Source organism: Papio anubis, chromosome X (genome assembly GCF_008728515.1).
Source record: "Papio anubis isolate 15944 chromosome X, Panubis1.0, whole genome shotgun sequence".
In the NCBI taxonomy this organism is placed as follows: domain Eukaryota; kingdom Metazoa; phylum Chordata; class Mammalia; order Primates; family Cercopithecidae; genus Papio; species Papio anubis.
Window position 1 is genome coordinate 120,871,467 of NC_044996.1, and position 144,179 is coordinate 121,015,645.

A 144,179-nucleotide genomic window follows, 5' to 3' on the forward strand; every position below is an offset into this window, starting at 1 on the left:
CATCTTCTAAGGAACGCACCTGTCCATGATGAAAACAACATTGAGAAGATCCGGTGCCACCTCCTGCATCTCCCTTTCTGGCTGGATTTTTCTCCATAGCACTCATCTCAACGTCCTTATTGTGTTTCTAGTCTGTCTCCCCTAATAGAAAGTGGGTTCATGAGGCAGGGATTTCTGCCTGCTTTGACCCCTGCCACGTGCCCAGCATTCAGCACAGTTTCTGGCACACTGAAGACACTGGACAGTATTGCAATGGAGGACTAAAGGTAGCTTTCCTTCACGACTCCTCTCTCTGCCACCCGCCCTTCGTTAGCCTCTTTTACATGCGGGTACTGGTCTTCAAGTCTCCATTTCACACCAGGACAGACACTAGGGAAAGGTGCTGCCCAGGGTGGGGTTTGGTGCATACAGCAAGGTTGTCACTAGTGCTCCTTGACCGTTATGCCAGAGCTCTGAAGGTGATGCAAGTTTGCTGCTGGATGTCTGGTGCAATGTGCTGACCACCGACGCAAGGAGGCTTCAATTCTACAAACACGCCAAATAAAACCCCAGCCCCAGGATCTACCTACAAACGCACTTTCAAAACATTAACTCGGTGTGCTTTGGTGGTGGGCTCCAGGTCTCCAAGCCATGGGAATATATATTCATGAAAAACCAAAAGGAATCCTGATGAAGACTTAACACCTTTCTCTTTCTTGATGAACCAAATTTTAAAATGGGTTGATTGAAAAGACAGGTAAGAAAACCTGTGGCACAGTTAAGGTCTCAGAGGTGTTAACCCCCCTCAGTGGCACAGCTCCACCAACAACCTTTTCGTAAAGAAGAGGTTAGGCGTCTCTTGGTAACTCTGGTGATGTGCTAGTTTGGAGTATTTAAACATATTTAATCAGCTAACTAATAATTGTCAATGGCTGATAACTTAAGTTCATTAAAATGTCAAATGTCCTCTATTTTCAAACCAGAACGTACTGATATCTCTAATCAATGAGACAGGAACCTGACTTAAAAGTTATCTTTCCACACAGAACAGTAAACGAAAATCTCGTATTAAGTTGTTAATCGTCCTTTCTTGCTGGCAATATTGCTTCCTTCTGTTTGCTCAAATGTAGATTATAAAGGACATTAGCTTCAAAGTCAATGTTTAAGCATCTGGACTGCTGAAAAGATGGCAGAATAAACGCATGTTTATATAAGTGCTCTTGCCCTCTGACCCACACATCCAAAAGTTGAACAACAAGCTATCTATAATGAAACTAGTAAAAGTCACAACTCCATACCACGGATTCCAGGGCAATGTCTGACAGATACAACCAAGTTGGGGATGAATTGAAGAAGGGGTCTTGCACTTGCCAGGCATTTCTCCCAGTCCCCGGTGGCCACAATTGCTGGGCAGTTAATGAGAGGATTCCCAAGACTCTACTGATCATTTGTTAACTTGGCAAAACAGGACTGGCAACAGTCGGGAGCAGCTGAGAACACTCTGTGCGTGCATGTTTCCAGAAAAATGAGGAGGGGAGGTTGAGATCTCAGATGAACCATGTGTGTTCATCCCCTCTGGTATCCAAAAGAGGAAGAGCGGCGAGAAGCAGGACCAGAGGAGAGAAACCAACTCTGGAACTGATCTCACAAATATGTGCTACATGCAATCCAGGAGAGCAGAAGTACAAACCCATCAAGTTCCTGCTAGGATGACCACTAGTGGGAATGGGGAAATGCAAAGAGGATCTGTCTCCCAATGGGACCTGGCCACCCCCAGGGCAGAGGATTCAACAGTGTCTATGGAAGGCACTTACAGACAACACGTTCCAAGGAGGCTTCGTGTCACTCCTTATTCCCCCAAATCCAAACAGAATGAAAACCAAAAACACCCTCCACCACTACAAGCCATCAAGAGCTAGCCTTAGGGTTCAGGTGCTAAGGTTATCCTTCAAACACGTCTCGCTCACAGGAGGAGTCAAGGAGGATTTACCCACATTCTTCTTGGACAGGTAAAACTGGTACCATGCAAAGACAAGAAGCAGAAGGGGTCATCATGATACTTGTGCAACAAGATAAAAGCAAACAATACAAGAAAAGGAATGAAAGATGCAAAGGATAGATAAATACACTCTAGAAAAAGAATGAGCTCATAAACCATGAAAACTGTAGACAGAATTGTTCAGCCCTGGAAGAAATAAGAAATCAAAGAGGACAATATAATGAGCTAAGGAAAGAAGGAGATAAAAAATGAAACTAGGCTGGGCAAGGTGGCTCACACCTATAATCCAAGAACTTTGGGAGGCTGAGACCAGCGGATCACTTGAGGTCCGGAGTTTGAGACCAGCCTGGGCAACATGGTGAAACCCTGTCTCTACTAAAATACAAAAATTAACCAGGCATGGTGGCATAAGCCTGTAGTCCCAGTTACTTAGGAGGCTGAGGCAGGAGAAACGCTTGAACTCGGGAGGCGGAGGTTGCAGTGAGTAGAGATCACACCACTGCATTCCAGCCTGGGCACAGAGTGAGACGCTGTCTCGAATAAAATAAAATAAAATAAAATAAAATAAAATAAAATAAAATAAAATAAAATAAAATAAAACAAAACTGTAACAGAAGCGGAAGCCACATTACAAGGAACAGTACAGTCAACAGTACAGATCAACATTACAATCAACAGTACAGAAAACTGAGTCAGTCAGTGAAATGAAGGATAAGACTTGAAAAAAATCATACAGCGTGAAGAAAGATGAGATGAGTGGCATCTAAGGAAAGATAACTGTGAAGGACAGATAACAGAGAGCCAATATAAAAATGAAGTTTTCAAGAAGAGAACAGACTAAACTGATACAAAAAGCAGTGAGGCCTGAAATGACCATATCTAATGCTCACTGCATTCCAGAAAAAGGCAACAGACAACAGTCAATCCTGAGATACACTCCAATGAAGTTACTAAATTTCAAGGATAAACAAAGAATTCAAGTATCCAGGGCAAACAATCAGGTCATCTACAAAAGGGGAAGAAAAACCCATCAGGACTCAGACCTCTCAGCACCACCAGATATGGACAACAATAAAGTAGCAATAACACCATGTCTCCAGAGAATTCAAGGAAAAAGGATGTGATCCAGAATCTGATAGCTGGCCAAGTTATTGTTCGTAAGTAACAGCAACAGGAATACATTTGTAAATATGCAAGAAAACCCAACCGAAGCTGTAATCCAGTCTGCAAAAAAGATAAAAACATCAGCTCTCAAATGTGGAGTCTTTGTATGAAAGGGCTGGCAGTGAGCACTGAATTCATTCAGACACAGAATTAAGTCTAAATAACTCTAGTAATTACCTACAGCAATCCACTTTAAGTTGCCTGTCTTTTTTGGTAAAAGCTGCCAAATCCATCTGATTATCTCCTCTAACTATGCCAAAATGGAAACACACAAAAGAAACGCTCTCCTGAACGGAATTAACTTGCTCTACAGATAATTTGGGGTTTAGAGCTTACCCTTTGAGGAATAGTATACTGAAGAAATTCCTCAAAGGAGGTAATACAAATCACCTGGTGTATTGTTTCGAGCACCCAACTGCTCGCTTTGGCCCTTCCATTGACTTACCATGCCACCTTGGCAAACTTAACTGCTTTGGGATTCATACGAAAAACCGAGATATAGCTGCGTGGTTCACCTCATGGCATCGTAAGGATCAAATGGCATGCTGTATGCAAAAGGTCTTTGGAATCTACTCGCAAGGCTGTAAAACTATGTCACACTGTTTGGATGGAAAGAATTCTGTACTCAGGAGCCAAAATCAGATACTGAGAGACTAAAAAAGGACGAGATGGCTCCTGTGGATCTATCCCTCCACTTCCTTTCATTTCTCCACATTTTAAAGTCATCTCTTAGCACTATAAAAAGGAAATTCAGCACTTTCACAGCTCCGACCTGAACTTCCATACTTTCTTTTTTTTTTTTTTTTTGAGACGGAGTCTTGCTTTGTCGCCCAGGCTGGAGTGCAGTGGCCGGATCTCGGCTCACTGCAAGCTCCGCCTCCCGGGTTTCCGCCATTCTCCTGCCTCAGCCTCCCGTGTAGCTGGGACTACAGGCGCCCGCCACCTCGCCCGGCTAGTTTTTTGTATTTTTTAGTAGAGACGGGGTTTCACCACGTTAGCCAGGATGGTCTGGATCTCCTGACCTCGTGATCCGCCCACCTCAGCCTCCCAAAGTACTGGGATTACAGGCGTGAGCCACCGTGCCCGGCCAACTTCCATATTTTTAATTTAGAGACAAGGATGGTTTAAGAACTTAGAAAGATGTTGCCCTACCACCCAAGGAAGATGTCTGACAGTTTTCTATCTTTGATTCACCTACTATTTATGAATGTTATTCACTATTTTAATATTATTTATTAACATTGTTTATTAAGCACCTACTATGTGTCAGGCACTATTTTAAAGAGACACAGTCCCCACTTAAAATCAAATAAATGAGAGAGCAATACAGAGGAATAGGAAAGAATTTAGCTGAAAAAGGGTCCATGTCTATTTGTGTTACAACCTATGTGGGGAAATCTGACCATTTGCTTATAGGCAAACCCAGTAAACAGCCAGATTCTCTGCCTAAATTAAGAGAATCATGTACAGTTGACAAAAAGGATAAATGAATACTTGGGTAAAGAGGCTAGTAAGCTAGAAGAACACAGATGTTCCTGAAACTCTTCTTGCAGTTGCTTTAGGATTAAAGATAAATTCTTAATGAAGAAAACAAAGACAGGAGAAGCAAGGTTGTACTGGGGTCAGATAGATGTGAGGAAGACAAAAAGTGTGCTAGTAAAGAACTACCGATTAAGTCATGAAGACACTGAAATCAATCTTTACTTTTGAAAAACACTTGTAAAGGGAAGAACGTGATGAGATTTTTCTACACCATATTTTCCATATGTGGCCCCTTACATGGTACTGCTTGTGAGGATGTGGTAATCGATGGGCCTTCCTCAAACAAGAGAAACGCTGTCAGAGCCAGGCAGTAGGCAGCACACCCTAAACTGCTGCTTCCTCTCTCCTACAGTGTATCACACTTGGAAGCATAAAGGAGTATCATTGGAAATTGAGGCCAAGGAAGATATTACCTCATGTTTATAAGGAAGCTAGGGTCGGCTGGGCGCGGTGGCTCGCACCTGTAATCCTAGCACTATGGGAGGCTGAGGGGGCGGGTCACTTGAGGTCAGGAGTTCGAGACCAGCCTGGTCAACATGGTGAAACCCCGTCTCTACAAAAAAATACAAAAACTAGCTGGGCGTGGTGGTGCACACCTATAATCCCAGCTATTTGGGAGGCTGAGGCACAAGAATTGCTTGAACCTGGGAGGCAGAGGTTGTAGTATGCCAAGATGGTGCCACTGCACTCCAGCCTAGGGGACAGAGTAAAACTGTGTCTCAAAAAAAAAAGGAAGCTAGGGTCTTTGCAGGTAAACGACCATTTTTTGGTTTTTTTTTTTTTTTTTTTTTACATCTTTTACGCCACACAAAAATAATCATATGGAGCAGTCCCATTCCCAAGACACTGACTCGGTCCTCAGACCTATGGGCTTCCTACGGCCCACCTCTCACCAGTCTCTCGGAAGTACATCAGTATTTCTTTTACCTGATTGATTATATATGAGTTCTCTGATGAGATCCTTCTAAGGATGGAAGAGATGAGCTCTTTCTAAAGATGAATGGAACTACCCTGAGCTCAGGTAATATAACGAAATAAAAGAAAAGCAGATCCAGTGGAATGAAGAGAAATAGGAATGCAATCCAGCCACATGCAGCTGGGCAAAGCACACCTCGTCTTGGGGAGAAATCCCCGGCGGTGGTGGGAGTGGGGCTAATTGCATTGGTACTATCATATGACTAAAGCAGGATGAATGGTTTACAAGTCAGAACTTCTACATCAGTGGACTCAACACTTACAAATTGGACTGAAACATTTATACAGACATTAAAACAGGGCGGAAGTCAAAACAGATGATATATATGGAAAATTATCATGAAGAGAAGCACATCCTGTGGAGCTGTATATAGGATGCTGGTATCAATCCGGATTCTTTGATCACTTCTATTCCTAAGGGTAAATATAACATCATCCCTCTTTCCTTATCCCAAATCGTCTGCTAATTCCCACTTCCAACTTTTAGCAAAAAGGATTGTGAAAATCAGACTGAGCTGACAATTCTAAAACTAAGATGAATGAAAATGAAAATTATCAAGACCTGGAGCATTTTTCAAAAATAAACTAGAGAGGCCTTTTCCCTCCGATAGTCTATTTTACAGCTAGTAAAGTGCATCACACAGAAACTTCCAATTCCTTAGAAGACTACAAAGGAATAAAATATGACACAGGTACTGTATTAGATGGATAGAAGTTTGACAGAAGCATAAAAACTCCACTTCACACTCTGTGCAAATGTGGTATTGACCAGGAGGCAGTTTTTCACTTAAGATCTTTGAAACCAAGCAGTTGGGTGAAAAATTCGAAGATAACATTTGGAATGCTTTAATCAACAGAAATATACAAATGAATTTTAAAATAAAACGAAGGCATCAGTGAAGAAGATCTAACATGAAAGTCGCCACAACCTCACAATGAGAATCCGATCAGATGGAAGAAGGCAAAAGCCTAAATCATAGAGTGGCGGAGGGAGGCATGGGAGAGACGGAGGGCTCTGGGACTAAATCATCAGGGCGTGGCCAGCTGATGTCTTCCGCTTCCAGGGTCCCAGGGCCCTAGCTGGAGGTTTGGGACAAATATGGTATTTGGTCACAAGGAGCAACAGTACGATCTGCTGTATCTGGAATGGGAAAGGCGCACAGAATCCTGGAAGGACTGAAGACATCAGATGCTATGAAAACAAGATGGAGTGTACGAGGGCACAAGAGCTGTAAGGAGGCTCGGTGCTCTTCGGTGACAGGCATCAATCACACCACAACAAGATGTCATAAAAAAGTTACTACTTTAGTGGAAGATCTGGAGTAGCTACAGGAAAAGCTCCTTGGGAAAGTCCAGGTGGTACAGAGAAAATACACATTCAAGCACTAGGAATAACTATGATGCCACGCTCAGAGCAGGTGGGAGAAAGCAGTTCTCTCTGGTTGACTTGCAGAAGGCAATCTTTCTTCACAGAGAGGACCAGAGCATTCAGTCCTCTAGAAAGTTCTATTAGTCTTGATCTTGTCCCTACAAAGAAAACAATGAGAATATCCATAGTGAGTTTGTGAGTACAACCTCCTCTGTTTTGACCAGGACTTAGAGCATTTCATTATAGTGATAATTCAAAAACCCTTGCCGTATCTCAGAATTATTTTCTACAATTACTACAGAAACAGAATGACCATTTAATTACTTACATATACTTTAAAACGGTTCTTTACTGTCAGTGAAAACTCTGGTTAGATATAGAGTGACTGCTAAAAAGTATGAGGTTTCTTTTGGGGGTGATGAAAATATGCTAAAGTTAGATAGTGGGAAGGGCTGCACAACTCTGTGAATATACTAAAAAATATGGAATTGTATACTTTTATTTATTTATTTATTATTGAGACGGAGTCTCGCTCTGCCGCCCAGGCTGGAGTGCAGTGACAAGATCTTGGCTCATGGCCACCTCTGACTCCTGGGTTCAAGCAATTCTCGTGCCTCAGCCTCCCAAGCAGCTGGGATTACAGGCGCCCGCCACCACCACCCGGCTAATTTTTGTATTTTTAATAGAGATAGGGTTTTGCCATGTTGTCCAGGCTGGTCTTGAACTTCTGACCTCAAGTGATCCACCCGCCATGGCCTCCCAAAGTGCTGGGATTACAGGCGTGAGCCACTGTGCCTGGCCAGAATTATATATTTGTGAAGGGTGAAATTTATGTTGTGTGAATTAATCTCAATAAAACTCTTACTTAGAAACTGTTTTAAAAACAAATTTTCTTAGAATCTCCCATGTATAAATACCTAGTGAATTTACCATACTTACTAAATTCTTTCCCCAAATCTCTACTGATTATTTGTACAGTTTAACAATTTTAATTGTCAGGCTAAGCATTTTAAAATTTTAAGAATTGCTTTCTGCTTAAATTTGTTCATCTAATAACATATGAGAAGTTAAGAATAATACTTAATTAGCATACAACCTGAACTACTTAGTTTTAAAATTGCCTTTAAAATAATATTCAATTAAAGCCACCTTTTTACAACCAAACATTTTTCTAAAGATGGCTTCTGCACTACTCAAATTACTCCACATATCAGAGCAATAGTTTGAACCATTTGAATCAACCGGTCACAGTGATGCTCAACATTCTATTTGACTTACATACAGACTAAAAATGGAATCAACAGAAATTGGTATGATCCAGGTATTTCAAGCTGATTTAGCTTAAACTTGGCTGGGAATAGTGAGAGTATGTATGTTTGTGTCCACAAACCAAACTTCTCTAAACTTCATCATTTGAGATGAGTGGCCAGTCCAGCAATATTGTATAGCAGTCCACCATGACACTTCCATAGAAAAAAATAAACATCCATATGGATATCATTTATAACACTTGTCAGAGAAGACCAATGCTACTAAATGGTACAATATTGCAAAGCTATATAAACTGTATTTGTATACAAATATCTTTCTGTTGCATTATGCTAAAGTTGTTAAAAAAAATCAAGGTTTTCAGAGTAATAAGAAATATATACAGTTAAAATATATTGGGGAGAAACATTACAGTGTTAAAATAGAATAAAATATCAATATGAACTTATGATTTAAAATATATTTTAAATATAGCTATATTTTATAGCTCTGTCCAGGAAAAGGGCCTAGAAAAGGTATAACAAGCATTCTCAATTCTAAGATTAGCATCTCTAATACTGATTAAAAAGAAATAGGGCTGGTCGCCGTGGCTTATGCCTGTAATCCCAACACTTTGGGAGGCTGAGGCAGGCAGATCACCTGAGGTCAGGAGTTCGAGACCAGCCTGGCCAACATGGTGAAACCCCATCTCTACTAAAAATACAACAACAAAAAAAAAGTAGCCAGGCGTGGTGGCTCATGCCTGTAGTCCCAGCTACTTGGGAGGCTGAGACACAAGAATCGCTTGAACCCAGGAGGCGGAGGCTGCAGTGAGCTGAGACTGAGCCACTGCACTCCAACCTGGGTGACAGAGTGTGACTCTGTCTCAAAAAAAAAAAAAAAGAAAGAAACAAGACTCCTTGGGGGAGAATAGTTGATTCCAGGACACGGGCACAGAAGGTATAAGATGAACCTAGGATATCATCTTGGGCAAGAAACGCTTTCAAGGCAATAGAACACAAAGGATCCAGCTGGAAATAGCTCTCATTGGCCAAAGGTATGTCAATTCAAGCATCAAAAAGGAAATGACTGTTACATACAATAACATGGATGAATCTCACATAAAGCCAGACACAAAAGGGTATAGACTATGTGTTTCTTTTAAGTTCAAGAAGAGAACCTACGGTGACAGAGTTAGAAAACTAATTATATGGTGGAGGAGGGAGGGAGAAGTGTAGAGGAAATATAGATGTAAAAAAAAAGCTGTAAACTTAAGATGTGTGCACTTTACTATTACTACATGTTATGCTTCAATAAAATAAGTGCCAATTAAAACACATCAAAGTAACAAAATCTATAATACTACTAAAAAAGACAAAGCCATAAACTCATTTGTTACCATTTAAGGTGGCTTTTAACATATTTCTTACCTGGAAAATTGGTAACTTGAAGGGAATTTAATTGTCCCTTTAAATGTAAAAGGAAGGAGTTAAACACTTATCAGAGGAACTGTACTTCAAAATACCTAAATGGCCTTATTTGATGAGGAAGAGCTTTACTTTATAGGAGAATAATTGACAAAGGAATCATTTTTTTAAACATCCTTTTATAAACCCAAATAAAATTACTGTATTAATTTTAACACAGGCCGAAATGATCAATTGGGGTAAAAGCCATTAGGTGAACAGCTGATGGGTAAGTATACATTTGCATAGTGCCAAAATAACACCACACAGATTATTTTCTAGTGAAAAGGGGAAAAATAACTATAACTCAGAGGGATCAGACAGCCATCACCTAAACTATGCTCAATCATAACATCACTAATGGTGGGTCATGAGATGTCATGGGTCTCATAGTGTAATTCTGCAACAGTGCTTATGGATATTCTAGCAAAAAATGTTCCATTAGCTCTTTCTTTCCTTCCCTCTCCTCTCCTTCCTTCCTTCCTTCCTTCCTTCCTTCCTTCCTTCCTTCCTTCCTTCCCTCCCTCCCTCCCTCCTTCCTTCCTTCTTTCTTTCTTTCTCTTTTCTTTCTCTTTCTTTCTTTCTTTTTCTTTCTTTCTTTTTTTTTTTTTTTTGACAGAGTCTCACTCTGTTGCCCAGGCTGGGGTGCAGTGGCACATTCTCAGCTCACTGCAACCTTTGCCTCCTGGCTTCAAGTGATTCTCATTCCTCAGCCACCTGAGTAGCTGTGATTACAGGCGTGCACCACCACGCCTGGCTAATTTTTGTATTTTTAGTAGAGACAGGGTTTTGCCATGTTGTCCAGGCTGGTCTTGAACTCCTGACCTCAAGTGATCTGCCCACCTCGGTCCCCCAAAGTGCTGGGATTACAGGCATGAGCCACCGCACCCAGCCGCCATTAGCTTGTAATGAACTCCCAATTTATAGAAAATACAGGGAATGGGGAATAAGCTAAATGACATTTCAAAGAAGAAATTAAACAAATCAAGGTAGGATACTTTTTCAGTACAACTGGCATGGTCTCTCAATAACGAAATGCAACCTAAGTATCCATCAACAGATGAATGGATAAAGAAAATGTGATGTATATGTGTGTGTATATATATGTGTGTGTGTGTGTGTATATATACACATATATACACAGATACACATACAATGGAGTACTATTCAGCCATAAAAAAGAATGAAATCCAGTCATTCGCAACAACATGGATAGAACTAGAAGTCATTATGCTAAGTAAAATGAGCCAGGCGCAAAAACATAAACTTCACATGTTCTCACTTATTTGTGGAATCTAAAATTCAAAGTAATTGAAGTCATGGACACAGTGAGTAGAAGAATGGTTACCAGAGGCTGGGAAGGGTAGTGGGAGGGTTGAGGAGAAGTAGGGATGGTCAATGGGTACAAAAAAATAGAAAGAATGAAAAAGACCTACTATTTGATAGCACAATAGGGTGACTACAGTCAACAATAACTTAATTGTATATTTTGAAATAACTTAGAGAATGTAATTGGATTGTTTGTAACTCAAAGGATAAATGCTTGAGGGGATGGACGCCCCATTCTCCGTGACGTGCTTATTTCACGTTGCATGCCTGTATCACAACATCTCACGTACCCCAGAAATATATACACCTACTATGTACCCACAAAACTTTTTTAAATTAAAAGACAATAACAACAACTTGAGACTACCCAGATGTGTTATGTGGTCCCGGAATAGATCTCGGTTTAGACAAATCAGGTGAATGATTATTGACATGGAAAGATGGGATGGTTAAATGAAACAAAAGCAGGTTGTAAAACAGTATGAATAGTGTAATCTCATTTGCAAAAAAATACATATATACACAAATGGCAAAATGTCTGAAAGAACATACAGAAGCTATAGCAGTGGCAATGTCTGGGTTTTGGGAACACAGAGGTCTCTCCTTTCTTTTTTGGCTTCCTTATGTCTTCTATTTTTTCTTTTCTTTCTTTTTTTTTGAGATGGAGTCTAGCTCTATTACCCAGGCTGGAGTGCAGTGGTACTATCTTGGCTCACTGCAACCTCCGTCTCCTGGGTTCAAGCAATTCTCCTGCTTCAGCCTCCCAAGTCGTTGGAATTACAGGCGCGTGCCACCACACCCAGCTAATTTTTGTATTTTTAGTAGAGACCAAGTTTCCCCATATTGGCCAGGCTGGTCTTGAACTCCTGACTTCAAGTGATCCATCCACCTCAGCCTCTCAAAGTGCTGGGATTACTGGCATGAGCCACTGCGCCCAGACAACGTTTTCTTATTTTTTTATAATGCACATATACTGCTTTTTTGTTAATACAGGATTATTTTAAGTTAAATGAAGCAGAACCCTACTGTTGCTAGTAGAGTTGAAGCTTAAGGGTAGGTAGTCAGAAGAAAACTACAGATTATTTTCCTTATTACCATAAAACAGTGAAACTTCTTCTGTGATTGATAACTTTTCCTTTATAATGTTTAAATTTTTTATTGTGATAAGCTACACATAACATAGAACTTACCATCTTTTTCTTGTTTGAGACACGGTCTTGTTCTGTCCCCCAGGCAGGTGTGCAGTGGTGCAAATCATAGCTCACTACAGCCTGGAAGTCCTGGGCTCAAGTGATCCTCCCGCCTCAGCCTCCTGAGTAGCTAGGACTACAGACACACACCACCACACCTGGCTAATTTTACCTTTTTAAATTTTTTGCTGAGACGGGGTCTCACTATGTTGCCTAGACTGGTCTCGAACTCCTGGCTTCAAGAGATCATCCAGCCTCAGCCTCCCAAAGTGTTGGGATTACAGGCGTGAGCCACCACACCCAGCCCAGAACTTACCATCTTAACCATTGCTACACGTACAGTTCAGTGGCATTGAGTACATTCACGCTGTTGTGCAAGCATCACCACCATCCATCTCCAGAAGTTTTTCATCTTTCCACCTGAAACTCTGTACCTATGAAACAATGACTCCCCATTCCCTCTTCCTCGCTAGCACCTGGCAACCTCCCTTCAACTTTGTGTCTCTGCATTTGACTACTCTAGGTACCCCACATAAGTGGAATCATAGTATTTGTCCTTTTATGTCTGGCTTATTTCACTTAGCATAATGACTTCAAGATTCACCCATGTTGTAGCACATATCAGAATGTCCTTCCTTTTTAAGGCCGAATATTATTCCATTGCATGAACTGATCACCTTTTATCTTGATTGATCATTGTAACTTATTTTTCATTTTCAATCTATAACGTTTATGATGACAAACTGCAAATTTAATTGCTTTTTAAATAAAATTCATGGCAGGCCAAATCCCTGCTCGCTGTTGTGAATACCTCTACAGTGCAAGAATTCCTGGAGCAGTGAGTGGGACACCTTTACTCAGACAAATCAGATACTTTGTAATGGAAATCAAAGTGGTATATTACTGTTTCGCTTTGTATTTTGAAGCATCCCTGGGTTCACTGCTGGGATTGCTCCAATCGTCGGCTTCAGGCGTGGTCTTGTAATGGCGCCATGCGGACTTATTAAAAACTGGAAGTCTCTCAAATGACTCACTTGAAAGAGCCTATTGGAGAAACAAAAATATACATCAAAGGTCCACAGTGTCATTTGCTCAAGTGAAATAGTAACCCAAATTTTATTATGTAAAACATCAGAAACTTTAATACATATTTTCAAAATGATATTAAAAATACACCTTAGTAGTTTACTTAGACTGGCCAGGAAAACATTAAACCTTTTTTAAAGGAATGAAAACATTTGCTCATTCAAAATCAGAACTGAAATACACATGACCAGAACAAAACATATTTTAATTCAGCTCATACTGCTTTGATCAACTATTTTTACTATACCTGGTGATTGGTCTCACAAAAGGCCCAGGAAGAAATAAAGTCTCATGCATCCCAGGTTTATAAACACACACCATCAAGTGATATTAAATATCACATTACTTAGAGGCATGGGCATCTAAGATAAATACTCCCAATAACTGGTTAAATTCTGGTGTCACATACACAGGTTGAGTATCCCTTTGAAATGCCTGGGAACAGGCCCGACACAGTGGCTCACACCTGTAATCTCAGCACTTTGGAGGCTGAGGCAGGTGGATCACCTGAGGTTAGGAGTTAGAAACCAGCCTGGCCAACATGGTGAAACCCTGTCTCTACTAAAAATACAAAAAAATTAGCAGGGTGTGGTGGCACGCACCTGTAATCCCAGCTACTCAGGAGGCTGAGGCAGGAGCATAGCTTGAACCCAGGAGGGGGAGGTTGCAGTGAGCCAAGATAGCGGTACTGCACTCCAGCCTGGGTGACAGAGCGAGACTCTGTCAAGAGAAGAGGAGAGGAGAGGGGAGGGGAGGGGAGGGAGGGGGGGGGAGAAGGGAGGGGGGGGAGTGGGGAGGGGAGGGGAGGGGAGGGGGAAAAGAGAAAAGAGAAGAAAAGAAAAGAGAAGAAAAGAAAAGAAAACAAAAGAAAAGAAAGAAAAGAAGGAAGAAAAGAAGGAAAGAAGGAAGGAAAGAAAGAAAGAAATGCTTGGGACCAGAAGTAGTTCTGATTTTTTCTGATTTTGGAATATTTGCATTGTGCTTACCTGTTAAGCATCCCTAATCTGAAAATCTGAAATCTGGAGTGCTCCAATAAGCATTTCCTTTAAGCTTGACCTTAAAGCAAGCATCACATTGGCGCTCAAAAAGTTCCAGATTTTCAAGCATTTTGGATGGCAGATTCTTGGGTTAGGGATGCTTGACCCGCAGTAGCATGTTATGCCACTGTTTAAAAGAATGAGCCAGTTCTACATAAACTGTTCTGGAAAGATCTCCAAGACAGATTGGAAAGTAAAAAAAATAAGAAGGTGCTGAAATTTCATTTATGTGGGAAAAATTCTATTTTTCCCATATTTATAAACGTAGAATCAACTCTAGGAGGAACCGTAAGACGCTAAGACCTGTGGTGATCTCCGCTGAAGAGAACTGGTGGTTTAGGGCCAGTGGGAGGAGAGACTAATTTTTCCTTTTGCAGCTTTTAAATTTTTATTATGTGTCTATATTACCTATTCAAAAAAATGTTACAAATATTCTAGAGTTTAGAAATAAAAGTCCAATTACCACCAATGAATAAGAAAGACAGTGTTACAGAGAAGTTTGTTATGAAATGAACCTTTTATCTAACCATATTATGATTACTGAATTCTTGTAACTTTGGGAAAGCCAGTGAGTTTTTAAAACCAAAGACCAAAATACTTCAGTTTATGAAAATCTACCTCCTTTTAGATCAGATCTTTCAACAGGCATGCAGTTTTTTAAGTCACAATTTAAAATTATGGTTTTAAAAATCAGCATTTTAATTTTTTTTTTCTCTTTTGAGACGGAGTCTCATTCTATCGCCCAGGCTAGAGTACAGCAGCACCATCTTAGCTCACTGCAACCTCTGCCTCGCGGGTTCAAGTGACTCTCCTGCCTCAGCCTCCTGAGAAGCTGGGACTAGAGGCGTGCACCACCACACCAGCTAATTTTTTGTATTTTTAGTAGACATGGGGTTTCACCATGTTGGCCAGGCTGGTCTCGAACTACTGACCTCAGGTGATCTGCCCACCTCAGCCTCCCAAAGTGCTGGGATTACAGGCATGTGCCACCGTGCCTGGCCAAAATCAGTATTTTAATTTCTATACCTCCACGTTTCATATTTTGCTATACCTGAGCATAGAGTCAAGGGTGAGGCATAACATGGTTTTCATGGGTAAGTGAAGTAAATCTGCAATGAATCTAAGAGACGATCGCTATTCTCAATCAGTGATTAGAACTTAAAGCTTTAAGGCCGGGCGCGGTGGCTCACGCCTGTAATCCCAGTACTTTGGGAGGCCGAGGCGGGCGGATCACAAGGTCAGGAGATCGAGACCACGGTGAAACCTCGTCTCTACTAAAAATACAAAAAATTAGCCGGGCGCGGTTGTGGGCGCCTGTAGTCCCAGCTACTCGGGAGGCTGAGGCAGGAGAATGGCGGGAACCCGGGAGGCGGAGCTTGCAGTGAGCTGAGATCCGGCCACTGCACTCCAGCCTGGGCGACAGAGCGAGACTCCGTCTCCCAGAAAAAAAAAAAAAAAAAAAAAGAACTTAAAGCTTTAAAAAGCAAAGATGCCTCATACTAACAAATAAAATGCAGTACCTTCAAATAAATGACAGCATCAGTACCCACTCCTTCCATGGAATACAGTTTCAGATCTCCTTGAAAATATCTAGCATACAGACGGGAAATTGGCAAACCATAACCAAATCCAGCCTATTGAGAAAAGAAAATTAATACAGTGAGACATGCACAAATGCTAACACATTTTATATGATGACCATTCAGAGAAGGTTAAAATAAATTCTTGATTCAGATTTAAATCAAAGAAATTACTGACTCAACCTTTACAATGATGTATATCCTCTTCTATGGCAAACAACCTCTTTATTTTCACCCTGCAAAAACATGTCTTATATGTTTGGATAATAATAAAAATATTCTATTTTTTGACTAATACTTTTTTAGCATTTAAAAGCAAAGTTTTATCATTTTTAAAAAGCACATTCCAAGGCTGGGCACGGTGGCTCACACCTGTAATCCCAGCACTTTGGGAGGCTGAGGCAGGTAGATCACTTGAGGTCAGGAATTCGTGACCAGCCTGGCCAACATGGCGAAACCCCGTCTCTACTACAAAAATTAGCTGGGCGAGGTGGTGGGAGACTGTAGTCCCAGTACTCAGGAGGCTGAGGCAGGAGAATCGCTTGAACCTGGGAGGTGGAGGTTGCAGTGAGCTGAGATGGCGCCACTGCACTCCAGCCTGGGTGACAGAGCGAGACTCCATCTCCACAAAAGAAAAAAAAAAAAGCACATTCCAAATCAAGAGGAATGTGATCTGATGACAAAACTAAACCACATCATTTCAACGTCCCACGATCAGATTTCCCTGCTCTTAGAAGTGAAAATCAATAGCGCAGTGCTGAGTGCAAATCTACCAGTAACAAAATGAGAACACGGAAAGGAAAACAATTTTCTGAGAGGCAACTTCTAAGGTTCCGGGAATGTGAGAATATTTTGGTATATTATAGTTCAGATATTTTTAGAGATTAAAAAAATTTTCAGTACCCTCCTATATCTCTATGTCATGGAACTCTGACTCAATAACAGGTGTTCAGGGAGAAAAAAAAAGGTCTCAGGTATGGACAAGAACAATACGAATCGAAACTAAATGTAATATCGTTTGCGGTGGCAGTGGGGAGGGTGTGGAAGGAGATATTTTAACACCAAGCTTCCTCACTTCTGGTTAAATCTATGAAGAAGGTTAAGGAAGGAGGGCAGGGGACCATGTGCATAGAGTCACATGGGCCTTAGACTCAGATAGACCCAAGTTGAAATCCACTTTCTGTGTGACTCTGAGCAGTTTGCTCAACCTCTTTGAGACCGATTTTTCATCTGAATATATGATTTAAAAAAAAACTGACCTCAGAGCTGCTATAAGGATTAAATAATATAACAAGTATCAAATCTTGGCACAGTGCTTACCACAGTAAAACTAAATAAATCGAAGCTGGTACTCTAGCTACTGGGAGCAGCAATTTTATGAAGTTACATGGATTTCTGCCCTTTTCTAACATCTCTCCTTGATACCTTCTCTCAGGGTAGCGTCTAACTGAAAGGGCAGAGGGTAAAAGAACATACTCCATTATTTGAGGGCTTTAGGACTTGCTGAATATGGCCAGTAGTGAAGATGAGATATCTATAGTAGTGACTCAGGTAACCACAGCAAAGAAACTAGCTCACTCTAGGAAGAGATGTGAGGAAATCTGCCTTCTATGCTCAAGCAAGGCCCAGAGCCTGCCCTCAGGTCCAACACAGAACAGGTGAGAGCTCCGAGGCCAATGCAGATGTGAGTGTAAGCCCAGACTCCCAGAGTGCAGAGGAGGGGTCTGGACCTCGGATTGGCTGAGGTTCAGGAAAGGTTTCCCAGAGGGTCAAAGCATCAGCAGGAGTTCGCTGGGTGGATATTCTCACAACAGAAATGCAAGTGTAAAGGCACAGAGGTGTAAAAGTGCAAGTTGCTCAATGAGGAAATTATGTTTTCTAGTAGTACATATCCATGTGCCCACTTTAAAGCTGAGGAGAGTTTCTTTTTCTTTTTTTTCTTTTTTTTGAGGCAGAGTCTCGCTCTGTCGCCCAGGCTGGAGTACAGTGGCATAATCTTGGCTCACTGCAACCTCCACCTCCCAGGTTCAAGCAATTCTTGTGCCTCAGCCTCCTGAGTACAAGCGTGCGCCACTGCTCCTATTTTCATGTATTTTTAGTAGAGACCGGGTTTCACCATGTTGGCCAGGCTGGTCTCGAACTCCTGACCTCAAGTGATCCACCCGCCTTGGCCTCCCAAAGTGCTAGGATTACAGGCCAGTTTCTTAACTGGGAGAGCCACTAGTGGAAGCATTTCTTCAAAAGGAAAGGCCACATAGTACACTGGAAAGAACACAGACATGGCCAGCACCAGCTCTGCAGTTAATTAGTTCAATGACTTTGGGCAAGGTCATTTCCTCATTTCCTCATCTATACAATGGGAGTGTGCGTGCGTAATTTTTAAAGGTCTCTTACAAGTCCTCAGTTCCTCAAGATGCTATTTTAAGACCTGGAAGAGACAATCTATATTTCTTTTAAACAACTGGGGAAGGTGCTAGATTTGTTTGTGCTGCCTTTTTTCCTTTTGATGTGTATTTAAGTGCATGCCAGAGCCTAGTCAAGGCAATGCCTCTCAAACGTGATCTTTCATGAATTTTCTCGAATCCTATATAAATGATTTCCTGTTTCTAACATGCTGAGTTAACAAACTCTGTCTCAAATAAAGGATGCAAAGTGTTTGATTTTATTCATACAAATAAAATATAATCTTATGTGCTTATCAGTCAGGTAGGACTTTAAAATGAAACTTAATTTATACCCTGAACCATTTTGCAGACTGATAGATATGTTGCTGTGTTTAATGACAAAGGGTTCAATTGTTGTTTGTCAATTAGAAACACTCAGCAGGGGAAGCAAGTGTGGCCCTACCAGGATCTAAATGCTACCATGGTAACCAGAGGCTTTTCTCACTGCCTTAATAGGGCTGAAGGTTATTTCCAGAGTGAGACAGAAAGGGCTCTGAAAACGCATACACCACCTATATGTTTCATGCTAATGTTATTTAATATAAAAATTTAATGTTTCCATAATTTAACATTTTAATTATATAAACAAATTTGACAGTGGAGATTCCAAGGCACTAGGTGATTCGCGCCTCTGTGGTATGCACGGCAGAGTGTGCAGGACCAAGCGGCAGCTATGCATTCAGTACTGTCCCTTTGCTCACCCACTGGTAACTTCTACCCCTTCCAAGGGTAGCACAAAGTGGAAAATGGTGCTCCAGTAGCAGTCTTACCACGATGAGGTACTTTTTCTCTGTATTTGGGAGTGAGGCACTCAGCTCGGAGTGTTTCTTAGAGATAAATCAGAGAGGAAATAGAAGTACAAAGAAAGTAGCCAAGGCAAAAAATTCCCCCTCCTCCAAACCGCAACATTCTAAATCAACCACACTAATGTGACAACCTGGGGAGAGAGGCAGCTCCCTCTGAGCCCCTTCCCGTGTTTATGATCTTTCCTTCAGCAGCAGTTTGAGATGCTTACCAAAGGGGCAGCTCTGGTAGGCTCCAGGCTGGGTCTAGGAGCAGTCGAATACATGTAGTTAAAAAGACGATCTATTTTTCGAAGTGGGACACCACCACCTAGGTCACTGATCTGCAATGTACAAAATGTTAACAATCAAAACAAAGAAGTTGATCTATACTTAGTAGGAGGCAATGGGTTCATTAAATAAAGTACATAGCAGATTACTCTAAAATGTACAAGGACTTTGAATCCCCAGTGACATATGGTTCCTTTGTGAACAGTGTAAAGCAAAGGTGGCCGAATGGTACAGTAGGATCCAACAGGCTTGGTGTTGAGGTCTTGTTCAACTCCATGAATAACAAGGTTCTAATGAAGTTTAAATAAGGTAACTTAAGCCAAGGATCTAGCATAGAACTTACAAATAGGACACTCAATAAATGTCAATTTTCTTCCCTCTGATTTTTCAATGTCTAGATACTATTAAATCACAACTGATAATTAAAGTATACATGCACATAAAACAGTTACCTTAATGGATAAGTCTTCTTTACCCAAAGTAACGAGGGTTTTAACAGCGGGGTAGCCCTCTTTTCTGTCTTCATAGAGTTCGACTGTCGCTCTCATTGAGTTCTAAAATAATAAGATCTTTTTGTTAATCATACTGCCGAATCACAAACCACAATTTTTAAAGAGAAAGAAGTGCAAGATGACTTATACCCAACAACCCTTTTTTGGGGCAAATATTAGTTGGATTTTTATGGCACTTTTCCCTCTAAAGAGCTTAGCTAAACATGCTCAAATCAAGGAAAAATTTCCTGACACTTTGTTTTTCACCTAGTTTTAGCCTCATCCAACATGCTAAATATTTATTTTTCTCTCCTTCTTCTTCTTCTTCTTTTTTTTTTTTCTGCTTTACGGTATTTAAATTATTCAACTCAATCCAGAGGAATGTTTTTATCGCATGTAATGAGGCTATGCAGAGGCTCATTTGTGTACTTTAAATCCTATTTATCAGTCTGCATTTATAGAGCACCTTTTCTCTAAAGGAGGCAGAAAAACTGAAAGGATGCATGCTTCCCACAAAAATTAATCATTTGGCTGAAAAAAGTAGAAGAAATATTGGTTAAAAAGAAATTCTGAAAAAGCCACAGCTGCTGAAGAGAAAGTTCACAATTGAATGCCCATTTCAACCTTAAAGCATTACATCAGTAACACTCTAATTTTTGGAAGCAAATCAGCATAACTGATTTTTCAGGTGTTCAATTTAGTGTTTCACGCATTGGAAGAAATGAAATTTTAGCTCAAATGCCTTGTGCCTGTAATACTGCTACTGTAAATGTCATTAGCTACTGATTAACAAAAGCAACAGCTTAAGTTGCAGAGTCTAAAGAATTTGGTGGGGTGGTGGGGGCTGGTTCTTTTGGTCCAGCTCATCTACATCTTTCTCTGCCTCTCTTAGATCTTCTGAATTGATTCAAATATTTTATAAAAGGGTTGCAGGATCTCTCAGGATTGGAACAACCACTAATGTACCAGTGTGGTTAATTTTCAGAAGCATAAATATGTATAAACATGTTTTTATTTTGATCTGGCTACCACCAATAAAGCCTTTGCCAGGTTTGGAAACTAAAAAGCATCTCTAATCTCATAACTAAAGAAAAAAACAGTATGGATTTTACATAAAATCACTAAAGTGCAATTAAGCTTCAAAATCGATATGTACTAATATTCACGAAAACTATACTGTACACAGCAATTTTTCATCTCACAGTGTACAAATTATAAAACCCACAGGATATCAGAAATAGAATTTTTAAAATGGTTATGCAAAACCTTTTTCTTATGCTAATCTAATGAATCCATTATGCTCTGAATCAAAGTAATTTAAAATGAAGACTTCTTTCCATGTTTTTAAAATTCCACTTACCTTGAACAACTCAAATAGCATATGAAACAGATGTGAGGGCACATAAACCACCTGAATAGGTTTGTCTGGCGCTTTGGCTGAAAACAGAGACAAAACCATCAATCAATAAGGACCCAAACTAGGAGAAACTCAAGAATGATGTTTGCACTCTATTTTCCAAGTGTGTAAAACACAGCTCTATAAAAGGCTAACTTGGGTTTCCACCTCTAAAGGCAGGGCTGAGCAAAAGCATATGCTTTGGAATCAAACAAACCTGGGGTGAAACCCCGTTCCTTCACTTACCAGCTATGTGACCTTGGATAAATCACTCAATCTCTTTGAAACTTTGTTGAGCAGAATTGGAATATTATCACCTATGCCATAATATCCTGAGTATTACAGAAGGCCAGACAGATATCACTGGGTGTTTTTCAAATTGGGGGCTACCTTCTGCCACTGACCCCAGGGGGAATTCCATGGGGAATGTGGAGCAACAGGGAAAATAAACAAAGGGCTGGTGAACTGGACTAAATGGCAGTGTTCAATTTTGTTAAATTATGACAAACAAGACATCTTATAGCATAGAATGTAAGGTTCACGTAACTTTTTCTCAAGCAGCTAGCAGATAAACCCCTAGAGACCTACGATTTTTTCCCCTTGCACCATGGATCGTCTGAAGAAAATCTGAGAAACACCAAAACCCGGGTCAAGCACTAAGAAGAGTGTGGGATACAGAGTAGATGCTCAAAAATATAGTCCTTCCTCCTCCTCATGACCCAAAATCACTTAAGAGATTGAAACTACATGAACTCTCTCAGGTAGAATGCTGTCATTTCGACCAGCTACTTCCTCTAATAAAGTAATTAACAATAATATAAATTAAAGTTCACATTTGCTTGATTCTTAGCAGTCTACAAAGAGCTTTCACATACATTATTCAATTGACTCCTCCTGACAACATTTCCTGGCTCCTAGCAGGGTGGTGGTGTTTAGCGGCGTGGAAACAGGCTTTGGGAAGCCTGTGTGACTTGCCCATGGTCCCAGAAGTGGCACCGAAACTGGACACCTGAACCGAGAGCTTTTGATTCTAATCCTGAACTCTTCAAAGAGCAATTATTTTTATTTTTATTTATTTATTTTTTGAGACACAGTCTTGCTCTGTTGCCCAGGCTGGAGTGTAGTGGCGCCATCTCGGCTCACTGCAACCTCCACCTCCCGGGTTCAAGCGATTATCCTGTCTCAGCCTCCTGAGTGGCTGGGATTACAGGTGTGCGCTGCCACTCCTGGCTAATTTTTGTATTTTTAGTAGAGACGGGGTTTCCCCATGTTGGACAGGCTGGTCTCGAACTCCTGACCTCAGGTGTTCGCCCACCTCAGCCTCCCAAAGTGCTGGGATTGCAGGCATGAGCCATTGCGCCTGGCTCCTTTATTGTCATTCTAATGGGGCTCGAGGAACAAGCTGGGTACTCAGTTTATCTTGTACCAAATGGCATCATTAGTTACATAAACAGCCTTATGAATTCAACATTTTCACCCCAAATCTCAAGAAAAGGCAAATGCCTTTTATATAGTGGGGTTTTTTTTGTTTTCTTTTGTTTTGTTTTTTCAGTTTAAACAACATTCTCTAGGAGCCATCTAAAGGCTTGCTCAATTACTTGCACTTTTCTTTGGGAACATTATAGTTTAGATTTCTTTCCTTCCTTTTAAAACCATGTCAGATGTTTTTGTCCATGACTCTTTCCTAGTTCTGGGTCTCGAGGCTGGCTGTTAAGTAGTAGATGCTTAATAGATGTTTGCTGACTTATAAATAAGTAGAATATGAATTTTCCATCTAAGGGCACATTTTAAAAAGTCAATTTAAAAAATGGCCTAGGTTTGTCATGTTCAAGACTCCAGAAATAATAAAGTCTCTATTTTGTACAATCATTGCTCCAAATGCCATTAGTTGAAACAGCATTTAAGAAATACCATTAGATATAAGGAATTTTATTTCCAGACAGTTCTCCTTCCAAAATAAAAAAGCATCCACTTAAGGTGTTCAGGATCAACCTCCAACCTGCATCTCCAACATAGAACTTGTTAAGGCAAAAGCACATTCCTTAATCATGTTCACAGAGAGCTCTAGCATTAAGAAATTATACATAAAAATAATCACTACACTACCCAAAGCAACATAAAGCTAGAGGCTACCTAGAAACACCAGCATTCATTTATCTTAGTGATAGGACAAGGGGCTTCAGAACATGATTGAAAGGGGGCTTCTGTAATTCGTGAGACAATGCCAAAAAGAGTCGGAAAGCTCCTCTCCTGGTGGGTGAGCTGCCCAGCATGACAGCCTCAGTGGGGACGGAATGTGCTGACATGGCTGGCACTTGGGAAACAGCAAGAACAGGCCTGCTGCTTTGGCCTTTAGAATGAGGGAGGCTGCCACTCATGCAAAAGAGCAATTTGTTACTACCTGTGGATGTGAGGTCAGCTCCTGCCTAGTCCGTATGAAGAGAGAGAGAGAATATTAAGATGGTTCTCATCAGGAACACTCCAGACAAGCCCACTTGGTCCTGGTAGTGTATTTATTCAATGGGGATATGACTCTTCTCAGAGAACTCAAGAGACCTTGAAAGCAGCTTTGACTTCATGCCTTCTAGTCAAATGGAGGGGCCATGTCCTTCAACAGCAGCCTGAACTCCTTTCATAGTTTAATCTCATTATAAGAGAAATACATTTTTAATGTACTTCTGAGGGGGAATTTGGTTTATCTTTCTTTTTTTTTTTTTTTGAGACAGGGTCTTGCTCTGTCACCCAGGCTGGAATGCAGTCATGTGATCTCGGCTCACTGTAGCCTCTTACCTCCTGGGCTCAAGCGATCCTCCCACTTCAGCCTCCTGAGTAGCTGGGATTACAGACACATGCCACTATGCCCAGCTAATTTTTCTCTTTTGTGTAGAGACAGGGTTTTGCTATCTTGCCCAGGCTGGTCTCGAACTCCTGGGCTCAAGAGATTCTCCTGCCTCAGCTGCCCAAAGTGCTGGGATTACAGGTGTGAGCCACCATGCCTGGCCTGGTTTATCTTTAATTGTAAATGCTCACACCCCGTCATTCCACATCTAGGAATCCAACCTGCAGAAATACTTTCATATGTTCACAAATTTTTCCACCCTCCCCACCTCTCACACTCTTTCATAGCTCATTATATGGAATATAGGAAAACCGGAAATCCTAAATGTATACCCATAGGAAAATAGTTAAATAAATTATGGTAAGCTACACTATGGATAATCTCTAAATGAGATTAATACTTGCAAAGGTCTTCAAGGTGAAGTGAAAAACACGTTATAAATAGGGTTAAAGCTATACATGCTTTATGCAAAAACCAAAACTCTGTATGGGACTGAGAAAGTAGTGGGGGATTTCCCTTTTCACTCACATTTCTGTTTTTGTATTTTTGTGATGAGCATGTCTCTTCCATAATTTACAAATACAAAAATAAAAGGAATATGTAAATAAATATGCAATCATATGATGAACATAAAAATCATCTGTAACCCCATTACCCAGAGAGCTGCTATTTGTATTTTGGTAGTATAAATCCTTCAAAATATTTTTCAATGAACTTCCACTATTATAAACTTTTATAGCCTGTATTTTTAAAAAATATCTCAATTTTTCCCATACATTATTCGTTTAAAGCATCATTTTAAAGGGCTGCATAGTATTCTAAATTATAGGTGTACCACAATTCAGTTAAACAATGCTCTATTGTGGAAAACTTGGGTTGTTTTCTAACTTTATAAGAAAACTACTGTGATCATCAATCTTGTACATAAATCTGCACATCTCTATTTTCATATATTTTTGTTTGTTTTTTGAGATGGGGTTTCACTCTATTGCCGAGGGTGGAGTGCTATGGCACTATCTCAGCTCACTGCAACCTCCGCCTCCCAGGTTCAAGTGATTCTCCTGCCTCAGCCTCCCAAGCAGCTGAGAATACAAGCATGTGCTACCACGCCTGGCTAATTTTTGTATTTTTTGTAGAGATGGGGTTTCGCCATGTCACTCGGGCTGGTCTTAAACTCCTGGACTCAAGAGATCTACCCACTTTGGCCTCCCAGAGTACTGGGATTACAGGCATGAACCACCGTGTCCAGCCTCTATTTTCTTATAATAAATGTTCTGAAGTTTAATTTACTGGACCAAAGAATATGACCATTATTAACTTATTTACTAGGCCAAACAGAAAGAACATTGTTGGTAATTTTTAGGCGTATACCTTACTTAAGCTTTTTTTTTTTTGAGACGGAGTCTCGCTTGTCAGCCCAGGGTTGGAGTGCAGTGGCCGGATCTCAGCTCACTGCAGCCCGCCTCCCCGGTTCACGCTTATTCTCCTGCCTCAGCCTCCCGAGTAGCTGGGACTACAGGCGCCCGCCACCTCGCCCGGCTAGTTTTTTGTATTTTTTAGTAGAGACGGGGTTTCACCGTGTTAGCCAGGGTGGTCTCGATCTCCTGACCTTGTGATCCGCCCGTCTCGGCCTCCCAAAGTGCTGGGATTACAGGCTTGAGCCACCGCGCCCGGCCACTTTAAGCTTATACAAGAAATATATGTACTGGTGAGAAAGTATTTTTGTGGGCACAAATTCAAGGCATTAAAATGTTTTAATCACTGTCATTTTTAAAGACAAAAATGGCATTTCTGGCCGGGCGCGGTGGCTCAGGACTATAATCCCAGCACTTTGGGAGGCCGAGGCGGGTGGATCACCTGAGGTCAGGAGCTCAAGACCAGCCTGGCCAACATGGTGAAACCTCGTCTCTACTAAAAATACAAAAATTAGCCAGGCATGGTGGCAGGCACCTGTAATCCCAGCTACTCAGGGGCCTGAGGCAGGAGAATCACTTGAACCTGGAAGGCAGAGGCTGCAGTGAGCTGAGATCACACCACTGTACTCCAGCCTGGGCAGCAGAGTGAGACTCCATCTCAAAAAAAAAAAAAAAAAAAGGCATTTGTCTGTGTTTTTGTTTGTACTTCCTTGATTAGTGAAGTTAAACACTTTTCCATACGTTTATTGACTGTTTGCATTTGTTACTTTGAGAAGAGCCTATTTATACCTTTGTACATACTCTACCTTGATTACTTCTGTTCCAAGAATTCTGGGGTCTAACACATTACACATTCCTGTATAAAAACTCCTTACAATAATATATCTGGTTGACCAAAGGCACAGAAAGTTTACAAAATATATAAGAAAATGAAAAAATTTTGGATCTCACTGAAATATGGCTTAGGTATAAAGAGCTTCTTAGTCAGCTTTTTTGAATGTAAGGTTAAAATTAGTTTTCTTTTACCATTGAATTCTTCAACTTCCAGCTCTGGAGCTACCAGGTAATACTGTTCACACAGCATCTTGGCTGTTTCATATGCATCTACAAGAAAAGGAAAAAGTTTAGCTGCTGCACTAATAACATATAGGCACAAGCATGTATATGTGTGTGTGTGTGCATGCATGTGCATGTATATATCTATAGGTATATAAGATAAAGAAACTGTCTAAACAGATGGATGTAGAATTAATCAACTACAACCTTTTACAAAATATCCTTTTGTGGCTTTAATAGAATTACCATGACTAAAACAAAAGTTCTCTTTTCTATTTTTTCCAAGACAGCGTCTCACTCTGTCGCCTAGGCTAGAGTACAGTGGTGTGATCATAGCTCACTGCAGGCTCGAACTACTGGGCTCAAGCAGTCCTCCCACCTCAGCCTCCCAAGTAGCTGGCCTTACAGGCACATGCCACCATGCCCAGCTAATCTCTCTTTTCTTAAAGGATTTTTTTGTTTGTTTGTTTTTTGAGACAGAGTCTCACTCTGTTGCCCAGGCTGGAGTGCAGTGGTGCCATATCAGCTCACTGCAACCTCCGTCTCCCAGGCTCAAGCGATTCTCCTGCCTCAGCCTCCTGAGTAGCTGGCATTACAGGCGGATGGCACCACGTCCGGCTAATTTTTGTATTTTTAGTAGAGATGAGGTTTCACTATGTTGGCCAGGCTGGTCTCGAACTCCTGACCTCAGGTGATCCACCCACTTTGGCCTCCCAAAAGTGCTGGGATTACAGGCATGAGCCACCGTGCCTGGCTTTCTTTTCTTAAAGTCTTAATGACCATAACAATGGCAACATACTAGAATACTGGCAATTCAACTAGCTCTATACCAAACACGTATTTGTTTAACTTATAACTATTACCAGAAGATATTTTTCATGAAAATTTAGGAACTCAAGACTATACTTTCCAAGCACCATGCAACCTGACTAAATTGTAGCAAAATAATATTTGTCATGATCTTAAAAATAATAATGCCAACAGTCTTGTGATTTGCCAGAGTTATTTGTAAGTGAAACCTCAGTAAGTATTTGCTGAATGAATGGATTTCCATGAGCCACACAATTTAAATTACTGGAGATGCCACTATCACTTTAAAAGGTCCTTTCAATTAGTTAAAGGTAACAGGCTGGGGCTGATATTTATCAAAGTCTGAGGAGCAACAGTTCACTTTTTAAAGGATAAAATAAAAAACATATGGTAAGAAGATCAGAGCCATTACAGAAATAGCTGGAAGACAGAATTCAGGAGATTCAAAGATGGGGAGCAAATTCAGAAAGCAAAGGTGCATTACAAGACATTGGATACTGCATATATGCCTTTTCTCTCGAACTGTAAACAATCTGAGGTCAGTGTTTGTGTCTTAACACTTGTTTTATAACTTGCATAGAACTTCGTATAGTGCCTATGTAGATGGTCAACAAACAGTCCTTGAGCCAGGTGCAGTGGCTCACGCCTGTAAACCCAGGACTTTGGGAGGCCGAGGTGGGCTGATCACTTGAGGCCGGGAGTTCAAGACCAGCCAGGCCAACATGGTGAAACCCCATCTCTACTAAAAATACAAAAATTAGCCATGCATGGTGGTGAGTGTCTGTAATCCCAGCTAGTTGGGAGGCTAGTTGGGAGGCTGAGGCAGGAGAATTGCTTGAACCCAGGAGGTAGAGGTTGCAGTGAGCCGAGATCGTGCCACCGCACTCCAGCCTGGGGGACAGAGTGAGACTCCATCTCAAAATAAAAAATAAATAAATAAAAATAAATTAAAAATTTGTTAAAAACCTTGGTTTGATAAATTTTAAACCTTTTGGTAATTTACTTTTAAAAAATCTTTATTGGAGATAATTATTATACCATACAATTCACTCATTGAAAGTAAAGTTTACTTTTAAAAAATCTTTATTGGAGATAATTCTTATACCATACAATTCACTCACTGAAAGTAAAGTGTACACACGGCCGGGCGCAGTGGCTCACACCTGTAATCCCAGCACTTTGGGAGGCCAAGGCAGGGGGATCACTTGAGGTCAGGAGTTCGAGACCAGCCTGACCAACATGGTGACACCCCTTCTCTACTAAAAATACAAAAATTAGCCAGGCATGGTGGCGGGTGCCTGTAGTCCTAGCTACTCAGGAGGTTGAGGCAGGTGAACTACTTGGACCTGGGAGGCAGAGGTTGCAGTGAGCCGAGATCACGCCACTGCATTCCAGCCTGGGTAACAGAGTGAGACTCCATCTCAAAAAAAAAAAGTACATACAACTCAGTGGTTTTTAGTATATAGTCAGAGCTGTGCATTAATCACTATAATCAAGTTTACATTTTCATCACTACCAAAAGAAGTTCCAAACCCGTTAGCAGTTATTCCCCTCCACCCAGCCCTAGGCAACCATGGATCTACTTTGTCTCTATAGATTTGCTATTCTGGACTTTTTACATAAACGGAATAATATGCGGTCTTCTGTGACTGGCTTCTTCCACCAGCATGTTTTCAAGCATCATCTACATCATAGCATGTATCAGAACCTCATTTCTTTTTATTGCTATATTATATTCCATTGTGCAAGTATACCATATTTTCTTTATCCATTCATCAGCTGGTAGACATCTGGGTTGTTTCCACTTTTTGGCTATTATGAATAGTGCTGCTATGAACCTTCATGTCCAAACATTTGTGTGAACATATGCCTTCATTTCTCTTGGGTATATACCTAGGAGTAGAAAATTGCTGCTTCGTGGGCGCATTTGGAATGTTCTCAACAGGATTATCAGCTCTTTGGAGACAGGCTCTTATTTCCTTTATATTCCCCACATCAATACTGTGCAAAAGTAGATATTGTGCTTGTTTAATATTCAAGAGGTGAGAAAAAGAAGGAAGGAAGGAAGGAAAGGGGGAAAAGTAAGCCCTACAGAATGTTAATGTTAAAAATTGACATTATTAACCTACAATAATACAAAGATAAGATTAGGGTATGTTCAGACTATAAATTTTGGTTCATTGACTTCATATTGCTACCAAATTAAAATTTTATCTATTATTTGACCTCAGAGTAAGAATTCTGATTCTTTTACTAAACTTTTAGAATTAAATCCCTATAAAGAACCAAAGATAGAGATATTAAAATAACTCAGACAAGGTGAAATAATGAGGGACAGCAAAAAGGAAACAGCAGTAAGAGGAGAAAAAAAATGTTTCAAAGAGTTGGTCAGTATGAAAATAGACACTTAAGTAGGATTGAATTTCAACCCTGAAAAAGAAAGAAAGTTAAAAATTTTGAATTATACTAAATTTACAAGTGTTTTCCTAGGCTATAATAAACCTTATCAAATATCTCTAAAGTACTTTTGTCAAAAGAAGAGAAATCAAGACTCACTCCTCTTGCTTAGCCTATGCCACCAAACAATGCTACATCTCCACCTAGTGACGTGAAAGCACAAAGTTGAACAGGAATTTCCAAGATCACAAACACTGAAACCTAAAAACGATCATTCATTATCCATACACAAAGCCAACACATCTCCACAAAACAACTCCTCCAGGTATGTAATAAAGATGTTTAAACAGTGCTCTTCCATTCACTACCAAACAAAAATAATCTACACCCACTAAATGTCCTAATTTCTCATGGAATTCGCTTGCCCAGTAGCATGATTATGACAGCGCTGTTAAGAAAACGTGCTACACAAATTTAACATGTGAAAGACCAAGCCCGGACAGAAGCAGCCAACTCAAAACACAAAGACCCAGTACAGCTCCTAAAACCACGTGTGATTAAGAATTTTTAAAGCATCACTACAAAATATAGTGTATCAATGCTATAATTAAGAATTGCATGATGATCCTTGAAGAACTCAAGTCATCACAATGTAGACTCACATACACCAGCTAGCCAAAAGGGCATTAATGATATTATCTATATACTATACATCTTTGTAAATTCCTTGGACACAATGCATGTTGCAGTGCCTGGGACACAATACACACTTAGTGAGCATTTGTTAAATGGAACGATCCTCTGGCCCATGATTAAGTTCTCAACATGCAGTAAATTACATTGACAGGGGGTGTTCCTTTTGCTGAGACTGGGAATTAGAGGCCTAGAGTCATTCCCCAATCTAGCTGTGTGTGGGATTCGTTACCAGGTTTGAAAGAAAGAGTACAGATTATGAAAGGAACCCCTGGAAATTCTGAGGCAGTAGCTCTATGTTGAAGCCTGAGAGTCCACATTCTTAAAACTTAGCAGGTAATTTGGAAGAGAAGCTAGACCACTTCCCTGGAAAGTCAAGTCTGAGTCACACTAATTCTGCCACTCATCTCTCCTAGGACACGAATGCTTATGAGGTACTGGGGCGACAGCACTTATATACTCAAACAGGATATTTCTGTTTAAGTAAAATAATTTAACATAAAAATGAAAAAGCTTTAAGAAATCACCATCAAAACCAAAATTCAACTAATGGCTTGTAATTTACACTTAGAGTAAAATGCAAATTCTACTTATAATAAGCTTTCTAATCAAACTTTTCTATTTTTTAAATTTAGATATCAAAATATCAAAAAAGATAACTGCCAAATTATTTTATGTGCAATATATTGGAGCCAATATTTACCATCAATCTTTAGAAGAAAATATTAGAAAATTATTATTGCCGCTGAATATAAATCATATGCCTTATTTTAGGAATCTGTTTTCAAGGGTTTTAAGGTACTGATTATAAAATAATTAACAAAACTGTAGGTGTGGCTCATACATACTTCCCCAGGTTAAAATAACTAAACTGTAAATACATGAATCAAAAATTTTTTTTTTTTGAGACACAGTCTGGCTCTGTTGCCCAGGCTGGAGTACAGTGGCGTGATCTCGGCTCACTGCAAGCTCCGCCTCCCAGGTTCACATCATTCTCCTGCCTCAGCCTCCCAAGTAGCTGGGACTACAGGTGCCTGCCACCATGCCTGGCTAATTTTTTGTATTTTTAGTAGAGATGGGGTTTCACCTTGTTAGCCAGGATGGTCTTGGTCTCCTGACCTCGTGATCCGCCTGCCTCGGCCTCCCAAAGTGCTGGGATTACAGGCATGAGCCACCACGCCCGGCCAAGACTAAAATTTTAAAAGGCTGAGAACAGGGTGAAGGTTCACACAGAAATCAGCCCAACAGAACCAAACTAGCCATGAATCTGTTTTAATAAATAGCACACAGGAAAATTAAATAGATAATGGAGGTTGCTTTATCAGATTTTCCTATTCAAAATTCACCTCTGTTATCAAATATTAATTAGCCTCTATCTTGAATACATGCAATCACTTGAGACAACAAATATGAGAGGCTGGACTAGGATGAATTTGAGTGACTGTTGAAAAAATTAAAATGAAGGTGCCAAGATCCCTAACTTTGAGTCTAATAGAATACAGAAAATCATAAAGCTGAAGTTTAAGAAGCCACTGTCAGAAAAAGGTAAATGTAAATGACCAGAAAACATTAGAAAAGTGCTGATAGGCTGCTTTTAATTGTTTTATTTCTATTTTCTTAATAAAAACAATCCCACAGCATTTATCGTCATCTGGTAATAATATATATGGATAAGGGAAACAATCTGAACAGACATTTTAGAACTATACTCCCAACAAAGGACACCTAAAAAAACAATTTCTCAATAGTTTCTCACTTCCTTGATCATTTCTGGTTAGAGACATTTTGTGGCAGAATATGATCTCCTTTAGCACGATCTGACCCAGGGGTTTTCTTGGCTTTGTTTCACAATGAATCTCTTCTGCATCATCTGATATGAGGTTTACAGACTCATCAAAACCAATGATATGGCCCTCTATCAGCATATTCACTTGCTCATAGAGTCATACCTGAATCCGAGATCTATTTTGCAAGTATCTGAAGATGAAGGTAAGGCTGATGGGCTATATTCACCTTCTGCACTTTTTGGCCCTGGCCACAGTGCACCATGGTGGAAGCCCACAAAGACAACACTGACCCGCACCGCACCTTCTGGAAGTGATATGCTGCCTTTTAGGAACACTTTCAAGTCTCAGAGAAATTCTAATAAGGCATGTCTATCATCATCCTTCCTATCCCAAACCCATCCTGAGTGGGATCCAATGGGGATTTTTTAAAGGAGTAGGCCCCCACATCTCATGCTCCAAACCACAGCAGACTAGGCAAATGGGAGTAGAACATCCAATGTAAGGGCAACCAATCTCCAGACTGATCAGAATCCTAAAACTTGTGATCATAGGGAGAAAAAAAAAAGATAAGCTGAGTTAATTAAATGCATCTTTTGGGAATTTAGAATCAAGACAGTTGGGGTGATCAGGCAGGGCAGAAGCCAAAAGGGTACACTGAGAATTATCATGAGATCTGTGAAGGACTAGAGTGCCCAACAAGATGCCACTGAGTCATCCAGTATACAGACAAAAACAGGTAAATGGAGCAGGCATGGAGAAAGGTGGAGAGGCCATGACTTGGCAGCTCCAGTTGCAAAGATACACAGAAAATAATCTTGTTTTCTGTTTCCTAATTCCAATTTCTTTTTTTTTTTTTCTGATGGAGTCTCAACTCTGTCACCCAGGCTGGAGTGCAGTGGTGCAATCTCAGCTCACTGCAGCCTCCGCCTCCCGTGTTGAAGCAATTCTCCTGCCTCAGCCTCCAGAGTTGCTGGGATTACAGGCACATGCCACCATACCTGGCTAATTTTGGTATTTTTAGCAGAGACGGGATTTCACCACGTTGGCCAGGCTGATAATTCCAATTTCTATAGCCCCAACTGTAAAGTGCTTCCTGTCCTTGGATTATCACGGGACCTACCAGGTTCTTTTGATAAATCTTTCTTGAGCTAGCATGAGTGGGTCTCTGTTACTTGTAACCTAAAGAGCCCAAAGTGAGAGCACAAGACATTATTTCTGAACCAGAATAATGTCACGCGCTCTGAGGATACCATTTGTGTGCTATTATATTAAGCAATAATAGCATGTAGGAACAACACAGGCAACTTAGCATCACTGCGAGAATTGATTTTTATACCAAGTATTTAAGTATATACCTTTAAAATGATCTTACAGCAGGATTTTCCATTTTATTTCCTAGTTTCTTACAAAGAAAGGAGGGAAAAGGGTCACAATGGAAGGCACCTCCCAAAGGATAATAGGACCTGCTTTACAACTCTAATTCTAGCATTCACTACCTGGAGTCTATAATTTGCAGATGTGTAAAGGTAGATATTAATGTGCTAAATAAGCAGCAAGGAGGCATGCTTCAGTGTTCTGCACATTCAATTAATGCTACACAAGATGCACCCCATTTTTATACGTTGCTACAACTGTCTAGTCAAAAATAAAAATATTGTCTCTACTCTTCTACATAGTTTTCTGTAATCTGTCTCAAGAGATCTAAGGATGGGAGTGGGCTTAACACTTGCTTTGTTGTTGTTGTTTGTTTGTCTGTTTGTTTGAGACGGAGTTTCACTCTTGTTGCCCAGGCTGGAGTGTAATGGTGTGATCTCGGCTCACTGCAACCTCCATCTCCCGGGTTCAAGCAATTCTCCTGCCTCAGCCTCCTGAGTAGCTGGGATTACAGGTGTCTGCCACCATGCCCATCTAACTTTTGTATTTTTAGTAGAGATGGGGTTTCACCATGTTGGCCAGGCTGGTCTCGAACTCCTGACCTCAGGTGATCCACCCCCCCTCGGCCTCCCAAAGTGCTGGGATTACAGGTGTGAGCCACTGCACCCGACCAACATGTATTAAACCTATAAAACACACATGTGTGCATACAAAGAGGCTCACACACACATGCCCACACAGGGTCATTTGGGCTGGACACCCGACTATGCTTAAACCATGTAGGATCTTCACAGCTAAGAAAATCATTAGTAGGGCTGTCATTAAAACCCAGAGCCCTTACTCTTGCAACATCTAACTGCTTAAAACAAAAGGAAGGAAATAAAAGATTAGCTATAGAGATTCTGAGTTAGAAGATTAACTAAGAAATCTCAGAGGATAGTGGAAGAAGGTAAAAAGCCAGGGTGAAAATATCAACTACTCTAAAAAGAGGAAGGCAATAGTAAGACTTCACTAAGAGTCAAAAGAGGCTGACATCCATTTCTTCCTTTCCTTGGCAACACTTGGCAGGGATTGGTAAGAAGAGCTGGTGAGGCCTGGGCCTCTTGAGACTTTCTGATGGTTGCTCCTGGGGCATTTGGGGATGGAGACTCCAGTGCCTTTTAGCTAGAAGACACAGAAGAAATTTCAGGCCTTTCGACCTTTGGTGTTCTGTGCCTTCTTTATTCTCTCTCAGTCTTACTTGGAGCTAGAAATAGCTTCTGCATAAGTATTTGATGCTCAAAAAATTAAGAGGAGGGTCCACAGGAAATGAAGCAGACAGTTCACTGGAGACATGGGCTTTGGTCTACAAGGAAAAAAGAGGCCTGCAGGTTTCCTTCTAGGTTGCCTAGCCCATTTGCCAGGGTAGAAAAAGTAACTGATATAAGGCCAATCCCCCACTGCGGAATAAAGGTTACGCACACTTGGCTGGAAAGACCATTTGAATATACAGATAATGAGTATCACAGATTAAACACAGGAAGAACTCCAACAATATTGACGCAGACAGCAGGATAGAGGCTTCTACCATGGGGTATTGAATTCAGCCAGGAAGGGTGTGTGTGATGGGCATTAGTGCTGGAGATAGAGAAATACACAAATACTATGGATTTCACGGAGACAAAGATTAGACACAATATTTGCAGCTGCACACCTATCTATAAATCTGATGAGTTCAAATGTATAAAACAATGTTCGCACTAAATTATGAAAATGGGTAATTTTTATTCTCTTCTCCCTTTTCCCACATTTTCTGAACTTTCTTTGATGAGCACTTTTATGATTTTGGTAATATGGCAATAGTCTTCTTAACTGTCCCAACTGGGAAAAGGAGTTGGATGATTAACAGAAATGTTGGGTAAAGTGGGAAACCATAAAATTTGATTACTATCCTAAACATTAACTTAAAATGCACATTTGAACATACAATTTATTTCTCTGTCAATATATTCACATAAGGCCTTTCCTTTGAATGTGGATCAGTTTGGGATTCCAGTTCGTCTTTCTTGGATGAAGAACATCACTTACATCTATGAATTCTAATTCCTATTTCTTTAAAGTATAATAAACTTAAAGATACTTGTGAGGCAACCTGGGTATGAATTCCAGGTAAGATTTTTACTCTGTGTTGCCATGTAATCTAATCGTTTTCTTACTCACGGTAATTTCATAACATTTTTAAGAGTCCTTCCAAAGCATTCAACTTGGTTTTAACAGAAATAAGTCTCTTTTATGTATGTATATTTCTTCAGTTTACGTAACGTTTAAATAAATTATATAGTCACAACAGTGAGTATAACTTACATCAATGGCTTGGGTACAAATAAGTTACCCTTAGTAAGCATGAACCTCACCAGGTGGAAGCAGAAGTACAAAAGCATTCCAGAAAATGCATATAAGCCAAGAGTATTTAGTGTGCTGTGGGTATGGTATCCATCATTTATGAAGGGAATGAAGGATGTCAGAAAGTTGATTGTGTGACTGCTGCTTTAGAGGGTTATACACTTTCAGAATCTGAAACCAACTCCAGTTTTTTTTCCTTAAGGGAAGATGCTGTTGAGAGATGAAAAAACATGGTTTGAGAGAGGTGTGGGGAATGGGGAGCGTGCCAGCCCTTCCTGCTTACCCCATGAGTGTGGGGGTGGGATTTGCATGTGTGTACATGTCCGTGTGTGTGTGTGTGTGTGTGTGTGTGTGTGCTGGGGGAAGGGGGATTTTGAGTCACAGAAGGGCACAAGAAGTGACTGTTATTGTATAGGGCTTCACTAGGAACTCCAAGCTTTAATTATGCCAGTGAGCGGCAGAAATGATTAAAGAAGAAGAAGCAGTCAACTCTGTTCACAGTACAATACTGGGTATAATACAGTTAACAAGGGCAGGAGAAAGACTGAAGATAAAGCTGTGGGTACAGGAAGAAGGAAGAAAAAGGAGGGGACTGTGGCTCAGGGTCAAAATTGTGACTAAAAGGGACAAAGCAAACAGGAGGCTATGAGGTAGACGTTGGCATAAACTTCCAGTGTTTTCTTTCAAATACGTATTGAACTATTCTTCATATAATCTTCAGCTACTTTTTGGTACAAAACTTCTGACCCTAAGAGGAGTGATGCAAAAGCATATAAGAATAATTCCAGACCTTTAGAAACTGACACCCTAGTTAGAGAGAGACAAATAGGCCAGGCACAGTGGCTCATGCCTGTAATCCCAGCACTTTGGGAGGCTGAGGTGGGAGGATCACCTGAGGTCAGGAGTTCAAGACCATGGTGAAACCTCATCTCTACAAAAATACAAAAATTAGCTGGGCATGATGGCGGTTGCCTGTAATTCCAGCTACTTGGGAGGCTAAGGCAGGAGAATTGCTTGAACTCAGGAGGCAGAGGTTGCAGTGAGCCAAGATCGTGCCATTGCACTCCAGCCTGGGCAACACAACGAGATTCCATCTCAAAAAAAAAAAAAAAAAAAAAAAAAAAAAAAGTACAAATAATGACAAGGCCGGGTAATATGTACTAAATATGAGAGAAGAGAAACACAGAGAGTAAGTGCCATAAAACGATAGATTCTTTCCATGTTAAAAGTCAAGTCACAGTCGATTCCTCCTCACATTCTCTTATGATACCTCTGACTCACTTTAGCACCACTTAATCTCTCTGTTCTATAGAAGTGATAACAGTTTCATAAAACTCCCTGTTACTTATCTGGTTGTATTTGTTCTTGGTTAAAAGCTCCCTAAAAATTAGTGAAAGACTTTATTTGTGGAGAGACAATAAGATGATGAAAACAAGTGTTTTTAAAACTTCATTGATATGGTTTGGCTCTGCACCCTCACCCAAATCTCATATTGAATAGTGATCCTGAGTGTTGGTGGTGGGGCCTGGTGGGAGGTGATTGGATCATGGGGGGCAGAGCTCCCTCTTGCTGTTCTCATGATAGTGAGTTCCCACGAGATCTGGTTGTTTAAAATGTGTAGCACTTTCCCCTTCGCTTGCTCTCTCCTGCCACCAAGTGAAGACATGCTTACTTCCCCTCCACCCTTCTGCCATGATTGTAAGTTTCCCGAGGCCTCCCCAGCCACGCCTCCTGTACAGCCGGCAGAACTGTGAGTCAATCAAACCTCTTTTCTTTATAAATTACCCAGTCTCAGGTAGTTCTCTATAGCAACATGAGAACAGACTAATGTGTTTACCGTGAAGAATTCCAAACACATACCCAAGTACAGAGCATAGTATAATGAACCCCATGTGCCCATCAACAGCCTCAAAAATTTTCAACAAATGCCCAGTCCTTTTCACTCCCCTCCCTGTGCATAACTTTTAAGCAAATCTCACATCATTTCATATCATGTGTAAATATTTTAAAATACCTCTCTCAAAGCTAGTACACCTTTATAAAAACACCACCAAATACCAATATCACACTTAAAAAGTTAACATATTTTTAATGTCAAATATGCAGTGTTCAAATTTCCAACTGTCTTATAAAAGCCTGAAATGACTTTTAAAAATATTTTATAATTTATGCCAGAAACAAAATAAAGGCACCAACCTATTATAGAATCAATGGCGTAAATGGGAAGCCAAATGACGTGTCTGACACCCAAGGACTATCTGCTGCTAGTAAACCTGTCTACAGCCTTTACTGTGTACTAGCATCGCTTTAGGAGTTCTACAAATATGAATTCATTTAACGCTACAATATAGGTGAATCACCAAGAGCATCATTTTACAGATGAAGAATGTGAGCCCCAAAGAGGTTACTTAACCGAGTCTAAGATCACCCAGCTAACATGAAGAGAAAAATAAAATGTGTTATATTCATACAATGGAATATTTTTCAGCCATAAAAAGGAATAAAGTACTGAAAGATACTACAATGTCAATGACCCTTGAAAATGTTATACTGAGTGAAAGAAGCCAGTTACCAAAGACCATATATTATATTGCTTTGTTTATATGAAATGTCTATAATAGGAAAATCTATACAGAGTCAGAAAGTAGATTAGTGGTTGTCTAGGGCTAGACAGAAGGGTAGAAGGCAGTGACTGCCAACGGGTCCAGGGTTTCTTTCTGGGGTGATGAAAATGTTCTACAGGCCTGGCGTGGTAGCTCACGCCTGTAATCCCAGCACTTTGGGAGGCCAAGGCGGGTGGATCATGAGGTCAGGAGATCGAGACCATCCTGGCCAACATGGTGAAACCCCGTCTCTACTAAAAATACAAAAATTAGCCAGGCGTGGTGGCGTGCGCCTGTAATCCCAGCTACTCGGGGGGCTGAGGCAGGAGAATCGCTTGAACCCGAAGGGCGGAGCTTGCAGTGAGCCGAGATCGCGCCACTGCACTCCAGCCTGGGCGACAGAGACTCCATCTCAAAAAAAAACAAGAAAGAAAAAAAAAAGAAAATGTTCTACAATTGGATTGTAGTGATGGTTGCACAACTCCGTGAATACACTAAAAACCACTGAATTGAGCATTTTAAATGGGTGAAGTTTATCATATGAGATTATATTTCAATAAAGCTGTTTTTAAAAGTATATTTTCAAAAGATTTAAAATTTATCAAACCAAGGAATATTTATTAATCACCTACACAAGCACTACACTTGGTTCTATGCAAGTTATAAAACAAATGTAAGACACAAACCCTGACCTCAAATTGGTTACAGTTCAAAAGAAAAGGCACACATACCATATATCACAATGCACTTTTGCTTTCTAAATTATGCCTTTTTCTCAAAGGGGTAATCAACTGTCTGAACCAAGTTTTCTGTTTCATAAAAGGCACTGAGCTAGGGCCTAATGAACATATAAGCTATGATAAGCCTGACCCTTTCCTCCTTGCCCCTGGAGGCCTTTGGAGGTTCTGATGAACCACAAAGTTATCTTGTGAGAGAGCAACCAATAGGATTCCTAGAGAGCTGAGGCTGGGCTGATTCACCTTATAACTGAAATAACGTGAGTAAATGTGTTGTGACTCAACAGAAGCCAGCGCAGCTTGACAATCCTAGGCTGAGGCCAGCGCAGCTTGACAATCCTAGGCTAAGCTAAAACCAACAGGTCTGGTCCTCCTCCCTGGGTTTAGGAATGCCCACGGTAAACAAATTGCAGAGGTTTTCCTTTGCCATGGCTGCTGAAGAGCAACAAAGATCCTTGATGAAGATCAGAGAGAACTGCACCCATGAAACTTGTGAGGTGAGAGTTTAGAGAAGTGAGATAAAGGCTAACACAGGAGATATAATCTGCAGAAAGAGACAATTTGGGGATATGAGGTTGCACAAAGTAACCATAACACTGAAGAAAACTGAAGAGGTACCTGGTGGATCGCTCACATCCAGGAAGGTTTCTTGGAGACAGCATTGATCTTAAATGAATAAATAATGAAGAAACTGCTGTTCAAATTCAAAGTGCCTGGGTACCAGGGACTTACGGATATAGGGCTTGGTTCTTCCCAGAGGATACTGGAACAATGTCTAGCTTAATGTCCAATGAACCCATGAAACTTACATGCCACATAAATTCTAAAGCCAGATGTGAACAACAGAAAGATGTTTAAATTTTATAGACATGTGAATTCAACCTAATTTTATGACAAGAATTTGGATTCTCTGAAATTTTCAGATAACAGTGGCACTCAGAATCTTACTTAAAGGTTTACTGTTTGAGACAGAACTACAAATGAAACTCTAACCAATAAAGTAGAAACTCACATTTTGAGCATTACCAATTATGCATCTTTCCTTAACTGCCTAGAAAGAACATTTCATCTGGATCAGGTGGCTTGGTCCCAGAGTGACCTGATGAATCAGCAGACTGCACTGCAAAATAACCCTATAGACAAGTTGCCTCAAATAAACCACGATCCGATTTGTAATGTAATCGATACCATTACAACGGTCTCCTTACCTTTCACCACATCCGCCACATTACAGGTGGGATCGATACTTCCTATGTGTTTAGGATGAACAGGATTAGTGTCACCCCCAAACAGAAGTGCTAGACGAACACAAAAGGAAAGGGAGGGGATTAAAACACAGCAGGCTGGGATGGTCACGCAGGGAAATACAGGGGCTTATGTTTAGAAAGGATCTCTTACTTGTAAAAATCATTTTAGCATCCACAGCAACTTAGAGCAATGGAATACACACAATTGATGGGTGAGCAACTCTTATTGGTCAATGAAGGAGGAGGATGTGCTTTAAGGTCTGTCAGCTGCAGTCAGCAGGTTCTAAAGTAGTGACATGTGCCAGGTGCCCAACCCATTCTTCCTCTCCCAATGTGACATGGATGAAGAAACTTACTTTCATCCTTAGTCAAGTATACCCACCTTCTTAGTACTACTCCAGACACTTATTCCTACTTTCATTAAATATTTAGAACACGTAGTCTATACCATTTGGACAAGCCTGTAAAATGTCTTTGCTGGCAGCATTTCAGATGCCTCCCCCAAGAAGATTATGTTTCAATGTTGTGTACACAAACAATACTTGTTCAAGTATTTTTAAAAATACACTCAGATAATTTCACAATATACAAGATTTGCAAAATTTTGTTTCTGAATAAAAGCCAAAATAAGCCCCAAAGAAAAAGCAATCTGCATCCAAATATTTATAGGTGTTATTTTTAAACGAAGCAAAAATTGTGACTAACAAAAGAAGGATGCCTAAATAAAACAGGGGAGATTTTAAACTATGAAAAATGATAAATACAGGCATTAGGCCAATTAATAAAGTTCCAACTGATTAAGGTGAAGAAAAACAGAGGTGTGTAGGCTTAACTAATGACCTAAAAACATGCACGTATATATGTGTACACGTGTATTTAGATCAGAAAGCAATTGGAGTTATCTAAGTATTTAGTTGAATAGTATTTAGGCTCTTTTATTCCTGTAAATTGTCATACATTTCCATTTTGAGGATATACATTTAATATAAAGCCACATTTAATAGTTGTGTAACATTCACTTATCCAAATAAATCAAATTAGTAAAATAAAGACACTTTGTCCACTTTGTAATGCAGCAAACAGGGTGAATTATGCTCTAGACATGTGGATGCTTTTCCTTAAGGATTATAAAATCAGCCAAAGAGACAGTGCTGAAGATAAGCCAAAAAGTTTTTTGTGTGTAGGGAATTTTAGTTGTTTTTTTCGTATCTGCTTAGTACCCTAAAGAGCAGACTAAAATTCTCAGTACGGGATTATGGGCTGACAGTCTGGCTTAATCTGACTTCACTGATCACTGTGAAATAAAGAACTGATGGCTCCTATCACCAACATCCAATTCAATATTCCCAGTGTTAATGTTTTTAAAACTAAAAAGGAAAACACATAACATCCAGGATAAAGAAAAGAATACAACCTGAGATACATAAAAGTATTCAGAGATGAAGGCCCAGCTGCCATTAAAGGCGGTCCCCCATCCCCATCAGGACTGCATCGGCAGAGACTCAAAAGGTACGCAGTGGTCCTGTCTCTAATGTGAGCCTCATAAAAGCCTTTCAAAAATTTCTTTTAACCAAGAATACAAATTAATAGCTTTTCAATGGCTAGGATTCACTTAGGAAAAACTAAACTAGAAATGAAATTTCTACAACCAAAAATGCAGGTCAGTAAATTAACAACGGGAAAACATTTGGGAAAAATCACTATGGTTACCTTTTCAAAACTGGACCAACAAACCCCAACTTACTGTGCTGATTAATAAGCATGCGGAACGAGATGCGGTTGGTATAAAACCGATCCAGAAAATACTGGATGTTAGTGCTAATGAAAGGATCAAACCCAAACTTCTCCTTGTATTCAATCACTCCTTGCGCCATTGTAGGAACCACATCATTGTGTCTATTTCTGACTTTAATCAGAACTTGTAGAAAGCTGTGTGAGAGGGAAACAAAACGTGGTCAGTCTTAATATCTCATGGGCTGATGCAGACTTCCCAGCTCTGTCCCCAGACTAGTTGTCTGCTGGTATTTTTATAAGTAAAGACATTATTCTTACTACATACAACAAGGAACCACTCACAAGAAACTAAAAGTATGAGCCAAGTTTTTGCTTGCAACCTTATTTCTACAGAAACCCTTCTTTCAGAGGTGCAAAAAGTAAAAGGTTCTAGTACAGAAAAAAAAATGCTCAAATACCCTTTTAGGAATCCACTGACTTTTTGGATAAGTGATTACATATAAATACAGGTTCTATAAAAGTTGAATAAAGAATTGCAGAACATATCAATATTTCTTCTGAGAACATGAGGACAATCCCCCAAAATCTCCAAGGATTGATTAATGGAATCTCAAAGCAATAGCTTCCATGAATAAAGAAATAACGTCACACTGTTTTTTGGGTTTTGTTTGTTTGTTTGACGGAGTCTCACTCTGTCGCCCAGGCTGGAGTACAGTGGTGCGATCTCGGTTCACTGCAACCTCCGCCTCCCGGGTTCAAGCAATTCTTCTACCTCAGCCTCCCGAGTAGCTGAGACTACAGGTGGACGCCACCATGCCTGGCTAATTTTCATATTTTTAGTAGAGACGGGATTTCACCATATTGGCCAGACTGGTCTTGAATTCCTGACCTCGTGATCTGCCCGCCTTGGCCTCCCGAAGTGTCTCATACACACAATTTAAGAGTAAAATTTGGAAATAAATATCTTGCAGCAGTAAAATATAGTGATGAAATGCAGATAGAACACAGGCAGTTCAACTATTCAAGTATCTGGCATATTACTGTAAATATGCATAGGGGAAAATACATTAAGAATGGTAGAAGACAAGTCAGTCAATGGAACTAAACAAAAAGTTTAGAACTAGGCCCATGAGTGAGTATGTATATATAAAAATTGAGCATATTGAGAAAGTGACATTGCAAATCAGTAGGCAAACAATCAAACTAATAATCAAGTTAACTGGAACAGTGGGCTAACAATTTAAGTCACATCCTAATTTCAAGACTTAAACCAAATACTGGATTAAAAATGTAAAAGGGTGAAATCACAGAAATGATAACAGAAAAATCAGGTGAATAAGTATATAATCTTGGGATAAGGAGGGCTGTTCTAAGCTTAATACCAAAGGTAGAAACAAATAATATGAAGAAACAAATGATATGACTATGTAGAATTTTAGCAATCCTATAGGGACACACATTAATAAATTAAGTGAAAAAAAAAAAAAAAAGCCTTAAGAAAAGGAAAAAAACTAGCACCCCATCAGAAAACTAGGCAAAGGATCTGCTATCAATGCAAAATTTACCAAAGAAGAAGCACAAATGCCAATTAACTTCACCCTTACAAATAAGAAAAGCAAATTAAAACAATGTGATATTTATTATTCTCCATGTATCAGCATCAGTTAGAGTTTGGGGCTTAACTGAGGCACTTCTCAGGACAATTAACAACATACAGCAAAAGCCCAAAGAAAATAATTCCACTTCCAGGAATTGATCCTAGGAAAATAACTGGACAAGGTGAACAGCTGTTTGTGTGTTTATTTATTTATTTATGAGACAGAGTCTTGTTCTGTTGCCCAGGCTAGAGTGTAGTGGCACAATCTTGGCTCACTGCAACTTCTGCCTCCTGGGTTCCAGCAATTCTCCTGCAGCCTCCCAAGTACCTGGGATTACAGGTGCCCGCCATCATGCCTGGCTAATTTTCATATTTTTAGTAGAGACAGGATTTCACCATGTTGCCCAGGCTGGTCTCAAACTCCTGGCCTCAGGTGATCTGACCGCCTTGGCCTCCTAAAGTGCTGGGATTACAGGCGTGAGCCACCGTGCCCGGCCAACAGATGTATTTAAAAGTTGTTCTTTAAAGCATTGTTTATAGTAGCACGAAAACTACAAACCAGTCTAAAATCCAGTGATAGACGATCAAATCACATGAACTATCTGAAGACGGACTATTAACATGAATATTATGACACTATTAATAATGGCATAGATCTACAATGTTGACACTTGTTATGTTTGTAAAAATATTTTACACATATAAATATATGCATGCCTAGGGAAAAGCATGGAAGAAAGGAAAATAGTAATAGTTGTTGTCCCCTGGTAGTAGAAATTGGAACGGCTTTTTTTTTTTTTACTTATCTGAATAGTCTTATTTTTCTGAATGATGAAATATTTCTGTAACAAATACATACATACAATGACAATAAAGATGTAAAACTCTGAAATTAGGCCATCATTATTCACAAAAAAATTTATAATGGACAATTTGTCCTTTATGTAATACTCATTGCAATGTATTTGTAAGTTAAATATTACTAAAGTGAAACGATTCATTATAGTAGAGAAGTGCCTCAACTTATCTGAAGTGGGGAGACTTACCTCAATGGCTCAATGCTCAGAATTCTCCTCTAATCTTCCGGGCTCTTCTAAACTCTATCATAAATGATCAACATGCTTGTCTTCTAAGCTACTTTTGCTTTACTAAAATGATTTCCCTGCTGGTGATCCCATACAACCTCTTGGTAAACAGAAAAGGCTGCTACCATGGTACTCGCTCACCTTTCACTCCTTCCTTCACCAAGAACATCATACTTCTCGAATGCCAACTATCGTAACTAGCCACATGAACCTAGGCAAGTTACAAAACTCACGGAGTGAGAGCTCAGCTATTATTGCGATGGTCAAGCACACACTGGATTAACCACTGACAGTTTGCAAAGCAGGCTCATGGCCATAAATCGCATCTGCTAACCTGTTCCAGAAACTGAGACGGGACTCCAGGAAAAACACAGCAGAAATTTAATATCATGTATAGTCGTCTCTCAGTATCCGTAGGGGACTGGTTCCAGGATCCCCGAAGATACCCAGATCCTCAGATGCTCAAGTCCCTTGTCTAAAACAGTGTATACAGCCTACTCACATTCTCTCTGATACTTTAAATCATTTCTAGACTAGTTATAATACCTGATACAATCTAAATGCGATTTAAACAGTTGTTAAACTGTATTTTAAAAATCTGTATTATTTCTTATTGTTGCATTGTTATTTTTTATTGCTTTTTTTTTTTTCCTGAATATCTTTTCGATCTGCGGCTGGTTGAATCCAAGGATGTGGAACCTGCCAATACAAAGGACCAACTATACTTCTACAAATCTGTTCTAAAATCTGAAGCTAGAGTGGTCAGCCCTAGGTTTTCCGATTTCCACCAAATGATTACCAGCTAACGACTTTTGAGAAAACAAAGCTCCTGGATTGAATTCATTTAATACTGATCGCTTAAATGACAGCAGTGGCTTATATCAAGGAAAACGCTACATCTGGGGCTCTAACCCAATGCTTCCCCGCCTTCCACATTTCACAGATCCATTAGACAAAACACCCAACAAAGTATAAAATAGGTGAGGGCTTTTGTTTTTCCTTTGAATTTTAGTTTACAACTAGACTAGAACTAGCTACTCATGGCTCAAACGAAAACATAACTTATAGGTCCAGCTTTGCTATGAATGGTCACAATCTTGGGCAAGTCACTTCACATCTCTGACCTCAGTTTCCTTATCTGTGGATTGAGAGGACTGGGTTAAATACCTCCTAAGGTTGCTTGTATAACATGGTATTTTCCTAGTTCTTCTTATGGAACATCTATTAAGTCAGGTGTTCAGTCTCACAACTATGTGGACTAGTTTATACTTAGAAACTCCTCAGTACAACAGGCCTACCATATGCATCCACTCACATATACATGAAACAGGAAGAAATTAATGTGAAAGGGATATTTCATTTCTCTTGGAGGGGAAAACATACTTACAGCTAGAGTTAGTGTTCCTGGGATAAATAAAAATGAGAAACAGAAATATCTCATCGGCATAATTTGCCAGTCTGTGCACGATGGGAGCAATACAATAGAATTCAGGTTGCTATATAAAAAACGTACTCTTTTATGCCTCTCCAAAACAAAACCACTACAGTTTTTGAGCTCAAATGTAATATCCTGTTGAAATTTTTTTTTTAATTGTAAAGGATTGAGTAGATAAATTCATGTATATACAAAGGCCACTGCATTCTTAAAACTACCACTAGATGGAACATTTACTGCAGTATTCAGAGTGAGTGCCCAGTTCACCTTGGGTAAAGGTATTAAGAATTAGATCAGAAAAGCAAAACTGAAAGTGTCATTGTTACTTTTGTATTGTGTTACATTCTTAACTCGAATTAAAAAAAAACTCAATGTTGAGTCATTACTCATTAAGAAAATGAATGCTTTGGTCCACATCATACTCCTTGAGTCTTAATGACTTGAATTACATTTACCAAAATCTTTCTTATCTAGATATTTTTACTTTCAGGTAAGTGGTACCATACTTACTTATCCAAGACCTGTGGATCCTCAGGGCTCTTATTTTCATATTCTAAAAGTTCAAGAAAACTCTGCATATACCTAAAATGAAAAAAAAAAGAAAAAGAAGAGTTACTGTGTTAGTTGCCTGCCCAGCATCCACCCCTCCTCTCCCTCTTCCTAAGAACACTCCAAATTTTCACTCAGGTCTCCATCCCATCCCCATCCCCCATGTGGCTCAAGTGTATCAGGGAAGCCGGTGCCTCCAAAGATCCTGCGTGGTCCCATTTTTCTCTGGGCAATCCTATTTCTCTTGCCACTAATTATTCATTAGCCCAATAGTTTAGGTCTAAGTCTATCACTGTGTGCATTCTCCTGAACACAGGGAATGGCTCAGGAAGGGACATACTGTCTCAATTCAGGCTAGTAAAATGACAGAAAAGACTCGCTGGAGGACTCTGGCAGAGAAACCAACCTGCTCTGCTTTTGTACAGTGTGCTGTGTGGATTGGAAGCCTGGAACTGCTGCAGCTATTCTGCCACCAGGAGGGAATCCAGTCTGAAAACGAAGCCAACGCCATCGAAAGCAGGGCCTCGACAGCTTCGTGAATCTCTGAATCAAACCAACACCAAAAGCTTACCCTACGGCTGGACCTTCTAGTGACATGAGCCAGGTTCAGTTTCATTTTCTCTACTTACAGACAGACACATCCTAACTTATATATCAAGTCTATAGTTTGATTACCAAAAATGTACATACATATTTTAAGAAGCACATGTGTGACGCTGAAGTGCCTGCCAAGAACTTAGAAACTAGACGTGAAGAAGTTAAATTAATTTCATCAATACTTAATGGGGGAGGAAGAATGCCAATTAAACTCTCAGAAACAGCTTCTGGATTAAGAATAGCTCCATATCTCAATCAGGGCCAGTATAAGAAACAGTCTGTCCAACATTAAGATCTGGAGAACATAGAAAAATGACATCCAGAGAGGCCCATTAGTGCAGTAGCTATATCAAGCCAGGATCTGTTGGATCTGGTGGAGATTCAGATATTCCAATTAGAGATATGTGATCTCTATTTGGGGTTTTAACATGTTCTGAAAGAATTATCCCTTTATTCTAATTATTTCTAACCATTAACTGCCACTAATCCTATTATCTACACCTTTGGATAGAGGATGAGGACACTCCAATAACTAAAAATGACTGTTACACATATAAATACTCCAATGAGAATGCCACTTGATTCATCAGCCTCATGTGAACTCTGGACAATGCATTTGATACTAATGAATGTTCATCACTGGATATATTTTTTAAAAGTCTCTGGAAACCAGGCGTGTTAGCTCACGCCTGTAATCCCAGCACTTTGGGAGGCTGAGGCGGATGGATCACTTGAGGCCAGGAGTTCAAGACCAGCCTGGCCAACATGGCGAAACCCCATCTCTACTAAAAATACAAAAAATTAGCTGGGCATGGTGGCACATGCCTGTAATCCCAGCTACTCGGGAGGCTGAGGCAGGAGAATCACTTGAACCCAGGAGGCAGAGGTTGCGGTGAGCCGAGGTTGTGCCACTGCACTCCGGTCTGGGAAACTGAGCAAGACTCCATCTCAAAAAAAGAAAAATAAATAAATAAATAAAAGTCTCTGGGCACATAAGGCTATGGATTAGATATTGTTAAAATCACTGGGTCAAAACACCAAGAGGTCAAAGCCAGCCAGCCCCAGTGATGCCCTCTGCCCTGCCACACGCAAGCAAGCTAGGTAGGCATCCTGTCCTTTCCAGAGGGGACAGTTGAAGAAAGTCTTAAATAGAAGGGAGCCAAAGATTATTCTGAGGTTCCCAGCCTGACAGTCAAGAGAGCAAGGAGGACATACTGTGACCAAGGGGACAGTGGTGGGGTTCACAGCCCATTATGCATAATATTCATTTTTAAAAGGAAAAAATGGCAGGGAAACACAATGCATGATCCTGAAGTGGATTCCTAAATCAGGAGGAGAAATTGCAAAAAAAAAAAAAAAAGATGTGGGTAGTATCACAACAATTAGTAAAGCGAGAACAAGTTCTACATATTAGAAGACATTACTGTATCAATGTTAAATTTCCCGAATTTGATGACCACATTGTGGTTTTCTAAGACCTGTTCCAATGAAATACATGCTAAAGTATTCACGGCAGAGGGGCATGATGTAGACATCGTGTATGTGTACCATATATGGGTCTGTGTGCCATATATAGACATAGATATATATATGTGTGTGCGCACACGTGTGTGTGTGTGTGTGTGTATGCAAAGAGTGAGACAGAAAGAAAGAATATGAATGACAATAGTAGAACGTGGTCAAATGTTAACAATGTTCACAATTAGTGAATCTACGTGACAGTATACGGGAATTCTTTCTACCAGTTTTGCAACCCTTCTGTTAAGTAGGAAAGTATTTCAAAATAGAATGTTTAAGAAACAAGAAAGAAGAAATGGCATGCATTTGTTTGGAATGGATGTGAAAAAGGAAGAGTTAAAAGACAAAAACCAAACAACGGAGTTGACATAGCAATTTGTTCGAGCCTATACTTTGCCGGTATCATATAACACATTTAAGTACATTTGGTCTTTGTCCCTGCTTCCTGGCACAGAGCTCCCAAAACCCTTGGAACTTTCTGAGTGACAGGAGTGTCTTCTGCTATCCATAAAGAGCCCCCTTTGACCACACCTGAGTTCATGCTAATGTGGTGACTTAGGATGGGATCTCTAGATAGCCTCAGGATGGGGCTGGTCACCAGAAAGGCCAAGCGATTCGAGGACTAACTTTCAGCTCTATTCTCAACTTCTGGGGAGGGGAGAGGCTGGAGATTGAGCTCTATCAAAACCCTTGAACGACCATCAGAGTTTCCAGGTTGGTGAACATATGGGGGTACTGGGAGGGTGGTGTGCCCAGAGCGGGCATGGAAGCTCCATGCGGCCTCCCATACCTTGCCCTATGCATCTCTCCCATGTGGCTGTTCCCGAATTGTACCCTTTCTAATAAACCTATAAACATAGGTAAAGTATTTTCCTGAGTTCTGTGAGCCGTTCCAGCAAATTATCAAATCTGAGAGAAGGGGTGTGGAAACTCAATGTCCAGCCACTCAGTCAGAGGCACAGGTGGCCCAGGACTTGTGACTGGTGTCTGCAGTAGGGGAGATTCTTGTGGGGCTGAGCTGTAAAGCTGTGGAGTGTGCCCTGACTCCAAGTAGGTAGTGTCAGGATTGAACTGAATTGCTGAACCCAGTTGCTGTCCAGAGACTCGGAATTGGTTGTTGATGTTGGAAAACAACACGAAAGAGCCCAGCAATTCACTTTGAAGCCCCTGACCCAGCCTGTACATAAGCAATAGTAAATGTTTAACTGTCACCACCACCAGGATCAGGGGACTTGATCCTGCCTACCTAGAATCCCCACCACAGTGGCCTCTAATTGGGATTTTATACCTTCTACTGGAAAATCTCTAATGATGGCCTTGAAGCAATAAAGAAGTCTCGTGCAAACAAGAACTTGCCGCTCTTTCTGAAACAAGCTATGGAACCAGAGCAGGATGCAAGGAACTATATGACATCAAAGCCACAGTCACAGTCTCTTTCATTTCTCCTGCATTCCAAAGACTGCACATCACACAGTGAGAAGCTGCTGCTTGTCTGGAAAAGAGACTTGACACTGTACCTCTGAGACCACCTAATATAGTGTGTCTCAGACAATTCATTTTAACCCTATGAATTTATTATAATTAATACTATGGAGGAATGACTATTGAATGTCCATTCTCTTTCAGTAGCCTGGCCTCCACTAACCCTCTAGATGCGAGCTAATTAGTAGTTCCACTCTCCTTACATCTGTCCACGCCATTCCCTTCTAAAATGCTCTCCCTGTCACCTGCAATCTGTCAGTTCCACCCACCCACCAAGCGGCAGTGCAGAACCACAGCTTGCATTTCTGTCCGCTTCTCTCTGCTCCCACAGCACTGTGCTTGCTTGAGAGGACTGATGGCATCTGACCTCCCCAACTCCTCCAACTTTCTTCACAGTGACTTCTACTTGCATTTATTTATTTATTTATTTATTTATTATTTTTGAGATGGAGTTTTACTCTGTTGCCCAGGCTGGAGAGTACAGTGGCGTGATCTTATCTCACTGCAATCTCCACCTCCCAGGTTCAAGTGATTCTCTTGCCTCAGCCTCCTGAGTAGCTGGGATTACAGGCACATGCCACCATGCCTGGCTAATTTTTGTATTTTTAGTAGAGATGAGGTTTCACCATGTTGGCCAGGCTGGTCTCAAACTCCTGACCTCAAGTGATCCACCTGCCTCAGCCTCCCAAAGTGCTGGGATTACAGGTGTGAGCCACCACACCCGGCCTCTACCTTGCTTTTAAAACACAGAGTAGACCTGCAAATGTTTCTCAAACACTGTATATGCAAATCCCTTTCTAAAAACACACCACTTGCTCTTACATCCTACCATTCATTGATCTCACCCTGCTTACCTAGCGGGTAACTTTGCGTCACAAATTCAACGTCTTCAGTTAAATGACATATGCTTCAAGCATCAGAGCTATAACTGATTTAAGTTTACGTTATACTCTGTCAAAATTTTCCCTACTTTTCATGGAGCAAATGAAGCACAGCAGGGAACTGATATTTTTTCCAATATGAGGTTCCCCTTTAAATGACTTAATTTGTTCTACAAGAAGCACTGACTTCAAGGAATGTCTTTACAAGGAAAACAAAAGGAGTAAGGTTAGGACTTGATAAAAACAGCAGATGCCCTGTCAGAAAAAGTGCAATCCCACCACACACAAGAAAAACTCAAGAAAGTGTCTAGTATAATTTACAAGCATTTTCATTAAAACAACTTTAAAACAAACAGCACATAAAGAAAAAAAAAACTTTTAATTGCATGGAAAATCCAGCTATCCCAAATGACTCATTCCCCAGATGGGCAGTATGTGCACTTTTACAGAGAATGGTCCCGCTGCCAAATGTTCACAGCATTGTGGGAAGATCCATTTTAAGCCACATTGTTTACTTACCAACTCTGAACCAATCCCACTGAAGGGCGGTTAAGTAAATTATCCGGCAGAAGATTAACTTCTCTCATTGTGTTAGCCAGCCGCACAGGAAGTTCCTTTCGTAGAAACATATATGAAGTTTTCTCACATGCATTATCTCTCCCTATTAAGACATGAAAAATGTTCCATGATTTTATAGTCTAACAGATGGAGAAATAAAGTGCTCCCATGGTAGCACGGTTACTACTGGTTGGAAAGAGAAAATTAAATAATCCTGCAGTCTCTAGTTGAATTTTTATCCTTTGAAATAGCAAGTTGAAGAAAATAATTTAATTAGCAGAGAAAAAGAACATTCATTACAAGAGGCAACCTTGAAAGCAGTTTTGTTTTTTTTTTTTTTTTTCTTAACACAAAAACGTTCCTAGCGTTACCAGCGGCAATATAAAAGTGACCTGGGATATAATCTGAACTTGTTTTCAAATAAATACTGTGGGAAAACTGCCAAGTACAAAAGTAACAGAACATGTAAATCCACTCCCGTTCATAGGGCTTTCCAGGAGGCAACAGATCCATTCATTTCACAAATATTCACCTACTGTGTGTGCCAACTGTTTCCTAAGATTTTCCTACAGTGTGTTTCTTCAGGGACCGTAGCTCTGCCCCTCTGGAAGTAGCCACAGACCCCAGAGACCCTGTGATTCCAGAGGAGAGGCTCTGACTGAGACACAGGGCTGGCATGGGCCAGAGAAACATGCCAGAGAAACTATCTCCTGGGTGTACTCAGAGGCAGAGGGATCTACCGTGCCACATCGGAGAGGGTAAGATGTGGGTTGACCATAAGGAAGGAGGTCAGTGCCTTCTGGAGGCTTCCCTGAACTGGCTGTGCATAAAATTTACATAAACAAGATGCCATGAGAGGAAACATACCTGGCCACTTAAAAGAGGAAACCTGAGCTCCTTCCTCTGCTGTCATGTGGCAAGAAGAGTTCTAGCATAAGCCTGGCCTGCAACCCCCAGCCCTGCTGGAAACTCCATGGTGGCTGGTGGTGGAGGGCCTGATAGAAAAGGCATGAGCTTTGGAGACACAAATGTCCTCCAGCCCCAATTCCTCCATTTGCAGGTTGTGAAAACTTTGGTAAGCTTCTTCACTTCTGAGTCTCAGCTGCCTTAATCTGTAAAACGGGGATAAAACTAGTTTGTGTAAGGACTAAATGTGATACTGTGCATGGAGGCTGACACGGAGCAAGTGTTGGACAAACACTGGTCCTCCTGGTCTCCGTGGTATTGAGGAGTCCATCCCATCTCCCTCGCCCTGCCTAGGCCTCTTTGCTGTTCCATATTCCCTGGAAGCTGCACAGAAATGGGCAACATCGTGGCCAGGCCCAGAGAGAGATGAGCAGAGCTCATTTAACAATTTTCTCTACCAAACTCTCCTTATTCTTCTGTAGGTCATGAAGGCAGCAAGTCAGAGATTCAGAAGTAAATCCAATTTTCTAACACTTCCAGTCACATTCTGATTTATTCATTTGCTCTCCCTACCAAATAAAACTTGAAAAAAAGAACCTAGTCTAGAAAGTCATCTGCAGAACCTTTCTTCCCCACTCATCCCTGACCCACTTCTCCATTCTCAAAAAAGTTACAATAAAAGATGAAAGTCTGAAATAATCCATCCCTCATTTCCCTCATCCTAAGTGAGTATATGGAAGGCCTTTGGTAAATCTTTTAACTAATTGATGATTCACTTTTCTCCTTTGTACTTTCACTGTGATAAGGACCTTAATCCCCAAATACCCACTTCAGGTAAGAGGGGAAGGGGTGAAATGCCCCCGCAATGACCTTCCAACATCTATTCTATACACATTCATTTGGCCTTAGGCAATTAACATTTTAAATGACTCTGGTCTTTTTTTTTTTTTTAGACGGAGTGTTGTTCTGTCGCCCAGGCTGGAGTGCAATGGCACGATCTCGACTCACTGTAACCTCTGCCTCCTGGGTTCAAGCGATTCTCCTGCCTCAGCCTCCCAAATAGCTGGGACTACAGGCGCCCACCACCACGCCTGGCTAATTTTTTGTATTTTTAGTAGAGACGGGGTTTCACCATGTTAGCCAGGATGGTCTCGATCTCCTGGCCTCGTGATCCACCTGCCTCGGCCTCCCAAAGTGCTGGGATTACAGGCGTGAGCCACCACATCCAACCAGCTCTGGTCATTTTGCTTCAAATAATATAGAGACAGTCCCCAACTTAAAACAGTTCAATTTATGATTTTTTGATTGTTTAATCTTCTGACTTTATGATGGGTTTATCTAATTATTAAGTGCTTTTTTGTTTTGAGACAGAGTCTCACTCTGTCACCCAGGTTGGAGTGCAGTGGCACGATCTCCACTCACTGCAACCTCCACCCACTGGCTTCCAGCGATTCTCGTGCCTCAGCCTCCCAAGTAGCTGGGATGACAGGCGCCCATCACAATGCTCGGCTAGTTTTTGTGTTTTCAGTAGAGATAGGGTTTCATCATGTTGGCCAGGCTGTTCTCGAACTCCTGACCTCAAGTTGTCCACCCATCTTGGCCTCCCAAAGTGCTGGCATTACAGGCATGAGCCACCATGCCTGGCCAAGTGCATTTTTCAGTTACAATATTTTTGACTTATGATGTATTCATCAGGATGTAACCCCACTGTAAGTCAAGGAGCATCCGTATATTATTCCTAAAAGGTTCTGTATGAATATAACTTTAACTTTAAATGCACTAAAAATGCTGCTATTTATCACAGTGAATCTCATTATAAAATGAATTCCCTATTATCTAAGTTAAAATATAAGTCTAGCTTTTCACATGCCAGGAGAAATACTTTGCATCCTGGTTAAACAGAAAGGAAATTCTCTTTAAATCACAAAAGAAACATTGATGTTCTCACTGTGGGATGACAAAGACTCTCTCCTTTGACCAAACTTGAACCAGGTTCTCCTGGGTTTGCTTATTTGTTTGTTTGTTTTTGGAGACAGGGTCTCACTCTGTCACCCAGGTTGCAGTGCAGTGGCACAATCACGGTTTACTACAGCCTCAACCTCCTGGGCTCAAGTGATTCCCCCACCTCAGCCTCCCAGGTAGCTGGGACACCTGGCTAATTTTTGTCTTTTTAGTAAGGAGGGGGTTTTGCCATGTTGCCCAGGCCGGTCTCGAACTCCTGGGCTCAAGCGATCCTCCCATCTCAGCCTCCCAAAGTGCTGGGATTACAGGCGTGAGCCAGCGCATCTGGCTCTGAGTCTTCTTTTTGACTAGGCCTCGACTTTGGGTTCTATCTTGACCTGCTTAGTCCAGTCTTAGCAAAAATCCTGCTGAGTCATTTCAGTGAAAATCCCCTACCCTTGGTGTCTGATCCCCCTACCCTCGATATCTTATCACCCTGGCCTGCCTTCAACAAGAATCCCCTCCAACCTGGATTTTTCCTCTTAGTAACTTTCCACCCATTGACCCACACCCTGCTCCTTGGCTATAAATTTCCACTTGTCCTTGTTGCACTAGGAGTTCAGCCTGATCTCTCCCCACTACTGCAAAACTCCCACTATAGGGGTCCCTCTTGAATAAAGCCTTCCCTACCATCTTTAACAAGTATCAGATAATTTTTTTTTCTTTTCTTTTTCTTTCCTTTTTTTTTTTTTTGGAGACAGGGTCTCACTCTGTCACCCAGGCTGGAGTGTGATGGTGCGATCTTGGCTCCGCCTCCTGGGTTCAAGCAATTCTCCCTGCCTCAGCCTCTGGAATAGCTGGGATTAGAGGCATCCACCACCAGGCCCAGCTAATTTTTGTATTTTTAGTAGAGACAGGGTTTCACCATGTTGGCCAGGCTGGTCTTTAACTCCTGACCTCAGGTGATCTGCTCGCCTTGGCCTCTCAAACTGTTGGGATTACAGGCATGAGCCACCACGCCTAGCCAATTTTTTTTTTTCTTTAACAGGATAAAGGAAGTTCTGGAATAGGGAAGAAGTAGAAGAATTCTGGTGTTAAACTGAAACTGGGAGTATCAGTATGAACTAATAATTTTTTCACAATTATGAGTTTTTGGGGGTAATGAAAGTATACATGTTTAAATTTCCAAGTTGGCAGCCTGTTAGGAGCCACAGGATACAAGCATGTCGTGAGCAGTGAGAGCTGGCTGGCAGGCGTGAGGTGGCCGCAGTCAGGTTCTCATCTCTTCTCTGAAAGTTGCAGATCCAGATGGTTTCAGAATTTAAAGGTTTTCCAATTTTAGGAAGGTAAAAAGGAGTCTATACCATACATTGTACAATACAGAGTATTAGAGAGCCACAACATAGCTGCAGTGAAATACATGAACATCTCCAGTAAGTACGATAAAGACTATGTAATCAAGTCAGTTCAGGTCTGGTTTTGCTAGAAAATGAGTTCTGGCAGCAAATATATGAAAAAGAAATTCAATTTTCAGTTTTTTGGAGTTCAGGATTCAGAGAAAAGCCTATGGTCCTATGGGCTGGTGATGACAAAGGTCAGGTGCTGAAGTTTGATTGGGGTTTGAATCTTGACTAGAGCATTCACAAGCTTCATGAGCAGGGGTAAGTTTCTTTACACTTCTAAACTTCATTGAAACCACCTATAAAATAAGAACAGTATCTACTTCACAGAGCTTTGGTGAGGGTTAAAATGTGCTTAACATTTAAACCAGAGGCAGTGGCTCACGCATGTAATCCTAGCTACTTGGGAGGCTGAGATGGGCAGATCACTTGAGGCCGGCAGTTTGAGACCAGCCTGGGCAATGTAGCAAGACCCCCATCTCTATAAATAAAAATTTAATAAACCACAATATTTAACAGTCACATTCTTAAAACTTAGAAAAGAGGCTAATTAAATAGAAATCACTAATGATGCTGATGATACTCAAACAGAATAGTCTGAGGCCATGGGATACACAATCGAATTGTCAGTTACTGCTTGGTCAGCCCTGAGAACCCATTCCCTGGGCTCATCTGATGATTCTGCAATAATTAAAACTCAATTACTAGGCATGGTCTAAGAGAACCAAATTTCAGGAAGCATTTTCTTCAAGCTTCCTTGGATTATCAGTCTGTTATAAAACTCATGTGGAAAGAAACTTTTATCTGTCTCTGTATCCCTCATAGCACATATTATAGTGCCTCGCCTATGGTAGCTTCTCAATGATTTATTCAAAGAATAGATCATGCTTTCAGAAGTTTGTTTTTTTCTTTGTTGTTGATTTTTTTTTTTTTTTTTTTTTTTTGAGACAGAGTCTCGCTCTGTTGCCCAGGCTGAAGTGCAATGGTGCGATCTTGGCTCACTGCAACCTCAGCCTCCCAGGTTCAAACGATTCTCTCCTGCCTCAGCCTCCCGAGTAGCTGGGATTACAGACGCCCATCACCACGCCTGGCTAATTTTTGTATTTTTAGTAGAGATGAGGTTTCACCATGTTGCACAGGCTGGTCTCCAACTCCTGACCTCAAGTGACCTGCCCACCTCGGCCTCCCAAAGTGCTGGGATTACAGGCGTGAGCCACCACACCTGGTCCAGAAGTTTGTGTTTTTTAAAAAGAGTAGTTGAAAAATCTCAGGTTTTGTCTCTTACATTCTACATGAAGTTCAGGGACAAATTATTTGTACTCAAATACCTTAATTATATATCAGCTTAAATAGGAGGATAAGTCTTTTTTAGTTAATTTGTTAGCCTAAAAATAAGTATGAAATGCCTCATTTTTATAATCTTTCTGTGCTTTCTTCATATACATTGAAAGTATCTTTCCTATGTATTAATGCCAGATACTCAGTTTAAATCAAAAGGTTCTAACAACCATTTTTTTTTTTTTTTTAATAATGAACTTAGCAAGAAAAACATTTTGGTTTTAAATGAATGTCCTTGTCATAGGGTTCTGTTTTGATGAGTCTTCTGGTATATTGTGTATTTTCCAGTTCTGCTTTCCAATTATTTGACTTCATTTTTCCCCTACTTACTTGGCTTCTCCACATTACTTAATTTTGACTTTCTAGTTTTATTCTGCATTTCTCAATATACTTCATCTCATTCAAATTTACCAATTAAGTTTTTCCCTGGTATCAGTTCAAAGATGACAAAGGGAGCAGGTGAGGGGGCTTGGAAAATTCTGACTTAGTGGATGCAAACAGGTCATTAGACTCAAATACACTCATGTGCATTTCTTCTGTTTTTCTCTTAAGTTTAACGATCCTTTCATTCTCTTCTGTTTCTGGTTGCTTTGTTTGTTTGTTTGTTTGTGAGACAGAGTCTCACTCTGTTGCCCAGGCTGGACTGCAGTGGCACAATCTCAGCTCACTGCAACCTCCACCTCCTGGGTTCAAGCGATTCTCCTGCCTCAGCCTCCCGAGTAGCTGGGATTACAGGCATGCACCACTACACCCGGCTAATTTTTGTATTTTTAGTAGAGACGGGGGTTTCACCATGTTGGCCAGGTTGGTCTCGAACTCCTGACCTCAGGTGATCCACCCGCCTCAGCTTCCCAAAGTTCTAGGATTACAGGCGTGAGCCACTGTGCCTGGCCTCTGTTTATTTTTTATACTTTGTCCTTTTATTGGGAAGCTGGAGACAATTACTGTATTTGCAAAAGGTATGATTTGCTTTGTCTAGAAAGGTCCCATACAGCTTCACATTCACCAAGACCTAGGATGAGTCGACACAGAAATACAAATGACTTTCAATTTAATGCAGGGAGCCTTCCCGATGGCTGGACCAGGAGGTAGCCAGGAGCATTTAGCTAGCCGCCTGAGAGCAGGAGCTCACAGACATATTTCTTTACACCTGGTTTCCGTAGTGGCTGATAACCCTGGCTTGGCTTTAATCCTCTTTTCGAGTAATTTATAGGCGGCAGAAAAAATAATTATTTCTTCAGTTAATCAAGTCACCTGATAATAAGAAACTTTTTCTTTTTTCTTTTTCTTTTTTCTTTTATTTACTTATTTATTTATTTTTTGAGATGGAGTTTCGCTCTTATTGCCCAGGCTGGAGTGCAATGGCGGGATCTCACCTCACTACCACCTCTGCCTCCTAGGTTCAAGCGATTGACAATAAGTACCTTTTAATTAAAGCAGAGGCTAAGGACATATTTTACACTGTCTTCAATCAATAGAGACCATGCCTCCTAAAATGTAGAGTCTCCTCTGTCTGGATTACTTGAAGGCTTCCTTTGTCCATTGTTCAGCTTTAGCAGTTGGTGGGGGCTGGGGGGTCGTTTGGGAGTGGCAATAATGAGATAAAGAGCAATACATGGAAAAATTACTCGCAAGGCACCAAAAAAACCCAACAGAATGATCCAGCTCATTCTGATAATTTTTATTAATATCATCAAATAAATGCTTTTCATTAATATCACCAACTAAATGTCTGAGTTGGCAATGTATTTTTCCCATTAACCATGTTAAAATTTGTAAAATATAACTGAGAACATATTATTTTAAGGTGAGCTCTTTTTAAAAAAATTTTCAACTTTTATTTTAGATGCAGGGGGTGCATGCACAGGCTTGTTCCATGGGGATGTTGCACCCAGGTAGTGTGCACAGTACCCACCAGGTGGTTTTTCAACCCGCGCCCACTTCCCTCCCCTGTCTAGTAGTTTGCAGTGTCTGTTCTTCCCATGTTTATGTCCATGTGTGGAGGTGAGCTCTTCAACTTCTTTTCTCCAGTTGTAGTTATAAGATTTCAATCTGTTGAAAACACTGAATTTAAGAATAAGTCATTAAGTTTTGGATTTACTAGGGTTAAACAATGATTAATTGAATAGTCCTTCAGAAGAAACAACCTGACATGTGAATGGAGACCTACCAAATGATTGTGAATGTCCTTCAAAGAATCCCTTTTTTAAAAACTTAGTTTCTACTTTTAAAATGTTTGTTTTGCTTCATGAGCAGTTTCTCACTGTCTTAAGAGCTTAAGAGTTTTCCTTTGTTCAAGAAAACTTATTCCTGAATCTAAGAAGAGATCAAAATAGGTTACAGATTTGGAATCTGCCAAACTTGGGGCTGCCTCCACTCTACGCCAGACCATGGTTTGGTTATTATTATTAATCACAGTGAGTCAGTTATGCCTGTAATCCCAGCACTTTGGGAGGCTGAGGCAAGAGGACTGCTTGAATACAAGAGCTCAAGACCAGCCCAGGCAACATAGGGAGACCCAGTCTCTACAAAAAATAAAAAATTAGCTGGGCATGGTGGTGCGTGACTATAGTTCCAGCTACTTGGGAGACTGAGGCAGGAGGATCGCTTGAGCTGGGAGGTCGAGGCTGCAGTGAGCTGTGATTGTGCCACTGCACTCCAGCCTAGGTGACACAGTGAAACCCCATTTCAAAAAACCAAAAAAAGAGTAAGTCAGAACTTCAGAGACAAAGAGCCAAAGACTGGGGACTTCACACACACTTTATTCCCTATCAAATTCAATGCCTCCAAGCATCCAGATATTACATGACTTCTTTCAGCCCAATGTCCATATTATGACACTCACAGATGTTGTGAGTCAGGAATTTAGACAGAACGCAGAAGGGATGGCTTATCTGGGTCTCAGCTGGGAAAACTCGAAGGCTGCAGGTTGACTAGATCTTGGGTCTGGAAGCATCCGAAGGCCCCTTCACTCCTAAGTCTGATGCTTGGGCCAGATGACTTCGCAACTAGGATTGCACATTTGAGCAGCTTGGGGTGGCCTCTTCCTGGGCTCCCTCACATCACGGCAGCCTCGGGCTAGTTGGATCCTTCCATCACTTCAGTGAAAGACAGCAGCCGCATGGCCTTTTATGACCCAGGCTCAGAAGTCACACGGCTGGCCTATGTCTAACACAATCAATTAGGCTAAGTAGCCAGGGCCTGCCCAGACTCCAGAAGGAAATTTCGACTCCCACTCCTGACAGAGGGGTGCCAAGGTCACACTGTAGAAAAGTATCCTCATGGCCATTTTTGGAAAATGTGATCTTCTCTAGGATGTTAATGGGGGGTTGCAGATGATTTATTGCTAAATTATATTTTAAAGCACTCTTCTATGGACAGTCAGGTTTTGTCTCAAGGTCAGAACAAAGGGTGGCCCTTCTGTCTACAGACTTTTAGTTCATTCTCCTGTTTGCACCCAGCCAGCCTTCCTGTCACTCCTGCCCGCTACTGGTCTACTGCGTTGCTGAGGTGGGAGTCTCCTGCCCCCCACTCTGGGCTCTGCAGCACTATGCCCAGCAGCCGCCTCTGCTGCAGTGCCTTCTGAGAGTGTTCTAGACCCGAGAGTTGTCCAATACAGGAACCGGCAGCCGTTACGAGAAATTTATTTTTTTTTTTAGTTTTACTTTTTTGAGACAGTGTCTTGCTCTGTCGCCCAAGCTGGAGTGCAGTGGCATGATCCCAGCTCACTGCAACCTGCGCCTCCCAAGTTCCAGAGATTCTCCTACTTCAGCCTCCTGAATAGCTGGGATTACAGATGTGCGTCACCACGCCCGGCTAATTTTTGTATTTTTAGTAGACACAGGTTTTCACCATGTTGGCCAGGCTGGTCTCGAACTCCTGACCTCAGGTGATCCACCAGCCTAAGCCTCTCAAAGTGCTGGGATTACAGGCGTGAGCCACAGCGCCTGGCCCCATTAAGGGAAATTTAGATGGTCCATTTTATTTTTATATCAATGATGAATTCCCCAAGGGTAATAACTGTATCATGGTTATTAGGAGAATGCCCTTAAGCTGAGGACATACATACTTAAGTATCTAGGGGTAAAGAGGCATGATGTCTGCAATTTATTCTCAAATGCTTCAGCAAAAAAGCATAAAGCATGTGTATGTGGGGTGGGGGGAATAGGGAAAAATAAAGCAAATACGGCAAACTAACTAATAAAAATCTTCCTATAACTAGAATCGTTCTATTCTTTAAAAAAAAAATACAAAAATCTCATACAAAACATGCTACTATATGCAGAGCTTCCTAATGGGGTCTGATACCCGTGGTACCCTTCATGTAATGATTTTTGTTCTTCTGATAGGAAAAGGGGGTACCAAGGTGATTGGGACAGAGGTCTTAATCAAGGTAGTAGTCCCTTGATCCTCTCTCTTTAGAAATCCTGTTTGTCTGCTCTTTTGAAATATATATCTACACAGACTAGTGAGAAAACTGCTGCTCTGTATAACAAAGCCAAAGCAAGCTGTGAATGGATTTCTCTGTGGGCCCAGAAGTTGTGCCCTCCGCTAGGGCAATGCCCTCTGCCACTGCCTCGGTCACTGAGTTCTATGAGTTCTACGTCCTGTATCATGATTGCTCAAAAGATTGAAGAGTCTATTAGTACAATACCTAGTACATTGTAGGTATTCAATAAATATTTCCTGGCTGGGCACGGTGGCTCACACCTGCAATCCCAGTGGGAAGCCAAGGTGGGAGGATCACTTGAGCTCAGGTGTTCGAGACCAGCCTGGGCAACATGGCGAAACCCCATCTCTACTAAAAATACAAAAAAATTAGCCAGGTGTGGTGGCACGTGCCTGTATTCCCAGCTACTTGGGAGGCTGAGGCATGAGAATCGCTTGAACCTGGGAGGTGGGGGTTACAGTGAGCCAAGATCATGCCACTGCACTCCAGCCTGGGCGACAGAGTGAGACTTTGTCTCAACAACAACAACAAAAATTTCCTGGTTGGGTGTGGTGGCTCACACACCTGTAATCCCAAAGGGAGGCCGGGGTGGGAGGATCACTTGAACTCAAGAGTTCGAGACCAGCCTGGGGCATATGGTGAAACCCCATCTCTACAAAAAATACACAAATTAGCCAGATGTGGTGGTGTGCACCTGTAGTCCTGGGTACTCAGAGGCTGAGATGCAAGGATCACTTGAGCCCGGGAGGTCAAAGCTGCAGGGAGCCAAGACTGCACCACTGCACTCCAGCCTAGGTGACAGAGTGAGAGCCTGTGTCACATACAAACACACACACACACAAAACCTCTGATCACAACTGAAAATTAAAACACCCAATAAGTTCAGTTACAAAGTTAACATAGCAAATAAAATTCAGGGGTTCAAGATAACATTTGCAGGTAATGGTAAATCCCTCTTACAGGTCAATTCATTATATATATTTGGTTAAGGGTATTCAATCCTTAAGATCATGAGAAGAGCCAAAAGGGAGGTAGGAAGACAATAATACAGTGGCAGTAACAGTCAATATGGTGTGTCAGGCCACAGAGTGGAAAAGAAGAGACATGCTGTGTTCAGAACAGATGTCACAAATAAAGCTGTGACCAGCTAGAGCATGTGAGTAACAAGCACTATGCAGCCAAAGCCGCCATGCATCCATATCAACCTAATTCCAGAAGGGAGTTTAGAATCTAGTCCTAATGGTAAATTGGTGAGTTACAGGATGCCTTGTTGTCATGGAAGCAGGAACAGCTAATGGTCACACTGTACTCATATTTGAGGTTAACTGAGGCAAATTGTTTAGTTAGCCATCACAGTGATCAAAGGGAATCCAAAGCAAGTCATACTCAAAGTACAAAAGAGCTGAAAGTGCTATGTTTCTTGGAAAATGATCAGTTTTATACAGCTGAGACCTTCAGCCAACAAACTTGAAGATAATTAACATTCAAGGTTAAGAGCTCCCTACCCAGCTTTTATTCTTAGCAGAAAGCTGACTTCATCCAGGAAATGCTGTCACTAACTTCTCACAGTAAATTCATAACCAACATCTACCAAGCACCTATCATGTGCTATGCACTATGCCATACGTTCTCAGTGTCATCAATGCAACCACCCTATGATTAGCCACTAGCATTTCTATTTTGTAGATAAGGACACTGAAGTATAGTGGGATTAAGTGATTCGCCCAGGCTCATGCTGCTGGTAGGCACCAGAAATTAAGACTGGAGTACAAGTCTGCATATACTGCTTCTCATATTCTCAGAGATGATAATGTAGACTAACAAGTAGCGGTTTTCAGAAGTAGAATTATTTCATTGTAAGTAAGTGGAGTACGTATCAATCTGATAGTTCTGAAATAATAAAATTAGATAAGCATTAGATTATACCATTTCCTGATTGTGTAACAGAATAAATTTAGACAAAACCTCAGCATTGCTAATAGAGACTATATTTGCTATAAATAATTGCACTGGGGACAATGGTATACTATGTTAAACTGAAAAGAGCATAGGTTTAAAAGCTCAATCTTGCTTGTAATCCCAGCACTTTGACAGGCCAAGGTGAGCAGATTACTTGAGGTCAGGAGTTCGAGACCAGCCTGGACAACATGGTGAAACCCCATCTCTACTAAAAATACAAAAAAAATTAGCCAGGCGTGGTGACAGGTGCCTGTTATCCCAGATACTTAGGAGACTAAGGCAGGAGAATCACTCGAACCTGGAGGAGGAGGTTGCAGTGAGCCAAGATCACACCACGTACTCCAGCCTAGGTGACAGAGGAACACTCTGTCTCCAAAAAACAAACCAACCTACCTCACTCTACCTGAATTTTAACCACGGCTTTGCCCCTAACTTTGCTTAGGTAAGAGACTTAAACTATCTAAGCTTTACACTCTTCATCCAAAAAATGGAAACACTTACTTTATGTGGATGCGGTGAGAATTACAGCTAACTACTATTGTGTTTAGCAGAGAGTGGCACACAAATGTAAGTTCCCTTGGCCTCATAAAAAGAATAATTTCTCGTTCCCTTTGGAAGAGGTGGCCAAGATGTTATACCAACAACTAGCTGATGATTGGGACAGTCTCTTCCTTATGTGGGGCTTCTACTTTCTCATGTGTAAAATTGGGAAAATTACGGATAATCTCCATATTAGTTTGTTCTCATGTGGCTAGAAAGAACTACCTGAGACTGGGTAATTTATGAAGGAAAGAGGTTTAATTGACTCACAGTTCCACATGGCTGGGGAGGCCTAAGGAAACTTACAATCATGGCAGAGGCGAAGGGGAAGCAAGCACATCTTCACATGGTGGCAGGATAGAGATAGCGAAGGGTGAAGTGCTACACACTTTTAAACAACCAGATCTCATGAGAACTCTCTCGTTATCATGAGAACAGCAAGGGGGTAAATCTGCCCCCATGATCCAATCACCTCCTACCAGGCCCCACCACCAACACTGAAGATCATAATTCAACATGAGATTTGGGTAGCGACACGGAGCCAAACCACATCAATCTCTAAGCTCAAGTTCCCAAAGAATTAGTCTAAGAGGCTAAGATTTTTGTTTGTCTCTCTATACAGTTATTTATCATGCGCTAACCTTGCCTACTAATGTAAATTCTAAGACAACTCTGGAGAGCAGTGCTAGGAGTAAACAGCCAAGGAAAAAGGTGGAAGTCAAGAAAAAGGCGCTGGGCACGGTGGCTCACGCCTGTAATCTCACCCCTTTGGGAGGCTGAGGTGGGCAGATCACGAGGTCAGGAGATCAGGACCATGGTGAAACCCCATCTCTACCAAAAATACAAAAAATTAGCCAGGTGAGGTGGCAGGCACCTGTAGTCCCAGCTACTCGGGAGGCTGAGACAGGAGAATGGCATGAACCCGGGAGACGGAGCTTACAGTGAGCCAAGATCATGCCACTGCACTCCAGCCTGGTCAACACAGGGAGACTCCGTCAAAAAAAAAAAAAAAAAAAAGAAAAAGAAAAAAAAAAGAAAAAGGTATGCACATTTACATTTTGTTCTTCTCTTCGTGATCTCCATCCAGAAAGCCTCCAACAACATTTCGGATAAAGGACAATTGGGTTAACAAACCTTACCTGTTCCCAGAAACCACCCTTATTTCAAAAACATTTAAGGGAGAGGTAGGGACAGCAGAAAAGATACCACAAAATCATATGATTCATCCTTCTGGCTAGCATATATAAATTTATGTATTTGTCCCAGCTTCTCATTTATCTATGAGCTCCTCAAAGGCAATGACTATGCCTTGGCAATTTCCCAGTGCTTCTTAGTTTCCATTTCATTCCAAATCCAGAACTTTCAACTAATGCTGATGGACTCCAGAATGACTTCAGTGTTAACCTTTGGCATCTCACTTACAGACTCTATCCCCTAAAGTGGTTCATAGCTCTTGGGCAAAAATTTCACCAGATCTAACACTGTGGTTTTAACTCTGGAAGACTATTGTTACACAATCGCCTGGGTAACCCAAAAGCACCAGCACCTAGACTCCTACCCGCAGCGATTGATTTAATTGGTTTATGTAGGGAGCAGGTGTCACTCATTTTAGGAGCTCCCCAGATGATTCTCATGAGCAGCCAGGCCTAAGAACCATGGACTAGCATCTAATCATAGAAAATTCAGTGAGGGTAAACAAATCAAAGAACTCAAGCCCAGACAATGGCTATTAAGCATCCCCAATTTTTTATTTACCCATGTACTGTTGTCTTTATTTTCAGCTTTGAGTTTTATTTCAGCCTCATAGGAAACTGACCACAAACATCTTTGTACTCTGTAAGAGACTTTTCAGTGTCAGCTCTCTTTTTTCCTTTTCACTTTTAGATGATCTTAAATGGGGAAGATAAAAACTAAACAAACTCGAGAAAGAAACAGCTGTGCTTCAGGATGTGGTAATGCTTGGGAGGCGGTGACAATGAACTCGATGGTCCTTTCCTCCAGTTTGTTTTGCTCACACACTGCGCCCAATCCCTCACTTACTTTCTCTGCTATAAAGAGGTGGTAAGACGATCAGGCAGGCAGACACGTGGCTCTACTATCTATTATACGTGTGAGTCATTTTCTTACCTGCTCAGAACTTCAGTTTCCTAATTGGTAAAATGGGCATGGCTGTTGGGAGAATGAGATGCTATCCTATTTTAGTTGGTAAGTACTCAGTAAGTGCTAGTAGAATCTACTGAATCTTTTTCAGGTGCCATATAAAGTTTTTTTTTTTTTTTTTTTGAGACGGAGTCTCACTCCATCGCCCAGGTTGGACTGACTGCAGTGGCGCGATCTTGGTTCACTGCAACCTCTGCCTCCCGGGTTCAAGCAATTCTCCTGCCTCAGCCTCCTGAGTAGCTAGAATTACAGGCAAGTGCCACCATGCCTGGCTAATTTTTTTTTGTATTTTATTAGAGATGGGGTTTCACCATGTTTGCCAGGCTGGTCTCAAACTCCTGATCTCATGTGATCTGCCTGCCTCGGCATCCCAAAGCGTTGGGATTATTATAGGCGTGAGTCACTGCACCCGGCCAAGAGTCCATTTTAATTTCCTTCTCCAATAGCTTCCCTGAAGTCAAGCTCAGGTCAAAGAAACAGGAAGAGGAGTATGTAGGCCAGAGATAACAGGGTAGAGAATATGTAAGGAGCTCTAACAAAAGAAGCAGTACCCTGGCCATGAAGGGCAATTTCTAGAGAACAGGAGACTCCCTGAGACAAGCAGCTTCCTCCCAGAAGAGTCTATTACAAATAAAGTGCTCACAAGAGCACATTACATGACCAATGCAGGAATAGTAATATAGCAATAACCACTTTGCTTTCTATTTAACTGCAGAATCAGGAGGAGAAATTAACCAAAGTTATACAAAATCCACAGGCAGGTATTAAGAAATATCTGCTAGCAAGTTTAAGGAAACATTATACCCTACTAGAACAGATCCAAGAAAAGGTTCAGATAGAAGCCTGAGTGTTCCCTGGTCTATGAAAATGTAACAATTGTGGGAAAATATATGTAAGTTACAAATTTCAAAAGGCCCTACTGTTTTCTGGCCAGCAACACATGGCGAAATATTTAACTTCATGGTGTGGGAAAATGTTAGAGAGATGATAATTTCTTCCCAACAGTGAGACTATTATATACTGACCTCCATGCCCTGGTAAGAGAGAAAGTAACACTGGTACAACTCAAATGGTTAAGTAGAATCATAGATCAAGTCCAAGAATGAAAATAAAATCACAACTGTTTAGGTGACCCTTAGGGAAATAACATACCACTGAGTTAGAACCCTAAGTATTCAATTAGCGGGAATATAAATGCTGACCTGTGCAAATGTAATAGTTTACTATAATTTTTGTGCCATTCATTATGACAAAAGGTATAATCTCAGAGTTAAGATGAGACAATGACCAAGAACGGGGTTCTCCTTGAGGGATATGAAGGACATCCACCATGGGTCACAATCAAACCCAGCTCTCCCATGAAGGCAAGTATAGTGGTAAACTAGCCTCCCTGCCATAAAAGCGAAATAGGCTAACTGAAGATACTTCAATGCTAGTTTTTCCTTTGTTTGTCTGTTTGTTTGTTTGAGACAGAGTCTCGTTCTGTCACAGGCTGGAGTACAGTGGCAAGATCTCGGCTCACTGCAACCTCCACCTCCCAGGTTCAAACAATTCTCCTGACTCAGCCTCCCGAGTAGCTGGGATTACAGATGTGAGCCACCACTCCCAGCTGATTTTTTGTTTTGTATTGTATTTTTTTAGTAGAGATGGGGTTTCACCATGTTGGCCAGACTGGTCTCGAACTCCTGACCTCAAGTGATTCGCCCACCTTGGCCTCCCAAAGTGCTGGGATTACAGGTGTGAGCCACCAAGTCCGGCCTCAATGCCAGTTTCAATGCCAAGTACATGACAAAGATGGAAACCCTAGAACACCATGTAACCCACCCACAGTTCCCTTAGCACACTTTTGATGATATGCTATTCAAGGTGTACAATGACTAATTTATCAAGAAGAATTAGTACACAAGAAAAGCAAAAATTATTTAAAGTGTAAAGTAATAAATAAGGAACTGCCCTCACCAAATTTCAACATAAATTACAAAGTTAAAATGTGATATTTAGTTAAAATCAGAAAAGTTGCCGTGTTGACTAGAACCCACAAATACAAACTACTCTGAGAGCTTAGCATATGATCAAAGAGAAACAGCCAAGATAAAAGAGAAACAGCCAAGTTTCAAGAGAAAAACTTGAGGTCTTAATAATTGTTGGGCAACTTCACAGTAGAACAGGGTAAAAACGAGTTAGCTACAAAGGCTCATCAGAAAATGGCAATGGATTCCAGAGAGATTTAATAACTACTTACAAACTCTGCTATAGGTGACAAATCTGACCATGATAAAAGCACTATAAATGATATAGGTGATACTGACCATATGAAAACACAGACTGTGCACTAGATAAAAAGGAAACCAACATACAATGTTAACACATGTAAATATATGGGCAAAGGCGGGAAGGGCTATCACAAAAAACAGATGAATTACCTATATTACAGGTAATATAGCAATTCTTTCCAAATGTCTTCAATTTTATACTTTGATAATTACTTTGCCAAAGGAAACGATACTTACACAGCACAATAGCTTACTATGCCAAATATACACAGGAATTTATGCAAATGATAAAATCTCCAGATTCTGGTTACAAAATGGCCAATAGCACTTTACACAGAACAAAAAGCAGACAAAAAAAAAAAACCCAAGCAAAGGAAAAAACACTTTTCATTCCTGTGTTACCTATGATGCAATTAAAATCATAAAACCTCATTTTGGCAGGGTTACAGAGAAACTGATACAGTTAAACTTTGCTGACAGCCCTGGATAAATTAAAGCTATAAAATGTCAAAGGTTTTCATATGGTAATTCCACTCTGAGACAGATATCCTATAGGTAAACCACCCGATTACCTGGAAAAGTCTTCACTACCCCAAAAGTCACACTCCAGATAGCCAAAGTTTATTGTTAATAGCATACAGGAGAAACAGAGCTTTACCATTTAAATGGACATTAAAACCAATCACTGCTCAGTTCTTTAAAGAGGGAACTGATTTGTCTTAGAACAGGGATCAACAAACTTTCTGTACAGGACCAGATAGTAAACATTTTTGGCTTTGTGGGTCATATAGTCTCTGTCAATACTCAATTCTGCTGTTGTGGATGGACAAAAGCCACAAACAATATGTGATGAATGAGCATGGCTGTGTTCCAGTAAAACTTTATTTACAAAAACAGGAGTTGTCAAAACCCACAGCGTGCAACACAAAGAATGAGCCCTAATGTAAACTATGGACTTTAGGTGATAATGATGGGTCAATGTTGGTTCATCAATTATAACAAATGTCCCACACTGGTGCAGGATACTGATGGTGGCAGAGACTGTGTTTGGGGGTGGGGAGGGGTTCTGTGGGCACTCTGTACTTCTGCTCAATTTTGCTGTAAACCTAAAACTGCCTTTCAGTATTTCTGGGGGATTGGTTCCAGGATACCCTTGGATATCAAAATCCATGGATACTCAAGTCCCTTACATAAAATGGCCTAGAGTATTTGCATATGACCTATGCACATCCTTCCATATACTTTAAATTATCTCTAGACTAGTTACAAGGCCTACACATCATTTCATTTACATGGATTCAACATAGTATTCAATAGGAGGCAAATTCAAATGTTGCTTTTTGGAATTTTGTGGAAGTTTTTTTCTGAATATTTTCTATCTGAGGTTGATTGAATCCATGGATATGGAACCCACAGATACGGAGGACAGACTGTACTTTTAAAAAAACAGTCTATTAATTAGAAAAAAAAAAAAACCAGGTGGCCAGCCCTCAGGCTATAGGTTGACATTCTTAGACCAGGGTATTCCTAAAATAAAAGGATTTGCCCAACTCTAAAATCAGATCACCATGGAAGTAAAATAATGGAATGCCTATATATATAAAGGAAAAGAAAAAGCAGTGATATTTTCAGATTCCATCCAGTAACAAAACCAAGGTTTCCCAAATCTTGCCAACAGTCTGATCAATTTTCCAAAAGCTTAATGGGAGGAAACCACCCAACTATCAATAGGTCAGTAACTGCAGCTGTCTCCACTTTCAAAAGCACACAAAACGTAAGTGCTACAAAGACAGTGAGGCCAGAGCTATGACTTTGGTGCCTGAGAGCTGCCCCAGAGCCAGGTAAACCACGTCATGTTAAAATGCAGCCTTATCAGATCTTAAAGGCCCAAAAAGCTCTCACTTCCTCCTTCTTTCCTTCCTTTCCTCCCTTCTTTCCTTCCGTTTCTACTTCCCTCCCTCCTTCTTTTTTTGAGACATGGTCTTGCTCTATCATCCAGGCTGGAGTGCAGTGACACGATCACAGCTCACTGCAGCCTCAACCTCCCAGGCTCAAGGGATCCTCCCACCTCAGCTTCCCATGTAGCCGGGACCACAGGGGTGCACCACTATGCCTGGCTAATTTTTTTTGTAGAGACAGGGGTCTCACTGTGTTGCCCGGGCTAGTCTCAAACTCCTGGACTCAAGTGATCCTCCTGCCTCAGCCTCCCAAAATGCTGGGATTACAGGCATTAGCCGCAGTGCCTGGACCAATTCTTTATTTAAATTTAAAAGCTGGTCAAGATGCAATAAGCCAAGTTAGATATCTTTACCCTCAACTAAATTTTTCTCTTCCCCTTTACTTTGGAATAGTTGGTTCCTTTCTCCAAACAGGTTGGTCTAATTCCTGGTGACACCTTGTAGTAGAAAAACTACTGCTTACAGGAAAAAAAAAAAATCTGTCATTTACATATGTAAAGGTACAACACACTCAGAAGCAGAACAAGATTGTTTTTCCCTTTTCCTAACATAATTTTTTTAAAAACCTTTTCATTTTCTCCAAGAACGCAATCACTGTTGTCCCCAGTGGTGATCAGACTTCGAGGAACAAAATGACTTAAAAAAACAAGACTTTGCAAAGGGAGTCATTTGGAACCAAAGTATCTCCAAAGTATCTTAAAATACTTTCTAAAGGAAAAGAAGATGGCTGGGCCCTTAAACTTTAAGAATAGTAAGAATGGGGAAACTGGCCGCTACCTTCTAAGAGCTAAAGGCTCTGAGGTTCACAGAGCCAGTGTGATTATGACAGAAATCAAAATATGAAGTTTTGTAAAAAGATGGCAGGCTGTCAGACAATCTGCTTTCTGATGGTTTTATTTGAGAGATGCTATATTTACATGTGGGGACACTATGGAAGTTTAAACTTGGCTGGGCACAGTGGCTCACGTCTGTAATCCCAACACTTTGGAAGGCAGAGGCAGGTGGATCACCTGAAGTCAGGAGTTCGAGACCAGCCTGGCCAAGACAGTGAAACCCCGTCTCTACTAAAAATACAAAAATTAGCCGGGTGTGGTGGCGCATGCCTGTAGTCCCAGGTACTCAGGAGGCTGAGGCACGAGAACTGCTTGAACCCAGTAGGCGGAGGTTGCAGTGAGCCGAGATGGCACCACTGCACTCCAGCCTGGGCGACACAGTGAGACTCCGCCTCAAAATAAATAAATAAAATAAATAAATAACCTTATATAACTGACTAAATGAAAGTGACATAATGTTTAATAACCTCAATATGGAGTCAGGCATGCCATCAGTAGTTGCCATTCATGCAGCACCCACTCTGCAAAGCAAGCTGAGCTGGGGAAGCTGTGAGAGGTTACAAAGAAGAGGTAAGTGCCTGTCCTTTGGAAAGAGACAATGAGGATAAAATCTAAGAAAAGGAGGAAGGAGCAAAATCTCTTTAATGCAAGTGTGGCTGTGCAAAAGTAACTGGAAAATCAAACAAATGGGAGGTCAGTCTGCAGGGAGGGGACAAAAGTGGTTAACACGGGAACCAGAAGCCGACAGGGCGAGACTGGAAGATGAAAAGCAAGTCCAAAAGAAAATGTGAATCATTTCCTACCAACTCATTCAACATTCAGAAGGTTCTATCTTTATGCCATAATAGTCCAACTTCTCCTTTTCTTATATAATTAAGAGAATTTTTAATTTATCACAACTGCTTAAGGGAAAGAGAACTCAAATTTGGGCAAACATAACAAGGAGCCACCATAATATTAACTGCCAGTGAAAAACAATAAATTGATCCAAAATTCCAGAGAGGTTTACAGAAAAAAAATATGGAACAAGACATGTGAAAGTTATATTTAAGGAAATAAATTCAGGCCAGGGACAGTGACTCATGTCTGTAATCCCAGCACTTTGGGAGGCAGAGGCGGGTGGATCACCTGAGGTCAGGAGTTCGAGACCAGCCTGGGCAATATGGAAAAATACCATCTCTACTAAAAATACAAAAATTAGCCAGGTGTGATGGCAGACGCCTGTAATCCCAGCTCCTCGGGAGGCTGAGGCAGGAGAATTACCTGAACCTGAGAGGCAGAGGTTGCAGTGAGCCAAGACCATGCCACTACTCCAACCTGGGCAACACAGCAAGACCCTGTCTCAAATAAGTAAGTAAGTAAATAAATAAATAAATAAATAAAATAAATTCAATAAATGTTTATTCTGAACATTAAAATGTGATGTTTTCACTGCTCCCAATAAGGAATTAACATATATTTATCTGAAGCCACACTGTCCAATAGAAATATGTGAGCCAGGCCGGGCGCGGTGGCTCACGCCTGTAATCCTAGCACTTTGGGAGGCTGAGGCGGGCGGATCACCTGAGGTCGAGAGTTCACGACCAGCCTGACCAACATGGAGAAACCCCGTCTCTACTAAAAATACAAAATTAGCTGGGCATGGAGGCACATGCCTGTAATCCCAGCTACTTAGAGGCAGGAGAATTGCTTGAACCTGGGAGGCAGAGGTTGTGGTGAGCCAAGATTGCGCCATTGCATTCCAGCCTAGGCAACAAGAGTGAAACTCCGTCTCAAACAAACAAACAAAAGAAACATGTGAGCCATATATATAATTTAAAATGTCCTAGTAGCCACAACATAAAAAAGAAATAAAGTTTTTGATAATATTCCATTTAACCCAACATATCTAAAATATTACCATTTCAACATGCAATCAATATAAGATGTACTGATATTTTACGATTTTTACATTAAGTCTTTGAAATCCAGTGTGTATTTTATACTGAAAGCACATCTCAATTCAGAGGCTAAATTTCTATCAAAAATAATTGACCTATAAAGAGATTTCATAAAATTTACAGGTGATAAAGTGGGTTTACATATCCAAAATATTCCACACAGATGTAAAAATTAACTGAATCAAGTATCCGTTTTAAATTTAAATTGAGTCAATTCAGTTTTTCGACCACATTTCAAGTGCTCAAAGGTCTCATAGCTGACAGGTGGTGACCCATATGGGACAAAGGTCTATAGAAATAAAGTATTAACTATAAAGATAACCACTAGAACCAAAAATTCAAGCCTAGCTATTTATTAAAATAAATATGGCAAAACAAAGCAAATATATAACATAGGAAAACTGAGGTATTAAAAACAGAAAGCAACAGAACATTACAAATGCTGACCATTACAGATGACAGATCTATCATATCAGTAAGTATAAATAGGTTAAACTTACCGCATGAAAAAGATTCATTCACAAAGCAAAACCCAACTTTACACTACATTTAGAGACATATTTAGAGCAAAGTAATTCAGAAAAACTGAAAACAAAAGGATGGCAATGCCATCCCAGGAAATATAAACAAGAAAATAGGGAACTAGATCTCAATGTCAAATAAGGATGAATCCAGGCCAAAAAGCCTTCAACTAGTAAAAGGGCAGCACTCTAATGCTAATGGGCCTATCTCACAACGAGGACATGAGTTAATAAGCATCAAACATAACACTGATAGTCATAAAGCAAAAACTATAGGAGCTATATGGAGAAAGAGAATCATTATTAGGAGGCTTTAACTTCTCTTGTGTTTGATCCATGACAAATCAGGTGGATAAAAAAAGTAAAGTTACACAAAACCTAAATTACATCATATTACAGAGCTGATCTATCACACTCTGCAACCTGAGAAGAGAGTATAACCTTCTTTTTGCTGCCCAAAGAACACTCACAGAAAACAACCATATAATGAGCTTCAAAGTTAACATCAATAAATTAGAGAATAATTCAGACAACATTCTGTAATCACAATGCAACAAAACTAGACATAAATAAAATTAAAATACAGAATGCATCTTCACTGGAAATTTTTAAACTCCCTCAAACAACTCTTCATTCATAGGAAAATAAAAACCCGAAGATGCAGAAGAGCTAAGAGAAAAAGGACCAAATACACACACATCAGCTGCTAAAGCAGTGCTCAGAGGAATAACTAACCTTAAACACTGAAATAAACAAAACAAAGAAGAAAGCATTTAATTTTATTTTCTTATACTTTAAGTTCTGGGGTACATGTGCAGAACATACAGGTTTGTTACATAGGTATACACATGCCATGGTGGTTTGCTGCACCCATCAACTTGTCATCTACATTAGGTATTTCTCCTAATGCTATCCCTCCTCTACCCGCCAACCTCCTGACAGGCCCTGGTGTGTGATGTTCCCCTCCCTGTGTCAATGTGTTCTCATTGTTCAACTGCCACTTGTGAGTGAGAACAGAAAGCACCTAATTTTTAAAAGAGCAAAATAAACCTGAGATCAGAGGGAATTATTAAAGTTAAATCAGACAATAAACTAGATAACAAAAGTCATAAAACTAATAAATCCAACCAAATAAAAAACAACTAACTTAAGAAGAAGGGGGGACAAATGTCACAGGGAAAATTAAGACTGTTCAATGACAACTATCTCAGCTATCCAAACTGACTTAAAAACCTCAATGAGTAGGATAATTTTCTTTATTTTCTTTTCTTTTTTTTTTTTTTTTTTTTTTTTTGAGATGCAATTTCACTCTTGTCACCCAGGCTGGAGTGCAAGGGCATGATCTTGGCTCACTACAACCTCCGCCTCCTGGGTTCAAGCAATTCTCCTGCCTCAGCCTCCCCAGTAGCTGGGATTACAGGTGTCCACCACTATGCCCAGCCAGGTACGTATTTTTAGTAGAGATGGGGGTTTCACCATGTTGGCCAGGCTGGTCTCAGGCTCGACCTCATGTGATCCACCTGCGCCCGGCCTCCCAAAGTGCTGGGATTACAGGCGTGAGCCACCGAGCCTGACCAAGTAGGATAATTTTCAAGAAAAATATATCAAAATGGACTCTAGAAGAGACAGAAAATCTACAGAGATCAGTAACACAGAATAGAGAAAGCTGTCAGAGAGCAAAATTCCCCAAAACATACAGGTTTAAACACTTTCATATGAGGTTCTACCAAATCTTTAAAAAACAGATAATTCAAAAGATAAATTAGTCTTAGCATAGAAAAAGAAAAAAATTTATCTTCTTGAGAACAAAAATTTATCTTTTTGAAACAACCATGACATTGATAAAAAAATCTAACAGACCACACATACAACATCTACAGAAAAACAGCACATGGATATCAATAAAACAAACCCAGGAGTTCATCATTCTATTCTCTCTACTTCTGTAAATGTTTAAGGTCTAGAGATCTATTGCACAACATGAAGAATATATAATAGATAATAAAACTGTACTGTATATGGGATTCATGCTAAATGAGTAGATTTTAGCTGACCTTGCCACAAAAATAAAAAAGGGTGACTAAGTGAGATGATAGATATGTTCATTTGTTTCACTGTAGTAACCTTTTAACTATATGTATCCCATAACATCATGTTGTATACCTTAATTATACACAATAAAATTTATGTATGTATTTACCTATACATGTGCATCCCCCAGGCTGGAGTGCAGTGGCACAAACACAGTTCACTGCAGCTTCAATCTGGGCTCAAGCCATCCTCCTGTCTCAGCCTCCTGAGTAGCTAAGACCCCAGGTATGTGACACCACCACTCCTGGCTAATTTTTTTTTTTAAGAGACAGGATCTCGCTATGTTGCCCAGGGCTGACCTCAAACTCCCGATCTCAAGCCATCGTCTGTCTTGGCCTCTCAAAGCACTGGAATTACAGGCACCCGCCTAAGTTTTTTTTTTTTTTTTTAATTCCATAATAAAAAACTAAAATAAAGACATCTTTAATCAAGGAGAAAAAAATTCTATCTAGATATACCATTTTTTTTACCAATCAAAAGTTTGACAATAATGTGGTGAAGGCATAGGAAGACAGGTATTCTCAGAAACTTCTAGCGAGGGGGAAAACAGACAACCTTTATGGAAAGCAATTGACAATGTTCGTCAAAATTACAAATGCACATACCTGCTGATGTAGCAATCTCACGTTTAGGAATCTGTCCTATATATACACCCGGACATGCATGAAATGACAATGCGTATATTAATTCACTGGAGGGCAGGTTGCCATAGCAAAGACTAGAAACAACCTATTAATTGTAGCCATCAATAGGGAAAGTTGGCTAATAAATTCTAGTACATTCATATAACCAAATTCTCAGAAGACATAAAAAGGAAAAACAAAGTTCTGCAGGTACAGATATACAAAGGTCTGTTTCTAAGGTATTAAGATCAAAAAACAAGGTACAGACAAAGGTATAAACTGTCATTTATGCAAAAAAGGGGAGGCCAGTGGGCACAAGTGGGAAGTAGGCTTTTCTACGTCCTTTTGCACCTTCTGAATTTGGAACCATGTGACTGTAATCTTAGGCCCAAAATAAAAATCTCATTTTTAAAAATGCCACCATTTGGAATGTACTATTGCCATTAGAAATTAAAAATCCATTTAGAACACTTGTTATTCTTGCTATATTTGCTAACTGTGTGGCAGGCTATATTTCAAGTCAAGATGGAGTTCAAGAAACTTTCATTATTTTAAAAAGCATAGAGAAAAATACTGCACATAGATGAAAGGGGGCCAGTAGATCAGACAGATCATCTGATTAATGATGCTTAACTCTGGATATGCTTTAGAATGACAGGGGGATCTCCTAAAAATACCAATGTTCTGCTCTCCACCCCAAGCACCCCCAGATCATTTACAACAAAAATTCAGAGTATGAGGCCCTGGCCTGAAAACCACTCAAGTAAACGCTTCCAAACAGTGATTCAACAGAAGTCCAGGGGACATTTTGCTCCCCCAGGGGACATTTGGCAATGACTGGAGACATGTTTGGTTGTCACGACTTGGAGTGGGAGGTGCTCATGGCATCTAGTGGGTAGAGGCCTGGGATGTAGCTCAACTTCCCACAGTGCACAAGACAGTTCCTACCAAAATTACCTGGCCTGAAATGGCAAGAGTGCTGAGGCTCAGGAACCCCTGCTTTAAAATAAAATCACTGCTTCTGAAGTAACAACCAGTTTTAGCCTCCACTTTTGAACACGGGAAATAATCTCACTTACTGGTGTGTGGTACATTCCCATAAGAAAGCCTATTTACCAAGGTTGTAACAAATTGTGTATATCCTATGCATCTCCTTTCTCTGGTCCCTGTCTAGTTACTCTAGTCAAAATGTATGTCCCATTTGTAAAGTACTCATGGAGAAAGGCATGAAGTTCATAAACTAGTAGACTGTGGGCCAACTTGATCCATCCATCTATTTTGTTTATGCCAAAGTTCTCTTGAAATATACTGAATTGGTGCCAATCAGCTGCCCCTTTGGAGCTAGCCATATACCAGGGATTTGTCACAGTCCTCCACTCGTTGGCTTCATTCACTTATCCACTGCCCGCTACCTGGTGCTTTCAGCGTCTGAGTTGGCCCTCTCCTGCAGTTTTCTCTAATCATACAGGGGCATGAAGCCTCTTCACTCCTCCTCTCTCCTCACCTTAAAAATATCCCACACCCATTCTGAATTCTCCAACTCCCACATCACTTGCCAAAATAGAACTGCTATGAAGAGACAGAACTAAGAGAAAAGTAGAAGTAGAGATGGACTTTTTGCAACAACTCCCTTCTTTTAGTTGTCCTGTCATTAAAGATAGGCTGATTAGAACCTGATTCATCTCTGGGTGTTACAAACTAGTCTTGTCACTTCTAGCAAATTCCACTACAACTATATCTAGCACTTGAAGGAAACCCTTATTATGCTTCTCTCATGACCTTAGTGAATCCCTCCACCCCTCCCAAAATAGATCAGAAGACTTTTATAGGAAATACCTATCAAAAGATTTGGTAGTTTTCTTTTAGAAAGTTCACGCCTTCTCCTTTGAAATCACAATCGTAGAGTGGTGAGCTGTGCTTTTAAAGATCGCCTGATACAATCTACTCATTTTATTAATGAGGAAAATGAACCCCAAGTGAGGTTTGGTCACTTAGTCAAGGGCACATTCTGAGCTAGTGGCAGAGCCAGAATTAGAACATTTGTTTCCAGATACTGGCCCCACAGGTTTTCCATGATAACAATATCCTCCACTGTGGTTTTCCTACTCACATAACATCCTTGCCAAAATACCTATTAACACGGGTAGACACTAGCTGCTATGGAAATCAACTAACCAAAATTTTGGCTGGCTATTGGAGCTATCACTTAAACTTTGAGGGTGGAAAGAACTGGGCGTTTCTGGATTCCTTTTGTTCCTTTTATTGTGAATTATCCTGTCTCAGTTTACACTAATGAAAGGCTGATACCTTCAGAATCTTCCCTAAACCTAAAAGATGGAAAACGTGCCTATATTTATAGCAACAGCAACACTTTCTAAACTCCAAAGTCAGAAACTGCCTCAAACCTCTACAGTTCTCAAGACGGTAAGTAAAACTACCAACAGCTTTTGGGAGTGAAGTTTTAAGACACAAAGATCAATGTCTCATTGAACTTTGACTTTCATCATCATTCTCTGGCAAATTGGTTTCTAAAATTTTAATTTGGTCTCAACTTTAACCTATTCCTCTCTTCCTATCCTAGCTTTTCCAAAAAAAAAAAAAAAAAAGTATGGACATCACTTTTTGCATATCAGGTCTTCCTCAAATGTTCTACCTCCTTGGCACTTTAGTTTTTATGCCCAACTGACACTATCACTGACACCCTTGACATTTACACAAAATTCATTAAATTAACAGACACCCCACAATTTTCCCTCGAGAGCTTAGAACATCTTTGCTGCTGGATTTATTTTCCTTCAGGGATGCTGAGTTCCATTCTGATACCTCAATGCATGCGTTTTACTTTTAGGTGTTTCACAACCAGCTCCTTCGTTTTCTGGGGAAACATGATCCAGTTAACAGAAGGTGGTGGAATCTATTCCCATCTCAGCTAGGCCTGAGGCAGGCTGGGAACCCGGATCTTCTTTGGTCCCACCTCAATCCGTGAAAGCCGCCCACCAGCCCACCGGACGGGGAAATGTGGGTGGGACACCAATGGAGAAGAGAAACGAAAGGTGCTGGCACTAAAGCCAGAGTTGTATTAGACCCTGCTCTGATGCTACGAACCCAAGCGTCCGCTCTTCCCAAGCATCTAAGGCGTCTGCAGTGCAGGCCTCTAACTGCTTTAACATAACCTGATGAAGACAACAGTTCGAGTCCTGCCACTCCAGCCACACAGCAACACCTTAGAGCAGAAAAGGGAAAAAATGCCGTTGCATAATTTATTCAACCTCAAGGTATTTCTAAACAGTTCTTACCCAACCAAAAAAAAAAAAAAAAATCTAAAAATAAAAACATTAAAAAGCCACCCACGTCTCGTTCTGAAGTTTTAAGGGCTGTGAGGTTTGTGTCAAGTAGATGTGAAGCTAACGATGGCAGGTTTGGGGAGTCTCGCCTGCGATGAGGGTCCTGCAATGAGACGCCGTTTCTGTGTCTCTGGGTAAGTCTCAGGCTGGGTGCGAGGGGGCCAGGCCCTGCCCCTCCACGCCCCGAAATCCGAGCCTCAGGAGAGCCCCCCGGATATCCCCTAGCCCCGCCTGCGGTTCCCACGGACTTTACCCCGAAGCTGCGGAGATCTGAGGTGGCAGCCTGAATGGCGGCGGCCCCGGGCCCATGGGAACCCTTGGCCCCGTACTCACCGAAGTCCAGGAACTGTTTGATGGAGAGCGGCGACGGCGAGAAGCGCGAGTAGCGCTCGATCTGCTTGGGCACCGGCTGCTTCAGCAGCCACCGGAACAGCCGCATCCTCGCCGAGGCGGCGCACAGACCCGCCTAGACGCCCGGGTGGCCGCAAGGGCTGGCGCAGCCAAGCCGCACGGATAAGACACGTTTGCTAAGCGCGCACCCCGACCTCGATCTCGGCCTCGGTGCCGCCGGTGCAGCCGCCGCAGCAGCAGCAACAGCTCCCGGACCGCGGCTGGCCGCCCGCGGCTTCCCTAGGCTCCGCCTCGCTGGGCGGAGTCGGTTGCTGCACGTACGCGGCGCGCGAGGGGCGGCGAAGAGCGCGAGGGGCACGCGGCCGCGCGCGCCCTCCACTGATTGGCCGCCGCCGCCTCTGTGACGTTTCTTTTTTTGTCCCGGCGCGGCGCCAGAGCCCCAGCTCTCTGGCTCGTGGAACTCAGCCCAGCCCGGCAAGTGCAGCCGCTCTCGGCTCCGCCCCTGGCTGAGTTCTCCACCGCCGAAAGGTAGCCGAGGTGCCTGCGGACTGGGAAGAGGCCGGGAGACCGGAATCCGATCCTCTGAGCTGCTCAAGACCCTTCTCAACCGCAGGCGCCTTTTCAGGGAGGAGGACTTGCAGTTCACTGCCTCTTGACACTTGGATTTTATGGCCTAACTAGACTGACTCTGTTTCATGGCCCAGCCCCACCCCCACCTCCCCTGCCTCACTCCGGAGGGAACACCTTTGGAACACCTTTGGACTGGATTGTTAGGTCGCTGATTCTCTTTTTCGTGGCTCCTTGCCCCTCCTTCCCTCACAAGATAAGCCACCACTGCATTTCACATGTCCCCCACCACCGTTGGACGGGATCCATTGTGAGGTCAAGGGTCACTAGCATCCCCTACCTCCCCAGTGCCAGTGGACAGGATAATTGCAAGGTCACTGACTCTGTTTCATACCTCCCCCCACTACTACCATTGGAAAGGATCAAATGTAAGGTCACTGACACTTTCTTTCATACGCCTTCTCTACACCACCACCATAGGACAGCTCCCTTCACGCTTCACCACCACTTTTGGACAGGAGTCTATGCTTACACAGTGTTGGGTATTGTTTATCTCAAGTGAACTTGAGAGCCTGGCATGGTGGCATGCACCTATAGTCCCAACGACCCTGCAGGTAGAGGTGGGAGGATCACGTGAGCCCAGAAGTTCAAGATCTGCCTAGGCAACATACCCAAACCCCCCTCTCAAAAAAAAAAAAAGTGAACTTGAACTCAGGGCTCAGTATATGAAATTGTTATTTCCTATTATGAGTGAATAAACTACCGCTTACTTTAGCCATTTCCACCAAACCTTGTTTTTTTTGTTTTTGTTTTTTTTTTTTTGCAATGTGTAAATATAAACATATGTAACTAAAAGGACAGGAAGAATGTTCTTTAAGGAAAGGTACAAATGTGACTGGAAACCACTCCTCGGGTCTCTGATTGGATTAGTTTTCTCACTGTATGAGATTATTGGTGGGTAGCTATTTAGCTTTTGTGCCCTCAGTGGATGTTTATGCAACCAATTCTTTACTTAATAAAATAGTTGCATCTCTACTCTGAACGCAAAGAAAAGTAACATACACAGTAAAAGACATCAGCCGGGCGCAGAGTCTCACGCCCTGTAATCCCAACACTTTGGGAGGCAAAGGTGGGCGGATCATGAGGTCAGGAAATTGAGACCATCCTGGCTAACATGGTGAAACCCCAGCTCTACTAAAAGTATGAAAAATTAGCCAGGCGTAGTGGCGGGCCCCTGTAGCGCCAGCTACTCGGGAGGCTGAGGCAGGAGAATGGCGTGAACCAGGGAGGCGGAGCTTGCAGTGAGCCGAGATTGTGCCACTGCACTCCAGCCTGGGTGACAGAGCAAGATTCTGTCTCAAAAAAAAAAAAAAAGACATCCAGTGGTCTTCTAGACTTCTGGATTTTCAAGAACATCTTGGTCATCTTGGTAGTCGTATGTAGACTACCATGTCTTTTCCATTCAAATTAAATCAAAGCATTAAAAAAGACATACTAACAACTTCTTTAACCAGGAGCTTTACCAGAAGAGCTAAGTAATCCAGTTGGTGTGCATGGGCAGACAAAGAGAAGACCAGTGGCCTGTGGTTCCTAAAGTGCCTCTCAGGGGCTACCTGGAAGCGGAGCGGTAATTGGTGGCAGTCGTCAGTGAGCAGGAAGAAGCTGGATACTTGTTGAGAGGGAGATTTTCTCAGCCGAAGCAACACAGCGCTGATCTTTCTGAGCTTGCAAATCGCTTGTTTCACTTCTTCCTTTTCCACTGCACAAAATGCTACTTAAAATCCATTCTGTTGATTTGATTATTTAAACTTTCATGTGCCTAATTTTATTTCTGCTTCTCCAAAAGGTGACAAAGTCCTAGAAGTTGGGAACAATATGAAAGAGCCCGATATAATGTAAAATGTGCTCAGACGAGGCTAAGGTCACCTAGCCTGTCTGCGTTGTGGATATTTTTATGTCAGATTAAGATACCTGATTAATCTCCCTGGCATTTGTGACAGTCAAATGAAATAAACCATACGTAATATAAATACAAGGTACTGTACCTCTTGTGTACAGCAATGCATGTATTTTTACCTAATACTTTCATGATAACTTGCAGAGGCCAGAAGTGACACCAGTGTGTTGATAAATAGATCTTGATGAACTTTTTTCAACTCCTTGTACACACCAAGGTCTTGTGCAGACCCCACTCCCAGTGGCTCTCAAAAGTGAAATCCCTGGACCTGCGGCAGCAGCATCACCTGAGAACTTGTTAGAAATGCAAACTCTTGGGGCGGGCGCAGTGGTTCACCCCCGTCTAATCCTAGCACTTTGGGAGGCAGAGGTGGGCAGGTGGCTTGAGCTCAGGAGTTGGAGACCAGCCTGGGCAACATGGCAAAACGCCGTCTCTACTGAAAATACAAAAATATTAGCAGGGCATGGTGGTGTGCTCCTATAGTCCTAGCTGCTTGGAGGGCTGAGATGGGAGGATAGCTTGAGCTCAGGAAGTGGAGGCTGCAGTGAGCCAAGATTGCACCACTGCAAACCAGCCTGGGTGACAAAGTGAGATCCAGTCTCCAAAAAAAAAAAAAAAAGAGGCTGGGCATGGTGGCTCCCACCTGTAATCCCAGCACTTTGGGAGTCCAAGGCGGGCGGATCACGAGGTCAGAAGATCGAGACCAGCCTGGCTAACACGGTGAAAACACGTCTCTACCAAAAATACAAAAGTTAGCCGGGCGTGGTGGTGCACACCTGTAATCCCAGCTACTTGGGAGGCTGAGGCAGGAGAATTGCTTAAACCCTGGAGGCAGTGGCTGCAGTGAGCCGAGATTGCACCATTGCACTCCATCCTGGGCCACAAAGCAAGACTCTGTCTCAAAAATAAAAAATAAAAAAAAGGAAAAGATCAGATCAGGCCAGGCGCAGTAGCTCTTGCCTGTAATCCCAGCACTTTGGGAGACCGAGGCAGGTGGATCGCCTGAGGTCGGGAGTTCGAGACCAGCCTGACCAAGATGGAGAAACCCCATCTCTACTAAAAATACAAAATTAGCAGGGTGTGGTGACACATGCCTGTAATGCCAGCTACTAGGGAGGCTGAGGCAGGAGAATCGCTTGAACCCAGGAGGTAGAGGTTGCAGTGAGCCAAGATTGCACCATTGCACTCCAGACTGAGCAGCAAGAGCGAAACTCCGTCTCAAAAAAAGAAAAAAAAAAAAAAACAAGAAAAAAAAAAAAGAAATGCAAACTCTTGGACGGCACTGCAGCCCTACTGAAGCAGATCTGCGTTTTAGCAAGCAATGAGGGTCTTAAAGATATGGCCACAAATTATTTGATACTCCTCAAGAGATGGAGCTTAATTCCTCTCCACTTGAATGTGGGTTAGACTTAGCTCATGCTTCTAACAAAGAAGAGTGTGGCCAGAAGTGATGAGATCTCATTTCAGAGACTGGGGTCCTACAAAATACCTGATCAGTACTCCTCAAAACTATCAAGGGCATTCAAAACAAGGAAAGCCTGAGAAACTGTCACAGCCAAGAAGAGCCTAAGGAGATATGACAACTAAATATAATGTACTATCCTGGTTGGGATTCTGGAACAGAAAAAAAGGATATTAGTAATGATAAATGTTTGCGGTGATGGATATGCTAATCATCCTGATTTGACCACTCTACATTGTATGTATCAAAATGTCACTATATACCCCATAAATATGTACAATTATTATGTGTCATTTAAAACATTTTTAAAGGATATTAGAATAGGGAGAGATTTGTTAAAGGATACAAAATTATAGCTATACAGGAGGAATAAGTTCTAGTGTTCTATAGCACTGTAGGGTGACTATAGTTAAAACAATGTATTATATAGTTTCAAATAGTTAGAAGGAGAATATTGAAGTTCCCAACACAAGGAAATGGTAAATGTCTGAGATGATGAATATGCTCATTACCCTGATCTGATCACTGTGTAACCTCATGAATATGTACAATTATTATTTGTCATTTAAAAATATAACTAGAAATTTTAAAAATAGGTCAGATGTGGTGGCTCATGCCTGTAATCCCAACACTTTGGGATGCTGAGGCAGGTGGATCACCTGAGGTCAGGAGTTCGAGACCAGCCTGGCCAACATGGTGAAACCCCGTCTCTACTAAAGATAAAAAAAATTAGCCGGTCATGATGGTGGGTGCCTGTAATCCCAGGTACTTGGGAGGCTGAGGCAGTAGAATCGCTTGAACCCTGGAGGCAGAGGTTGCAGTAAGCCGAGATCGCGCTATTGCACTCTAGCCTGGGCAACAGAGTGACACTCCATCTCAAAAAAAAAAAAAAAAAAAAGAAATTTAAAAAATAAGGTAAATATAGGCAATCATTCTAGCTAAAAGGAATAAAATATTCTAAAATAAATGGACAAAGGGATATTAGGTAAAACTAAGGCATTCTGAATAAAGTATAGACTATTGGTTCATGAATTATAGCAAATGTACTGTACTAATGCTCCCTGCCTCCCTACCTCTCTCCCTCCCCCCATCTCTTTCTCTGTCTCTGTCTCTCTCTCTTTCCTATGATCCTCCCCCTGTGGAGCCTTGAGATGACAAAGCTCTAGCCAGCACCTTGATTGACACCTCATTGTAATCTTGAGAGAGACCCTGAGTCAGAACCACTCAACTAAGCAGCTCCTGGGCTCCTGACCCCCAGAAATCCTCAGTTTGTTGTAATAAGTGTTTGTGGTTTCCAACTGCTAAGTTTCTGGATAATTCATTATGCAGCAACAGTTAACTAATATGCAAGCCCTCCAGGTAATTTTTTTTTTCTTTGAGACAGACTCTCACTCTGTCACCCAGGCTGGAGTGCAGTGGCATGATCTTGGCTCATTGAAACCTCTGTCTCCTGGGTTCAAGCAATTCTCGTGCCTCAGCCTCCTGAGTAGCTGGGATTACAGGTGCGCACCACGACGCCTAGCTAATTTTTTGTATTTTTAGTAGAGACGGGATTTCGCCATGTTGCCCAGGCTGGTCTCGAACTCCTGAACTCAGGCAATCTGCCCACCTCCGCCTCCCAAAATGCTAGGATTACAGGCATGAGGCACCGCGCCCGGCCACGTGCAGGTAATTCTGATGCACCTCAGGTGTGAAAATCACTGTCCTCCCCTAACCCTCTCTAACCTAACTCCCTATCCTCTCCAGCTAATGCCTCAGATCTCAGTGTAATCATCACTTAAACATAAAGGGAGGCCTTCCCTGACCATAAAGTCAATTCCTTCTCCTTGCCATATGTTTTCTCGATTCTCTCTACTTCCCACTGTAACTCTCCACTTTGTTATAGTTTGATCAATGCCTGTCTTCTACACTAGACTTAAACCTTGGCAGGGCTGGGACCAAGTCTTGTGTACTCACTGCTTCATCCCCAGTGCCCAGCATAACTAACAGTCACTGTTCAGATTCACAACAAACATGTATTAAATACATAAAAATCAACAAAAATAACAACCAAACCTATCCCAAATCGCATTCCTTCTCAACAGCTGCTATAGAACACTAGAACTAGGCAAGGGTAGTTTTCTGAGTAATTTAATAATGGACACTTTATTAAATCATAATATGATACAGCCAAAATCCAAAGTAGAGTGGAATAGATGAGAAAAAAAGATATGTCTCCCTAACTAGTGGATCTTGTTACAAAATACCTCTGTCACCATTTGACAGGGGTATAGTATCCCGCTCTCCTTGTATTTTCTTCCTCCTTCTCTCTTGATTCTCAGTTAACGTTTTTTTTTGAGCACCTATTGTGTGCTCTGTGAAAGCACTTATATTGTCTCTTCACAGTGAACATGATGGATGAATATTATCCTCATTTTACAGGTGAGTGACCTAAGACAGAGAAAGGTTAAAATAATTTAAGTTTATACAACTTGTAAATGGCAGTCTGGATTCGAATCCAGGTCTCCTGACTCTCAATTCGATGTTCTTTCATAATACCAGCCTGCCTTTTTAAAACAAAATAGACTTTATTTTTAAAGAATTTTTAGGTTCACACCAAATTCAATGGAAAACACAGGGAATTCCCACATATCCCCCTGAGATACACATCCTCTTCCACCGTCAACATCCCCTACCAGACTGGTACATTTATTACAATCAAGGGACCCATATTAACACATCATTATCATCCAAAGTCCATAGTTTACATTAGGATTCACTCTTACTGTTGTACCTTTTGTGGGTTTAGACAAATGTATAATGACAAGTATCCACCACTATAGTATCACACAGAATAGTTTCGCTGTCCTAAAACTCCTCTGTGCTCTGCCTATTCAACCCTCCCTTTCTTCTGACCCCTGGAAACCACATCTTTTCACTGTCTCTAATTTTGACTTTTCCAGATGTCATATAGTTGGAATCCTACAGGATGTGGCTTTTTCAGACTGGCTTCTTTCACGTGGCCATATGCATTTAAAGTTTCTCAGTGTCTTTTCATGGCTTGATAGTTCATTTGATTTAGGGTTAAATAATATTTCACCATGTTGGATTTATCACAGTTTATTATTCATTCACCTACTGAAGGACGTCTTGGTTGATTCCGAGATTTGCCAGGCACCTTTCAATTTTAAGAGTGGGAAGTGAGATGGTGAAAATAAGTGAACTAGTGGATCAAGGGTTACTTAATAAAGCTTTCCTAAATGTACATCTTTAATCAAATGTGTGTATGATTTGAGGGAGTAGCTCTTTTCTCCCGTGTCTAGCTTCTAGATTTTTTAATTTTTTAATTCTTATTTTTAATTCTTATGGATACATAACAGCTGTATGTACTTATGGGGTAGGCTTTTTTCAGCAAACTCTTTTGGATGGCCCAAACCCTCTTGAAGCCTGTTTATCCTGGTCCTTTTGTTTCTAATTAAGGGGTTTCAGCCTTTATATTCCTCCAAAAGAGGTCAGAAAAGAATTGTTTGTTTGTTTCTTTGTTTGAGACGGAGTATCGCTCTGTCGCCCAGGCTGGAGTGCAGTGGTGTGATCTCAGTTCACCACAACCTCCACCTCCCAGGTTCAAGCGATGCTCCTGCCTCAGCCTCCCAAATAGCTGGGATTAAAGGCGCATGCCACTGTGCCTGGCTAATTTTGTGTGTGTGTGTGTGTGTGTGTGTGTGTGTGTGTGTGTGTGTGTATTTTTAGTAGAGATGGGGTTTCACCATGTTGGTCAGGCTGGTCTTGAACTCCTGATCTCAGGTGATCCATCTGCCTCGGCCTCCTAAAGTACTGGGATTACAGGCATGAGCCACTGCACCTGGCCAGAAAAGATTTTAAGTACAGGGATGATGTGACAGGATAATTTATTGAGAAATTAAATTTATGTTTTGATTTTGCTGCTCTTGGAGGTGCAGAAGAAAGGAGTCGCTTATCTTCCCCAGCCTAAAAGAGAGTGGAGTCTTTGGCTCTGGGATTTGGGCTGCTATGCCTTGATGATATCATTAGCTGCTTATGCGCAATGGGTGCTTTGGTTTCTAGAACTGAAAACAGAAGTTCGAAGATATAGGAGACATTTTGGTTACCTCTATAAACCCATTCCTTCTTCTATTGGTAACTACTCCCACTTCTGTTCACTTCCCCACGCAGTTCATTTGTGCCTTGGGAAGAAAATAGCCCACCTCGGTTGTAGTCATGATATATGTGGGTCAATCTACAAACTAATGAGCTTAATTGTGATTGCTGTCCTTGGCTCCCGGTTCAAGGATAGATACTTGACCCAATTTAGGCCAATGATATAGAAGGAGACATTTCCTGGGAACTTCTGTGAAAGAAACTTGCTGCTATTCTGAGGAAGCTTCTAGAAGCACCTCTCTCAACCTCTCACTTTTCTCCTTCTCTCTGCCTACCTCATTCCCATCTCTGGGTGCACTCAAGGAAGCATGTAGTACCTGGAGTGCAGTAGACAACCATTTTGTGGCCAGAGTGAAGCTGACTTTGCAGAAAGCAGAGCAGAAATGGGAAGAAACTGGGTCCTCAATGACGTTGTCAGGGCACTAAATCAATCCAACCTGAAGCCTTCTCTGAATTTCCAGTTACATGGGCCAGTACATTTTTATGGTTTAGGCCACCTTAAGCAGATTGATATTACTAGAGTCAAAACTATCATACAGCTGGGAGCAGTGGCTCACGTCTATAATCCCAGCACTTTGGGAGGCCAAGGCGAGTGGATCACTTAAGCCCAGGAGCTCGAGACCAGCCTAGGCAACATGGCAAAACTCCATCTCTACGAAAAATACAAAAATTAGCTGAGCATGGTGGCGCCTGCCTACTACTGAGGATGCCAAGTGGGGAGGATCATCTGAGCCTGAGAGGTTGAGGCTGCAGTGAGCTGTGATCTCGCCACTGTACTCCAGCCTAGGAGACAGAGCAAGACCCCATCTCAAAATAAAAAATAAAAAAGTATCCTAACTTTTATGCCAAGCATTCTTCAGGTATGCTGTACATACACATGGGGACAAGCCCCCCAATAAAGGCTGCTGTTGGGCATCTTGCCAGCTCTGAATGTGGGAATGCAAATTCAGATTTAATTTGACTTTTTAAAATAGAGAAAGATAATGTTTATTGTGCCCAAGGGTTATGAACAAAATCAAATCCTATAATACCCAGAAGGGAAACAATAACAGAGGATGGTTAAATAAATCATGGCACACACGCAATGAACCATTATAGTGTCTTTAAAGGTTCTTTGCATGAAGTCTATATGAGAACATGGAAAATACAAACATTATAATAAGAGGGAAAAAGCAAGATACCAAATTATGTATTAAATCTAAGCTTCAGGCAGGGCTCAGTGGCTCATGCCTGTAATCCCAGCACTTCGGAAGGCGGAGGCAGGCAGATGACTTTAGCCCAGGAGTTCGTGACCAGCCTAGGCAACATGACAAAACCCCATCCCTACAAAAAACAAAAACAAAAAAATCAGCCAGCCCTGGTGACTTACGCCTGTAGTCCCAGCTACTTGGGAAGCTGAGGTAGGAGGATGGATTGAGCTCAGGAGATCCAGGCTGCAGTGAGACAAGATCACACCACTGCACCCCAGTCTGGGTGACAGAGTGAGACCCTGTCTCTAAATAAATAAATAAATAAATAAATAAATAAATAAATAAACTGAGCTTAGCTATGAAGAGATCACCTAAACCTTTTTTATTGAAAGGTATAGAAGGAAATACAGCAAAATGCCAACAACACAACCACCACTAATGAATGCCTTGAGTGATATCATGGTTTGATTTGACATTGAGAAAATCCTTAGAATCCCTGGGTGGGAATGTGTTCTAAAAATATGAACCAAGGATAGGCATGAATGACTTTATTCAGTTCTCCTTCACCCCACAAAGATGAAGGTTCGTTATACAGATACTTGTCAGAATCCACTGCTCTTCTGTTTTTAATCCAAAACATGATCTTATCTGTTTCTATTAATATTTACTTAGTCCCATAATTAACAGAGCATGAACCATTATTTGCAGCGGACTCTGACATCTAAGGTGCCACCTGTTGTCTAGAAAACTTGGCATTTCTTACATCAGCATTTAGTAAAGCCTTCTTTCATCCAAGTCATTTGCCCAGGTACAGCCCTTACCTCCACCCCCAACCATCACAACTACCACCAGCTTCCAAGTTGCTATGATTTCCATCAGGGAGAGTTGTGTAGCTACCAGGAGGGCCTCTTCCCTAGGCCACCAGGGTCTTATTGTCAGCCCCAGCTGTTTTCGCCTTGGCCACCCCTCCACTCGATCTCATTTTTCTGGAGGTTTTAAAGTTTTGAGAAAAAGAAAAACAGGCCAGGCGCGGTGGCTCATGTCTATAATCCCAGCACTTTGGGAGGTCAAGGCGAGAGGATCACTTGAGGCCAGGCCAACCTGGCCAACATGGTGAAAACCCGTTTCTACTAAAAATACAAAAACTAGCCAGGCGCAGTGTCACCTGCCTGTAATCCCAGCTACTCAGGAGACTGAGGCAGGAGAATCGCTTGAACCCAGGAGGCGGAGGTTGTAGTGAGCCGAGATCGCACCACTGCACTCCTGCCTAAGCAACAGAGCAAGACTCCGTCTCAAAAAAAAAAGAAAGAAAGAAAGAAAGAAAAAGGAAAACAGCCATTCCTCCCAAGGAATTTAGGGATCCCTATTCAGAATTATTTGTACCTTGTATCATCTGATGCATAAAATGACTATAGTACTAGTGATATTAAAGGAACAGAACTGGGGTCGAATGCTTCCCACAATTTGAAGTGTGCCATAGAATAGAATAGGGCAGATTTCTAAATCTATAGAGATTCATCCTCATGAGAAGCGCTAGGACTGCACTGCCCAGTGGAGTACCACTAGCTACATGGGGTTGAAATGTGGCTAGTCCAAATTGAGACATGTCATATGTATAAAATTCACACCAGATTTCAAAGACTTGGTATGAAAAAGGATGTAAACTATCTCATCAATAATTTTTTAGAGATGAGGGTCTTGCTATGTTACCCAGGCCTGCCTCAGACTCCTGGACTCAAGCTATTCTCCAGCGTCAGCCTCCCTAGTAACTGGGATTACAAGCATGAGCCATTGTGTCTGGCTACATTACTAATTTGCATAACGATTACATGTTGAAACGATAACTGATATGGTTTGACTGTGTCCCTACCCAAATCTTATCTTAAATTATAGCTCCCGGCCGGACGCGGTGGCTCACGCCTGTAATCCCAGCACTTTGGGAGGCCAAAGTCGTGCGTGCCTGTAATCCCAGCTACTCAGGAGGCTGAGGCAGGAGAATCACTTGAACCTAAGAGGTGGAGATTGCAGTGAGCCGAGATCACGACACTATACTCCAGCCTGGGTGACAGAGTGAGACTTCGTCTCAAAACAAACAAAAAAAATGTAGCTCCCTTAATTCCCACATGTTGTGGGAGGGACCCCATGGCAGACAATTGAATCATGGAGTCGGTTTCTCCCATACTATTCTTGTGGTAATAAATAAGTCTCATGAGACCTGATGATTTTATAAGTGGTTTCCCCTTTCACTTGACTCTCATTTTTCTCTTTGCTGCCATGTAAGATGTGCCTTTCACCTTCTGCCATGATTGTGAGACTGCCCCAGCCTTGTGGGACTGTGAGTCCATTAAACTGCTTTTCTTTATAAATTACCCAGTCTCGGGTCTTTATCAGCAGTGTGAGAATTAACTAATACAATAACCTTTTGGATATATTGATTAAATATAATATATTGTTAAAATTGATTTTATCTATTTCTTTTTACCCCTTTAAAAGTGTGCCTTTTAGAAAATGTAAAATTACATCAGTGGCTCACATTTGTGGCTCATATTAGATTTCTACTGGACAGTGCTGTGCTAGGTATATTGCAGAGTGTCCTTTATACTTCTATTTATTTGGGACGGTAACTAGCATAAAGCTTCTGGATTTCTTTGTGCCAGGGCCGTGTTAGGTGCAGTTACCTCTTTTAATCCTCATATCATTTACAGATGAAGAAAACTGAGGCTCTAAAAAGTTAAGTAACCTGCCTAAGGTCAGCCATTGAAGTATGGTAGAGTCAATAAATTCAATACTGGATTCTTGTTCAGGGCATTATTCAGTTGCCAAGTGCTAGAGTTTGAATGCTTGTCCCCTCCAAATCTCATGTTGAAATTTGATCCACGATGTTGGAGATGGGATCTGGTGGGACATGTTTGGGTTGCAGGGGTGTGTATTAGTCCATTTTCATGCTGCTAATAAAGACATACCTGAGACTGGGAAATTTACAAAAGAAAGGGGTTTAAAGGACTTACAGTTCCACATGGCTGGGGAGGCCTCGCAATCATGGCAGAAGGTAAGGAGGAGCAAGTCATGTCTTACGTGGTTGGTGGCAGGCAAAGAGAGAGAGCTATGCAGGGAAACTCCCGTTTTTAAAACCATCAGATCTCTTGAGACTTATTCACTATCACGAGAACAGCACAGGAAAGCCCCAACTTCATGATTCAGTTATCTCCCACCGGGTCCCTCCCACAACACATGGGAATTATGGGAGCTACAAGATAAGATTTGGGTGGGGACATAGAGCCAAACCATATCAGGGTGGATCCTTCATGAATAGATTAATGTCCTCTCTGGGTCGGGGGTGTGGGAGGGTGAGTGAGTTCTCACTTTATTAATTCCCGCCAGAGCTGGTTGTGAAAAAGACTCTGGCACCTCCCTCCCCTCTCTATTGCTTCCTCTCTCACCATGTGATTTCTGCATACCCTGGCTCCCCTTCCCCTTCTGCCATAAGTGGAAGCAGCCTGAGGCTCTCACCAGGAGCAGATGCTGGCACCATGCTTCTTGTACAGCCTGCAGAGCCAAATAAACCTGTTTTCTTCATAAATCACCCAACTTCAGGTATTCCTTAATAGCAACACTAAACAGACTAAAACACCAAGGTTTTTTTCTCAGCCAGGATTTGAAGATCTATACAAGCAGAGAAAGTGATGACAAAAAAGAATGGGAGGAGATGTGTTCTCGAACAATGAAATTGCTTCACACAGATAAGCTTCACTGAAAAAATAAAACTACACCTCCTTAGTCCTTGAGGCCAAGTTAATAAACACATGACTGGTGATGAGTGATGTAGCCTTGCTCTCCTTTTTATATAACCATAACTTAGAGTTTTTGAGTGGGTGCTGTTGAAGATCTAGACTTTTCCCGTTCAAGAAAGAAAGATTCCTGTATTTGTCTATAGTTTTAGATGTAGCAGCAAGAAAATTTTGCTAGCTAGTCCTGTAATTTTTTTCTTTTTTTGAGACAGGGTCTCACTGTGTCGCCCAGGCTGGAGTGCAGTGGTGCAACCATGGCTCACTGCAGCCTCAAACTCCCGAGCTCAAGCCATCTACCCACCTCAGCCTCCCAAGTAGCTGAGACTACAGATGTGTGCCACCATGCCCAGTTAATTTTGGTATTTTTTGTAGAGATAGGGTTTCACCATGTTGCCCAGGCTGGTCTCAAACTCCTGAACTCAAGCAACCCACCTGCCTCGGCCTCCCAAAATGCTGGGATTACAGGCATGAGCTACCATGCCCAGCCTAGTCCTATAATTTCTTTTTCTCAAAGAGTATCTTGATGGATTTGGATATATAAGTTTGGGATTGGAGTTGTGGAGAGAAGAATTTGGAGCCTAGCGTGATCCTGGAAGGGAGAGGGGAGAAGACTGGAGGAAAAATAGTGGGGAGGGTGCTCTAAGAAGAGCCCAGCAGCTATGTGAAACAAAGAGCCAGGTAGCAGAGGTGTCTAAGAGAACACACTGTTGATTTGAGGGTTGGGTGGGGGAAAGGCAGATGAGTGAATGAGGGCAGGATGCGACACTTTCACCTTGGTCCCTCAGAGCATGAGGGACCCCAGCTAACATTTGGATGACATATAATACTGAATTATTGGTGAAAGCACCTAGGTGAGCATCTATGTTAAAGGCTTTAAACTGGCTCTTCCATTAATATTTATAAAGTTCCATGTGTCAAGCTGACAGTGTCCCCATTATGATCTGAGATTTAAGACTAGTTTTATTTCCCCCCAAAGCAGATCATGTGCAAATTGTTTATTTGAGAGATGATGCCAGAAAGTACCTCCAGGGGAGTAGAGGAGCCAGCCAATCAAGGCTTGCATGTAATCATGCAAGTTATGATTGGTAGCTGGAGCTTCATTCCACTGGGGATGTCATAGAGACAACATAGACACATATCTCAGACTTATCGCACCCGAGAGGCAAGGGACCTGGGATAGTCATACACCAATTCCCATCGGTCAGTGGCTAAGGGTTGCTCCTGGGGAGGGAAACCAATTCCCTAGCACCTCTGGGCTGCTGAGTATACTGCCCTGAATTTGGTCATTCTCTGGCTTTTATGAAAAATAATTTTATCATACACATATGTATGCTTATATGATTTCATTTCAGTGGTTTAAAATTTCCTAAGAAGAGTACTGTGCTATAAGAAGACTTCTGGAACCAGCTTTTGCACTAAGTATTAGATTGCAAAGATTCATTTTCTGTTACATGTGTAGCCATCGAGGCATTTAGGTTGTTTCTAGTTTCTTTTTCCGTTTGGTTGCTTCCTCCCCTCCCCTCCCCTCTCCTCCCCCTTTCCCTTCCTGCCTCCCTCCCTCCCTTCCTTCCTCCCTCCCTCCCTTCCTTCCTTTCTTCCTTCCTTCTTCTTTCCTTTCCTCCTTCCTTCCTTTCTTGTCTGTCTATCTATCTATCTATCTATCTATCTATCTATCTATCTATCTATCTATTTTTTGCTACTATAAACAGTAAACAGTGCTGCTGTGAACATTATTTTGGGACAAGTTTGTAGACCTAGAAGTGGAATGGTCAGATCAAAAGGTATGAGAGTGTCTAACTCTATTAAGATAATGCAAACTGATTAAACCTACTCCTACTTCCGTGGGTAAATAAGAGCTTTTGTTAATCCATATCCTCTTCTTCCAAACTTGTTATTGTCAGACAGCTTCATCAAATGTGCTAACTCTTGGACTGGGTGTTGGGATCATGGCTGCACATATTTATGTATGTATGTATTCATTTAAAAACAGGGCCAAGCATGTACCTATGTATCCTGAGCCCAGGATTATTATTAATTCAATTTTATGGAACTGTGGACCCCTTTACCAAATAGTACAGTTAGAGCGTACTGATCATGTTCTATAAATGCATGCTATCAACTTCCATAAACACCAAAGCCCAATTAGGGGCTCAAAGATCCAGGCTCATTCTAGAAACAATTCTGAGCTGGGCAATGTCTGCTTCTGTTTTAGCACTTCTTTCTCCAGAGACCACTTCCCTTCACGCTGCCTCCACCTGACCAGTACCATCCTACTGCACCTGAAGAGTTCTCTTTTCTTCTGTTTCCCTTCCCATAACTCTTCAGTGTCCCATTCCCTCAATACTCTGGTCTTTTCTACCAGTGACTTGAAGAGCAATCTTTCACCACCATAGCAAAGAAATTGGGCCGATCATTTTGGTTGGGTGGGCCTTTGGGCATTCCTCCTGCTACTAGGCAGGGCATCACCTGTCTTCTGTCAGTTCTAGATACTGGTAAGCCCTACTTGGTCATCTCGCAAGATTAGGCAGTTCTGCTATTTACTGACTGTGTGATCTTAGGAGAGTTATCTAACCTCTCTGAGCTTTGGTTTTCTCATCCGAAAAATGGGATATTAGAATAATGAAGCCTCCTTTATAGGTCTGTTGTAAGGACTGAAAACGTTACCCTTCTGGCATCCACCAGTTTTCAATTATGGGGGCTGCTGCTGTTTCCATACATCTGAGCATGACAGCATAGTGTAGGCAGACACCTGAAGTTCCAGTCCTAGATCTGCCACTATCTAGCTCTATGGGTTTGGGAAAATTGCTTTATCTTTCAACACCCTGTTCCTCAGATGTAAAGTGAGAGGACTTGACTTCAGCTGATCTCTAAAAAGGAGATCATGAGTCTATGAGAAGAGTTCTGACTACAATACTAAATTATTTATTGATGCCAACCCGCAGCTATTGTTCCTCAAGTACTAATTTATTCAATAGATCCTGAGGGAAGGGTTAGGACAAGTACTTTCACAGGAAAATAAGAGGAAATCATTTATTTTACTGTAGTGAATAATTTCCAAAGCTGGAGGACAAAGGAAGTAATGAAGAGAGGGGGAAAAGAACTACTTCCAAATTTATACATAAAAGCTATGTTTGTGTTCAAAGCATTATTCAAAACCAAGTTCAGAACTCTGATATTCCTCTCTACCTCAATTATTTTTTCACCAGCTTACAAAGCAAGTTTACTGCATGAGTCAGAGCTGTATTCTATTTTTCCTTGTAAAAATCCTTGTATAACCCTTTTCTTCTTGTATTCCTTTCCCTCAAAATGGCTTCGTTCTTTCACTGCATTTTTTTTTTTTCTTCTCAGCATTCCTGTTGTTGCCCTGGTTTCAGTGAGAAAGTCACTTTGGTCTTGGATACGTTTTATTTGGCATCATAACCCAAGAAATATCTCATTCTTATGCGATGTTGTCTCATAGGGTGGAGAAGTTTGGATTCTTATATATACCTCATACTTATGGTCAAGGAACTCCATCTGAATTGGGTTTGGGTATAAGCTGAATTTCAATAGTCAATAAAAAAGTAAAGATACATTTTATCTTCCCCTTATTTAAACCTTCAATCTGGGGCAACTGTTGCCTTTTCCAATAGGCTTTACAGCTTCTTCTAGATAGAAGACTCACCTGTAACCTTCCCTTATACTTATTCATGGCTCACCTGCCTAACTAAGATCCTATTGTCCTTTGTCTGCTCACAGGACTGGCCATGTTGCCAGTGAAGAACCGCTGCATACTCATTGGATGAGAAGCAGTTGCAATGAGATTTTGATTAGCTTAGACTCCCTGGAGACATAAAAGCTCTCCAACATTAGGAGAGTGAAAGGAAGAAAGTGAAGGAGAGAGTGAGTTCACGGTTCAAGTTGCAGAATAACCAAGACCTGAGACAGAGGTGGCAGCAAGCAAAGACTCAAGAGCTAAGAAGAACAACTGATAGGATGATTCTGGCCAAGCATCCATGGAGGTGTGGTGCTATGATCTGAATGTTTATGCCCCTCAAAATTCATATGCAAAAACCCTAAACCCAAAGGTGAAGGTGTTAGGAGGAGGGGCCTTTGGGAGGTGATTAGGTCATCATAAATGGGGTCAGTGCCCTTATAAAAGAGGCCCCAGAGAGCTAGCTTGCCCCTTCCACCATGTGAGGATTCAGTGAGAAGGCACCATCTCTGAGAAAGCAGGCCCTCACCAGATACTGAATCTGTCAATGCCTTGACCTTGAAATTCCCAGCCTCTAGAACGACAAGACATGAACTTCTGTTGTTTATAAGTTACCCGGTAAGTGAGTGGCAGCCTGAACAGACTAATGCATGTGGTTAAAACCCAGGGGGCCTGGAGTCCTTTCTACCACCTACATTTGTCTTTCTGGGAGGGCAAAGTATATGTGAGTGCTATTGGTGGGGGAAGGGCAACTTTTCTAGCTGTGACTTGAAGTGCAATCATATTTCAGCCCCACCCCTAACAGCATTGGATTTCTCACCACCATACAGCTTTTCCTGCCAGAAACACTTCAAGGAGGTGACAATTCCTGGTTCTGCTCCCTACTTCCCCACCATACCAAATTCATGCTAAGGTCACTAATGATCTTCATGACCAAGGGATACTTTTTAGTCCTGTTTTTCTTGATCTTGTGGTCACTTCCTCCTTGCTGGAAAACTCTCTTTCTTTGAATTCAGTGACTCCGTGCCCTCCTTGTTTTCCTCCTGCTCTCTGGACACTGCTGGGTCTCTCTTTGTGACTTCTGCCTCTCTGTTTCATCTTAGAGTTTCTTAGAGCTCTGTCCTCACCCTTTTCTTACTTGCCTCTCTCTTCTAGGCAATTTCCATCATCCCTGTGGCTTCACTTACCATGTCAATCCTGACTCCCAAATTTAAATCTCCTGCTCCTACATATTCAAATGCCTACTAGCATTTCCTCTTGAGTGTCTTAGTGATCTCCTCAAGCTATACACGTCCAAAATTGTACTCTTCTGTTCTTGTCAAAATCCTTATCTTCCAGCATTGCTCCCTTCCTTAGAAAATGGTGGCTTCATTGAACAGGTTGCTTAAGATAAGAACCTGGGAATCACTCTTAACACCTCCCTCTCTATCACCTCTTACATCCCCTCAGGCAACAAGTCTTGGAATTCTGTGTCCTCGGTATCCCTTGAATCCTCTGCTTTCTTCCATCCCAACTACCACTATCCTGGCCAGGGCTACCGTTACTTTTCATCAGGTTATGGCAATGTTCTTATAACTGGCCTCCCTACATTTTCTCTTGCCTCCCACCCTATTCTTTCATCCGCTGCAGCCTATGTGCTCTTTAAAAATGTACATATAGTCATGCCACTCTCCTTCAATGGCCTATAAGGCCCTGCCTGGTACAGACCCTAGCATCTCTCCATCTCCTCTTGTACAACTCTAGTTCTTATTTTGTCTGCTTCGGCAATACTGGATATATTTAATTCCTTAAAATTCAGTGTTTTGCCTGCCTACAGCTTTTGGCTATGCTCTTTCTTCTGTCTAAAATGCTCTTTCCACTCCCATTGACCTGAAATAGCTAACCCCTACTCATCCTTAGAGTCTGCCTTAAACACCATATCCTCAGGAAAACCTTTCCTGACCCTCCCAATGGACTCAGTCTCCTTTTAATCATTCCCATGACACTAGGCAGGCGGCACTCCTCCATAACACACTGCACACTTGAAGTTGATTAATAGCAAGTTTTGGTTTGCTGCCAGTGTTCCTCTTACAGCTGTAAGTTCCATATTGGCAGGGCCCATGCCAGTTTGTCCACCACTGAGGTCTCAGTTCCTAGCATAGTGTCCAGCTGATCGCTGACTCTCTGAACAATACCCCCAGTCATTACTCCCAATGCTGTCACCAAGCTAGGCTTCTTGAATTGCAAACATCCTGTGGAGTCCTCCTATATTAGTTTTCAATTGCTGCTGTGTCAAATTACCACAAACTTAGTGCCTTAAAGCAACACAAATTTATTATCTTACAGTTCTAAAGGTCAGAAGTCCTAAAATCAAGGAGTAGGCAAGGCTGAATTCCTTCTGGAAGCTCTAGGTAAGAACTGACTTATTTGCCTTTCTGGCTTTTTGAGGTTGCCTGTGTTCCTTGGCTCCTGGCCCTGTATCACTCCAACTTCTGCTTCCATTGTCTCATCTCCTTCTCTGACTCTCCTTATCTCACTCTTATAAGAACCTTTGTGATTACATTGGACCCATCCAGATAATCCAGGGTAATCTCTGTATCTCAAGATCTTTAATTTAATCATATTTGCAATGTTCCTTTTGTCATGTTAAGGTAACACATTCACAGCTTCCAGGGATAGGAGGTAGACGTCTTTGGGGGGTAGGGTGCTATGGTCTGAATGTGTCCCCCAAAACTCATATGTTGGAAACTTAATCCACAATGCTACAGCATTGGGAAGTGTGGCCTTTTGGGAGGTATTTAGATTATGAGGGCTCCGTCCTCATGAATGGATTAATGTCATTATATAAAGGGCTTTCCAGAGTGGGTTTGCTCTCTTCTGTTCTTCTGCCATGTGAGGACATAGCCTTAGTCCTTTTTTTTTTTTTTTTTTTTGGCGGGGGGGCCTTGTACCTTTCACTATGTATGGACACAGCAAGAAGGTCCTCACAAGACACCAGATTCTGGCACCTTGATCTTCAACTTCTTAGCTCCAGAACTGTGAAAAATCAATTTCTGTCCTTTGTAAATTACCCAGTCTCAGATATTTTGCCATAGCAGCAAAAAACAGACAAAGACAGAGGAGAAGGAGACATTATTCAGCCTCCTGGGCTCCAGCCTCCCATGCCCCAGAGGATATTTTGCAAAGTTTGTGGGAACAAGTTCTGAACTTACCTACAAAATATCACACACCAGACACACTCATATACATAACAGTACTGACCACTATTATAACTCGCTCCTAGATTCTCTTGTAAATTTATTTTCATTAGTCTTCCCTCAAGTGTGTACATATACTCCACAGTGTTCACATATACATAGTCCTCAATATGCTTGGAATATTCTTCCAGATTTCTGTCCCATTGATGAGGAAGGCAGAGCCACAGGAAGGGAGTGAGGTTCAGCCAAGCAGCTGAAGTGACCTCCTGGTCTACTCTCCCAACTCCAAGTCTGCTATCCAAACTGTCACTTTCTCAAGAAACTGACTGAGAGGATAGTCACAAGTTGTCTCAGGTGGAAGAATTTTAGCAAGAAGCTGTGGTTGAACATTTTTAGATGCGTTTATAATTTATAGGACAATGTTCAGAACACGCACAACAACTTCTTTGGCAAAAAGGGTTTCATAATACAAATAATTTGCATTTTAAATACCTGATTTCGTTGGTATGAATACTCTTAAGACTGTGGTACCCTGATCCTCAAAATGCTACATATGGACCACTGTGCATCCACCTCAGAGTTGGGGTTGGTAGAAACACCAAGCCCTAGGAATGCCCTCATCTTGCATTACAGCTGTGATCTCATGTTTTTCTAATAGTTACAGAAATCAAACAGAAAATGCTACTTCTAGCAGCACTGAATGTACTAACTAGGAACGAATCTTGTTCCTAACAGGCATGATCTAGATATTTGTGGAAGCAAAGACAAACGTGTTTTTCTCTCATGGTATGTACTTTCCCTGCAGTAACCAACTCTCAATTATTTAACCCTTGCTCTCGTCTAGGGATTATTGCTTTGTGAGCATTTTATTTTTTCCTAAGTCCTGATTATTTGACCCATAAAAGATTTCCAAGGGGGCAAGAAGGAATTGAAAACATTTTTCTTTTTCTTTTTTTTTTTGGAGACGGAGTCTCACCCTGTAGCCCAGGTTGGAGTGCAGTGGTACAATCTCAGCTCGCTGCAACCTCCGCCTCCTGGGTTCAAGTGATTCTCCTTCCTTAGCCTCCTGAGTATCTGGGACTACAGGTGTGCACTACCAGGCCTGGTTAATTTTTGTATTTTTAATAGAGACAGGGTTTCACCATGTTGGCCAGGCTGGTCTTGAACTCCTAACCTCAGACGATCCACCACCTCAGCCTCCCAAAGTGCTGGGATTACAGGCGTGAGCCACCATGCCCGGCCCATTTTTCTACATTCTTCGTACTTTTATTTATTAAAAGAAAAACATCACTTCTAAGGAAAGCTTTGGATAGGTTGCTCTGAGTCCTCTGACCCTAAAAGATGGACATTCCTATAGTGTAATCTAGTCATGACGTTTCAGAGCATGGAGGGAACTCAGTAATCAGCTGGTCTACCTTTTTGTTTTGTAGATGAGAAAGCAGCAGCCTAGACAGTTGAGTGAATCGCCCAGGGACATACAGGTCAGGGTTGTTGACAGTTTCACTACATTCTTCGTACTTTTATTTATTAAAAGAAAAACATCAACTTCTAAGGAAAGCTTTGGATAGGTCTGCTCTGAGTCCTCTGACCCTAAAAGATGGACAGCTTCCTATAGTAGTAAATCTAGTCATCGACTGTTTCAGAGCATGGAGGGAACTCAGTTCAACCTCAGCTAGGTCTACCTTTACTTGAAACCCTCTTTGTAGATGAGAAAGCAGCTAGCCTAGAGCAGTTAGAGTGAATCGCCCAGGGATCATACAGGTCAGAGTCTAGTTTACCTGTTTCTAGGAGCAAACTGTTCAAAGGACATTTGCCTTTAACTATATGCAACTATGCTTCTGATTTTAAAATAAACCATTAAAATAGGCTTTGCAAAACATCAATTTGGAATCATCTTATTATTTACTCCTCATTATATACTTGCAATTAAAATTGTTTTAAGCAACGAGCATCAGACTTTTCATTGATCTGGTCTATGTATGCCTTCTACTGACTCAGAATTAACTGCAGGGCATCAAAAGGGAATAAGAAATTATGTGGCAAGCCTGATTCTGCCAGGGCAATTGCCCTCATTCACCTTGAGTGAATCTTGGACACTTTTGCTTTGATGAATGGGAAGGGTGGAGTATTTAGTAATTTGTTTTCCCCACCAGTACTGATGTGGTTCTTTTCATGGCAACCCCTATTTATACACATCAAGGATTTCTTCAGACGAAAACTGACAACAAGGTAAGTCATTCCAAGGCCTTTCGGAAGTCCTTTGTCCTTCCTTCCTACACTACACACAGCATTATCCTAGGCAGCTTCTGCCACCCAGCTCTCTAGGGAACAGTTAATCTGACAGGATTTGGTTTAAACTCTGGGCCCCTACCAAGACATTCAAGGAAAGGTCTCCTAACTTTTTTGTCAATTGCAAAATACAACTGATTCCTCATGGGAAGCTCTTTCCCTCCTTTAAGGCAGGGACTGTTATTCAAGGCTATGTACTTTTCAAAGAATCTTGCTTTGGGGTGGTTCTCTGTATTGAAAAGACACTTTTGATATTGCCTATGATTTCATCCTCCTCTTCCTTCCCTTGTATCTAGGATTAACAGATGAAATGCAGGACATCCAGTGAAATTTGAATTTCAGACAAACAACAGAATTTTTTAGTACAAGTATGCCTCATGTACTATATGGAACATACTTATACTAAAAAAAGTATTTGCTGATTGTGTAAAATTCAAATTTCACTAGGTATCCTGGATTGATTGATGGTTTTGCTTTTTGTTTTTTGCTAGATCTGGCAACCCCACATGATTCCCTTCTTTTAACTTTGTTTTGTTCTTGATATGGTTTGACTGTGTCCCCACCCAAATCTCATCTTGAATTGTAGCTCCCATAATTCCCACGTGTTGTGATGGTTTTATAAGGGGGAGTTTGATGGTTTTATAAGGGGGATTTTCACTGCACAAGTTATCTCTCTTGCCAGCCACCATATGAGACATGCCTTTCATTTAGTGCCATGATTGTGAGGCCTCCCCAGCCATGTGGAACTGTGAGTCCATTAAACATCTTTTTCTTTATAAATTTCCCAGTCTCTGGCATGTCTTTATTAGCAGTGTGAAAACGTACTAATACAGTTCTTTCTCCTAAAATTTTATTTTAGTAGGCTCTCTTCTCAATTTCGTTCTCCTCTTTAAGGACAGTTTTTTCTTCACCTTCTGCTTTTATTTGAGGGCATTTTGTGTGTGTGTGATTTGGGATTGTGATGAGCAGCACGACTTCTGTATAGAGAGGCTCAGAGCCACAGCTCGGGTGAGATTTGAGGAGGGCCTGTCTGAGACCGAGTCTTTTGAAGTTCTTCCCTCAGCAAATGCTGCATGTTAAGCACTGCCTTCTCTAACTGGTACTTCCAAAATGCCACTGGAAAACATTAACACGGTAAGTTACTAATACTGTGTTAGGCCGTTCTGGTGTTGCTATAAAGAAATACCTGAGACTGGGTATTTTATAAAGAAAAGAGGGCTTACGGTTCTGCAGGCTATACAAGCATGGTGCCAGCATCTGCTTGGCTTCTGGGGAGGCCTCAGGGAGTTTTTACTCATGGAGGAAGGCAAAGGGGAGCAGACAAGTCCCACAGTGAGAGCCAGAGCAAGAGGGAGAGTTGGAGGAGGTGTCATACACTATTAAATGACCAGATCTCTCAAGAACTTACTAATGTGATTACCACACCAAGCCATGAGGAAACTGCCCCCATGATCCAATCACCTCCCACCAGGTCCCACCTCCAACACTAGGGATTATATTTCAACATGAGATTTGGAGGGGACAACATCCAAACTGTATCAAATACCTTACTAGAAGTGATTTAAAAAATTTATCTCCATCTACTTTAAGTAAACACTTTTAAAAGTATAACATGCATACAGAAATGTGTCCAAATAAAATATGCACAGCTGGATGAATTTTCCCAAAGTAGACATCCTGGGTAGCCAGCACCCAGATTGAGAAATACAACATTAGAGGCCAGGTGTGGTAGCTCACGCCTGTAATCCCACCACTTTGGGAGACCGAGGTGGACAGATCATTTGAGGTCAGGAGTTCAAGATCAGCCTGCGAAACATGGCGAAACTCCGTCTCTACTAAAAATACAAAAATTAGCCTGGCGTGGTGGTGCATGCCTATAATCTCAGCTACTCAGGAGGCTGAGGCAGAAGAATCGCTTGAACCTCAGAAGGTGGAGGTTGCAGTAAGCCAAGATCGCGCCACTGCACTCCAGCCTGGGCAACAGAGCGAGACTCCATCTCAAGAAGAAAGGAAGGAAGGAAGGAAGGAAGGAAGGAAGGAAGGAAGGAAGGAAGGAAGGAAGGAAGGAAGGAAGGAAGGAAGGGAAGGGGGAAAGAAAGACAACATTAGAAAGGAAATCTTGTCACATACTAATACATGGAGGAACTTTGTTTAGGCTAAGTGAAAGAGGCCAGACACAAACGGATGAATAGTATGTGATTCCACTTATGTGAGGTACCTAGAGTAGTCAAGTTCATAGAGACAGAAATTAGAAGGGTGATTGCCAGGAGTTGGAGGAGGGGGCAAAGGGGAGTTGTTGTCTAATGGGTATAAAGTTTCAATTTTTGAAGATAAAAAATTCTGGAGATCTGCTTCACAACATTGTGAATATGCTTAACACTACTGAATTGTCCACTTAAAAATGGTTAGGATGGTAAATTTTATATCATGTGTTTTTATGCCACAGGAAAAAAAAGAAACACAACGTTACCAGCACCCCAGAAACCCTCATGCCCCTTTCCAGCAACTCCCTCTTGTCTAAGATAACCACTATCCTGGTCTCTAAAATACCCCATATATTAGGTTGGTGCAAAAGTATTTGAAAGTAATTTGGTTGGCGCAATTACTTTTGTAATTGCGCCAACCAAATACTTTCAAAAGATTCGAGAGTTACAAAGGGAGAAAAAAGTTTATCAGACCCCTTTCCTTCTGACAGGAAGATGCGTTTAGATCAGAAAAGAATTTGATAATGCCTATCACGATGCCTGGCGTACAGAAGTAGCTTTAAAATGTTTGCTAATTCTGTGTTGAGTGAAGGCCCTAGGCTTGTGATTATGGGGAGTCCTGGGGGTAGAACAGGGCATCCAAGAAGGAAGATGGAAGTGCTGAAAACAAATACCAGCTCCTTTGCAATCCAGCCAAAGGTCAGCCCTGCATATTTATTACAGGTTTATTCACTGGAATGCATTTTTTTCTCTTTCACTGCGTTGACAACATGATCTCTAGGTTCATATTTTAATCCAGCTCAAAGTATGTATTTATTTTTTGCTATTGTGCACATAACACTAACTGCTTATTTTCTTACCAGGGTGTTTATTGCCAATGTGTATGGCATAAGACTAAATCGATGTGTTTGTTAATGCTTACTTCCAAATTCCTCAGGGAAAAATTCTAAACTCAAGGAAATTTAGGTTCACTTAATTTAAAAACTGCCTTGAAGATTCAATGCACTGGACTTTTTGATTATGTGCTTTTCCAAGAGGGCACCAAATGTTCTGAAAAACAAATGATGAAGCTGTACACATCATAACCATGAAAATAGACAAAATTGTTACTTTAGACCACAAATGGTAGGGACTATGGCAGAGCTGAACAATCTTTCTACAGTCTTGAAGCCAAGGGAATATGATACACCGCTCTGATGTCAGATGGTAGGCAGAGATGTTGGGTGCCTTGGAAACAGAAAAGGTAATGTCATACTATACTAAGAATTAGTTATTTGAAACAGTGGTCTCACACCTAATGATTCTTTTTTTGTGACTGAGTCCCGCTCTGTCGCCCAGGCTGCAGTCTAGTAGCGTGATCTCGGCTCACTGCAACCTCCACCTCCCGAGTTCAAGCAATTCTCCTGCCTCAGCCTCCTGAGTAGCTGGGATTACAGGCACACACCACCATGCCCGGCTAATTTTTTTGTACTTTTAGTAGAGACAGGGTTTCGTCACCTTGGCCAGGCTGGCCTCAAACTCCTGACCTCAGATGATCCACCTGCCTGGGCCTCCCAAAGGTGTTGGGATTACAGGCATGAACCACCGCACCCGGCCCTAATGATCCATTTTAAAGCCCCCCTGTACTAACCTGAGATGAAATTCATAGGTGATACCACGTACTCTTACACGTAGTTATAAAAGACCAATATAACGTACTAGTAGAAAGGAGAAGTAAAAGCAAAGTAATGTATAATAAAACAACATGCACCTTAAAATGTAAACCCTCAGGCATGGCAACACTAGAAGACATTAAAAAGTAGTCAGATGCTCATACTAATCTGTGAGTGACAGCTCGTGATGCGGACTGACACAAGTGTGCTTTAGTGGCAACTCAAATCACAAAAGCGCTTCTGCCCACGTTGCTGTGACTTCCCAACATGGTGAAACCATGGAACATTGGAAAGTTCTAGTCAAAACTAAATGCAAGCATCCTTCAGTTGGTATAGTACTCGAGTTGTTGGAAAATTAGGTGCTTATGTTCACTTACATGAAGGTTCAGCAGGAAATGTGAAGGTCATTTGGAACATGGGACTATTTCCAATCCTAGAATCACTCTCCCCCACCCTTTAAATGTCAATTGACTCCCCCAATCATTGTGACAACCAAAAAAAAAAAAAAAATGCCACCATCAATTTCTAAAATGTCCTCCACCCTAGACAATACTGCATCCCATTTAGAATCTCTGATTTAGAGTTAAAAAAAAAAAAAGCATTTTCAGATTTTTTTTTTTTTTTTTTTTCCTGAGACAGGATCTCACTGTGTCACCCAGGCTGGAGTACAGTGGTGAGATCACAGCTCACTGCAGCCTCAACCTCCAGGGTTCAGGTGATCCTCCCACATCAGCCTCCCAGGTAGCTGGGACTGCAAGCATGCCAATGCCTGCTGATTTTTTACAGTTTTGTAGAGACGGGCTTTCACCATGTTGCCCAGGCTGGTCTCAAACTCCTGGGCTCAAGAGATCCTCCCACCTCAGCCTCCCAAAGTGCTGGGATTATAGGCGTGAACCACCGCACCCGGCCTTGAATCATTTTTTAAAATCTCAAAACACATAAGTGATAAAATGATCCATATCCTCAGAAATTCTCCTATTTGTGATTCATATTCCTTTGGATTAAAAAAAAATCCATCTTTGATTCTACAGTCCCACCAAAAAGAAGTTTCTCAATATCTGAGTCAGTAAGCACATGGGGTCAATAACTAAAATTACATAGTACTTTTTTTTCTTGGAAATACTTACTTAGTATTTAAGTTATTAAAATAATAGGCCGCCAAAGGAAAAAAAAGAAGAGCAAAGCCCTGCAGGTTGTCTCATCAAGAAAAGCAATTTAATGAGAAGAAGATGTCGTACAGAACTCAGATAGCGATAAACATTGTAATTATTGTTTTTGTTCAATTTTCCAGGTATTGTTTAGCTGTGTTTTTCAAAACTGTTCCATAATTGTTCTTAAAAATTCTTGATTAGCAACATAAATACAAATCAACTACCCTACCTACGCTCTCAGTTCCATTTTATAGTGCACTGTTCTCAGATGGGGGTTTCATATATCTTGGGGCCAGAGGTGTCCTGGAGCTGGCTGGTACTGGCCCAAAAGAGCTGATTGCACACATACCTTCCCGACTTTGCATTTGGCAAAGACAAGTTGGTAATCTGAAATCAGCAGTAATGAGAGGTATTCATACCACAGAAACTGGCAAATGGTACAAATCAACTCCACCCCCTACTCAGCCCCCTTCCAGACAGCCTAGTGTTAAGTATTTACCAGGTACCACTGCATAGGCTGGCTTGTAGGAAAGAACAATTTGTTTTAGAAGCATAAAAGAAGACATTGTTACAAACTCTTTTGGAAAAGATGAGTCCAAATTGGACTCTCCAGTGTTTGATCACATTCTAGTAAGATTAGCAAATTATGGCTCATAAATAAACAAGGAGCCAAAACTAAATAGAAGCATTAACTCACCAGTATTCAGATATTTATTTAGCACCAATTGTGCACAAAAGAGTCCCCTTAGATCCTTTCTGGAACAAGACAAGATATAAAGGAAGTAATGTGCAATGGACTAATGTATATGCTGCCAGTTTAAAAGAGAAAATTAAACATTGACACGAATATTTTTCAACTTTATCAAAGGGGACACTAAGATTTAATAAGCATTATGCCAGATGTTAAACAAATACTATCTTGTTTGATCCTCACAACCATCCTGTAAAGTAATTATTAGGTTCAACCATATGAAATTGCTGATATTTGACCACTTTTGACTCTACACATGGCAATTTCATAAGGTTCCACCTGATATTATTTTCTCCACTTTCTAGACAAGTAAGCCAAGACCCCAATACACAAATTTACCAACTGTCAGACAACTGCTAGGCTATAGAGTCAGGATTCCTTGTAGAGCTTACTGGCTCCAGAGCCCCTGTGTTTCCCACCACACATACTTGCCAAATAAAAGAATTGTAAAAAACATATGCTATGCTGCACACACTGGAAGAAATCTCAGAATTAAACTGTTTTGAAGTAACTCACAGTAAAATAAATTAAAGGCATGTATTTTGCCACACAAACATTGGCTTCCCGGGTTTCTTAATCATAAATGATTAGAAGTAATCATAATTGTTGATACATTTTAAAAGCTGAAAAGTATTTTAATAGAGACTGTAAGCATTTTTTAATTTGTTCTTAAGAAATGAAATTAACCTTTATTTGTACTTAAGAAGTTCAATTAATGTTTAATTTACGCCCAAGAAGTTAAATTAATGTTTCATTTGTACTTAAATGACTTCTTAGAAATGCTATGCTGGCCAGGTGTGGTGGCTCATGCCTGTAATCTCAGCATTTTGGGAGGCCGAGGTGGGCGGATCACCTGAGCTCAAATGTTCGAGACCAGCCTGGACAACATGGCAAAACCCTGTCTCCACTAAAAATACAAAAATTAGCTAGGCATGGTGGCACATGCCTGTAATCCCAGCTACTCTGGAGGCTGAGGCAGGAGAATCGCTTGCACCTGGGAGGTGGAGGTTGCAGCGAGCCAAGATCACACCACTGCTGTCTGGGTGACAACCTTTTTTTTTTTTCCAAAAAAAGAAAAGAAAAAAAGAAAAAGAAATGCTATGCTAGTACAAACTATCAAAAGTCTTATATTCACAGTCTGTCATTCTCAATCCAGTAGAATGATCAATGCTTCAGAAAAGAATTACAGTACAGTCATAAATGTTCGATATGGTACAGGAGTGTCTCAATTTTTTTACTGAAACCCACAGTAAAATCAAGACATAATACACATATACATATATGTATATAATTTAAACAAAAATCATGAAAATTTTTCTCTTGCTATGTGCAATACACTGATATTTTCTACTCGATTCCATTCTATTTATTTTAAAAATGCAAGCCAATGCTGGGCATGGTGGCTCACGCCTGGAATCCCAGGGCTTTGGGAAGCGGAGGTGGGAGGATTGCTTGAGGCCAAGAGTTCAGAACTAGGCTGGGCAACATAGGGAGACTCCGTCTCTACAAAAAAAAAAAAAAAAATTAGCCAGGTGTGGCGGCACATGCCTATGGTCTTGGCTACTCAGGAGGATAAGGTAGGATAAGGATGAGGTAGGAGGATTCCTTGAGCCCAGGAGGAGTTCAAGGCTGCAGTGAGCTATGATCACACCACTGCATTCCAGCCTAGGCAACAGAGAGACCCTTGCTTTTTTTTGCAGGGGGTAGGTGGGCGCCATGGCTCATGCCTGTAATCCCAGCACTTTGGGAGGCTGAGCTGGGCGGATCACTTGAGGTCAGGAGTTCGAGACTAGCCTGGCCAACATAGTAAAACCCCATCTCCACCAAAAATATAATTAGCCAGGCCATGTGCCTGTAATCCCAGCTACTCAGGAGGCTAAGGCAGGAGAATGGTTTGAACCCAGGAGGCAGAGATTGCCACTGCACTTCAGCCTGGGCAACAGAGTAAGACTCTGTCAAAAAAATAAAAAATAAATAAATAAAAAGAAGAAGCAGAACACACACAATTTAGTAAATCACTTTCACAACTCACTAATGTTTTGTGGCCCCCAGTCTGAAAAACACTGTCTTAGAGACCTTTATTTTTAGAGACCTCACCTATATGCTTACATTTTATTCCTTTCCCTCTAGGTTACTTTGTTCTTTTCATCTAGAACTTTGGCACCTGACTTACCAGCTTCCTTCAACAGATATTTACAAATCACTTGCTATGTGTCCAGCACTATGCTAGGTGCTGGAGGTGCAATGGATTTATATTCACATTCTGGGATCCTAACATTCATTCAACCATCATGCAAATAAATTCAAAATTTCAACCATGCTTAGTGCTACAAAGGAGAGGTGCCAACAGGGGAATTTGACCTAGTCAGGGAAGACTTCCTGAGGAAATGGCACCTAAGTTGAGATGTCAAGATATTTTTTTCCTACTCCATTCTGTTCTATTGTATTCTATTTCATTAAGAAAATGCTGGCCACTCCCCATTTCCCCCAATCCCTCATCTACTTTCAACAACCACTAATCTAACTTCTGACTCTATAGATTTGCATATTCTGGACATTTCATAGAAATAGAATCATATATAATATGTAGTCTTTCGTGACTCTCAATTCACTTAGCATGATGTTTTCAAGAGACATTCATGTTCTAGCAGTGTATGGATATACCATATTTTGTTTATTCATTCATCAGTTGATGGACATTTAGGTTGTTTTTCTTCTGACTATTAAGCAATGTTTCTATGAACATCTGTGTCCAACTTTTTGTGTTAACATATGCTCTCATTTTTCTTGAGTATATTGCTAGGAGTAAATTCCTGGGTCATATAGTACCTCTGTTTAACATCTTGAGGAACTGCCAAACTATTTTCCAAAGCAGCTGTGCCATTTTACATTCCCCTCACCAGGGAAGGAGGGTTCCAATTCCCCGACATCCTCACCAACAATTGTTTATCTGTCTTTTGATTATAACCATTCTAGTGGGTGTGAAGTGGTATCTCACTGTGGCTTTTATTTGTGTTTTCTTGATGGCTAGCATGCTGAGCATCTTTTCATGTGTGTATTGGCCCTCTGTTCATCTCCTGTTAAGAAATGTCAATGCAGATTCCTTGCCCATTTTTAATTGGGTTGTTTATCTTTTTATTATTGAGTTGTAAGAGTTGTTTATATATTCTGGATACACATCCCTTATCAGATAAATAACTTGCAAATATTTTCTCTCATTCTGTGAGTTGTCTTTCTGCTTTGTTGATGTTGTCCTTTGAAGCACAAAAGGTTTTGATTTGATGAAGTCCTAACACCCTATCTATCTTCCACTACCCATCCCTGATTTCCTCTTTTTTTTTTTTTTTTTGACAGAATCTCACTCTATCGCCCAGGCTGGAGTGCAGTGGTGCTATATCGGCTCACTGCAACCTCCGTCTCCCAGGTTCAAGCAATTCTACTGCCTCAGCCTCCCGAGTACCTGGGATTACAGGCGCCCACCATGCCTGGCTAATTTTTGTATTTTTAGTAGAGACAGGGTTTCACCATGTTGGCCAGGCTGGTCCTAAACTCCTGACCTCAGGTGATCTACCCTCCTCGGCCTCCCAAAATGTTGGGATTACAGGCGTGAGCCACCGTGCCCGGCCTCTGATTTCCTCTTTAACCATCACCTCGATTTCACCTTAGCCATGGACCTTGACATCACCCAAAGCTGTTGGCACTCTGCTTTTTTAAACCCCAGTATTCTACTTTCAGGGTCCAACCCTTTGTCCTTATAGCTTTCCCTCTACCTTGTTTCTATAACATCTGCTCTAAGGCCTCCAATCCCACAGTCCTCAGTTTTCTGCCTGTTTGTCACACCCAACTCTTCCCAATCTTCTCACCTTCTACTCTTTTTTTTTTTCTTTCTTTCTTCTTTTACTATAAGTTCTGGGATACATGTGCAGAACGTGCAGGTTTGTTACATAGGTATACATGTGGCATGGTGGTTTGCTGCACCCATCAACCCGTCATCTAGGTTTTAAGCCCCACATGCATTAGGTCTTTCTCCTAATGCTCTCCCTCCCTTTGCCCCCAACCCCCTGATAGGCCCTGGTGTGTGAAGTTCCCCTCCCTGTGTCCATGTTGGAACAGGAATTAAAATAAATTAAAGAATGTGTGAGCAGAAACTCAGTTGTATGTAAGAAAACCCAATTCCCCCTGAGAAAGAGAAAGAGCTGGAGTCCTTTAAAAATTAACTGCCTGTTTTTCTGTGCCTATTGAGCCTTATCTCTCCTCCTTTCCCAGGCATTGTGAAGACGCTGTTTCTCTAGCTGTGCAGCTGCAAGGTCACTAGACAGATAAACTCAAGTCGCAAAACATGTTTTTCCTTGAAAAGTAAGAAATGATGTAATGCATGTCTCAATTAATTGAATAACTGTCTTTGTTTCTCACTTCTGTAATATGCTTCCCCCTGCACAGATCTCCCCCTGCCCCACAAAATGCTTAAAAGGTAACTTAACTCTTTGTTCAGGGCTCAGTCCTTTGGATGTTAATCTGACTGGGCCAGTGCACCTAAATAATAAATATCCTCCTGAACCCCATCAGTCTCTCTGATTCCTTAACAATCCCGCAACAACGTGTTCTCATTGTTTAACTCCCACTTACGAGTGAGAACATGCAGTGTTTGGTTTTCTGCTCCTGTGTTAGTTTGCTGAGAATGATGGCTTCCAGCTTCATCCATGTCCCTGCAAAGAACATGAACTCATTCTTTTTTATGACTGCATAGTATTCCATGGTGTATATGTGCCACATTTTCTTTGTCCAGTCTATCACTGATGGGCATTTGGGTTTGGTCCAAGTCTTTGCTATTGTGTATAGTGCTGCAATACCTTCTACTCTTTTCTTATTCAGCCTAGAACTTAGAGTACAACACTACACTCTCCACCCCAATATATTCCACTTATTTGCCCCATTGTCTTTTTGTTACACTTGTTCTGCTTTGGTGCACTTGATATATCCAGCCATATATCAATCCAACTATTTGGCTTCTCTATTCCTATGTCTAATAAGCAGTTGAAAAAGTCAGGGAAGCTTATACATTATAAACTGGTGCCACTCCTGATTGATGTGCTTTAACGTCAGCTGAGCTCTCAAACCTGCCCTGCAATCCTTTCCTTCCACCCACTTTACCTTCTTCTCCCATTCCCTGAGGTCAGCTCTACTACTGGCCCTTTCACTCATATCATTCTCACCATGGTCTTTCTTGAACGAGCCAAGATTACTCAAGTCTCCTTGGTGCTTGCTGTTCCTCTGCCATAAACATTCTTGCACTAGGTCCTTAAATGGCTGGAAACTTCTTGTCATTCAGGTCTTAGTTCAAATGTCACCTCTCCAGAGAGGCCTTCCCTAGCCACCCTGTCTACTGTGGTCACCTTCTTCCCATTGCTGTCACATTATCCTGATTTATTTTCTTATTTCTTTTATCTGTGCCATCTGTCTGGAAAATTCTTACTCCTATGCTTCTAAGACCCTTCCTTAGCTGGAGTCAGAGACTTGCTCCTCTGTGCTTTCATAATACCCTGTGCAGAGCTCTCTTACTGGGTTGCTGTTGTTTGTGGATTACAGATCTGTGTTCCCTTTCCAGATTGCAAGCTCCTTACAGATAGGTGCTGCGTCTTATTCATCTTTGACCCTCGCAAGGTGTCTGGCACAGAGCAAGCACACAATACTCCCATATGTGTGGAAGACAGTAATAGAAACCCATTATCTATGGAGTGTGGGATCTACCCATCATGAATGAGGATTAACAATTGTTGGGAAATAACAATGGGGAAACATTCTATAACGCAAACTAAATTCTGTTGGATATGACTTATAATAGCAACCAATAGGGGAAAGTGTCTGAACATAGGAAACTCAATATGTAAACTATGGCACATCTATTTATTGGCATTTCATACTTCTATTAAGATGATGACATCCAACAAGAGATAATAACATAGAACGTTTTTATGTCATGATGATAATGAAAACACAAAACCTGTACACATCATGAAGATTGGAAGAAAATTAACTAAAATGTAATGCTAAGTTTTTCATGCAGTAGAAATATAGGTGCTTTTCTGCTCTTTCTTTTGCTTTTCTTAATTCTTCTACTTTTCTCTATGTATGCATTGCTTTTATACTGAAATAAGTTCCAACATTTTGCTTCTAAGAAATGGATATAGTCCTATTCCTTCTTTGCTTTATACAACTTCAAATATTAATTTATTGTTCAATACCCTGGAAAAACTGAAGACTGCAGAGTCAGAGTGATCTATCCAGCATTCCTCAACAAATTAATGACAGAAAAAGAAATATTGTGGTAGTCCTGATGTTTGGAAACAAAAATGATTTCCTGTAGGCTGTATGCCATCAATACTGTGTTTCAGATGGTTTTGTATTAGGTCCTTGGCAATAGGCTAAATGGCAAATGAGAAATAGCATTTTAAGAGTATTCAAAGGAACTGAAATCAGTATATCAAAGAGCTATCTGCACTCACGGGTTCACTGCAGCACTATTCACAATAGTCAAGATGTGGAAACAACCTAAATGCTCAGCAGTGAATGAATGCATAAAGAAAATGTGGCATATACACATAACAGTATATTACTCAGCCATAAAAAAGAATGAAATCCTGTCATTGCAGCAATGGATGAGCCTGGAAGAAATTAGGTTAAACAAAATGTCAGAAACAGAAAGACAAATACCGCATGTTCTCACTCATATATTGAAGCTTAAAAAGTTGAGCCTACTGTGGTGGTACCTGCCTGTAATCCCAGCTACTCAGGAGACTGAGGCAGGAAGACCATCTGAGCCCAGGAGTTTAAGGCTGCAGTACACTATGATCACACTTGTGAATAGACACTGCACTCCCTCCCAGGCAACATAGTGAGACCGCATCTCTAACATGAAAAATAATTTTAAAATGTTTAAGTTGAGCTCATAGAAATAGAGAGCAGAACTATGGTTATTAGAGGCTAGGAAGAGAGGGCAGTAGGGCTATGAAGAGGTTGGTTCACAGATACAAAATTACACTTAGATTTTATTATTATTACTTTATTTTTAGAGATGTGGTCTCACTATGTTCCTCAGGCTGGTCTTGAACTCCTGGCCTCAAGCAATCCTCCGGCCCCAGCCTCCTGAAAAGCTGGGGTTACAGACACAAGCCACAGTGTTCAACTCAAATTTAAGACTTAACAATGAAATATCAAGGTGGATATAGTTCATTTGAAGGAAAAAAAAAGAATTCATAAATGTGGGCTTGCTTTATAAAAGGGGTCACAAGAGAAATAGTTTGAGTTCTAAATTCCCCTAAAATATTTAAAATATGGCCCTACTCATGTAACAGATAATACAATGCTGAGACCCAGTTATCATTCAGATAACAGGACAAATATCTAATACAATAAATTCCAATCTACCAAAGAATTGGAAAAGTTCCTTAGAATCACTAGGATTTTTTAAAACTTAGATATGCCTTATATCAAACTCATTGTTTGGATGGAGGAGCTATGCCAACTTTGTGTCAACTTTTAGAGTGAACAATTTAGAGGAAAATGATACCTGTCATATAAGGGAAAAGGCAAATTTTAATAAAATGGATGAAGGGTGGAGGATGTTTTAGTTTGAGTTCTGGGTTAAGCTGTTCTTGCATTGCTATAAAGAAATACCTGCTATAAAGAAAAGAGGTTTAATTGGCTCACAGTTCTGCAGGCCATATAGGAAGCATGGTGCTGGTGTATGCTTGGCTTCTGGCGCAGCCTCAGGAAGTTCACAATCATGGCAGAAGGCAAAGGGGTAGCAGGCATGTCACATGGTGAAAAAGGGGGCAAGGTGGGGGGGAAGGTGGAGGGAAGTGTCACCCACTTTTAAATGACCAGATCTGGTGAGAACTCATTCACTCTGGTGAAGACAGCACCAACCCATGAGGGATCTACAACCATGACCCAAACACCTCCCACCAGGCCCCACCTCCAACATTGGGGATTACATTTCAACACGAGATTTGGGCGGGGACACACATCCAAACTCTATCACGTTCTCCCAAAGATAGGTGCTGACATAAGGATTCCAGTGCAAAATCATCTATATAAGTCCTTGACTTAAGATGGTTCAACTTTGGATTTCTCAGCTTTACAATGCTGCAAAACCATTCTGTTTTTCACTTTTGGTACAGTATTCAATAAATTACATGAATTATTCAACACTGTTATAAAATAGGCTTCATGATGATTCTGCCCAACTATGGGCTAATGTAAGTGTTCTGAGCATGTTTAAGGTATACTATGCAAAGCCATGATGTTTGGGAGGTTAGGTGTATTCAATGTGCTTTTGACTTACAGTATTTTCAACTTGCAATAGGTTTATCAAGATATAACCCCTCCATAAGTCAAGGAGCATCCGTAGTTTACTTGGAAGGAGATTTCAGGAAATACCAGTAGGGCAGTGGGGAAGTGAAACAAAGAAGGAAAGGAAGAAGCCATTAATGGTGTGTCATCAAGTGAATTACCATTGTGGGCAACTGGAACTTAATCCTGCTGATACTCTGGGTGACAAGGTAGAACCCCACCTGAAAAGCAAGAGCACTGTTTGAGAGTTGCTCTGGTGTTCAGAGACAGTCTCAGGGCAAAGAGTAGTTGTTGCTGACTGTTAGAAGTTGGACCCATGGCTGGGCACAGTGGCTCACGCCTGTAATCCAAGCACTTTGGGAGGCCAAAGCGGGTGGATCACCTGAGGTCAGGAGTTCGAGACCAACCTGGCTAACATGGTGAAACCCCAGCTCTACTGAAAATACAAAAATTAGCCGGGTGTGGTGGCAGGCACCTGTAATCCCAGCTACTTGGGAGGCTGAGGCAGCAGAATCGCTTGAACCCGGGAGGCGGAGGTTGTGGTGAGCCGAGATTGCACCACTGTACTCCAGACTGGGTGACAGAGTGAGAGTCCATCTCAAAAAAAGAAAAAAGAAAAAGAAAAAAAAAGTTGGGCCCATATGCATAAAAATGGTAGATACTGAGGATTATGAGTGGGGTACCAAAGCATCTGCTACAGACGGAAGAAACAAACTCCAGCATGGTGTTTTACTTTGCTTTGACACTTCTTTAAGTGGTTTTGGTGATTTACATTTATGGTCAAAATTCCTTAAAGCTAACTTTCTACCTGCCATATTCTCTTGTGTGCATGCTTGTTTTTCTTGCCCCAAAATGCACAGGCCTGTGCCCAGGCTGTTGCCAACACAGGCTTCTTCTGTGTGCCCCTCTTCCTGGAGGTTGTGCCTGGTTAACAGCAGAACAAAGGCCTCGGTGCCCAAGCAGCTTCTTCTGGTTTGACCTGTTATCTGTTCTTAGTATATGTGGTTTAGGACAGTAGAAAACATGGCCTAGGCTGCTATTACAGCAGAAGGGCCTGGAGCTTTCAAAGCATTTCTATAAACAACTTGATCCAGTTTTATACTTGTTGAACATGTTCCCTGGGCAAGGAACAAAGATCAAATGCAGTTAGTCACTCTTGAAGGGAAACTGGTGGTTTGTGTTCCAAAAGGACTTTGTCTCCTCCTCTTTTCCTCCTCCTCTCCTCTCCCCACATCCTCTCTTGAGATGAACTATTTTTTCCTAAGCAATTTGCCAAGTCCAAAGAATGATTGTAGAGTTTATAACACGCAGTTTATGGCATTAAAACACTTGGCAGAGGAAGCAATAACAAATCCAATGCCACCTTGCCCCTTCTGTGCGGTTTTGTAATAAAAGATCAAACTGCAGAGCGGTGAGAGGGCTGGGCCAACAGCTCTGCACACATCTGCATCCTTCGGTGGCTCGAGGGTGGGGAAGGGCACACCCTTCTGGGTGTCAGAAGGCATTGACATGGGCAGCACTGGGGCCTCTCCCCTCTGTCTGATCACCTGGAACTAGGGCTGCACCTACGACTCCTTAATGTGGATTTTTAAAGGCAACCCCTCCTCCAGGAGCATGCAGCCCCACACTGGGGCCCACAGCTTCACAAGGGGAATGTGGGCTGGATTTCAGCTCCCACTCATTCCGTCTGCCAGGTGCCTATGTACAGGACACAGCCCACACATTGCACATGGGAACTCTGTCTAGGACTAGAGGAAACTCCTTCCACCCCTGGCCTGTCATAGGCCACCCACCTCAAGTCCAAAGCTACAGTTCACTTTTTTTTTTTTTTCTGAGATGGAGTCTGTCTCTGTCACCCAGGCTGGAGTGTAGTGGCACGGTCTCAGCTCACTGAAACCTCCAACTCCCGGGTTTTAGTGACTCAGCCTTCCGAGTAGCTGGGATTACAGGACTCTAATGGAGGGCGGCAGGCAGGGGAAAAGGAGGTGGACAGTGAGGCTGGCCCCTGAACTGGATAGCACTGTTAACAGGATCTGGGTCCAGAATACTGCAGACACCAGACATGTGATAACTGGGTTTGCTGCCGGCAAGCCACCACTCTTGGGAAGGAGTTGTGTGGGCAAATCAGGAAGTTGCCCTCTCAGCAGCTGTCTCCAGGGTGGCTGCCCTCAGGTGTAATCTGGGGATCAGGAAACCACTGCTGGAATCCTTGGTTTCAGAATCACCCCGGACCTGTTGCAACCCATATCTGCAAAACAGAAACCACCTACCATGTCTCTTTCCCCCACTTAAATGAGTTCTAACATTTGTCTAACATGACCACATCTGATTGGTGGAACTTAAATTACACAGCTGCAAGGGAGTCTGGGAAATGTAGTTTTTCTATTTCTCTACTATACATAAAGACACACTGGAAAGAGATCGAAATAGAGCTGGAAGAGTCATTTCCATCATGGTTCCTCTGTTTGAAAACCTTCAGTGACTCTCCTTCTAAATGGTGCTGTTAAAGGGACGCAGGGCCTGGGTCTTAGATACAGCACACACTAACAGTGATTTCCAAACTGTGGTCTATAGATCCCTGGGGAGACAAAATGTTCTTGAATCTCCTTGTATTTCATTTTCTGTGGACTGAAAAAAACATCGTGACTTCCATATGTGTTTATTTTTGAAACATGGAAATAATTGGGATTCAAAAAATTATATCTCTCTCTCTCTTTCTCTCCCCCAAATAACTTGAAAGCCTTCTTTACTTCTTTACAAGCACTCTGTTTCTCACCCACAAACCCCTCTCCCCTGCCTAGAATGTAAATGTCATCTCCCTCCTCACTTGCTAATTCCCGTTCATCAGGTAAGACTCATTTCAGGCCACCACCTCCCCCGGCCTGAGGGGTGATTCTTTCAGGCTGGGATAGAGAATTCTCATCTGTTTTCTTGTAATATCCTGGGAAGTTATACTAATAAGAATAAAATAAAAGCTAACTTTTTTCAGCTTACTCTTTGCCAGGCCCCACAAAGTACATACTCTTACTAACCCATTTTATAGATGGGAACATGGGACATAGACAGGTTGCATAATCCGCCCAAGGTCACCTACTAGTCAGTGCGGGCTGCAACTCAATCCTAGGCAGCCGTCTGGCTTCAGAGTCTATGCTCTTGATGGATAGTCTTGTTTCCTCTCATCCTATTATTGTGCTGCTCACCCTGCCACAATCTCTCTCTCTCAATCTCTCTCTCTCTCTCTTTCTCTTTCTCTATCTCTCTCTCCTCTCCACTTCACTCTCTCTCTCTCTATCCATCAATCTAATCTATATCTTAATCTGTGTGCCTGTCATCTCCATGAATAACCATTGGTTTTCTATGATATTAAAATGGGAGGGGGGAAGTCAACATTTTCCCTCCGTTCCCACCACATTGGAAATTCTAGGACCAGGGCCCAAATTATTTGATCCTTCCTTCTCTCATCCTCCACTGTCTGTTAACACAGGAACTATTTTCTCTTTCGGCAAAGAGTACCAGACTAAATTACAGAGCAGGCTACAAAATTACTACCCTCAGCTCACTTCTTTGCCTGTTTTCTCTAAAATAGGTTATTCCTGTTGGTTGTATAAATATGAGACAGAAGCCACCACTGCTTTGCAATCACGTGGGAAAGTGTATCATCTGCTCCAAGCTCTGTGGAGCAGACCTCCTGGCCAGGATCCACTGAGCATGCCTCAGGAAAAGATGACGTTCCTGGGAACTCCAGCCCACACATCAGCATTCTCATGTGAACACTTAGGAGAGTGAAATTGGGAATAGTTTGACAACTTCGCGAGACTCAGAAGGTATTTCCATATCTGTGCCTTTGCCTTCGTGGTTTATTACCCTGTCTGTCTAACACAGATGACATTTGCCCGTGTTTCCTGTGCCTCAGCACACTGAAACTCACCAACAGCCTTACCAGGTAAGCTAGCTGATCATTCCCTCTACTGGGTGTCAGCCACACTCCTTGTACATCCCAGAAGTGCCAATTTACCCCAGACTCATCTCTTCTTGCCTTGCTTAATCTCCTTTCTTTTCCTTTTGTGCTTCAAGTGTCTGATTTCTGGTTAGCCCATTTATTTGGGCTCATAAGCCAGGCATTTCCTTTTCCTTCTTGAAGGTAACTTACAAAAGAAACCTTCTTTAATCACCTTTCAAGTATGCTGTCTGGGTCCCTGTTTAGGAAAGTCCTCCCTGCCCATGAAGTGTCCTTCCAAAGGCTTGTGTCCTCTGCAGGAAACAATTCAGATGGGTCAGGCATGATGGCCTTGTAAACCTCTCTTGTGTAATTTACACATCTGAAACCATCATTTCTTTCAGCAAGCACACTATTTCATCAAAGCACATCATCTGCAGGAGAGGTAGAAAGCTCATTAAATATGCTTAAGGAGTGACTTTTGTAACTCACTATTGTTTTAAAACATCTTAATTCCTGTTCTGGTTAAATGACCCAGTATATCTACAACCATCTTAGAGACTGTCAGTTCAATCTATGAAGAGAGTGGGATGTTGTCAAAACAGTGTTGCACAAACCCTTTAAAGAAAGCGAAACCAAAAAAAAAAAGTTGGTGCAAGTTACAAACATATTATGGAGTCAATGAGACGTGGCAGTTAATCCTCAGCTAATGTTGACACAGAGCAGCACACCCAGAAATGCCAAAAAGTTGACAGCAGTGGTTCTCAGCCTTGACTGCAGATTGGAATCAATTGGGTGTTTGTTTGTTTGTTTGTTTTAAATCTCCATGCCCAAGCCATACTCCAGGCCAATTAAATCAGAATCTCTGGGGGTGGGCCCCAGGCATCATTACATTTCAAGGTTCCCAGCAATTCCAACATATAGCCAAGTTTGAGATCTATTAGTTTAGAATACCTGGCCCTTGCTCACAGCTGCTTAGGCAGGTAGGTGTGTGGGGCTGGGGAAAGGGCAACACATGCCTGGTCAGGCCAATCAGACTGACCAGGGAAGTTATATTAAGTAGGAGGGTCAAGGCACAGAGAGCAGATAGACACCAGTGCACATGCAGTGGCACTCTGTGACGTCCTTACTGGCCCTACTCCAAAGTGGTATATTGGATTTGCCAATTTGATATATTAAATTGATAACCAGTTGAAATGATATTCTATTGACAGCAATTGATACAATGATATTCAGTTGAAAAAGGAAAAAGACCCAGTGGACAGGGTGTGCAAAGGGGGCTTCTTCTGAAGTTCTGGTCATGTTGTTTCTTCAGCTGGGTGCTGGTTACACAGGTGGGTTCAGTTTGTGAAAATGTATCTACTTGTACACTTATGATACGTGCACTTTTGTCTATACATGTTCTGCATTAGTAAAAAATTAAAAAGGAAGAGAAACCCTACATTGACCATTGAAAAAAGGTCATAGATGCTGTCAAAAATTTACTCACAAGCTTGTTTATAGGAGTGAGATTGATAGCCCCATGTTAGAAACCATCCAAATAAAAAGTACCTGGCTAAATAAATTAAGGTTCTGCCATACAATGGAATACTGTGTAGCTATTAGAATTCTACGCTGTGTAAATGTGATTCACCATGTAAACAGCACCAAAAACAAAAATTACATGATCATCTCATAGATGCAGAAAAGGCTTTAGATAAAATTCAACACCCCTTCATGTTAAAAATTCTCAATAAACATACCTCAAAATAGAGCCACCTATGACAAACCCCCAGTCAACATCATAGTAAATGGGCAAAAGCTGGAACCATTCCCCTTGAAAACTGCCCTAAGACAAGGATGCTCTCTCTCACCATTCTTATTCAACATAGTATTAGAAGTCCTGGCCAGAGCAATCAGGCAAGAGAAAGAAATAAAAGGCATCTAAATAGGAAGAGAGGAAGTCAAATTATCCCTGTTTGCAGATGACATGATTCTATACCTAGAAAACCCATAGTCTCTCCCCACAAGCTCCTTTATCTGATAAACAACTTCAGCAAAGTTTCAGGATATAAAATCAATGTACAAAAATCAGTAGCATTTCTATGTACCAGCAACATCCAAGCCGAGAGCCAAATCAAGAACGCAATCTCATTCACAATAGCCACAAAAAGAATAAAATACCTAGGAGTACAGCTAACCAGGGAGGTGAAAGATCTCTACAAGGAGAACTACAAAACACTGCTGAATAAGATCAGAGATGACTCAAATAAGAAAACATTCCATGCTCATGGATAAAAATAATCAATATTGTTAAAACGACCATACCAGCCAAAGTAATTTACAGATTCAATGCTATTACTGTCAAACTACCAATGACATTCTTCACAGAATTAAAAAAAAAAAAGTTTTTAAATTCATATGAAACCAAAAAAGAGCCCTAATAGTCAAGGCAATTCTAAGCAAAAAGAACAAAGCTATAGGCATCCCATTACCTGACTTCAAGCTATACTGCAAGGCTGCAGTAACCAAAGCATGGTACTTTTCAGACACATAGACCAATGGAACAAAATAGAGAGTGCAGAAATAATGCTGTGCAGCTACAAACATCTGATCTTCCACAAAATCAACAAAAACAAGCAATGGGGAAAGAATTCTCTATTCAATAAATTGTGCTAGAATAACTGGCTAGCCATATGCAGAAGATTGAAACTGGGTCCTACTGAAATGGTTTGGCTGTGTCCCCACCCAAATCTCATCTTGAATTCCCACATGTTGTAGGAGGGACCCAGTGGGAGGTAATTGAATCATGGGGGCAGGTCTTTCCCATGCTGTTCTCGTGATAGTGAATAAGTCTCACAAGGTCTGATGGTTTTGAAAAACAGGAATCTCCCTGCACAAGCTCTATCTTTTTGCCTGCTGCCATCCATGTAAGACGTGACTTGCTCCTCCTTGTAAGTCCAATTAAACCTCTTTCTTTTGTAAATTGCCCAGTCTCGAGTATGTCTTTATCAGCAGTTTGAAAATGGACTGATACACTTACCTTTCAACATATACAAAAATCAACTCAAGATGGATTAAACACTTAAATGTAAAACCTAAAACTATAGAAACACTTAGAGAAAACCTAAGAAATACCATTCTGGACACAGGCCCTGGCAAAAGTTTCATGACAAAGATGCCAAAAGCAATTGCACCAAAAACAAAAATTGACAAATGGGACCTAATTAAACTAAAGAGCTTCTGCACAGCAAAAGAAACTATCAACAGAGTAAACAGACAACCTACAGAATGGGAGAAAATATTGTAAACTACGCATCTGACAAAGGTCTAATATCCAGCATCTACAAGGAACTTAAACAAATTTATAAGATAAAAACGAACAACCTCATTAAAAAGTAGGCAAGGGACATGAACAGACACTTTTCAAAAGAAGACATGCATGCAGCCAACAAGCACAGGAAAAAATGCTCAACATCACTAATCACTAGAGAAATGCAAATCAAGACCACAATGAGATACCATCTCATACCAGTCAGAATGGCTATTATTAAAAAAGTCAAAAAATAACAGATGTTGGCAAGGTTGCAGAGAAAAGGGAATGTGTATACACTCCTGATGGGAATGTAAATTAGTTCAGCCAGGGTGGAAAGCAGTTTGGTAATTTCTCAAAGAACTTAATGTAGAATTACCATTTGACCCAGCAATCTCAATACTTGGTACATATCCAAAGGAATATAAAGAATTCTACCATAAAGACACATGCACATGTGTGTTCATTGCAGCACTATTCACAACAGCAAAGACATGGAATCAACCTAAATGCCAATGGTAGACTGGATAAAGAAAATGTGGTACATGCACACTATGGAATATGACGTAGCCATAAAAAAGAACAAGATCATGTCCTTTGCAGCAACATGGATGAAACTGGAGGCCACCATCCTAAGCAAACTAACACAAGAACAGAAAACCAAAAACCCCATGTTCTCACATAAGTGGGAGTTAAACATTGAGTCCATATAGACACAAAGAAGGGAACAAAAGACACTGAGGCCTACTTGAGGGTGGAGAGTGAGAGGAGGGCAAGGATAAAAAAACTACCTATCAGGTACTATGCTTATTACCTGGGTGATGAGTCATCTGTACACCAAGCCCCCAGGACACACAATTTACCTATATAACAAACCTGCACATGTTTCCCTGAACCTAAAATTAAAGTTAAAAAAATTACATTTAAAAGATTATGTCATGACACGGAAAATGGCTCACAATCTATTTTAAAGTTAAAAAACCAGACGAGGCATGGTGGCTCACAGCTGTAATCCCAGTACTTTGGAAGGCCAAGATGGGAGGACTGCTTGAAGCTCCAGGAGTGGGCAACATAATGAGACCCATCTTTACAAAAAAAATGTAAAATTAGTCGGGCATGATGGTCCACACCTGTAGCCCCAACGACTCTGAAGGCTGAGGCAGGAGGATTGCTTGAGCCCATGAGTTCAAGGCTGCATTGAGCTATGATCATACCATTGCACTCCAGTCTGGGTGACAGAGCAAGACTCTGTTGGTTAAAAAGAAAAAAAGATGGAATATTGTTATATGTATATTCATATTACTATGCATTTTTCTACGTACACTGTTTTTTGAAATAAAGAAACATATTAGGCATATTTGAGATAGAAAGTCCAACAGACACAAAGTGTGCAGATGGGACCTGGATTCAAGTCCTACCCCAGCTATTTACTAATAATCATTTGCCCTTGGCTAAGTTGCTGAACTTCATAAAAACCAGTTTTATTGAGATATAATTCACATGCCATACAGTTCACCCATTTAAATTCAATTTTTAGTATATTCACAGAGTTGTACGACTATCACCACAATCCCATTTTAGAACAGTTTCATCATTCCAAGGAGAAACCCCGTGCCCATTAGCAGTTGCTCCCCATACCCACAAACCCTCCCAGCCCCTGGTGACCAGTAATCTACTTTTTGTCTATTTACAGTTGCCTATTCTGAACATTTCACATAAAGGGAATCATACAATGTACGGTTTTTATGTGTGTGTTTGGTGTCTTTCACTTAGCATGTTTCCGAGGTTGTCCATGTTGTAGCATGTCTCAGTACTTCATTCCTTTTTGTTGTCAAATAATATACCATTGTATGGATATACCACATTTTGCTTATCCATTCGTCAGTTGATAAACATTTGGATTGTTTTCACTTTGGGGTTTTTAAAAATAATGCCAGTATGCGCATTCGTGTGCAAAGTTTTGTGTGGATATATGTTTTCATTTCTCTTGGATTCATACCTAGGAGTGGAATTGCTAGGTCACACAGTAATTATGTTTAACCCTTTGAAGAACTGCCAGACTGTTTTCCAAATCAGCCACACCATTTTACAGTTCTCTCAGCAGTGTGTAAGGATTTCAATTTCTCTACATCCTCACCCATACTTGTTATTGTCTGTCTTTTTTATTATAGTCATCCTAGTAGGTATAAAGTGTTATCTCATTATGGGTATTTTTTAGAATAATTTTTCTTTTTTCTCTTTTTTATTCATGTGTTCTTTTTACTGTCCACATTTAAGGTGTACAACATGATGTTTTGATACATATATACATAGTGAAGTGATTTCTACAGTCAGGAAAATTAACTTATCCATCATCTCTCATAATTATAGTTAGTGTGTGTTAAAAGTACCTAAAATCTACTCTCAGCATATTTCTAGTATACAATATTATAACTCAAGCAATATTATAGCCCTCTTGCTGTTTTGATTTGTACTTCCCTGATAACTAAGGATGTTGAGCAGCTTTTCACGTGCTTATTGGTAATTTGTATATCTTCTTTGGAGAAATGTCTATTCAGACCTTTTGCCCATTTTTTAATTGGGTTATTTATATCTTATTATTGAGTTATAAGAGTTCTTTATATATTCTGGATACAAGTTCCTTATATGATTTGTAAATATTTTCTCCCACTCTGTGAGTTGTCATTTACTTTCTTGATGGTGTCCTTTGAAGCACAAAAGTTTTTAATTTTGATGAAATCCAATTTATATTTTTTTCTTTGTTGCTTATGCTTTTTGTATCATGTCTAAGGAGGTTTGTGGAACCAGATCTTTTAATTGTCATATTTTTGGTGCCAAGCACAGAGCCTAGCATATAGCAGACACACAACAATTGAGAACTGAAATGACATATTTTTCTTTATCTGAACTTAGGAATTCATTGAGCACTGTATCAATTAGCTATCATTTTACAACAGATGACCTCAACTGAGTGGTTTGAAACCAGAAACATTTTCTTTTGCTAATGATTCAGTGGGTTGTTTAGGCAGTTCTTCTGGTCCGTGCTGGCTGATGTGTCTCTATTCAGCTTGCAAGTTGGCAGGTGGTTGGATGATCTAGAATGACCTCACGCATATGTCTGATGTTTGGCAGATGGTTGGATGGGATGCCTTGGTTCTTCTGCATGTAGCTTTTAACCCTCCAGTTTAGGCTACCTCAGGCTTGTTCACCTGGTGGTCTTCAAGTTCCAAGTCCAAGCTCCAATATCCAAGCACTTTTTAAGCTTCTTCTGGTATCACATTTGCTCATGTCCTATTGACCAAAGCAATTCACATAGCCAAGCTCAAATTTAAGCGATGGAGAAGTAGACCCCAGCTCCTGTGACAAGGGAAGAATTTGTGGCCATTTTCTATGATCTACCACAAGCACCTTCTGTGCTCCTAGCACTGTTAGGCTTTTATGGGGGAAGTAAAAGGAGACTCTCTCCTCCTTTTAGTTTGCAACGCTACTGCAGGTATTCATTCATTCAACAAATATTTAATATTGTCTTAGTCCATTTTTTGCTGCTATAGTAAAATACCATAGACTGGATAATTTATAATAAACAGAATTTTGTTTCTCACAGTTCTTGAGTCTGGGAAGGCCAAGGTTGAGGATCTGGCATCTGGTGAGGGAGTTTTTGCTGCATCATCCCATAGCAGAAGACAAGAGGGCAAAAGAGAAGAAAGGGAGCCAAACTTGTCCTTTTATAAGGAACCCACTCCTCAAATAACAAACCTACTCCCCAGATAATAGCATTAATCCATTCATGAGGATGGAGCTGTCATGGCCTAATCACCTCTTAGTCTCACTTCTTAATACTCTTACAATAGCAAGTAAATTTCAACATGAATTTGAGAGGAGACAAACATTCAAACTGATTCAAGGCACAATGCATCCTGAGGCAAATTTCCCTCCAGCTCTGAGCCTATGAAATCAAAATAAGTTATCTACTTCCAAAGTACTATGGTGATACAGGCATAGGATAGACATTCTCATTCCAAAAGAGAGAAAATAGACAAAAAGAAAAGGGTAACAGGACAAAAGTTCAAAAGCCAACAGGATGAACAACATTAAATCATTTTTTAAAGAGTCAGTCTTCGGTGGCTCACTCCTGTAATCCCAGCACTTTGGGAGGCCGAGGCAGGCGGATCACTTGAGGTCAGGAGTTTGAGACCAGCTTGACCAACATGGTGAAACCCCGTCTCTACTAAAAATACAAAAATTAGCCAGGCGTGGTGGTGGGCACCTGTAATCCCAGCTTCTCGGGAGGCTAAGGCAGGAGAATCGCTTGAACCCAGGAGGCGGAGGTTGCAGTGAGCCGAGATCATCGCGCCATTGCACACTCGCCTGGGCGACAAGAGCGAAACTCCGTCTCAAAAAAAAAAAAAAAAAAAATTCAGTCTTGCTCTGTCACCCAAGCTGAAGGGCAGCGGTGCAATCATAGCTCACTGCAGCTTGACCTCTTAGGCTCAAGCAATCCTCCCACCTCAGCCTCTCAAGCAGCTAGGACTACCAGGCATGGACCACCTCACCTGGCTAATCTTTTTATATTGTAGAGGTGGAGTCTTGCTATGTTGCCCAGGCTGGTCTGGAACTCCTGGCCTCAAGCAATTCTCCCGCCTCAGTCTCTCCCAAAATGTTGGGATTATAGGCATGAGCCACTGCACCTGGCCCGTTAAATCTTAACACTCCAGAATAACCTTTGACTCCATCTGCTGCCTTCTAGACACACTGGGATTGGGGTTGGGCCCCCAAGGCCTCAGGCAGCTTTGCCCATATGGCTTTGCTGGGCTCCTCCCAAGCAGCAGCTCTCATGGGTTGGAGTCTCATGCCTGCCGTTCTTCCAGGATGGTTGCTGTTGCATGTTGGTGGCTCTACAGTTCTGGGATCTCAGGGGTTTCACTAGGTCTAGTGGGAACTCTGCGGTGGCTCTGACCCTGCAGCTCCACTAGACATTGTCCTAGAGGGGGTTCCCTGCCATGGCTCTGCCCCTATGATAAGTCTCTGGCTGGGCCCCCAGGCTGTCTGATACATCCTTTGAAATCTAGATGGAGGTAGCCATGCCTCAATGGCTCTGAAACTCTGCGCACCTCAGAATTAGCACCATGTGAATGCCACTAAAGCTTATTGCTTGCTCCTTCTGGAGTGGCAGCATGAGCTAAACCTGAGGCCACTTGAGCCACAGCTGGGATGGCTAAGTAGCACTACACTGGAATGCAGGGGCCACTCTGCCCTCCTAGAACCCTGGGCCTGTGATGGGAGGGGCAGCCCCAAAAATCTCCAAAATGGATTCAGGTTTTCACCTATGTCTTGATGAATAGCACCTAGCTTCCTTGGATCCATGCTAATCCCTAATCAGAGGGTTGCTTGGCTGTACTCTTGCACACTCTTTGTTCTTTATATGTCCAGGCTGCAAATCTTCCAAATGTTCTGCTTTCCTTTTAATTATAAATTCCATCTTTAAATTATTTCCCTCTTCTCTCATTGTACTAAACGCAGTTTAAAAAAGACGTGCAGTTCCTTTTTGCTTACAAATTTTTTGCTTAGAATATTTGCTTAGAAATTTTTTTGCTTAGAAATTTTTTGCTTAGAATATTTGCTTAGAAATTGTTTTGCTTAGAATATTTGCTTAGAAATTTTTTGCTTAGAATATTTTGCTTAGAAATTTCTTCTGCCAGATACCTTAGCTCATTCTTCTTAAATTCTGCCTTCCACAAAGCCCTTAGGTGTTGACACAATTTTTCCACGTTATTTGGCACTTTATAACAAGGATGACCTTTACTCTAGTTTCCAGTATCTTGTTCCTCCTTACCATCTGAGACCTCATCAGAATGGCCTTACATCCATATTTCCACTAACATTCTAATCACAACCATTTAAGTAATCTCTTAAGAAATTTCATATTTGGAGCATAATTCTGAAGCTTTAAAAAAAAAAAAAAAACAAGAAAAGAAAGAAAAGAAATTTCAGACTTTCCCTACAGCTCTTGTCTTCTTCTAAGCCCTCATTAGAATTGCCCTTAACATTCCATTCATAGCAATACAGGCATTTTCTAGCCTGCTCCTCCAAATTATTTTTATTTATCTATTTATTTAAATTTGTTAGTGGGGTCTTACTATGCTACCTAGGCTGGAGTGCAGTGGCTATTCACAGGTGTGATTATTGTGCATCATAGCCTTGAACTCCTGTGCTCAAGTGATCCTCCCCACTCAGTCTCCCAAGTAGCAGGGGCCACAGACAGCGTGCCACCACACCAGGCTCCTCTAGATTCTTTTAGCCTCTACCCATTACCTAGTTCCAAAGCTGCTTTCACAATTTCAGGTACTTGTTATAGCAACACCTCACTTCTCTGTTACCAATATTCTGTCTTCGTCTGTTTTGTGCTGCTATAACAGAATACCATAGACTGGGTAATTTATAATGAAAAGAAATGTATTTCTCACAGTTCTGGAGGTTGGAAAGTCCAAGATCAAGGAACTAGCATGTTACAATGGCCTTCTTGCTGTGTCATCCCATGGCAGAAAGTGAGAGAGAGAGAAAAGGGGGTTGAACTTATCCTTTTATAATGAACTCACTCCCACAATAACAAACCCACTTTCAAGATAATGGCATTAATCCACTAATGAGGGCAGAGCCCTCATGGCCTAATCACCTCTTGAAGGCCCCACTTCTTAACACTGTCATCATGGTAATTAAATTTTAACATGAGTTTGGGAGGGGACAAACATTCAAACTGTAGCAAATATCTACTATATGTCAAGCATAGTTCTGGGCCCTGGGTATATCTCAGTAAGCAGAAAAAAAACTAAGATCCTAACCCTTGTGTTATTTACATTCTAGTGAAAATTACAATAGGAAAAATTACAAATAAACTCCCAACAAATTGTTCTGGTGGTAGTGAAATTTTTTGATTTCACCTGTCTATAATCAAGATGGAATCCAGGACTTAAGTCTCTGGAAGAAGAAGGGAAGTAGAAATTCCTCTAAGAACACATAGTGAAAAGGGAGAGAAGATTGCAAGAGATCCTAAGAAAGAAAAACAGACTTCTATAGAAAATGGAGCTTTGTTTTTACAATATTTTTAAAGTGAGTTTGTATCAGTCAGGGTTCAAGCACAGAAATATAACCAATAGGAAATATAAAAGGATTTGTTGCAAGGAGTGGTCTTATACAGTTGTGGAGGCTGGTGAGGCAAGTTTGAAATTCATGGGGCAGCCTGTCAGAAAGAGCAGGGAGGAATTTTCTAGCAAGAGCTGAAGCTGCAGTCTGCAGGCAGAAGTTCTTCTTCTAGGAAACCTCAGCTCTGCTTTTAAGACCTTTCACCTGATTGAGTCAGGCCTGCCCAGATTACTCAAATAATCTCCATTAACTACAAGTCAACTGATTATGGACTTTAATCACATCTACAAAATACCATTACAGAAGCACTGGAATTCGTGTTTAGTTGAATAACTGGGGACTGTAGCCCATGTTGACACCTCAAACTGACCATCACAGGATTAGGTTGATAACTCTGTGAATATACTAAAAATCACTGTGCACTTTAAATAGGTAAGTTATGTGGTATGTGAAGTATATCTTAATAAAACTGTTAAAAAGTGGGTTAATTTCATACTTTGGGAGGTCTAATTTTTAAAAATTAATTGGGCTTCTTTTTTTAAAAAAGTGTGTTGTTATGAACATGTTTACTCAGCCTGGGAAGTCAGAACAGAAACTGTAATACATGCAAAATGTGAGTTAACTCACCCTAAGTGTGGCACAGTTTTGTCCTCTCAGCTAGAAGTTAGAGCGATTCCCCATGGCTTCCTTCCTTACTGCCTCTGTGCAATAGACTAATTAAGGTTTTCACTCCCCAGCCAGTCACCAGGAGAAGACAGATGCTGAGAGAGTCAAAGAGCACTGTCTGTGCTAAGAATCCAGGAGGCTCCTCAGGCCCGTGGGCTGGTCTTGGGATGTAGAACCTGGTGCCACCTAATAAAAACCATGTCATCTCCAATTAGCTCTCTGTCTTCTCTGCACTCAAGTAGCTTTGGCCTGTGGGCAACTTTTACAGCTCAGCTGTAGAGACAAATAAGTAGGTGGTGAGGTTTCTTTGTTTTTGATTTTTAAGCTTGGTGAGGGCTAGATGTGTTCCAGGCATTTGGAGCAGAGCGAGATCATGCTAGGCTGAAAAGGTTTGGAGAAGGCCGTTGGGGAAGGAAGGATGAACAAAACATGGATGACAGGAGGCAGGAGGACACATATTAGGACCAGGAACAAGGGGCTAGGGGAAGTAAGAGGCTGGGCTGACTGCAGCAGAGTGCCTTGGAGAGATTGGGCAGGTACAGGGAGGTGGGTGCAGGGCAGAGAGGCTCTTGAAGGATAGGTGGAGATATGGGGACTGAATGCAAGCAAACTAGTGGCCTTCAAAGTAGGGGGTGCATAACTCAAGGAGGGGGTCAAGATGTCTCACTGGAGCAGGGTAGGAAAAGATAACTTCTGTTGTATTTCTTTTTGATCCAAAGAATAACAAAATAATCTCAACTAGCAGGTAGTATATGGAATGATGATGCCACTCTCCTCCATTTAGGTCACATAATCACAAGACAAGGTAGGTTATAGTCTCTGTATAACAGATTAGGAAACTGAGTCACAGAAAGGCTAGGTGAGTAGCTGTGTTAATTCATCAGGTCCTCTGGGAAGCAGAGGCCAAGACGGGATTAGGTGTGTGAGAGATGTCGGTGGGGGAAACGTCTGTGAAGCTCAAGAAAAAAGGGCAGGGGAATGAAGAAGGAGGATTTTCAGATGGTGATACCATCTGATGTCAGATGCCAGTCTGATCCCTGTGGAGGAGAGAAGGAAGGAAGCAGAAATGAAGGAAGTGTCTGGGGTCGCAGTCAGCCCTAGGAAAGTCTCAGCCAGGTCTTGAGCCAAAGTGGCCTGTTGGAAGAATCCCACATCTCCCAGAAATAGCCTGTGCAAGTGACTGTGCTTAGTTATTGGCCAGGGAGCACGGCCTGGGTTCAAATGCAATGATCTGGATGGTCAGGGTCTGGAGAGGCAAGAGCTAGACCATCAGTCAATTGTGCTTCCAAAGCAGGAGGTCTGAGTGGCCCACTTTCATGGCCACTGCAATAGCCTAAAACCACATGACCAGTAAATAAATAATAAATAATGGGACTAGGATTTGAGCTGAGACCTGTCTGACTGAAAATCCCACTTTTTTTGCCATGACATCCTATACCTATGGTCTTGGGAAGACAGACTTTACAAACTTCCCGGTCACGCTAAAGGCTTTCCTGATGCCATAAAGTGCAGAGTTGATAAGAAGTGCCACTGGGAACGTGTTTGGAACTTTCTCAGATCATTTCAAAAAGCCATGCAGACTCCTGCAGCACAGATTTCTAACACCAAAATCTATCTGGGTAATGTGCACTTTATTTATGTTCTGTGGGAAAGTTCAAGGTGCCCTGAGAGAGAAAGCAGGAGAGACCCGGTGGAGATGGGGGAATGGGGAGTGTCAAAACGTCTAAGCAATGGATGCTCCAGGGAGGAACGGGGTTGGTGTCAATAGACCAGGGTCTAGCCCAAGGAGTGTGTTGTTGGCTCCTCCGAGCATGAGAACTGCTGGAGGCCAAACCCCTGCACTTGACTTCTTTTCCACAGGCCCTGTTTGTATCTTCCAGTGGGCTTAGCACATCATTTTTAGAAGAGGGTGTTACTTGACTGCGATGTTTACAGTGTTTGAATTCTTAATCCCTTGCAGTTGATTTGGAAACATATAAATAAAATAAACACATCACATGGTTCTAAGCTTATTTTTTTTTCCTGGGAATAAACTGGATTGATCAGCTGGCTGTTTGAACTATCATGCATATAATGATTAAAACCCACATATTTTATGCTGGCGGTTGGTAAAATAGCAGGGAGTGCTCTTCGATTATATTGCTTAAAGGTTGTAAAGCTCCCCTCTCTCCTGGTTACAAAAATGTTTGCCTTTTGGTTGACTGATTTTGAGGCTCACTTGTTATACTACTTATTCAGGTTGGAAATCATTAAACAAAATGATAGCTCTTGGTTTAGGAGACTGACATCTAAAAACAAAATGCTTCCTGCTACTGAGTGCTCATCAGTTTCTCACTCCTACTAAAAATCATTCTTTTCCCATATGGAAGCCCACAAGACCAAGCTTTTGTTAAACAGATTTAAAACACTTACCAATCATCACCTCGTTAATCTTCACACTCTTCCTTGTTAAATGGGGACAAGTGCCATTACACCACACTGGGCCAAGACCAGAAAGAGTGCAGTTCAGTGGGCAATTATAGGTCTTACAGGAACAAACAGGGCACTCAATTTCCACTAAAGTATCAAGGTTGAATCGCAGAATGATAAAGTATTAAAGCTGGAATTTTCTGTAAAGATGGAGAGGCAGGGTTTAAGAGCAAGTGCCCTGGAATTACCTAGAGCTCCTCTCAAATGGAAGCTCTGATTTTTACCTGCTTTGGCAAGTTTCTGAACCCCATTAGGCTCAGTTTCCTCATCAATAAAATAAAACTAGTGAAAGTATCTGCTTCATACTGTGGTTGTGAGATCATGCACATGAAGCACTTAACACTCAGAAAAGTGTAGTTTAATATTATTATGGTCAAGCTCAAATCCTCAGAGATTTTAGAGGCGAGGCTACTGAAGCCAGAGAGGTTGTGCCCAAAGTCCCAGAGTTGTGCAAGTTCATTTAAATTTAACCCTGCTGGACAGACCGGAGCAGACTCACTGCCTCCCTGGCCCCAAATTTCTTTGCTATTGCAGTGGGAAGACCTCACACAAGTCATCTCTCTCTTTTTGAGATGGAGTTTGCCTTGTTGCCCATGCTGGAGCAGTACAATGGCACTCCATCTCGGCTCACTTGGCTGTCTAGTTAGCCTCCTGAGGCTGGGATTACAGGCATGTACCACCACCGGGTTACTTTCTCGCATTTAGTAGAGACAGGGTTTTCTCCATGGGTCAAGCTGGTCCTCGTAAATTCTAACCTCAGGTGATCCGCCTGCCTTGACCTCCCAACGTGCTGGGATTACAGGTGTGAGCCACCATGCCCAGCGAGGTCATCCCATCTTTTTACGTCTCTGTTTCTCTTCTTCAAAATGCAGAGTGCTCACCTAGGGTCCATGGATGATGCTCTGAAGGTGACTGTACTGAAGCTTGACTGAAGAGGGTCAGTGGCTTTCATTATGGGCTCTGAGACCCATAGAAAGTATTACTTTCAATGGCAAAAACCGCAGTGACTTTTGCACCTACCTAATAAAAACCACTAAGAAAGATGCTCAGATCTCTCTGTAAAATTCTGTGACTCTAAGGGTGGACAATGGCCCAGCTGGGCCATCTTAACTGACTGAACACACCTGCTTCCTGAGCAACAACTCATTTTTGTGTTGGACCTTGTCAAAGCAGTATCACATAATATTTCACAGCAAAACCCAAGGTGGGCATTTGGGCACCACTTTATAGAACTTGAGATACAGAGAAAAGAAGTAACATAAAGGAATAGTGAGGCTTTAAGGAATAAAAAAATTTAGTTTTCCAGCCGGGTGTGGTGGCTCATGCCTGTAACGCCAGCACTTTGGGAGGCCGAGGTGGGCAGATCACTTCAGGTCAGGAGTTCGAGACCAGCCTGGACAATATGGTGAAACCCCATCTCTACTAAAAATACAAAAATCAGCCAGGCATGGTGGCGGGCGCTTGTAATCCCAGCTACTCGGGAAGCTGAGGCAGGAGAATCACTTGAACCTGGGAGGCGGAGGTTGCAGTGAGCCGAGATCACACCATTGCACTCCAGCCTGAGCATCACAGTGAGACTTCATCTAAAAAACAAAAAAAACAAAAATCTAGTTTTCTATCATGATGTGAGGGGAAGGGAAAAAACAATTTCATCTTTTTTCTGGAAATGAGCAGAAAATGGATAATATTAATTATGTCAGTGAGGATTTTGAGAAAACAGAGGATGAGTCAGAGTTAGGAGTGTGAGCGATTGATTTGGGGAGCGGGGAGAGTGAAAAATAAAAGGGAAAGAAGCCAGACTGGGCAGGAAAAATCTTCAGACCCTGATGCAGCTCTGACATCTGCAAAATGAACGTGCATGCAAAGCATGGAAAGCATAAGTGGGCACAGAAAGCTTCGGAGCACCATGTAGCTCTGGCAAAGTCTTGGCCAACCCATGAGAGGAGTTTTGTGTTGGGCAGAAATATCCGTGCCCTAGTGCCACCCACCAGCACCACGCACCATGCCCAGTTGTTGGCTGAAGGGGCTAACAGCTAACTGCGCTCTTTACAGCTGAATGAGAAGTTCATTCTTGGAGGGATATCTATACAATGCATCTCAATGACCACCACTCAAATTTAATTCATTCCCTGTACTTTGGGGAAGCAAATGAAAGGCAATCATCTCTGATTCCAGTGGAAACAAGGGCTGTTTGGTCAAATGTCAGCAGAAAATGTCATCACTTATTGGAGTAGTTTGTTGCCAGGTACCAGGGACTCCTCTGCAAAGGTCTATTATTTGACTGGCCAGCAAGCCCTTGATAAGGGATGCATATCCATTTGTGAAACCTCCGCAAACATCACGGATGGATAACCAGACTACTCTTAACCCAAAGTCAATTTCCACGGACACACTATAGGGCACGGATATCTGATTTGGAAGTCTGAAGTTTGGAGTATAATTCTTTTTCTCTTTCCAAGGTGGGAAGTGGTGTTAGATTTCATGTTTCCATAGTAAGATGAACAGATGAACGTGGCACTTATGTTTTAAATTATGTAAGTGATTGTTTCTGTGACTACCTGAAGAAATAGAGAGAAAATGAATAGGTTGTGTAGCTGTGTCCTCTCTGGAAGGGATCCTCCTAATTTGTCTTTGGATTGGCTCAAGGTGATTTGTAATCCTTTGCTCTTTCCTTGGGCAGCTTGGGTTCCAGTCTTGAGTCTATTTTCCTCAGAGAGTAGCCCATCAGGGCAGCCTCTGTCTGGGAGTTGATCAAATAGCAGCTGAGTGCCAGGAACTCAGAACCAGTTAGGGATGTCTAGAGCACATAAGTACTATAAGCATGGAAGTCTCATCTAGACTCTGAACAGGCACAGTCCCTCTGGAGAGCTCCTTGTTACCCCTCTTTGCCCGCAAAACTTCCATGAGGGAGTTTTTAGGGTGGGGTTCAACTCTGGCTCCTGCCAGGGAGACTGATAGGAGCCAGAATGCCCGCCAGTTAGGATAATTTTGGCTGTAAGTAGCAGAAAGCCCTGATTCAAACTGACTCAATTATAAGGACATTTCTTAGCTCATTATATATCAAAAACTATTGTAAAGTTTCAAATACAAATTTATTTTTTTAATATTGATAAATAGTAGGCTGGGTGCAGTGGCTCACGCCTGTAATCCCAGGACTTTGGGAGGCCCAGGTGAGTTGATCACTTGAGGTCAGGAGGTTAAGACCAGCCTGGCCAACATGGTGAAACCCCATCTCTACTAAAAATACAAAAATCAGCTGGGCACGATGGTACATGCCTGTAGTCCCATCTACTCGGGAGGCTGAGGCAGGAGAATCACTTGAACCCGGACAGAATGCGGAGATTGCAGTGAGCCCAGATCGCACCACTATACTCCAGCCTGGGCGACAGAGTGAGATTCTGTAAGAAAGAAAGAAAGATTAAATTAACCCAGTAATGTTGCCACAATTCCCAAATGGTTGAGAATCAGTATCTCAGATTTTTTTCCAAAGTAAAAGTACCTCTTTCAAACTGTAGCAAAATAAGAATGCTTTTGATTCTTCTACATGGGCATTTACCTCCACTAATGTCAGCAATCACCAAGCAGAAGAATGTTCATAGGCAAGGAATCTGTTGAAACAGAAATTCCTACTTTGCAATGATATTTTGGATGTTTCTTCCATGGTCTAACAGCCTCATTAGCAAATGCTGACCTATAAGAGGATCCTCAAAGTTGTACCTTTTCCTTTACTAGTACCACCATCCCTTACTCTTGTAATTATGATACTGAAACACCATGTATGATCCACTTACTGTAATCAGAAATCTCCAGAAGCCCTGGGGAGGATATAAAACAGAGGCAGTGTTTTATATCCTTCACCGGCGTGGTGAAAACTATTTATGGTTATCAGAAATCTCCCTAGAAGGGTAAGGGAATAGAAATGTCATTGAAAACAAAAATGTCACATGCATGAATATGATAACAAACTTAACTAACAAAGTCAGCCCACTTCCCTCCATTATATAATGGACAATGGTAACTGTTATACAATTAATCCACTCTTTTTTTTTTTTTTTATCTGAAAGGGGAAAATAGATGGTGCCATGAATTTCAGGGTTACTGGAATTTGCAAAAAGCTTTCTCTCTAGTGAAGTTTCAACTTCCCTTTACAAGAACTATCTAGAGACTCATAATTCCAGTCATACATTAATATTTTATTCTTACATTAAGATAGCCTTTAAAGGCTGGGTACGGTGGCTCACGCCTGTAATCCCAGCACTTTGGGAGGCCAAGGCGGGTGGATCATGAGGTCAGGAGATTGAGACCATCCTGGCCAACATGATGAAACGCTGTCTCTACTAAAAATACAAAAATTAGCTGGGCGTGGTGGCACATGCTTGTGGTCCCAGCCACCCGGGAGGGTGAGGCAGGAGAATCGCTTGAACCTGAGAGGCAGAGGCTGCAGTGAACCAAGATCACACCACTGCACTCCAGCCTGGTGAGAGAGCGAGACTCCATCTTAAAAAAAAAAAAAAAAAAAAAAGATTACCTTTAAAAAAATTCTGTACTCCAAAACTCCAATGATTCTACACACAAAAAGCCTGTTAGAAATAATGAATTCAGCAAATTTGCAGGATACAAAATCAACTCACAAAAATTGGTTGTGTTTCTCATACTAACAATGAACAATCTGAAAGGGAAATTTAAAAAACAATTCTATTTACAATAACACCAAAACAATGAAATATTTGGGAATAAACGCAACCAAGGAAAGACATATACACTGAAAAACTACAAAACATTGATGAAAGAAATTAAAGAAGACATGAATAAATGGAAAGACATCCCATGTTCACATATTGGAAAACTTAATATTGTTGAGATGCCAATACTACACAAAGTGATCTACAGATTCAATGCAAACCCTATCAAAATCAAAATCCCAATAATTTTTTTGCAGAAATAGAAAAAAAAATCCTAAAATTCACATGGAAGCTCAAAGAACTCTGAATAGCCAAAACAATTTTGAAAAAGAACAAATATGGATGACTCATACTTCCTAATTTCAGAACATTACAAAGCTACACTAATCAAAACAGTGTGGTACTAACATAAAGACAGACCTATAGACCAATGGAATAGAATAGAGAGCCCAGTAATAAATGCAATCATATATGGTCAAATGATCTTTGGCAAGAGTGCCAAACCACTCAATTAAGAAATGGCAGTCTCTTAACAAATAGGGTTGGAAAAACTGAATATCCACATACAGAAGAACGAAGCTGAACATTTATGTTACACCATACAAAAATTAACTAAAAATGGATTAAAGACCCAAACTTAACACCAAAAACTATAAAATTCCTACAAGAAAACAGGGGAAAATCTCCGTGACATTGAATTTGGCAAAGATTTCTTGGATATGACACTAAAAGCACAGACAGCAAAAGAAAAATAGACAAATGGGACTACATCAAACATAACTTCTGCACATAAAGGGAAATGATCAACAGAATGAAAAAGCAATCCATGAAATGAGAGAAAGTACTTCAAATCATATATCTAATAAGGGTTAATATCCAGAACACATACAGAACTACAACTCGACAACAACAAAAAATCAAATAACCTGACTAAAAAGTGCACAAAAGACTCGAATAGACATTTCTCCAAAGATCATATACAAATGGCCAACAAGCTATATGAAAAGATGCTCAACGTCATGAATCATCAGAGAAATGCAAATCAAAACCACAATGAGATATCACCTCTTACCCATTAGGATGGCCACTATTAAAAAACAAAAACAGAAAATAAGTGTTGGTGAGAATATGGAGAAATAGGAATCCTTGTGCACTGTTGATAGGATTGCAAAATGGTATGACCACTATGGCAAACAGTATGGCAGTTCCTCAAAAACTTAAAAATAGAACTACCATATGACCCACCAATCCCACTTCTAGGTATATACCCAAAAGAATAGAAAGCTGGGTCTCAAAGAGATGTTTGCACATCCTTGTTCAAAGAAACACTTTTCACAATAGCCAAGAGGTGGAAACAGCCTAACTGTCCATCGATGGATGAATGTGGTATCTACATACAATAGATATTATTCTGCCTTAAAAAGGAAGGACATGCTGTCAAATGGTACGACATAGATGAGCCTTGAAGATAGTGAAATAAGTCCGTCACAAAAAGACAAATAATGTATGATTTTATTTACACGGAGTATCTACAAGTAGTCAAATTCATAGAAACAAAGTAGAATGATGGTTGCCAGGCACTGGGAGGAAGTGGGAGAGGAGAATTGTCTAATTTGTATAGTGTTTCAGTTTTGCAAGATTAGAAAGTTCTAGAGATCTGTTTCACAACAATGTGAATATATTCAATACTGCTAAACTGTACACTTAAAAATTAAGATGGTATCTCATGCCAGTCAGAATGGCACTTATTAAAAAGTCAAGAAACAACAGATTCTGGCAAGGCTGTGGAGAAATAGGAACGTTTTTACACTGCTGGTGGGAATATAAATTAGTTCAACCATTGTGAAAGACAGTGTGGCAATTCCTCAAAGACCTAGAACCAGAAATACCATCTGACCCAGCAATTCCATTACTGGGTATATAGCCAAAGGAATATAAATCATTCTATTATAAAGATACATGCACATGTATGTTCACTGCAGCACTATTCACAATAGCAAAGACATGGACTCAAACTAAATGCCCATCAATGATAGACTGGATAAAGAAAATGTGGCACATATACACCATGGAATACTATGCAGCCATAAAAAGGAACGAGATCATGTCCTTGGCAGGGATATGGATGGAGCTGGAAACCATTATCCTCAGCAAACAAATGCAGGAACAGAAAACCAAACATCGCATGTTCTCACTTATAAGTGGGAGCTGAACAATGAGAATACATGGACACAGGGAGGGGAACATCACACACTCGGGTCTATGGGGAGGGGACAGGGGGAGGGAGAGTATCAGGTAAAATAGCTAATGTATGCTGGGCTTAATACCTACGTGATGGGTTGATAGGTGCAGCAAATCACCATGGCACACATTTACCTATGTAACAAACCTGTACCTCCTGTACATGTATCCCAGAACTTAACATAAAATTTAAAAAAAGAATTAAAAAAAAATTAAGATGGTAAGTTTTGTGTTATGTGTTCCTTACTACAATAAGAAAAAAAAAAAAAAAAATCTCTGTACTTCAAAAAATATAACATGAAGGTGCACGTCAAATCCAGAGACCTCTGCCATAAGCATGTACTCCATTAGCATTTGAGAGCATATCAACGTTTTCCATATTGATTTTTTTTCTTGTCCCATATTACTATACAACTGGGATGTCAGACTTTGATTTCCAGTTCAAGTGAAGGCTGCTCCCCAGTGTTGTCCAGAATGCAATGCTTAGGCCCTTACCTGCCCAGACTAGTAGAAATCCATTTATTCCCTCTCTATGTCCTCTTACATGCTGAGAGCCCCTTGGGATTTTTAGCATCCTAGCCTGAAAATTCCCACTTCTCTTTGTGAGAATCAGAACTCATAGCACCCTCTTGACATTGGATAACACTACAATCATCACCAGCTGGCTGCAGACCACCAGGCCAGGGGAACATTGCAGCTGATGGGACCACTTGTCCCCACCTATAGCTGCCAAAGAAGGGATGTAGCCAGGTGTGGTGACTCACGCCTGTAATCTCAGCACTTTGGGAGGCCGAGGTGGGCGGATCACCTGAGGTCAGGAGTTTGAGATCAACCTGGCCAACATGGTGAAACCCCGCCTCTTGGTGCTGACAGTGCCTTTCCTTCCAGAAGGCCCTTGGCCTTCTTATATAAATTTTCCCATCCCCCTGCCAGCAACCTTCAAACTCCGTATATCATAAATTTGCTGAAGGAGGAATAGAAGGAGAAAAACTTACCAGGTACAAAATGACAACCCTTCTATATTTTTTAAACGGATGAGTGGGATGGAGGTAGGGTCAGTTAGAAATGTCAAGGTGGAAGGACTTGGAGAATATTCTTCACTACAGCTTTTTACCACCAGCCAGTGGATTCAACTCTGAAAAGCCCAATGACCTTTTCATACTCCAATCTTTCTCACCCCTACGTTTCTCTTTGGATCTTTAATTCTGTCTTTGACGACTTCCTATAAGTGTTCATTGAGTTGAACTGTGTGTGAGGTAGAGAGACAAGGGTTATTTCAAACAGGCACACTCCCTTGGCTTCAGATCAACTGTCAATATATTTTAATAAGGCACAATTACCCCTAAAGGCAGCGGAAGGTGGGTTCGTTCTGGGTTTGGCAATGAAGATTCACATTAAGCTTTAAAGGTCATCACCCCCAGAATTCCTTGCCTGGGCCTTGAGAGGTAGACATCTGCAGAAGAGGGGTGTGTGTGTGTGTGTGTGTGTGTGGGTGTGTGTGTGTGTGTGTGTGTTGTGGGCAGAATCACAAAACCAGCTATGGGCAGGAGAAATGATGCAAAGTCTGAGAACCAGGTTAGGAATAGAATGACCCTTGGATGGCCTCCAGGTGCAGAGGAACCAGTTCTGAGTTTTCCACAGGGCAGTTCAAAGTCATCTTTTTTTTTTTTTTCCTAAGCGCTGAGCTTACTTCTCTATGAAGGTCATCTTAACACTGGTTGATACCTCATACCTTCCTGGAAGACAGTGGAAATTTTCCCAAGAAAATAGCTTACAGTCTAATGCATCTCCACAGGTTTTAAGGTTATGATCTAGATTCTAAATTCCATCCAAGATAGGCTTATATTTGGTGATATTGTCTTCCAACCAAAAATATGTATCAGGTCCCTTCTGTGTGGTAGGCATCATGCTAATTGTGAATAACCTCTACTGTTTTAACCACACAACATCTTATGAAATATGTGCAATTATCCCCACTTTGTGAGTCGGGGAGCTGAATGTCAGAGAAGCCTCCCCAAATTCACATGGCTTGTTAGTGAAAAGTAGGAATTTCAAACCCACATCAGGCTGCCTGCTTAGCCTGTATGTGCCCACTATACCACAACACTGCAGTACCTAGAAGTTCCAGCTTTCTCCCTTCACCCTTTGGGATGGAGGTGGTGGCAGCCATAATGGATGGAGAAAGACGGATGGCAGGTGTGTGTCTAAGCATGGCAGAGAAAATGGACAGAAAAAAAAATGGCCAGACAAGTGAATAACTGAGTAATGATGGAGAAGTGAGGAACACATTCCCAGGTATTGTACAGCCTAAAAGACCTGGGAAAAGTTTACTCCAAATACTAGATCGGAGAAGCTGTGTCTTCTGTGGTATTATATACTAGAGTAGCAATTCTGTCTGTTCTTTGCCTATATAGTCCAGAACTTGTTCGGAAGTTTAAACCATGAGTTCAGGGTCAAAAGCTGATTCCTGTGTGATTCAGTTTGGTAAACATGTGGCATAGCAGATTGCATTGTTGTCCTCAATTCTTTGCCCTTCCCCACATCATACCCTTTGTCTTGTGGCTTTATAATTCCTCTCACTAGAAGCAGAGT

The 144,179-nt window shown here is 41.4% G+C and overlaps 1 protein-coding gene and 1 pseudogene across 2 annotated transcripts; both read right to left on the reverse strand.

Moving 5' to 3' along the window:
- Positions 1 to 6,485: 6,485 nt before the first annotated feature.
- PDK3 (pyruvate dehydrogenase kinase 3) lies at positions 6,486 to 81,090 on the reverse strand. 2 transcript variants are annotated; one of them, XM_021933046.2, is made up of 13 exons: positions 80,755 to 81,090; positions 52,106 to 52,247; positions 47,070 to 47,141; positions 42,453 to 42,637; positions 40,670 to 40,759; positions 40,080 to 40,127; positions 26,649 to 26,726; positions 21,333 to 21,409; positions 19,934 to 20,035; positions 19,424 to 19,534; positions 15,905 to 16,018; positions 13,166 to 13,305; positions 6,486 to 7,186 (listed from the first exon to the last, which is right to left on the reverse strand). In XM_021933046.2, the coding sequence occupies exons 1-13, from the start codon at positions 80,858 to 80,860 to the stop codon at positions 7,156 to 7,158; spliced, it is 1,296 nt and encodes a 431-aa protein (XP_021788738.1). In that variant the 5' UTR covers positions 80,861 to 81,090; the 3' UTR covers positions 6,486 to 7,155. The 2 variants fall into 2 exon arrangements, with proteins under 2 accessions (XP_021788738.1, XP_003917562.1); XM_003917513.3 differs by lacking the exon at positions 40,080 to 40,127.
- Positions 31,688 to 33,265, reverse strand: LOC108583799 (annotated as a pseudogene).
- Positions 81,091 to 144,179: the final 63,089 nt, after the last annotated feature.

Excerpts from the sequence above, each read along its gene's own strand:
- PDK3 (XM_021933046.2), bottom strand. The coding sequence starts at position 80,860 with ATGCGGCTGTTCCGGTGGCTGCTGAAGCAGCCGGTGCCCAAGCAGATC. Across the intron at positions 52,248-80,754 it reads CAAACAGTTCCTGGACTTCG|GGAGAGATAATGCATGTGAG; the intron begins GTGAGTACGGGG and ends ATGTCTTAATAG. Across the intron at positions 40,760-42,452 it reads CATGCTTATTAATCAGCACA|CACTTCTGTTTGGGGGTGAC; the intron begins GTAAGTTGGGGT and ends GTGTTCGTCTAG.